Raw genomic sequence first — 144,179 nt, 5'->3', positions numbered from 1 at the left:
ATTATTTAATTGTGTCTTTAATATTTTTATGAATACCTTTGTAAATGGGCATTTTTCTTTTTTAAGATTGATTCTAAATTTTCCAACATGGCCTTCTACTATTGACTTCTAACTCTTAATTTACAACCTTAACTCCGATACGCCTAACTCACTGCCTATTTACAAGGACATGATTTCAGTGTTCCACATTTTCTCTCTGCTTCAAATCCTTATACAGCCTCTTTCTAGTGCTTGAGAAGTTCTTGTCCCTCCTCTGGGCCTACTCGAATGCCCCTTTTTGTCCTCTGTGGAAATTTCACCTCCCTAACTTCTTATGTCAAGATTATCCTATTGTACATTCATATAACAAACTGTGCTTGTTGGATTTGTTCTTGATAGTGTACATCGCCATTATTATTATGCAACATATGTGCATTTTTGGCCTATTATCTTTCTTCTCCATTAGATTGTGGCTTAAGAACTGTCTTGGAGCACATGGGTGGCTCAGTCACTTGAGCGTCTATCTTTAGCTTGGGTCGTGATCTCACAGCTTGTGGGTTCAAGCCCCGTGTCGGGCTCTGTGCTGATGGCTCAGAACCTGAAGCCTGGTTTGGATTCTGTGTCTCCCTCTCTCTCTCTGCCCCTCCCCTGCTCATGCTCTGTCTCTCTCTCAAAAATAAATAAAAATTTAAAAAAAATTACCCGGGCCTATAACATGATCTGGTATCCAACAGGTGTTCAGCAAATACAGGCCTAAGGAACACCTAAATCCATCAACCTAATTTTTGCCTTGCATTTGAGCAATGAAAATGATCTCTGGGTGTCACTCTAGAATTTTAATTTCCATCTTTCCTGTGACTGCCTCCGTCTTATTTCTCAATGGATTTTTCTGAGTTTTCTTGATATAAAATGAGTGAATCATGAAAATAAAATGCATTAATTTTCATTTTCTTAATCTGGATCTGTAGTTGACTTGGATGTACTAGACTTTGCATTGATTATATTAATGTCCATGTTAGTACCATTATAATTTATCTGCTGGCCATACATCTGTGTGATCTTTGTTGTTACAGAGTTCAAGACAGATAATTTGGGTAAGATTATTAAAAAAAAAAAAAAAGATGCATACAATTCTTTCTCCTGAGGATTATTTGATTTTAAAGTAAGCCAACAAATCTTCACTAAAATGAAAATCTGATGGTCACTTTCAAATATTTTATGTGAAAGTGTAAATTACTATTCTGTTTCTGGAAAGAACATCTATAATCTGTATCAAGAGCCTTATACATATCCATTATTTTGTATATTACTTTTGAATTTCTAGCAATTCATTCTATAGACAAAAACTATATACACCTATGGAGAAGTACATACATTTTCATTGCAACACCTTAAGAATTATATAACTTGGAAAATAAAGTACATGGCTATCAATATGGAAATGATGATATGAGATTAGTATATTCACACAGTATAATACAATGTAATGGTAAGCATTCATTTAAAAATAGCATTTATGGGAGCCCCTGGGTGGCTGAGTCGGCTAAGTGTCCAACTCTTGGTTTGGGCCCAGGTCATGATCTCACAGTTTGTGAGTTTGAGCCCCACACTGGGCTCCCTGCTGGCCATGTGGAGCCTGCTTGGGGTTCTCTCTTCCCCTCTCTCTGCCCCTCCCCAACTTGTGCTGTCTCTCTGAAAATAAATAAATAAAACTTAAAAAATATGTTTAAAGATAGCTTTTATGATTCCATACTTTGGAAAAATGTTGGCATATAGCTAAGCGAAAGCTGATACAAAATGGTAGATTCAATAAAATACCAATTAAATGTGGATGTTAAATTATATGCATACACACATGCAACATGGTACAATGCTAAATGAAAAAATAATTTTATGTAATGGTACAACTATTAAAAATAAAAGTATGTTGTAGATGAGTATGCACACCATACTTAGATACAGACACATACCTGGAAAAAACAATAACAGTAACATATCACATTAATTATATTTTTCTCTGCATAGGAATTATGGGTAACTTTTCCATGCTCTTTGGCATTTTCTAAAAATAATTCTATGAATTAAGGACTGCATGTTTGTTGCTTATATGATAAGATGGCATATTATTTTAAAATTTATCTTACTTCTATCTCATAAATTCAGCAATAAACGTGTTAGTGTGATTATTCCTACTTCTGATGTTTTAACAAAATTTTTAGCTACTCTTTGCTTAGCATTTCCAGTACAGACAAATCTGTGTATTTTCTTTACTTCAAAAACACATACCACACCAAAAATTTTAAATAATTTCCTCTTCTTTCTGAGATTTCCACCCTTTTCCCTCTTTCACAATATGTTCAGAAATAGATTAAAAAAATAACAGTCTCCATGTTGTATTTCTCAGGGAAGAGGAAATGATGAGCGATCCATACATTGATTTTTATATGAGAGGTCTTCAAAGACGGCTGTGCCTCACTATCCTTTGAGAGCTAGAATTGGCCTTTGCCTTTTTATCCTGACAGAAAGATGCATGAAAAGTGAATTTTTATGTTAATGTTGCATTTCTGAAAGGAAGTATCTTGATCTATAAAGGTTTTACAGACTCAAATTTTTTAACATGTCCCTTTGTTACAAACTTTTGTGAATGAAAGAAAACAACGTGTTGATGAGCGAATAAAAACAGTCAGTCTATAGAAATCCGTAAGTGTCCTCGTCTGTTCATGCTGGAATAATCAACTTGTTAGTATTCTGCATTTCATGTCAGGGGATTGCCAGCTCTGGAAAAGTACAGAAAGACAGATGCTGATTCTGACTTCACAGAAGAGTGGAAAAGAGGTAAGCTTTCTATTCGAAGTCATGAGAATATAACCATAGTGTAAAATTTGCTCTAGAACCAAATAGCTGCTTAGGACATGGGACTGACCGTTTCTCAAAACATGTTCCTTGCTTGGCTTCTAGAATGCCATTTCCTCTTGTTTCCCACCCTCCCCCCCCCCCACCTTTCTGGCAGTTCCTTTGTGAACTCATCTCAGGAAGGGAGTCCTTGATGGAGCAGGAGAAGGAGGGCAACAGTATCATCCCAATCCATGTCAGGGTAAAATTAAATTCTGTCCTGTAACCTATTCTAGGATAAGCCTCATCACAACTGAACTTGCAATTTAGATCAGACTCCAATATTAGACTAGCCTCCAGCAGTGCTATGGAATTAAGTATCTAATACTGGTATTAGTTCCCCTTGCTCACAATTCCCTGCGTAGCTTTTTACATTGGATTACGATAGTATGTAATATCTGTATTACACTCCCCTGCTCCTGTGATGGTCTCCCTATAGACAGGCATTCTTTGAAACTGGGGCTGTGAAATATTCATCATATTTGCATGGCTTAGCTCTACAAACATACAATGCATGTGGCTTTGAATTGACAGGCTACTGTGTACCCATTTAGGGAATTGTCTTCACACGACTGGTAAGTGAAAAAAAGTATTTTAAAAGTATGGTTTTCTTTGTTAATAATTCTTAAGTGAATGTTTAGGGGGTATCATAAAAAAATAGAGGGACAGCTGGTTAGTCTACATGGCAACTTTCCCATTTCAACGTGACCAAATTTTAATATGCTTCTAGGTCGACTTCTGGCTTTGGCAGGGGTTCTAGAAAGCTGGAAAGAGTATCACTCTCATCCTTTCAACGAGAAAAACTACAGCCACAATCTTCATATTGACAGTTTTTCCCGAGCTCATCACACACCTGGGGTCAGACGGCACCAACTAAGGACAGGTGAGGACAGGAGATTTGCTTGCCTGGCTATGCCAAATGCTGCCAGAAAGTTTATCTAACATTTTCAATGGAGTTGTAAAGGATAAAGTGTTTGCTAGCCAGAGAATAAAGAACGCTTAGTGACAGAAAATACTAGGGAGGTTTATGCTGATTCATAGGCTTCTTTCTACAAATGTCAGCAGGTGCTCACAAAAGTCATTGATAAGAATCCTGAGGAAACATTTTTCATGCAACAGGGCTGGGGTGGCGGAAAAGCAGCCACAGTGAGAAATGGAACCTGTTCTCTAGATCCTTCTCCCTGGAGCCTGCATGTTGAAAAAAGTACATGCTCCTGGAGACATGGCAACAAACTAGAGTTGCATTTAAGGAACTGGCCAAAACCCATTTCAACTGGAAAAAAAATAAAAGAAAAACCATCTTTCATGAAGGAGAACAAGTGGCACAAAAACATACACTTGGAGTTGGGCCAAGACACTGAGAAGGCAACACTCCAACCATCCAGAAGCTCAGTGACCACTTATGAAGGAGGCTTAATCAGAATAACCTAGAACTTGCCCCATCCTGTCCCTCCCCATCAGGATAAAACATGTCATATGGCAAATTACAGTTTGCTCCTAAGGGAAGATGAAGAACATGGAGACAGACCCTCTCTGAGGTGCACCACCAGGAGAAGACCTGAAGAGGACAGACATTGAGAAAAACTCAGGCAAAAGAGATCTCAAGATAAACATAATATTCAAGGTAACGGCAATAGGAAGCACGTAGTGCACCAAGAAGAATTATAACAATGCCCATTCTTAATTTTTTAATGTTTTATTTATTTTTGAGAGAGAAAGAGTGTTAGCAGGGGAGCGGCAGAAAGAGAGGGAGACACAGAATCCCAAGTAGGCTCTAGGCTCTGAGTGGTCAGCACAGAGCCCGACATGGGGTTCGAACTCACTAACTGCAAGATCATGACCTGAGGCAAAGTCAGACACCTAACCAAATGAGCCACCCAAGCTCCCCAATACCTGTTCTTCCACAAAGAACAACTCTTAACTATTTTAACTCAATGATTCAGATGACAGTTTTTTTTTTTTTTAATGTTAATTTATTTTCCAGAGAGAGCAAGCAAGCATGAGAGCAGGGGAGGAGCAGAGAAGGAGACACAGAATCTGAAGCAGGCTCCAGGCTCTGAGCTGTCAGCACAGAGCCCGTCGTGGGGCTCGAACCCACAAACCGTGAGATCTTGACCTGAGGTAGAGTCAGCCAATTAATCGAGTGAGCCACCCAGGCGCAGGCGGAAAGTTCTAATAGAGGGAAAACATGCCAATTTCCAGGCCATCCTAAGAAGGACATGTCCAGCATGTCCTATGAAGATATTCAGCATTCAACAAAAAATACCAGCCATAAAATAAAGTAAGAAACAGCCACATATGGTAAAGACACAATAATTCCAAGAACCAGATTCAGATATGAGACACTTGTTAGAAGAATCAGACAGAAAATTTAACATAATTATAATTAATATGGTAAAGGTTCTGTTTTAAAAAGTGGACAATATGTTGGGGCACCTGGGTGGCTCAGTAGGTTAAGTGTCTGACTCAATTCTCAGGTCATGATCTTGTGGTTAGTTCAAATGTCCTGTGGGTTCAGTGCTGGAAGTGCTTAGGATTCTCTCTCTTCTCTCTGCTCCTACCCCACTTATGTGTGTGTGTGTGTGTGTGTGTGTGTGTGTGTGTGTGTGTGTGTGTGCACTCTCTCTCTCTTATTAACAAACCTAAAGAAAAAACAAATGAAAAGTAGACAATATGCAAAGTTAGATGGATAATTCTAGAATGTAAACTATAAGAAAAAAAATTAAATGAAAATGCTTGAAATGAAATTAAACAATTATTTAAAAATGTGTTTAGCAAGGTAATCAGTGGACTAAGGAAAGAATAAGTGAATGTAATAGGAGGGTAAAAAAAATATTACACAAAGGAGGTAAAAGAATTGAGAAAACGATTCAAGAGATTTGGAACATTATTAAGTGGTGTAACAAATAGTATAACAGTGGTATAGCGGGTATAGTGTAAGTGGTATAACAGGATCCTGAAAAGAGAAGGGAGAGAAGGAATGGGGAAATACCCCCCCAAAACTGGCAGATACCAAAATAATTCCTAAATTAATGACAGATACCAAATGATAGAGCCCCCAAACTCAGAGAGAATGAAGAGGATGAACACAAAAACAGATAAATCCCTGCCCCATCCACCCCCACATAAGCAAAACATATTCAAACAGCTAAACATCAAAGACAAAGAAAAAACTTGAAGGCACAAAAAGACAGAGGAAGAAATATAAGAAATGCAGCTGACATCATCAAAAACTATGCAAAAACAAAATAATAAAAACAGAAAATAGTCCTCTTTAGAGACGTAAAAAGGAAAGAAGAAAACCTGTTAACCCACAATTTTATTCAAAGCATAAATGGAAGTTAAAAAGAAATAAATACTTCCTTTAATAAAGACAGACTTCATTGCAAGTAGATCTGTGCACAAGAAATATTAAAGGAAGTTCTTCAAGTAGTGGGGATGTGATAAATGAAAAACATTAATACATACAAATAAATGAAGATTTCTGAAAAATTGATGAATGAAGATAAATACAAAATTAATGTTTTCCCTTAGGTCTAATATAAAAGATAAGTAACTTAGGTATAAAGAGCAGAAATATATTGTGTGTTCATAGCAAATGTAAAGTTAAAAAATATGACACAATAGCCCAAAAGATGGGAGGAAGATTTGGAGTATCTAATTTTAAAGTCCTTGCACTATGTGAGAAGTGAAATATCATTTGAAGGTAGTCACTGCTTAAGATGTATGCTGCAAAGACAATGTCAAACATAAAAAAATAATCCCAAATTAGGCATAAAAAACGATAAAAAAAGAAAAATGGAATAAAATATTATGTCAAGATGATAGATTTTAATTACATATCAATCATTACCTTAATTGTAAAAGTCTATATACATTGTAAAGGATAAAGATTATTAAATTAGATTAAAACAAGCCAGACCCAACTATATGTTGACTTCAAGAAACCCATTTCAAATATGAAGAAATTTATAGTATAAAGGTTAAAAAAAAATGGAGAAAGGTATATTATGTTAACATTTACCAAGAGAATGCTAACTAGCTATACTGAAACTAGGAAAAAGGATATTTCAGAGAAAAGAATATTGCCAAGTATAAAAAATGTTATCATATAATGATTAAAGGAATAGATTTGTCAAGACATTAGAAGAAACTTAAATGTGTATACAACTAATAGTACCTAAAAAATACATGAAGCAAAGAGGAGCACTTGGGTGGCTCAGTTGGTTAAGCTTCTGACCGTTGATTTCGGCTCAGGTCATGATCTCATGGTTCACCGGATCAAGCCCTGCATCAGGAACTTGTGCTGACAGCATGGAGCCTGCTTGGGATTGTCTCTCTCCCTCTCTCTCTCTCTGCCCCTCCCCTGCATGCTCACGCTCTCTGTCTCTCAAAATAAATAAACATTTTTAAAAAATACATGAAACAAGGAAATATGCAAACCCACAATTATCTTGGAGGACTTCAATACTCCTCTTTCAGTAATAGGCAGAATAATAAACAATTTACAACACTTATTCACCTACTTGATTTAAATTACATTTTTCAATGACCTAACCCAGCAACAGAAGAATAGACATTTTTCCACTATACACAAGGCATTCACAAAGACAGACCATATTTTAGCCCATAAAACATTAAAATTTTTAAAAATGATAATATACAAAGCATAGTCTAGGAATGTAATGAAATTAAATATCACCAATAAAAAGCTATTTAAAATTTCCCAATTATTTAAAAACTAAATACTTCTAAATCACACATCAAAGTAGTAGCCCAAAAGGAAATTTAAAATATATTGAAATAAATACAAATAAAATACATTGTATCAAGACTATGACTTCAACTTATGAAAAAGGGGGGGAAGGGAAATAAAATCCAAACTAAGCAGAAGATATAATAATAGCAACAAAATAAATCAATCAATAAATTAAATTAAAATAGAGAAAAATATTGAAAATTAGTGACAGTAAAAGCTTATTCTTTGAAAACTTTAAAAATATGATTAAATTCTACCCAAACAAAGAAAAAATAAAAAGAGAGAAGAAACTGCTTTCAATTTTGAGAAGGAAAGAGGGAATATCACTGCAGTTAACATGAATATTTAAATGGTGGTAAGAGAACACTATAAGTAAATAGCCCAAAATTGAAAAAGTTAAATGAAATGCAATATTTTTGAAAGACAAAAAAGAAATGCAATATCTAAATAGTTTTATAATCTGTTAAGAAAATTGAAATTTTAGTTAAAAATTTTCTTTCAAGGAAAACTTCAGGCCCTGATGATTTCATAGGTGAATTACATCAAATGTGTAAAGAAAAGATAAGATTGATTTTTAAAATCCATACCAGAAAATTTAAAAGAAACAAGTTCCAACTCATTTCATGAGGCTAGCTTGAACCAAACAACAAAACCAGAAAATACATTACAAGAAAAGTAAACTCAACTAAAATAACCCTCCTGACCATGGGTTCAGAGATCATACAAACATTTGAATTGCTGCAGAAAACACAGTAACTAAAGCTCATGTCCATTACTGATTAAAAACTATCCATAATCAAATAATAGAAGGGAACTTCCTCAATCTGTGCGAAGGCATCTACAAAAATATTGCTATTAGTGTCATAGCTGTGACAACTGTGAAAGACTGAATATTATCTCCTTTAAAATAGGAGCAAGGAGAGAGGGAAGATGGTGGCGTAGGAGGACGCTGGGCTCACCGCGTGTCCTGCAGATCACTTAGATTCCACCTACACCTGCCTAAATAACCCAGAAAACCACCAGAGGATTAGCAGAACGGAGTCGCCGGAGCCAAGCGCAGACGAGAGGCCCACGGAAGACGGTAGGAAGGGCGGCGAGGCGGTGCGCGCTCCACGGACCGGCGGGAGGGAGCCGGGGCGGAGGGGCGGCTCGCCGGCCAAGCAGAGCCCCCGAGTCTGGCTTGCAAAAAGCGGAGGGGCCTGACGGACTGTGTTCCGACAGCAAGCGCGACTTAGCGGCTGGGAGGTCATAAGTTAACAGCTCTGCCCAGAAAGCGGGAAGGCTGGAGGACAAAGGGAAGGAAAGCTGCTGAGCCCCCGGACCACAGAGCTCAGTTTGGTGGGGAACAAAGGCGCTCGCCAGCGCCATCTTCCCCGCCCATCCCCCAGCCAAAATCGCAAAGAGAACCAGTTCCTGCCAGGGAACTTGCTCGCTCCGCGCAAACACCCAACTCTGCGCTTCTGCGGAGCCAAACCTCCGGCAGCGGATCTGACTCCCTCCTGCTGCCACAGGGCCCCTCCTGAAGTGGATCACCTAAGGAGAAGCAAGCTAAGCCTGCCCCTCCTGCCCCTGTGCACCTTGCCTACCCACCCCAGCTAAGACGCCAGATCCCCAGCATCACAAGCCTGGCAGTGTGCAAGTAGCCCAGACAGGCCACCCCACCCCACAGTGAATCCTGCCCCTAGGAGAGGGGAAGAGAAGGCACACACCAGTCTGACTGTGGACACAGCGGTGGGCTGGGGGCAGACATCAGGTCTGACTGCGGCTCCGCCCACCAACTCCAGTTATACACCACAGCACAGGGGAAGTGCCCTGCAGGTCCTCACCATGCCAGGGACTATCCAAAATGACCAAGCGGAAGAATTCCCCTCAGAAGAATCTCCAGGAAATAACAACAGCTAATGAGCTGATCAAAAAGGATTTAAATAATATAACAGAAAGTGATTTTAGAATAATAGTCATAAAATTAATCGCTAGGCTTGAAAACAGTATAGCTGACAGCAGAGAATCTCTTGCTACAGAGATCAAGGGACTAAGGAACAGTCACGAGGAGCTGAGAAACGCTTTAAACGAAATGCATAACAAAATGGAAACCACCACGGCTCGGATTGAAGAGGCAGAGGAGAGAATAGGTGAACTAGAAGGTAAAGTTATGGAAAAAGAGGAAGCTGAGAAAAAGAGAGATAAAAAAATCCAGGAGTATGAGGGGAAAATTAGAGAACTAGGTGATACACTAAAAAGAAATAATATACGCATAATTGGTATCCCAGAGGAGGAAGAGAGAGGGAAAGGTGCTGAAGGTATACTTGAAGAAATTATAGCTGAGAACTTCCCTGAACTGGGGAAGGAAAAAGGCATCGAAATCCAAGAGGCACAGAGAACTCCCTTCAGACGTAACTTGAATCGATCTTCAGCACAACATATAATACTGAAACTGGCAAAATACAAGGATAAAGAGAAAATTCTGAAAGCAGCAAGGGGTAAACGTGCCCTCACATATAAAGGGAGACCTATAAGACTTGTGACTGATCTCTCTTTTGAAACTTGGCAGGCCAGAAAGAATTGGCACGAGATTTTCAGGGTGCTAGACAGAAAAAATATGCAGCCGAGAATCCTTTATCCAGCAAGTCTGTCATTTAGAATAGAAGGAGAGATAAAGGTCTTCCCAAACAAACAAAAACTGAAGGAATTTGTCACCACTAAACCCGCCCTACAAGAGATCCTAAGGGGGACCCTGTGAGACAAAGTACCAGAGACATCACTACAAGCATAAAACATACAGACATCACAATGACTCTAAACCCATATCTTTCTATAATAACACTGAATGTAAATGGATTAAATGCGCCAACCAAAAGACATAGGGTATCAGAATGGATAAAAAAACAAGACCCATCTATTTGCTGTCTACAAGAGACTCATTTTAGACCTGAGGACACCTTTAGATTGAGAGTGAGGGGATGGAGAACTATTTATCATGCTACTGGAAGCCAAAAGAAAGCTGGAGTAGCCATACTTATATCAGACAAACTAGACTTTAAATTAAAGGCTGTGACAAGAGATGAAGAAGGACATTATATAATAGTGACAGGGTCTATCCATCAGGAAGAGCTAACAATTATAAATGTCTATGCGCCGAATACCGGAGCACCCAAATATATAAAACAATTACTCATAAACATAAGCAACCTTATTGATAAGAATGTGGTAATTGCAGGGGACTTTAACACCCCACTTACAGAAATGGATAGATCATCTAGACACACGGTCAATAAAGAAACAAGGGCCCTGAATGAGACATTGGATCAGATGGACTTGACAGATATATTTAGAACTCTGCATCCCAAAGCAATAGAATATACTTTCTTCTCGAGTGCACATGGAACATTCTCCAAGATAGATCATATACTGGGTCACAAAACAGCCCTTCATAAGTTTACAAGAATTGAAATCATACCATGCATACTTTCAGACCACAATGCTATGAAGCTTGAAATTAACCACAGAAAAATGTCTGGAAAACCTCCAAAAGCATGGAGGTTAAAGAACACCCTACTAACGAATGAGTGGGTCAACCAGCAATTCGAGAAGAAATTAAAAAATATATGGAAACAAACGAAATTGAAAATACAACAATCCAAACGCTTTGGGACGCAGCGAAGGCAGTCCTGAGAGGAAAATACATTGCAATCCAGGCCTATCTCAAGAAACAAGAAAAATCCCAAATACAAAATCTAACAGCACACCTAAAGGAAATAGAAGCAGAACAGCAAAGGCAGCCTAAACCCAGCAGAAGAAGAGAAATAATAAAGATCAGAGCAGAAATAAACAATATAGAATCTAAAAAAACTGTAGAGCAGATCAACGAAACCAAGAGTTGGTTTTTTGAAAAAATAAACAAAATTGACAAACCTCTAGCCAGGCTTCTCAAAAAGAAAAGGGAGATGACCCAAATAGATAAAATCATGAATGAAAATGAAATGATTACAACCAATCCCTCAGAGATACAAACAATTATCAGGGAATACTATGAAAAATTATATGCCAACAAATTGGACAACCTGGAAGAAATGGACAAATTCCTGAACACCCACACTCTTCCAAAACTCAATCAGGAGAAAATAGAAAGCTTGAACAGACCCATAACCAGCGAAGAAATTGAATCGGTTATCAAAAATCTCCCAACAAATAAGAGTCCAGGACCAGATGGCTTCCCAGGAGAGTTCTACCAGACGTTTAAAGCAGAGATAATACCTATCCTTCTCAAGCTATTCCAAGAAATAGAAAGGGAAGGAAAACTTCCAGACTCATTCTATGAAGCCAGTATTACTTTGATTCCTAAACCAGACAGAGACCCAGTAAAAAAAGAGAACTACAGGCCAATATCCCTGATGAATATGGATGCCAAAATTCTCAATAAGATACTAGCAAATCGAATTCAACAGCATATAAAAAGAATTATTCACCATGATCAAGTGGGATTCATTCCTGGGATGCAGGGCTGGTTCAACATTCGCAAATCAATCAACGTGATACATCACATTAACAACAAAAAAGAAAAAACCATATGATCCTGTCAATCGATGCAGAAAAGGCCTTTGACAAAATCCAGCACCCTTTCTTAATAAAAACCCTTGAGAAAGTCGGGATAGAAGGAACATACTTAAAGATCATAAAAGCCATTTATGAAAAGCCCACAGCTAACATCATCCTCAACGGGGAAAAACTGAGAGCTTTTTCCCTGAGATCAGGAACACGACAGGGATGCCCACTCTCACCGCTGTTGTTTAACATAGTGCTGGAAGTTCTAGCATCAGCAATCAGACAACAAAAGGAAATCAAAGGCATCAAAATTGGCAAAGATGAAGTCAAGCTTTCGCTTTTTGCAGATGACATGATATTATACATGGAAAATCCGACAGACTCCACCAAAAGTCTCCTAGAACTGATACATGAATTCAGCAAAGTTGCAGGATACAAAATCAATGTACAGAAATCAGTTGCGTTCTTATACACTAACAATGAAGCAACAGAAAGACAAATAAAGAAACTGATCCCATTCACAATTGCACCAAGAAGCATAAAATACCTAGGACTAAATCTAACCAAAGATGTAAAGGATCTGTATGCTGAAAACTATCGAAAGCTTATGAAGGTAATTGAAGAAGATTTAAAGAAATGGAAAGACATTCCCTGCTCATGGATTGGAAGAATAAATATTGTCAAAATGTCAATACTACCCAAAGCCATCTACACATTCAATGCAATCCCAATCAAAATTGCACCAGCATTCTTCTCGAAACTAGAACAAGCAATCCTAAAATTCATATGGAACCACAAAAGGCCCCGAATAGCCAAAGTAATTTTGAAGAAGACCAAAGCAGGAGGCATCACAATCCCAGACTTTAGCCTCTACTACAAAGCTGTCATCATCAAGACAGCATGGGATTGGCACAAAAACAGACACATAGACCAATGGAATAGAATAGAAACCCCAGAACTAGACCCACAAACGTATGGTCAACTCATCTTTGACAAAGCAGGAAAGAACATCCAATGGAAAAAAGACAGTCTCTTTAACAAATGGTGCTGGGAGAACTGGACAGCAACATGCAGAAGGTTGAAACTAGACCACTTTCTCACACCATTCACAAAAATAAACTCAAAATGGATCAAGGTCCTGAATGTGAGACAGGAAACCATCAAAACCTTGGAGGAGAAAGCAGGAAAAGACCTCTCTGACCTCAGCCGTAGCAATCTCTTACTCGACACATCCCCAAAGGCAAGGGAATTAAAAGCAAAAGTGAATTACTGGGACCTTATGAAGATAAAAAGCTTCTGCACAGCAAAGGAAACAACCAACAAAACTAAAAGGCAACCAACGGAATGGGAAAAGATCTTTGCAAATGACATATCGGACAAAGGGCTAGTATCCAAAATCTATAAAGAGCTCACCAAACTCCACACCTGAAAAGCAAATAACCCAGTGAAGAAATGGGCAGAAAACATGAATAGACACTTCTCTAAAGAAGACATCCGGATGGCCAACAGGCACATGAAAAGATGTTCAGCGTCGCTCCTTATCAGGGAAATACAAATCAAAACCACACTCAGGTATCACCTCACGCCAGTCAGAGTGGCCAAAATGAACAAATCAGGAGACTCTAGATGCTGGAGAGGATGTGGAGAAACGGGAACCCTCTTGCACTGTTGGTGGGAATGCAAATTGGTGCAGCCGCTCTGGAAAGCAGTGTGGAGGTTCCTCAGAAAATTAAAAATAGACCTACCCTATGACCCAGCAATAGCACTGCTAGGAATTTATCCAAGGGACACAGGAGTACTGATGCATAGGGGCACTTGTACCCCAATGTTCATAGCAGCACTCTCAACAATAGCCAAATTATGGAAAGAGCCTAAATGTCCATCAACTGATGAATGGATAAAGAAATTGTGGTTTATATACACTATGGAATACTACGTGGCAATGAGAAAAAATGAAATATGGCCTTTTGTAGCAACGTGGATGGAACTGGAGAGTGTGATGCTAAGTGAAATAAGCCATACAGAGAAAGACAGATACCATATGGTTTCACTCTTATGTGGATCCTGAGAAACTTAACAGGAACCCATGGGGGAGGGGAAGGAAAAAAAAAAAAAAAGAGGTTAGAGTGGGAGAGAGCCAAAGCATAAGAGACTGTTGAGAACTGAGAGCAAACTGAGGGTTGATGGGGTGTGGGAGGGAGGAGAGGGTGGGTGATGGGTATTGAGGAGGGCACCTTTTGGGATGAGCACTGGGTGTTGTATGGAAACCAATTTGACAATAAATTTCATATATAAATAAAAAAAATAAAAAAAATAAAATAAAATAGGAGCAAGAAAATGATACATTTCTCACCATTCCTGTTCAACATTTTATGTATCATATCCAGAGTAAATATCAAAGGAAAAAAAAAAAACTATCCAATTTGGAAAAGAAATACAATTTCTCTATTTACAGAAAACATTCTTGCCTACTTAGAAAAGACAAAGAAATGACCAAAAAGCTCCTAGAACTATTTGGCTTTGACATGTTCTCAAACTGGTGGACAATATATAGAAATAGTTGTATTTCCATAGACTCAAAATGAATCATTTGAATTTGAAGTTAAAAAGTAGTATCATCTACAAAGCGCCAAACATTCTATAAGATATGTGCAGGATCTATGGACTTGAAACTACAAAATGCTGATAAAAGAAATTGGAGATTTACGTAATTGGAGCAACAAGCCATGTGCATAGATTGAAAAAGTCCATACTGTTTAATTATAACTCTTCACCCAAATCATTCCTAGTCAATGCAGAAATTTAAATGGAAACTAGAAGGAACTAGAACAGCTAAAATAAATTGGAAAAAGAAGAACACGATTAGAGAACCTGTGATAACCTAATTTTAAGATTTACTATAGACTAGATTTATCAAGTCAGTGTGATGTTGATTTAAGGATAGACACGTAAGTCAATGAAGCAGAATAGTAATTCCTAATACAAATCAAAACATATTTCGACAACTGCTATCCAAAAGACATTATTAATAGAACTAAAAGACAAGCAAACACCTTATAGATTTGTAAACCGCATGCTCAGTAGTTCATTCCTGAACATATATAAAGAGTTATTTAAAATCAACAATTAGAAAACAATCTAACCAATAGAGAAAGGTTTGGGATGAATATTTTACCACAGAAAATATATGATGGCAGATAGCGCGTGAAAATCCGCCCATTGTTAGTCATTAGAGAAATACAAATTGATAGTAAAATGAGGTATCATTATACCTATTAGAATGGCTTAGAAGGAAAACTGGGAATTAAAAAAACCAAGTGTTGACAAGGATTTGTAGCAACTTTAATTCCCCTGCTTTGTTGGTAGGAATGAGAAGGAGCAGAGAGTGTGTAGCATTCTTTAAAATTTCCTTCCCTTCTCATTTCTATATTTATCAGCTTGGGTAGGTTACCTGTGACATAAAAATAACCTATTGTGTTTCTTCAAAGTTATAGCTTTCTGAATAAATTCTGCTGAAACTTGAGTTCCTGTGTGAGCTTCAAGCCTTGGGAAGTTAATTTACAGTTGTACAGAAAGTGAGAGAACTCAGATTTAACTAACTCTGGAATTGTGTGTTTTTATTTCAAGGAAAAATGAAGTCTGCAATCTTGGAGTCATTTCTAGGTCATAAAAGCCCAAACAATGACAAAGGGACTTGTCTGGCCCTTGGAGAGATGTATTTATATTTTGAAAGGTCAAAAAGAAGCATCCAAGATCCTTTCCAACCCCTTTCCAAAGAACAAACGTTTCTACTGACTCTTTTTAGAAAGGGAAGGAGAGGCAACTCTTTTTCCTGAATATAAGCAGAGAAAATCTATCTGCTTGTCTAAGGCACTGTGTTCACATAAGATTGTTCTTTATTGAGATGTAATTGACATAATACATTGTGTAGGTTTAAGATGCACAATGTGTTGCTTTGACACACTCCTATACTGCAAAACGATTACCACTAGAACATTAGCTACCACCTCGAACATGTCACATAAGTGTTTCTTTTGTGTGATGAAAACAATTAAGATCTAGTCTCTTAGCAACTCTGCAGTTTATAACACAGTAAGTATTATTGTCTATAATCGCTATTCTGTGCGTTAGATCGCTAGGACTTATTTATCCAGTGATTGCATGAATAAGAGACTTGGCCTCACTTTTATCACATCATCCCAAGGGTAACAATGAGGGAATGTCTGTGGAACCACACAGTCATTATGTGCCTTTGAAGTGAATAATGACAATCTGTCAGATCCAGAACACCTGTGTTTACATTCATGCTAAAATCGATAAAGATGAATATTAAAAACACAAATATATCTCATCCTAGGCTGGCCTTCTGGGGCCTCAATACTGGGTTCACTTCAAAAAGAAGTCTATTTTAAAGCATAATACAAAACAAGAGAGCAGGGGCGCCTGGGTGGCACAGTCGGTTAAGCGTCCGACTTCAGCCAGGTCACGATCTCGCGGTCCGGGAGTTCGAGCCCCGCGTCAGGCTTTGGGCTGATGGTTCACAGCCTGGAGCCTGTTTCCGATTCTGTGTCTCCCTCTCTCTCTGCCCCTCCCCCGTTCATGCTCTGTCTCTCTCTGTCCCAAAAATAAATAAACGTTGAAAAAAAAATTTAAAAAAACAAAACAAGAGAGCAGATGAAACCTATAGAACAACCTCAACCAAAGCGTTTTGGTAGCTTTTGGTAGAAGTGAAACGGAGAGGAGACCCTATGAGCGGATGGTAGAGGGGTCCACTTGTCTCACCCAAAGCTAACGTGCCCACTGCTTGTCTATGTGGCTCTTTAATTCATCAGTGCATATTACATACACATACATACACATATCTGTAATAGGACTTTACTACAGATATTTTTAGTGGCAGACATATACATTTCTTCCTCTAAGAGAGAAGAAATATATATATTATGCCTCTCTTTTTTTCCCCCTTTTTCAGGTTGAATCTAGGGAGAATTTAATCAGCTGAATTCAGTGTGTTTGTACTCTAATAGGTTAATCTCTGTAATGAAGGGTCATTGAGGTTCAACCAGACAAGATAGAGGAAGTCTTCCAATAAAGAAAAATTGAGGTCTTTGACCTCAATTTTTGCATTTAGACCTTTTTAACATACTATCCAACATAATATTATAACCTCTGGTTTTCAAATTGGAAGATTGAAATTATAATTCTGACCCTACTAAGTTAGGATAAAGGCTCTTAATGTGGTTGAGTACTACCTTCTAAAATAAGCAAGTTGACAGAAAAGGGTAGCTATTAAATGATTAAAATGAGGGTTATTTTAAATAATCTAATGAAAGGTTGCCCTTACAATGGCACATTTCTCAGTCTATTATAATTGCCAAATTATTAAAGCAGAATAATGCAAGAAGGATTACGCTGAATCAGTATTTTAGATTTGGATTTGACATGTTAGTTATCTTTTTTGTGCACTATAGTAAATACAAAATAGCATCTGACCTCATCACTTTGCTATGTTCAAAACCAGCTGAGCACCAAAATTATAGTATATTGTTTATTATAGTATTCGAAGGAGAAGAAACAATTAAACATACTACCCATCACCGGTAAAGTGAGAGCTAATGTAGTTCCCGTTCTGTTCGAAGGCCGTTCTGTTTTGTGACACATATGAGAAAACCTAATTTTCTTCCTTGGCATATTCAAAGTGACAGCAGTAGGATGTCCTACGCAGTCTCATATCTCTGTTATAAACCTTAAGCCTGTTACACACCCAGTCCCCCAGACCACGATGTGATATTTATAAAATAACCATAATTTTATACCTATTTCCTTCCTGGAAATATGGATACCACTTGATTGATTTCTATGTGAATGTCACTCAGAAGCCATATTTAGAGCAGATAGTGATGAATTACACTTCTATTTAAATAGTAATGGCAAGTAAAAGATAAGGAAAATTTATTATTCCAACTATATTACATTTTGGAAAAGGCAAAATTATAGAGGCAACAAAATGATCAGTGGTTGACAGAGGTTTTGGGATGGGGAGGATTAAACAGAGCACAAAGCATTTTTAGAGCAGTGAAATTACTGCGTATCATACAATAATGATGGACACATGTCATTATGCATTTGTCCATACTCACAGAATGTATAACACCAATGAAAACTGTTGACTTTGGGTGATTGTGGTGTGTCAGTAAGGGTTCATCAATCATAAACAGTGAACCTCTCCGAGGGCACCTGAGTAGCTCAGTAGGTTGAGCATTCAGCTCAGGTCATGATCTCACGGTTCATGGGATTGAGCCCCTTGTTGGGCTCTGTGCTGACATCCTGGAGCCTGCTTGGCATTCTCTCTCTCTCCCTCTCTCTCTGCCCCTCCCGTACCCATGCCCTCTCTTTCAAAATAAACAAATAAACGTTAAAAAAAAAAAAGTGTACCTCTCTCTGGTGAATGTTGATTGTGCGGAAGGCTGTATATATGTGGGGACAGGAGATATATGGAAAATCTCTATATCTTTCACTAAATTTTGATGTGAATCTTGAGTGATCTTAAAAAATAAACTCTTGATAAAAATAAAAGGTAAAGAAAATAAACCATAGTAAGGCAGCCACCAATAACGCAGAATGAAGAGAAGGAAATTGGACTAATGAGAATGAGGGGAACAACGTTTTGAGTTGAACCCTATCCTTTCTTTGTACTAGAATTAAATATTGAGATTTTACCCAATAAAACTTTCCCAGTGAGGACTTGTCACTCATGGTACTATTCTTACTCTCCCTTTAAATACCTTAAAGGGATCAGTTTATTACATGTCAACTACATATTTTTGATGGCCTCTAGAAGAAGGCATCCTATGAGTTGGGGTCCAACTATTCTTACAAAAGTTACTCTGTGTGCAAAAAAACTCAAGATGGCCCTAGCTCATTCCCACAATGGTAGCATCTGATTGCATTCCTGAAAAAAATGAATATATATTTTTTTAAAAAGCTATTTCAGAGTCTGTGGATTTGTGAATAGTAAATACATATGTGATATTCTGACCTTCTCCAGTGACAGCAAACTCTCCCATCCATTATAGTATTCTTTCCGATCTGAATTTAGAGCAGCTTCTGAACCTACCATAGTAGAGAAATCTAGGATTCAAGCTGATCAGAGTTCACACCCAATTATAGCCTTACCTAGGAAACCTCATGTCTCTTAAAGATAGTGTGGTATATTGGAATGCCTGGGTGGCTCAGTTGGTTAGGCGTCCAATTCTTGGTTTTGGCTCAGGTCATGATCTCACAGTTCATGAGTTCAAGCCTCACATCGAGCTCTGTGCTGATGGTGTGGTGCCTGCTTGGAATTCTCTTTCTCTCTGCCTCTCCCCTGCTTTCTCTCTCTCTCTCTCTCAAAATAAACAAGTTAAAAAATATATAGTGTGGTATAAATTATTTGGCTTTTATTTATTAACACTAGAAAATGAAGTAATAAAAGTAAACCTTAAATATTTTAATTGTATACTATATCATCCTATAAGCTGGTAATGAAATGGAAAGTCATAATTTGGGACTTGGCTCTGGATTTAAAGTACAAAGAGGAAGTGGAAATTATTGTAAATCCCAAAGCTTTATGTCATAATTATACAGTCTGCATGGTTTTATGATTCATTATCTGAAGTCTATCCTGAATTTTCACCATTGTCACCTAATGTGTTAATTACATATTGTTTCATAAACAATGGATCCCAATAATTTGGCTGAAAAGTAATATACTGTCAACATTCTGAGGGTTTACTAGGTAAAATTAGGCAATTCCTGTCTGGTGACTCTCGTGGTGCTGCAGTCAGATGGCAGATGGAACTGGCGTCATCTTAAGATAAGGCTGGAAGTTCAACATGACATTCTCCCTCACATACATCACACCTCAAGTGGATGGTGGAAATAAGTTGGAGCTGGTTAAATCTCTCTTTCTCTTTACGTGGTTTCTATATGTGGTTAGAGTATTCACACTTCCTACCCGGTAATTGGCTTTCCAGCATGTGTTTCAAAAGTTTCAGATCAGAGCTACAAAGTATCTTGTGATCTAGCCTTGGAAGAAACTTAGTATCACCTCCAACTTATCCTAGTTGAAGAGCCAGCATGAATGAAATGGGAGGAGCTATAAATCAACATAGATACCAGGAGGTATGGTTCATCAGGGGTCCATCTATGGAGACTAGCAAACACATGTGCTTGGACTTGGGTGCTCATATACAGAAAGTTTAATAGGTTAGGTACCACTTTAGAAGGAGAAGAGAAGTACCTTGGTCACAAAGGCAGGTTTTGGAAGGAAATTATTAATAACTGATTTGTTTTTATATACTTAAAAACATTTTTTGATGTTTACCTTTGAGAGAGAGAGAGAGAGAGAGAGAGAGAGAGACAGAGTGTGAGCAGGGGAGGGGCAGAGAGGGAAGGGGACACAGAATCTGAAGCAGGCTCCAGGCTCCGAGCTGTCAGCACAGAACCCAATACGGGGCTCGAACTCACGAACCGTGAAATTATGACCTGACCCGAAGTTGGATGCTTAACCAAATGAGACACCCAGGTGCCCCAATAGCTGATTTTTAGAGTAAAAAATAAATTAATGAAACAAAATAAGAACCTGCATCTTGTGGGTTTTCCTGGATAGATTATCATAAATTACATTTTGTAAATTCACATACAAGCTTAAATGAAAATGTCTTATTAAAACAGTGATGTTTTATATTTAATACTCATGAAACATAAATAATACTTACGGTTGCCTTACTATTTCATCCTACCCCGGGGCCAAAATTTAATAAACATTAAATCTTTGTTCATAAAATACTAATAATGAATGAGCATGAAAGAATATTTATCAATTTTGAATTGTATCTACATTACCCAATGTGATGCTGACATACCAATTAATTTGTGTTTTATGGGTATCAATATTTTTGTTTGTGAATTATGGTTGTATTTTTCAATGAAAGAAAAGGCAAATATCTTCAGGAGGTGTAATATATTTTTTTCCCTGAACTAGCAAACAACACATACTATCAATGAATGGATTTTCTTCCCAGGTAGTAACCTTCATTATCCTGTTGCTTGTATAATTGAAGTGATATTATATCACATTATGATTCAATGTATGTTGAAACCTAATTGTAATCTCAAATCCACAGTGAACACAGAATATATTATATCCCAGTGTGCTTGTAATCTAGTAGAGTCTTCTATTCGGCTTGGATATTCAGTAGTATAGAGGAAGAGTGAAATTCTGCAGGCATTCAAAATAATTATTGCAACACATAAAGAACAACTAGCGTTTACCACATCAAGATGGCCTCTTTGCTAAGTCTACAAACTCAAAAGGATAGGGAAAAAACCTACAGAACCAGTGAAAAATTGATAGATTGAAGTCAATATTTGTTGGGTGTCTGGCTGGCTCAGTTGGGAGAACATGAAATTCTTGAAGTCAATCTTTGTAAAGTATGTTTGTGTTTGTGTGTGAAAGAGTTTGTGTATGTGTTTGTGTGTGTGTTTTCATTTTGGAATGCAAATTGGAAGGGTATGCACAGGCAGGAAATGAATTTTCATGGTTTATCCTTTATACTTAGGCACATCAGTTTGATTGCAGAAGTAAATACTGCTCAGTTGTGTGGAATAACTTTAGTATAGATACATAATTAGTTATGCCTTTGAAAGTACCTGATAAAAATAAGTGATAAGCAGCTCCTAATGTAGCTATACAATCTGTTTACATTTTCTGAAGTTGTGCAAGATTGATAGCATTTTATTTTTTTAAGGTTTCACAGAATTCACAAATTAAGTTATATGGCCCCGCAGATTTCTTTGGATAGATGTTGTCTATTATGAATTTAATATTTTTAAAGACAGGGCCATTCAGATTTTGTATTTCTTCTTGAATTTGTATTTGTAAGATTTCTCAGGTTATTTCTCCACTTTGCTAAGCCATTCAATGTTTTGTCACATAGCTGGTCCGACTTTTTTTTAAATTATTTTTTAATGTGTCTAGAATATGTACCAATACCCTTTCATATGTTGTATTGGTCATTTGTATTTTCCTTTTTTACTTAGTTAATTAGTCCTGCTAGTTTTTATCATAGTTATTAATCTTTTAAAAGGATAGACTTTGGGCTTTGTTAACTTTCTCTGTTGTTTGTTTTCTATTCCAGTAACTTCTACTCTTATATTTAGTATTTCTCTTCTACTCCCTTGGGGTTAATTGGCTCTTTTTAAGGTAAAATTTCATACATATTTATTTTCAAATGTTTTAACTTTCTAATATAATAATTCCAAATTAAGTGGCATAGTGACTATAGTTAATAAAACTGTATTATGTACCTGAAATTTGCTGAGAGAGTGATCTTAAGTGTTCTCTATCACACACATATAAAACTATGCCAGATAATGGATGTTAAGTAAATTGAGCATGGTAATTACTTCACAAAGTGTATGTATATTAAATCATCACCGGGGCGCCTGGGTGGTTCAGTCGGTTGAGAATCCAACTTCGGTTCAGGTCATAATCTCACAGTTTATGAGTTCAAGTCCCGCATCAGTCTCTGTGCTGACCGCTCAGAGCCTGCATCCTGCTTCAGATTCTGTGTCTCCTTCTCTCTCTGTCCCTCCCCTGCTTCTGCTCTCTGTCTCTCAAAAATAAACATGTAAAACAAAAAAAAATAAAAAATAAAAAAATCATCACATTGTACACCTTAAATTCATATAATTTTTTTTTGTCAATTAGATATTGGGGAGGAGAAATTCTCAATAAATACCCCTTGATCCAAAAAACAAAACTACAAAATAATTAACTTAATATTTTTCTATAAACTCCATTTTAGCTCTCTGATATAAATTTTGAAATAGTCTTTTCTCTTTACCATTTATTTTGAAATATTTTCTCATCTCTTTTTTAACCCATTGGTTACTTAGAAATATGTTATTTATTAAATATTTGTGGCAGTTTTAAACCTTGTATTCTATCTGATTTCTAATTTAATATTGTTGTAGTCACAGAACATATCCTGTAAGGTTTCATCTTTTGGCCTTTAGTGAGTATGATTTTTTTTTTAATCTGGCTTATGGATTACCTTGAAAAGTTTAATGTGCACTTTAAATAGTTTGACACATAAATAATTTTTACTTTTATAAATAAAATACTAAAGGATTTGCTGATGTCATTTTGATCCAATTGTATAGTAGTGCTTACATATTTTTAAATTACTTCTGTTTACTTAGAAATAAATCTTCTACCCTTTTAATATCAAACTGTTTATCTTTTTAAGTTTATTTACTTATTTTGAGAGAGAGAGAAAGGGAGAGAGAGAGCAAGCACAAGTTGTGGAGGTGCAGAGAGGGGGAGAGAGAGAATCCCAAACAGGCTCCGCACCACCAGCACAGAGCCTAATGCAGAGCTCAGACTCCCAAACCATGAGATCATGACCTGAGCCAAAGTCCAATGGGTAAGTCCGATGCTTACCTAACTGGGCCACCCAGGTGCCCCTCACCCTGCCTATTTAAAGTGAATCTCTAACAATACACATAATGTAGTTTGATCTTTTCCTTTTAATCTAGTCTAATCATCTCTGACATGTAATTGAAGATTTTTTTGTCAGTTTACATTTAATATAATTACTGATAATTTTGGAATTAAATTTAGTATATGTGAATTTGGTTTGACTTATACCTTTTCTACTTTGTTCTTCTTTGGGAGTAAATGTATGTCTTTGTAGCAGTCTTTGTAGATTACCAAATTAAGGTTAGGTCATTAGGGTGGGCCCTAATCCAATATGACTTCTATCCTTATAAAATGGGAAATTTGGACAGAGACAGAATGTGTACAGAGGAAAGAGGATTTCAAAATGTGGGGAGAAGGTCATCTACAAGCCAAGGAATACCTGAGGCTACCAGCAACCAGGACAGAGGCATGGAACAGATTCTTCTCCGTCCCTCCTTTCTCAAAAGAGGCTGACTCTGTTGACACATTGATTTTGAACTTTTAGCCTCTCGAACTGTGAGACAACATATTTCCCTCATTTTAACCACCTAGTTGAGGTACTTTGCTGTACAGTGATACTAGGAAACTAATACATTTTAAACAGCAAGAAAAAGCAGCCTTAGGAGATAAAAGCAAACATAAGAATCATATTCAGAAGTGGCACAGAGTTTGGAATTATCACATAGGGAATTTAAAGTAACTGTGATCAACATGTTAAGGCCTCTCGTGTAGAAAATAGGCAGCACCCAAGAACAGATGGATAATGTAAATAAATAAATGAGAGCAGTAAGAAAAAATAGGAAATTCTAGGGAAAAAAATGAGATGAACATTGCCTTTGATGGGGTCCTTAAGACAGTGGATACCATTGAGAAAAGAATCGGTGCCTCTCAAGAGATGTCAATAGAAACTTCCTAATCTGAAACACAAAGAAGAAAATAAGATAATGGAATATCAAAGAAGCGTTAGAGAATTCACAAAAGTATAGCCCCTGTGTAACTGGACTATCAAAAGAAGAAGAAAGAGACAATAGGACAGAATAAATGTTTGAAGTGGCAATGCCTAAGGATTTTCCAAAATTAATGACAGATGCTGAACCATAGATGCAGGAAGTTCAGAGAATACGAAGTTGGACAAATACCAAAGAAATCCACATATGGTCATATTACATTCAGAGTGCAAGGAAACAAAAGATCCTGAAAGAAGCAAAACACAAAACACCAGAACTTACTATATGGGAAAATAATAAGTTTAGAATAGGCAACACGATATGAAACAGTAAAACCAGAGGACTTATACCACGTAACTTCAAGACTTATTGTAAAGGTTCTATAATCAAGACAGCACAACGTCATCAAAAGAATAAACAAATAGATCAATGTGACAGAATAGACCAGAAATAGGTCCACACAGACATATTAGACTGAACTTTGAAAAAGAAAGAAAAAAAATAGTAGTAAAGGCCAATTCAATATTGCTAGTCTTTTCAACAACTGGACATTCATATGAAAAAAATTAATATAGATATAGAGACTGAACTTTTTACAAAAAAAAAAAAAACTTTCACAAACCATAGAACTAAATACAAAATACAAACTATTTCTAGAATAAAATACAGGAAGAAATTTATGTAACCTGGTTTTAGCAAGGCGTTTTGAGACACATCACCAAAGCATAATCCATGAGAAAAAAATGTTAATAAATTAGACCTTAGTAAACACTTCTGCTCTGCCAGAGACAAATTTGACACAAATCATAAATGGAAAATATATTCCAAACAAATACCTAACAAATGCTATTTATCCAAATTATAAAAGAATGATTAAAATTCAACCATAAGAAAAACAAAAAACTCAAAAAATGCAAAGAATGGGCCACAGATCTGAACAAATGCCTGTCTATATGTGTGTGTATGTATATATATGTATGAAAAGCAGCTGAACATCACATGTTATCAGAGATTTACAAACTAAAGCAATTAGATATCATTACACATCTGTTAGAATGGCTAGAATTAAAAAAAAAAATGACAATACCAAATATTGACAAGGATGTGGAACAACAGAAACTCTCATTCAAGGGGCACCTGGGTGGCTTAGTTGGTTAGGTGTGCAAGTTCTGCTCAGGTCATGATCTCCCGGTTTGTGAGTTTGAGCCCCGCATCGGGCTCGGTGCTGACAGCTCAGAGCCTGGAGCCTGTTCCAGATTCTGTCTCCCTTTCTCTCTGCCCCTCCCCCGCTCACACTCTGTCTCTGTCTCTCTCAAAAATAAACATTAAAAAAATTTTTTTTAGAAACTCTCATTCATTGCCGCTAGAAATGCAAAATGGTAGCGAACCTTTTGGAAGACAAAACTAAATGGTCTTACAAAGATCCATCAGTTGTGTTTCTCAGTATTTTCTCAACGGGTTTGAAAACGATGTACACAGAAAAACCTGCTTGTGAATGCTCATCTGTAGTAGCTTCATATATAATTGGCAAAGTGGGGAGCAACCAAGATGTGTGGTAATAGGCAAATAGAAAAACAATGAAACATATATATAACTGAATATTGTTCATTGATAGAAAGAAATGGTCTGTGAAGCCACAAAAATACTTGGAAAAAAAATTTAAGGGCATATTGCTAAGTGAAAGGGGTAGTCAGGTAAGGTTACCTATTTTGTGATTCCAATTATTTACATTTTGGAAAAGGAATAAATATTGAGACTGTAAAATGATCACTGTGTGTCAGAGATTTGGGGCAGAGTGGAAGAAGGATAGATAGGTAAATCACAGGGGATAAAAAATACCATGTAGGAATAATGCTATTCAATATGATACTATAATTATCTAAATATGATATTATGCATTTGTCAAAACCCATAGAACTTTGTAGCTAAAGACTGAACATATGCAAATTTCGGGCATCTGGGTGGTTCAGTTGGTTAAGTGTCCGAATCTTGATTTTGAGTCAGGTCATCATCTCACAGTTTGTGAGTTTGAGCCTCGTGTTGGGCTCTATGCTGACAGCTCAGAGCCAGGAGCCTGCTTTGGATTCTGTGTCTCCCTCTCTCTTTGCCCCTCCCCCACTCATGCTCTTTCCTCGCTCTCAAAATAAACATTTAAAAATATATATTTAAAAGACATATGCAAGTTTTAATATATAGAGTGAATAGTGTATATATTATATATTCATATATATTATACATATATATGCATATATTTTCATTAAGATTAAGAAATCCCAGGAAGCTTGTGATAAGGGAGTTTACTTGGTTTGCCCATCTACAAAACCAACTTATTGAAGAGGGGAGGAACAATGGTACCGTCCTTAGTAAATTTCGATGTGAGTCATTCAGAAAGACTGGTATTCGCACATAGAATAGACTAAGAAGAGACAACAGTTTGGAAAAGAAAAAAAAAATAGTTTGTTCCCACACATTCTGCTTAGAGTGAACAAAGATGATAGAAAAATGAACAAAAATATCTATTATTTTAAGTGGGAGTGATAGAATTATAACTGCATCTGATAAAAGTAAGTCACAATAGAGCCGATTTGTAGACTAATGTGAGATATATGAATGTATATATTTAGCTGTACAATCAAAACATTTTTACAGAGTTGGAAGAGGAGTTAACATTATGGTTTCACTGATAGTTGAACTTCCACCTAAAAAGTTAGAACAATTATTTAATATCATGGGTTAATTTTGCCTGTTTTTGAATGTCATACAAATAGAATCATATGTAAGTTTTGTGTCTGGACTCTTTACATCAATATTGTGTTTGTAGAATTCATTCATGGTTTTCAAGCCGTTGCATTTGGAGCATTCTCATTCGCTTTCTCATTATTTTATTGTATGAATAAACCACAACTTCTGTATCCATCTACTGCTTACATACATTTGAAATTTGAGTTTACTCTAGTTTTGAAAAATTATAAATTCTGCTATAAACTCTCTTGTAATTGATTTTGGTGAATACATGTGCACTACAAATACATGTCAGATATATGTCTATAGCATATAGATCTGAATGTGGAATTCTCGGGTCACAAAATATGCGTAATTTTCACTTTAGTAAATACTGCCAAACCTTTTCCTGAAAAGGTCGTACAAATGTCTGCTTCCATCAATGGTATATGAGGTTTTTTCAGTTGCTGTGTCTCTCTGTTAACACTTGGATAAAAATCTGTCCTTTACATTTTAGCCATCAATTATGGCCTATGTGTAGTGGTACTGTATTTTGTTTTCAACTGCATTTCCCCTAATGACTCCTGAAGTTGAACACATTTTCATGATTTTTGGCTCTTTGGGTATAAAGTACTCGTTCAAGCCTTTTGACCATTTTTTCAATTTGTCTTTTTCTTACTAACTTATAGGAGTTATTTTTTTTTTTATTCTGATCTGTGTCATGTGACGATATTCTTCCATTTTAGGCTTTGTATAATATGATATCCCTTTATTCATCTGTCAAGAATTAGCTATAACAGAAACCCTGGTCATAAAATCACCATTAAATTAATCCACAGGAGCAGATAGTATTTATTTTGGTAAATACAGGATAAAATACTCAAATTTTAAAGTTGGGAAGACATCGTGGAATGGAAGAGGTACCAGAATACACCAAAGAGAGTAGCAAAAAGAATCAGAACCACAAAGAAAATTTGCTCAGATGAAATGACCTGAAATTTAAAAAGACTTTTATGATTTGAAGATGGTTACCTGTATCACCTGTTGCAGGAGGTCAATGACTGTAAACATTTAGAGACCACTGAATTGCCCTGTAATTGGTTACTATAACTAACAAGATTCAATCATTGGCTGGAACAATAAATCAAATTGCCATGAGTGAGAAATGAGGAAATTCAAGGAAAGGATGTATGCTTCTTTTTCAAGTTTTGTAGTAAAGGAAGAGAATAGCATGAGAAGAAACTGATTTTGCCATTTTGACTTCCTTTTTAAGGAAGAACTATTCATAATGGAATATTGTTTTCTATTGTCAAATTGCACGTTGATGTTGACGGTTTTAAGACTTATCTTTTGTGTCCTAAGGAATAATCTCGCTATTGTTTTTATTCTTCACCTACATTATAATATGTCTGAGTGAAGTCTTCAAACACACTTTAAAGGCCTGTATAAAAGCTACCTTTCTCTCATGCCAGCTCTTCTAGATGATTTTTTTCTTTTAATCTCCATTTTAAGCAAATCCTGCTGTCTCCATAATCATGCCCCAGTTGCCTGGAATATTCTTTCCCCCAGACCTCTATCTTGAATAACTTCTAGAAACTTAGTTTCCCTTCATAGTTATATACTTAACTTTTAGGGTCACTCCTGAAATCTTCCTTAAATGTGTAGAACATGTTAACAGTAGAACTAAAATCAAATACATGAATGTATAATGAAATACATTTAAAAAACTAGTGAGGAGTTCTAAAAAGAATTCCAATCAAAACGGTAGGACTCTATATGTGTTATAAAAGAATATAAGCATTCAAAGAGAAATATTTATTTATCATACATATGACAAAAATAATGATCTAAGCAAAATTGTATTAATAATGGAAGTGAGGGGGACCTTAGTATGGAGAGGAGTTTCGGAGAAGATAATGGATTAATATAAGCAAATAGATACATTTTGGGACTAATTTAACTACAAGTAACTTTCTAAAGTTTTCTATGATTTTTCCCTGCTTAATTTTTTTTCAATGGCTAATCCTTCCTTTGGCAAGAATTGAAAGAACTGTGTTCTGTTCAGTTCCTTGTATTATATATCCCATCTAAGGTATCTTTATTTTAGCTATTATTTTTTCTTTCCTATTCTATACACTTACTTTTCTTTGTGATTCTTTATTATGGTTTCCTATTGCTAATATGTTTCCTTATCTCTTTTAGTGCATATTGTGCCTGTTTTAAAATCTAGGTTCTTCTGTGCTACTCTATTTGCCACTGATTGCCATCTATATACAGGTGTTATTTTACATTTGAAGTGTTCATCTGCTTTAGTTTATATGCCTTGAATATAGTAGCTACCTGGCACAGTGTATTATGGAAGGGCCAAAGGGGAGAGGCTGGTCTGTGTTCCCCGAGGATAGTACAAGGAGAGATGACTGGATGAGTTCAAGGGTGGGAAGCCACAGGTACCACATTTAAGTCAGGTACCACAGTAAGTCACTCCCATTTCCTTCATATCAGTTCATCAAGGCTCAACACATCAGCCTTAGATCTGCAGGAAGCAGTCTTGATTGTTATGCACCAGCTACGGTGGTTTGGGGGGAGGAGGTGGAAGAAAATCTAAACGCTAATCAATTCTTGCATTCTGTGCAACTTTTTGCCTACATATGAGTTTTGAACCACCCTGATTTGACCCCTATGGACATTTATTCAAGTGACCTTGAATTTGCCAAAATACTTGGAATAAGGCAATAAGTAATGCTTTTTTCCATAGCAAAGAAGGTGGGGAACAAGATAAATTTAAACTATATTTTAAGCAGAATTCTCCTCACAGTCTTGCCTGCTACTTCTTTGGATTTTGTGTTTTGCTTCAGGAGTTTATCTTTGTTTAATATTTGGAGAAGGAGCATGCATTATGGATAAATTTACTATCTTAGCAACATCCATAACTGGCTATCTCCAAGGAATTTCTCAAAAATCTCTTTCACAAACTCGTAGTTTTGTGCATATATATTTCTTGGCAACAATTAAGGTCTAGCTTAATCAATCATTAGCAATTTTCAAAAATAAAATAGAGCAGGTCAGATCTGTACCAGAAAGAGGCATGCACAGAGGTTTCTTCAAAGAGTTTTGTGTTCCTCAGACCTGTCAGAATGGCTAAAATTAACTCAGGAAACAACAGATGTTGGCGAGGGTATGGAGACAGAGGAACCATCTTACACTGTTGAGGGGAATGCAAACTGGTGCAGCCACTCTGGAAAACAATATGGAAGTTTCACAAAAAGTTAAAAATAGAACTACCCTATCATCCAGCAATTGCACTACTAGATATTTATCCAAAGGATACAAAAATGCTGATTTGAAGGGGTACATGCACCCCAATGTTTATAGCAGCACTATCGACAATAGCCAAATTATGGAAAGATCCCAAATGCCCATTGACCGATGAATGGATAAAGATGATGTGGTAGATATAGATATAGATTCATAGATATATAGATACATAAATACACGATGAAATATTACTTGGAGATCAAAAAGAATGAAATCTTGCCATTTGCCACAATATGGGTGGAACTAGAGTATGTTATGCTAAGCAAAATAAGTCTGTCAGAGAAAGACAAATATCATATGATTTCACTCATATGTGGATTTTAAAAACAAAACAGGTGAACATAGGGGAAGGGAAGGAAAAATTAAATAAGATAAAAACAGAGAAGGAGGCAAACCATAAGAGACTCAAAGAGTACAAACTGAGGGTTGCTGGAGGGGAATTTGAGGGGATGGGCTAAATGGGTGATGGGCATCGAGGAGGGCACTTGTTGGGATGACCAGTGGGTGCCATATGTAAGAGACGAATCACTGAATTCTACTCACAAAACCAATACTACACAGTATGTTAATGATCTTGAATTAAAAACAGTAAAATAAAAATTAAAAAAAAAAAGGTTTGTTATTTTTTCTTAAGATAATTAAGCACGAACAAAGAGAAAAAGGCTTTTAAGCCTAACCAGTGATACAAAATTTTACTATCACTGTAGAGGTAGGACTAGGGAAGCCATGATCTAGTATCAAATTAAGGGGTCTTTGTGCACATGTTGCCCCTTGTGCCTCCTAACATGTAGAGTGATTTGTGTAAGGGATGGCTTCTTAAGGGATATTATGAGTTCTCTTTGTAAAATAAAGTTGAAGTCATATTTAACATCTTCAAGTCATGTATTTGAATCTGTTTTAGTTCAGAAAGAAAAACAGAGGTGCCTGGCTGACTCAATTGGTAGAACCTGCAACTCTTGATCTTAGGATTGTGGGTTTGAGACCAACCATTGGTCTCAAGATTACTTAAAGGAAAAAAATTAAAAAAAAGAACTGAGGGGCACCTGGGTGGCTCAGTCGGTTAAGCGTTCGACTTCAGCTCAGGTCACGATCTCGTGGTCTGTGGATTTGAGCCCCGCGTCAGGCTCTGGGCTGATGGCTCGGAGCCTGGAGCCTGTTTCCGATTCTGTGTCCCCCTCTCTCTCTGCCCCTCCCCCGTTCATGCTCTGTCTCTCTCTGTCTCAAAAATAAATAAACGTTAAAAAAAATTAAAAAAAAAAACTGAAACAGAGCTATCTGCATCCCACTGTGCAATCTTAATCACAGAGCAAATTACTATGCTGTGCCTATTTACGTTTTTTAAAATTTCTCAAGTTTTGTTTTTTCAGAAGATAAAGAAGCTTAGTCAATATTTCAGCAACTATTTTCTAGACTCTGTCGCAGAAGAAGATAAGCCAAGGAAAATAGGCTCTCCTTTTTGATGTAATGACCGCATAAATCATTGGAAGCATGATTTACTCTGAAACATTCTCAAAATTTAATGTGCATCAGAATCACCTGGAGGGGTTATTATAATACATATCGCTAGTCTCTATCCCCTTCGTTCTGTAATTCAGTAATAGGTCAAATAGATACTCAAGAATTTGCATTTCTAACAATTGCTCAGGTGATGCTCACCTGCTAGTCTAGGGACCAGCACTTTTGAGAACTCCCTTTGTATAGAAAAGTACAATTGGAATAACCTTTATGAGACATTTGATCCATGGGCAAAGTGTCAGTACTTTAACTTGCTAATTCACAAAGTCAAGTTTGGTAACTGGTTCTTCTATAACCATAATTTGTCTTCTATGCTTTGTCTCCGTGCTGTTTCTCAATAGTATAAAAGTACAATTTTTTATATTATTGTAACTGTTTATCACAGAACCAGGTGATCATATGGTGGTATGTGCCTTCTGTTATAGCTTTCCTTCCCTAAATTCTAGCACTTTTTCTTTATCTTCCAAATTTCCCCTCCAAACAATTCTTCTGGGTGTATTGCCCCCACAACCACAACCTACTGGGAACAACCAGGGATGTTCTGGTAAACCAGGTCTGTGGGACAGCGTAAGCAGGTGGCAGCTTGGATAGTCTTCCAAGTTCAGTGGTGTATATAGCCCCACCATAGTCAATTTTATGTTACCAAACCTCAGCTTGCAATATTTCTGAATATTCCCTAATTACCTCTTGGGAGCTGGAGCTGTGTCCCACACACCAATAGCCCTCTGCCTATGATCCTGCCTTGACAGGTTGTCCTCCGGGCCTCCTGAACAAATGCCACTCTAGAACTTAGCGTACTGTTTATGGATTGGGTTTCTATTTTCCCAATCCCCCTCCCCCCTCGCCCGTTCTTCATTCTTGGTTTTATTCTGTAATGTACAATAACACAACCTGAGGTACTTTCTAAAATATTCACACATAAAAGGTTAAAATTCAGAGTCCTTGAATGTCGGAAAGTGGATCTGTTTTTATGTTAACATACTTAATAGTTTTTACCACATTTCAACTTCATTTTTTCCTTTCTCTTAAGTTGTTGCACCCAAATAACTTTGTAGGTACAGTTTTTTCCTGGATACGTTTAATAATTTTAATACTTAGTGTTCTGAAATTTGACGAGGTGCCTACTTAGAAAATGGAGGTAAAAAGACTCCTGCAATGATTCAGGCAATAAATACTGGAGACTGGCTATACTGTTTGTATTGACTGTGTGTGTATGGTGACCAGCCTGATTTCTGGGTATATTTTAAACATATGGTTGACAGAATTTGTTTACCATTTGGCTGTGGGTTATAGTCAATAGTGAGAGTGTAAGACCGGGACAGAGACAATGATAACTCCATAAGTTTTTATTTGACCAGCAGGGTGTTAGTCACTGATATGGAACAACAAAGCCCCAGGTTTTAGATAGAAATCACAAGTTCAGAGGCACCTGGGTGGCTCAGTCAGTTAAGCGTCCAAGGCTTGATATTGGCTCAGGTCATGATCTCACAGTTTGTGGATTCAAGACCCACGTCAGGCTCTGTGCTGACAGCGTGGAGCCTGCTTGGAATTCTCTCTCCCCTACTCTCTGCAACTCTCCTCCCCCCTTTCTCTCAAAATAAATAAATAAGCTTTTTAAAAAAAGAAATCACAAGTTCAGATTTTGACATGCTATATTTAAGTGTCCTCATCTGACACATATTTTCAAGTCCAAGGAACTCAATAAACTGGCAATATAGGTTGTGAGGGTACATAAAGGAAAAAAGGGATTCAAAATCTAAGCTCTATGATACCTAATATTTAACAGCTGATATTTGGAGTTTAGAAAGTGGAGAAAACTACAGCAGAAGATTATGAGAAAAAGTAGGGAGATAATACAAATGCCCACAGGGAATGATATTTTGCAAGGTAAGAGGAAAAACTGTTTCAAGACACAAATAGCGACCATAAGGGCCAAATGCCCTTGAATTGGACAAAGAATTAACTACACTTAAAGAATTAGAATTAAGGAAAAAGAATAACTTTCTGATAGAGTTTTTAACTAATGATAGAAATATTTGCTCAAGGTAGTTGAAGATGGGAGAGATTACATCTTGTGCTGAAGGAAATAACGAGTAAAAGAAGAAACTGATCATAATAAAGGAGAGAGATGGCTTACTTGTAAGAACAGAATCCAGGGGTATAATGAATTTCTGATGAGTGGATTAGTTGATAAGCACTTCAAACAGTCATTGACAAAAAGTACATGATTATTAAGTATGCGCTATTGTGGTATTATTGATATCTTCAATCTCATTCTAGATCTTAGTTTCCTTCAGAAATCGTCCTAATTTACTACTTTTCCTTTTCCCAACCATGTATTTGCTGATTCTAATTTGATAGTCCCCTTCTTGTTCATTGTTATGGGCTCATATTTAATCTGTTAATATACTCAGTGTTTTACTGGGTTCCATGGAAGATAGGTTAAAACACATACGGTCCATGTACAACATCTGGAATCTTCATTAATAAGATGTATAAGCACTGTTCTTGGTTGTGGTTCTTTTCCTAATATACATGTATAAAATCTAAATCATAGTGCTGAAGTGATTTTGCTAAGGTCGTGAAGTTAGTACGTTGTGTAACTGAAAATTCTAAGGTACCACTGACTATATACGGAACTACTTTGCAAGTAACTGAATAAAATATACACAAATAAAACGGGCAATTCCTCTCATTCCATTTTCTAAATTCTTAGAAACACTTCAAATGTTTTTAAAATATATTTTGCATCAATGCACAAATCAGATTAAGAAAATAAATAGAAACATGAAATTTGTCTCTTCTACTAAGTCATAGTGACTGGCTGCTAGTCAGAGGACCACCAAGAATGCCCTTTACAAGAAAATAACAAAGAAAAAACTTCTTTTTAACATTCTAGAATCATAATTCAGGACCTCTTCAGTTTAGAAACCTCATTCTTTCTGGTATATAATTAAATACCTTAATGATAAATTAATCCAGAATGTATCATTAATCCTAGACATCTATAGAAAAACTGCTGAATGCTAGGGAAATAACTATGGTAAATACACTATCTGCTAGGTTCCTTCATACTGAAACCATGTCCCAGAAGGTTAACAAGGTTGAAACTAGCAGAAAGTCTATTTTCCAAGTTTTTATTTCAATTTCGGTTAGTTAACACAGAGTGTAATATTAGTTTCAGGTAAAGAATTTAGTGATTCATCACTTACATACAATGCCTGATGCTATTCACAAGTGCCTTCCTTAATCCCCCTCACCTATTTAACCCACCCCCACCCCTGCCCCCAGGTCTCCTCTAGTAAACATCAGTTAGTTAAGAGATTTTCTTTGTTTACCTCCTTACCCCCACTCCATGTTCATTTCTTAAATTCCACATGAGTGAAATCATATGGTACTTGTCTTTCTGGCTGACCTCTTTCACTTAGAATAATATACTCTAGCTCCATTCATGTCATTGCAAATGGCGAGATTTCATTCCTTTTTATGGCTGAGTAATATTCCTGCGTATGTGTATTATGTGTATGTACACTCCTCATCCTTATCCATTTATCAGTCACTGGACATTTGGGCTCTTTCCATAATGTGGCTGTCGTTGATAGTGCTGCTATAAACATCGGGGTACACGTATCCCTTTAAATTAGTATTTTTGTGTCCTTTGGGTAAATACCTAGTAGTGCAACTTCGGGACCACAGGAAAGCTCTATTTTTAACTTTTCTTTTCTAGAGTGGCTGCACCAGGTTCATTCTCACCGACAGTGGAAGAGGGCTCTCCTTCCTCTGCATCCTGGCCAACATATGTTGTTTCCTGTATTAGTTTTAGCCATTCTGAGTGGTGCAAGGGGATATCTCATTGTATTCCCTGATGGGCAGAGATGTGGAACATCTTTTCATGTGTCTGTTAGCTTATCTCTAGGTTTTCTTTGGAAAAAAGATCTATTCGCGACTTGTGCTCATTTTTAAAATGGATTGTTTGTTTTTCAGGTGTTGAATTTTATAAGCTCTTTATAGATTTTGGATACTAACACTTTATCTCATAGGTAATTTGCAAATATTTTTCCCATTCTGTAAGTTGCCTTTTAGTTTTTGATGGTATCCATTGCTCTACAGAAGATTTTTATCTTGATGGGGTCTCAATAGTTGATTTTTGTTTTTGTTTCCCTTGCTTCAGAAGACATATCTAGTAAGAAGTTGCTACGGCTGGTGTCAAATAGGTTGCTTTGTTCTTCTCTAGGGTTTTGATGGTTTCCGGTCTCACATTTAGGTCTTTAAATCATTTGGAATTTTTTTGTGTGTGCGGTGTAAGAAAGTGGTCCAGTCTTCCTAACACCATTTGTTGAAGAGACTGTTTTCCCATTTGATATTCTTTCCTGGTTTTTTGCAGATTATTGGCCATATAGCTGTGGGTTCATTTCTGGGTTTTCTATTCTGTTGAGTGCAACAGAATTAATGTGTCCGTTTTTGTGTTAGTACCATAGTGTCTTGATCACTACAGTTTTGTAATATAATTTGAAGTCCAGAATTGGGATGTCTCCAGGTTTCCTTTGGTTTTTCAAGGTTGCTTTGGCTATTTGGGCTCTTTGTGGTTCCATAAAAAGGTTAGGATTGTTTGTTCTAACCCCGTGAAAATTGCTGGTGGTATTTTGATAGGGATTGTATTAAATGTATAGACTGCGCTGTGTAGTATAGACATTTCAACAGTATTTGTTTTTCCAATTCATGAGCATGAAATATTTATCCATTTCTTTGTGTCATCTTCAGTTTCTTTCATCAGTGTTTCATAGTTTTCATAGTATCAATATTTTACTTCTTTGGTTAGGTTTATTCATAGATATCTTACGGTTTCTTGTACAATTGCAAACGGGATCAATTCCTTGATTTCTCTTTCTGATGCTTCATATTGACGTATAGCAATGCAACAGATTTCTGTATGTTGATTTTGTATCCTGTGACTTTAGTGGGTTTATCAGTTCTAGCAAGTTTTTGGTGGAGTCCTTTGGGTTTTTTAATATAGAGTATCACGTCATCTGCTAATAGTGAATGTTTGTCTTCTTCCTTAGTTTGGGGGTCTTTTCTTTCTTTTTCTTGTCTGATTGCTGATTCCAGGACTTCCAGTACCACGTTAAATCACAGTTATGACAGTGGACATCCCTGCCTTGTTCCTAACCTTAGAGGAAAAGCTTTCAGGTTTTCTTTCTTTTAATATACTGTTTGATTCAATTTTCTAGTATTTTACTGAGAATGTTGCATCCATGTTCATCAGGGATATTGGCCTGTAGTTCTCTTGTTTTAGTAGTCTTTGTCTCCAAAGAGTAGGATAATACTAACCTTGTAGAGTGAACTTAGAAGTTTCCCTTCCATTTTTATGTTTTGGAATAGTTTGAGAAAAACAGGTGTTAATTCTTCTTTAACTGTTTGGTAGAATTCACCTGTGAAGCCATCTGTCCCTGAGCTTTTGTTTGTTGGGCAATTTTTGATTCTGATTCAATTTCTTTTCTGGTTATGGGTCTGCTCAAGTGTTCTATTTCTTCCTTAGTTTTTGTAGTTTATATGTTTGTAGCAATTTATTCACTTCTTCCAAGTTGTCCAATTTGTTGGCATACAGTTTTTAATAATACTATCTTACAATTGTTTGTATTTCTTTGGTGTTGGGCTTTTCTCCTCTCTCATTTGGGATTTCATTTACTTGGGTCCTTTACCTTTTCTTTTTCAGAAGTCTGGCTAGCGGTTTATCAATTTTATTATTTTCTTTCAAAGAACCAGCTATTGGTTTCATTGATCTGTTCTATTGTTTTGTTTTGTTTTTTGATTCTGTATCACTTATTTCTGCTCTAATCTTTATTATTTCCCTTCTTCTGCTGGCTTTAGGCTTCATTTGTTGTTCTTTTTTTCTAGCTCCTTCAGGTGTAAGGTTATGTTGTTTGAGCTTTTTCTTCCACTTTATGGCAGGCAGAAAGTTCAAAGCTTGCTTTTCAAAGAACTGTTTCCCTACATAATCAGCTATTGTGTCTTTTTGGACGCCAGTAACAAATCCACTAACTGTCTCTGCAGAACCTGAACTCAAAGTTGACTGATATGTTCCAGCCTAGGGACAAGCAAAACCCTGCATTCCTCACCCTAGATAACTAACTCAAGACCCTACCCAGTTTATACCAGCCCTTAAAACATGCCCAAAGAGAATCTCTCCTCTCCTGGTCCAAAGATAACCTGCCTCATGTCAGGGGCTGAATTTTGCCTGGTTTCTATGGCTAAGCCTCCACCCCAAAGTGAACATGGGATGTCTGTTACATACCTGATTATTCAATGTTTATGTTCCACATTCCTCATGATCAGTCATACATTTCCCTGCCCTTTTCATCATTATGAATGTCATCTTAACTTCTATGATTATAAGAAAAGAAAAAAAAAAACAAAAAAAAAAAAAAAACAAAAAAAACTTTTCCTGTCCCTGTTTGGGCTTGGAGCAGATTTGAGGCTTACTCTCCTGTCTACTTGTTTGGCTGCTTCTCTCAGATAAACTCATTCCTTGCTGCATACCTGCTGTATCAGTGATTGGCTTTGCTGTGCATAGGACAGAGTGACTAGGGTTTGATTACAATACTTGATTGTCAGTCTTCACATATGGCACTATTTTCCAAATCAAAAAAGTGAGCCATTGAAATTGGTCCTGCTATACACATGGCTTTATACACAGTTGTTATTTGAGCAAATGAGCAGAAAAATATAGAAGATGCTCAATTTTGAAAGCACAACCTTTAGTGTTCCTGACCCTCAGAAGAGTATCTAAATTCTTTTATTCAACTTACTGCACATTGATGGAATACTGTTCTACTAAAGGCAGCCTCCAAATTAAATTAGTCCGTATCTAGTCAAAGCAGCTAAATTGATGGGTGAGGTAATGCCTCCAACTTAAACATACATTTTTGTAATAATTATATTCAACCAGTTTTAAACATGAGGATATTTGGTTCAAACTATTTAAAAGCTTGGTTATATGTATATGAGATGGAACACAGTCATGCTTCAAAGACCGTGGAATCAGAAAAAAATTACAGTAAATTTTATAAGTTTCTTGAGGGTCGATAACAACTGGGAAGTTGTAAGAAAACAGGCAAAACTACAGGGAAAATAACCAGAATTTATAATGACCTTTAAGTCAATAAAATGAAAGTCATAAAAGTGCTTACTTTTTCACTTTTCTATATGGGTATTATTTTGAAAAGTTTCATACACTATACAAAGGATGAAAACTCACTGGGGCCAGATCCACAAAACTGGTATTAGAATATCAATCTTTTATGCAGAAAAAGCATTGTCAGGCAAATATGACAGGCAGCCTGGATGATGAAAAGACAAGCACTGAGTCTATGGACAGACATGACAGGCTTTTAATCTCAGCTTGACCGTTATGTGGGTATGAGACACTGGTAAATTCATTTATTTTTTTAAAATTTTTTAATGTTTATTTATTTTTGAGAGAGAGACAGAACATGAGCAGGGGAGGGGAAGAGAGAGAGGGAGACACAGAATCTGAAGCAGGCTCAAGGCTCTGAGCTGTCAGCTCCTGACGTGGGACTTAAACTCACAAACAGTGAGATCATGACCTGAGCTGAAGTCAGACGCCTAACCCACTGAGCCACCCAGGCGCCCCTGGTAAATTCATTTAAATTCTTGGGGCCTTACTATTATCTTCTCCATATAATAGAATGCTTGTACGGATTTAATGAGAGACATAGGTAAAAGCCTTTACCATAGTACCTAGAATAAATGGTATTCTCAACAATCCAATTAAAATTTTTTTGTAATATGTGCACACATGCACACACACACATACACACACACACACAGCCATAGTGACAGTACTTGTCCTGCTTGACCTTTCTAGATCCACAGGTGTTTCTGGAAGTAAATTTTTAATCTTACCATTTTTTTTTTGTAAGAACTCCGAGGTCACAGTCCCCAAGCAACCTTGATCGTTGTTTGCTGCATTTAAAACGTGTACAGCAGAAATAAACACTTTAGATCCAAATACCAAAAAATAAAGTTCAGTCAGGAAGCATCTAATTCAATCAAGAATATACTTCTAAATGCATTTGATATGTTTAACCTTTGACTTTTTAAAGCAGAAATAAATATAGAGCAGTTGAGTAGGTTTTGATATCTTTTCATATGAAATAAAGTCCATAAACCAAAATGATGTGCATTAAAATATTCAGGCCTGGGGAAAACTGTTTCTATTACTCATATGTTGACAGTTTCTTCCTAAATTTGAAGGTCAATTTTTGATACTGTAAGAAATGATATCATTGTCAGTTGGTATCTGGTTTACAGAGCTTAATAAGCTTGCATTTTTGGTAGAATTTGTTTATATCCGCGATAAAACTAAAATAAATCTATGTGTCACCTTAAAATGTGGTTGAATCGGAGTTATCCATTATCATTTTTAAGCAATGGTAGGACAGTAGCAAAACCAGACAGGCCTTGTTGTTTACAGCCAACAAGGATATGATTAGTTCTCAGCTACCTGCCTCCCTGCCCAGTGGCCATGATGTAGAACCTCACTGAGACAGGGCCACTAGGTGTTTTGACACATTAAAACCATACCTAGAGAGAAATAGTGTATACAAAATTAAAGGTTCTGGAATCCTTTTTGTTTGTTTGTTTGTTTTGTTTTAATTTATATTGAATATAATGAAAATTTATATGTGCACATATATGGCCTCATCTATACTATACAAATAGAGTATTATTCTGCCATTAATATAAGCTGTTAGTATGAAAATACTATTTTTAAAACAACTAGATTTTATAACCTACTAATAATCTCACAGAGAATAAGACCAATAGCATAACCCTGTTACTAAAATTTGTGTTTAGAAAATAAAAATTTGAAATTATAGCTGTTTCAGTTGCATTGTGTTTGTAAATAACATAGATTTCACAAGAAGACTCCTGAATTAACACAGAAGTTGTCAATGATGTTTCTATGAATAGTCAACTTGAATTCAATTTTTATCAATATTTTCAAGTAACACCAAAACATCTCACCTAATGGAAATATAAAGCTATTTGTTGTTATGTAGCAAGCACAAATTCATGGAACATACTGCAATTCGTTTTTCTGCTATTTTTTTTCATCAGAGACTTTTATTTTTTAGGTTAGTATGAATGAAACCAGAGCTGTTCATTGAAGCTTTACCTCCCCAGATAGCAGTCTTTTTAGATGAAAAAGGTAGATCCCTAAAGTTTCTAAGTAATTTTTTCCAGTTTTGCTATTTATTTTTTTCCTAGTTACAACTTCCTAGCGAAATGTTTCCAGTTTAGTTAGACATCCTTCTCTGGTTCCCTGTATTTCCATTTAAATTCACTGCAGTAGTTATTCCAGTCTAAAGTGACGAACACTGACCTCTGTCAACATATTAGTTTCTAGAAGATGGAGACATGTCCTCCATACCTAGCACAGTGCCAGGCATATAGGAGATGTGTGTCTATGTGTGTGTGTGTGTGTGTGTGTGTGTGTGTGTGTGTGTGTGTATGTGTGCATGTTAAAAACACTTAACATGAGGTATATCCTCTTAACAATTTCTAAGTGTTCAATACAGTATTGATAATTATAATGATGATAGATAAATTTATTCATCTTGCATAACTGAGACTTTATGCCCATCAATTATAAAATCCCTATACCACCTTCCCCTCAGCTCCTGGCAACTACCATTCTACACTTTGCTTCTATGAATCTGAGTTTTTTATATATCTCATATAAGTGGAATCATGCATTTCTTGTCCTTCTGTGACTTATCTCACTTAACAATGTCCTAGTGGCATAGCCATATGGCAGGATTTTCTTTTTTAAGCCCAAATACTATTCCACACACTATACATATTTGCTTTGTATAAGTAAGTGCCTCAATGTTGGGTATAGAAGTATTTACAATTTATATGCCTTCCTGATGAATTCACCTTTTATTACAAGGTGGTCTTTCTCTAGTTATAGTTTTTACCTTAAAGTCTGCTTTGCTCATATAAATGATGCCTGGGTTCTTTTACTAGGTTTTTGGAATATTTTTACCCATCTACTCTAAGCCTCTGTGTGTCCTTAAAGCTAAACCAAGTTTCTGTATGCAGCATGTTATTGGATCTTTTCTATCTAGTCAGCCACTCAGTTTTTGATGGGAAAATTTAGCACATTTACATTTAAAGTAATCATTGGTGGGTATGAACTTACTATTGCCATTAAAATTTCATTTTCCTGCTGTTTTGTAGTACTTTAGTTCCTTTCTTACTCTTTCCTTTAGGATTTGGTGATTTTCTGTAGTACTATGCTCTGAATCCTTTATCTTTTCTGCATTATAGGTTTTCCTGTTGTGGTTATTATGAGGCTTAGATAATCATCTTATAAGTCTTTCAAGCTAATAAGCTAACTTCTAATGCATAAAAAAAAAAACCCTGGTTATTCAATTTCTTTGACTCTCTCTGTTGCTTTCTTCATATTAGATAAAATAACCATCTTTCCTAGTTTTGATAGACTGGTCTCTCACAGGAGATGAAACTTATCAGCCCAGCTTGAGTTTCTGGTTGTCTCTCAAAATGTTTGTGATTCTTCAAGACTCCATATTTGTTTTTAGTGGTTCCAATAACTGAGGGTGCACTAAGACCTATCAGTGTTCCAGAAGGGAAAACCATTCAGCATCTAGGTCCTGGCTTATTAGAAGCTAGACCCTCAGGCAGCAGCTGGGAAAGTATGTAGTTAAGCACCTTCAAGGTAGATAGGTATTTTGCTGTCTTTTTATTTTTATTTTTTTAGAGAGCACATGCGTAAGCAGTCAGGCAGTTAGCTGACTGAGCCAGCCCCAAGAGATAAGTGTTTTTGTCTACCAGGTGATTTTTTTCCCTGTCTTTTGGGTGGCAATTATAAAACAGCACTAGATGTGAATAGCTCCTTCCAGGGAGATATTGGCAATGTGCTTGATTGTTACATCAAGCAAGACAGTGAAGCCCAGGGAAGTGCCAACCACCTCCCCTAAATTCCAAAAGGGTGGGAGGAATCATAGCCAGTCCCCCAATGGGAGTTAATTAGAAGCCAGGCCCTCAAGTAGTTTGTAAAGTACACAATCCGCTTTCAATTTTGCCTGCTCCCTCTGTACTGAGTCCTAGGGATATAGCCAAGGTTAATACTCACATACTCTTAGGAAGCTGCTTCTTTGTTTGCTATAGTCCTGTAGGTTCTCTGGATACAAGCCCATCTGGCTTTCAGAGCTAGGTTGGGGTTTTCTTTGGAGGGGGAAGGACAGTCTTAAAATGTGAGGTGTTAGAAGCATAGGTGACACCCTTCTCTCCCCAGGGAGAAGCTGGAATGCGGGCATTCTATCCTGATTGGATGGCTCTGTGCCAGGGCTGGGGTTTATAGCATGAGTATTGCTCAGTTTTCCTAGCTTTTTAGATAGGGACTTTCTCACTTACCTGATGTGAAGGAATCACTCAGTTTCTGGACTTCTCTGGGTGAACTGCTGTGTGTGTGTGTAGGTGTACATTTGGTAACCTCAGGAACTTCTTACATAGCCATCTTGGTCTCTCCCCTTAGCCTTCTTCTAAGGTGTGAACCTCATTGTGCTTTTGATTTGCATTGCCACAGATGACCACTGACATTGAGTATAACTCATACACGTGTTGACCATTTGCCTTTTTTTTTAATGTCTATTTCAATTGTTAGCCCATTTTCTAAACAGATTATTAGTTATTTTGCTATTGAGTTGCAGGAGTTCCTTTTGTATTTTGGGAACTATTTCCTTTTGTAATATATGGTTTGCAGATATTGCCTCCATAAGATCCATAAGTTGCATTTTCATCATACGAGAATGGATGGGTAAGGGGCACCTGGGGGGCTCAGTTGGTTAAGCATCCGACTTCGGCTCAGGTCATAATCTTGTGGTTTGTGGGTTCCAGCCTGCATCAGACTCTGTGCTGACAGCTCAGTGCCTGGAGCCTGCTTCAGATTCTGTTTCCCTCTCTCTACCTCTCCCTTGCTCATGCTCTGTCTCTATCTCTCATAAATAAATAAATGTTAAAAAAATAAAGATAATTTAAAAAAAGAATGGATGGGTAGGCAAGTACATGAATGTGTTAGCATATACAATTCTATACTTCTCTTGAACACTGTCTTTGTTAACACTTTCTCTCCAATTGTTTCTCAAATTACCAGAAAAAGAGACCAAAGACTGTTCAGCTAAATAATAGGTTCAGGGGCGCCTGGGTGGCGCAGTCGGTTAAGCGTCCGACTTCAGCCAGGTCACGATCTCGCGGTCCGTTGAGTTCGAGCCCCGCGTCGGGCTCTGGGCTGATGGCTCGGAGCCTGGAGCCTGTTTCCGATTCTGTGTCTCCCTCTCTCTCTACCCCTCCCCCGTTCATGCTCTGTCTCTCTCTGTCCCAAAAATAAATAAAAAACGTTGAAAAAAAAATTAAAAGAAAATAAAATAAAAAAAAAAATAATAGGTTCAATTGGTTGAGCACCTGACTCTTGATTTTGGCTCAGGTCGTGATCTCAAGGTTCGCGGGACTGAGCCCTGCGTTGGGCTCTGCACTGACAACATGGGGCCTGAGTGAGATTCTCTCTTCCCTTCTCTCGGCCCCTCCCCTGCTCCCGCTCTCTGAATGAATGAATGAAGTGCAATAAAGGTGCCTGGGTTGTTAAGTCAGTTAAGCACCTGACTCTTGGTTTTGGCTCAGGTCATGTTCTCGGGTGGCGAGATCAACCCCCAAATGAGACTTCACGCTAAGGGCACAGAGCCTTCCTGGGATTCTCTCCCTCTCTCAAACTTTTTACAAAAGTGAAATATATAAAAACAATAAAATATGTATGTTGTGTAGAATTGTTCTAATTCTACTCAACCTCAATTGACACTTGGGCCAGGATTTTATCAAGCCACATTGCCAGTCTTGTGTGTTTGTGTGCCTGTGTGTGTGGCATTTACAAACTTAGGAAAGGGTTTTCATCGCCGTTAGAGTAATAGAACAACAAAATAATGGACTGTTCCCTAAAGCAGATGGTAACACATTGCCTTAGGCATTGTTTGCACATATGACACTGACTTCATATTTTAAGCATCTGACATGGTAATTAGTTTTATAAAAATGCCCTTCTTGCGATCCTTTTTCTGATCAGTTTGAAAACTACTGCTTGCATTTTAAATGGCCCTTCAAGTATGGATTAGACTTTTTTCTCAGTTTTAGGTTTTTGTTTGGTTGTAAACAATGTCCAGCATTCGAACATACAGATACTTCAAATCAATTAGGCCTATAAAGAAATATTGTGTCTCATCTGTAACGGGATGAGAAGAGCCATCTTTTATCAGGCGATGTTTTGTCCTGAGAGACACGCAGTACAGTCTGTAGGCATTTGTACCAAGATGGCTTTCAGTTCATTAACCTAAGGGGATGTTCTCACACATTCTTAAAGTCTTCACGCACCTCCCAGCAAATATTTGATAGCAGAAAAGTAGCTGTAAAGATTTAGAGTAGGAATTCATTACTGGCATTAAATATAGTAAACCCAGTTAACAATATATCATCAAGTGTTAAAAATAATGGAAACAAATGGCACTTGTCAAAATAGTTTTTTAAATGGATATTTTCTGAACTACTTGCTTCAGGTTTTTTTGTCATTTTTATAACAAAAAGTAATTCAACAGATCTGGTCAAATTAGTTTTCCACATCATTAATGTGAACTCTGAAACTTTTCCTAAGTTGAATCATGGATTCAGAAGTTCTAAAAGTTTTTCAGAGACGAAGATTTTTAAAAATAATTTGGTGAATGTCAGGAAAACTTGAATATCCATTTCTTTCCAACCCCTCTTAACCAACTTGACCTTCATGTTCCCCTCAGTTTGACTAAACTTTAGAGAGGCTTCTTCCTGACTTTAGGACTCTTGACCTCCCTTTTCTTAGAGCATTTACTTTAGAAAACTTGCTATTGTAAATTCTCTCTTTTGTCCTTTGAAATGTAAATCTTTTCCCAGCCTCTTGCCAGTTTTACAACTCAGGAATGTCTTTCTCAAGGACCTGGGAGTGAACCCTTTGAAATCTAACCGTCAAGAAAGATAAGCCCCAGTCTCCCAGTCTCTGTGGGAGGGTGAGAGCCTACCTTCCAAAGAAGATTAGAAAATGGAGATCTCAGTCACACTGACCAACCTCCTCCTCAGATTCTTCCAAACGTTTCTATTAATTCACTCCAGCATTTAAAAGTCCTCCTGCCTTTTGTTTCAGAGAAATTGAGTTCAGTGTCTCTCCCATAATGCAATAGTTGCATTCCTATTGCAATGATCTCAAGTATCTTCCTTGCCTATTTAATCTATCCCATGCAATCGTTCTTCCGACACGTCAAAATGTTATTTGTTACATGTGTTTCTGGTAGCTTTTCCACATTGTATCATCTTTTATCTCCTGCTTATGCCTCCTTTTTCTGGGAAAAAAATATGGAATAAAGTAGAAAAAGTATAAATAGGAAGATTTTTTAGGAAGTAAGCGTGTTTTTCCTCTCAGTAATCATGTACAATCAGTGAAATGCCCTTTCTTCTCAGGTCAACTGAAACTTTGTGGCACACACATTTGTATACCCCACAGAATATTCACAAACAATAAATATGTGCATCTGGGGTTATTAAAGATAGTTTTAGGTGGTATTTGGGTGAGTGTATTTTATTGGCAAAATATTTAGGTTTTTTTAAATTTTACCTTCATTATTACATGACCCAGCATTTCCACTCTTGGGTATTTATTTAAAGAAAGAAAAAAACCTAACTTGAAATGATATAGCCATCTGTATGTTTGGTTGTGACATTTATGATAGCCAAGATATAAAAATGACTCCAGTGCCCCCTGACAAATAAATGAAGAAGCGTGATGTGTGTATACACACACACACACAAACACACATGCCCACACAATAAAATATTACTCAGCCTTAAAAAGGAATGAAATCTTGCCATTTGAAACAACATGAATAGAACCTAAGAGCATTAGGCTAAGTGAAATAAATCATATAATTTCTATTCAAAATACATTCTTGAGGGGCTGGCTCAGTTGGTTGAGCATCCAACTCGGGATTTCAACTCAGGTCATGATCTCATGGTGCATGAGATTGAACCCCACCTTGGCTCTGCACTGACAGCGTGGAGCTTGCATGGGTTTCTCTTTCTCCCTCTCTCCCTCTCTCCCTGTCCCCACCCCCCCACCCCCCGCTTGTGTGTGCCCATGTTCTCTCTCAAAATAAACTTCTAAAAATATGTGTATAACTGAATAACAAACTAGGTGAAGATGTGGCAAGAAAACCAGGATGTCTAGGAAACGCTGTCTTATCTGTGACAAAGGGCTCTGTGATAGGGTTCCTGTGCCACAGATTTATAAATTCCACTAAAGAATAAGTAGCAATCATTAGGAACATTCTTGCAATTTGTTTCTGATACTGAGAAATTGTTTATTCTCAGATAAATTTAACAACTGAGATTTAAATGTTACTCAATTAATATTTTACATCATACATTCATTAAGACTAACTAGGGGTACCTGGGTGGCTCAGTCGGTGAAGTGGGCGACTTCAGCTCAGGTCATGATCTCACAGCTCAAAGGCTTGTGAGTTCGAGCCCTGCATCAGGCTCTGGGCTGACAGCTCAGAGCCTGAAGCCTGCTTCCAATTCTGTGTCTCCCTCTATCTCTGCACCTCGCCTGCTCATGCTCTGTCTCTCTCTCTCTCTCTTTCAAATATTAAAACAAAACAAAACAAAAAAAAACAATAAGTAAAAGGTACTCTTGGTTCTAGAAAGACAAAAATAGTTACCCTTATCTAAAGGTGTCATAATAAAGGGCATTGAAAAAACATATACATAATTAGCAATTAAAGTGACATGTGGTAATTGCTACTAGAAGTACTAACAGAATTTCTTGGGAGGCTAATGTACTATGAAAGAGAAAGTTGGGAGATACTTAATATAGGAAAGTTTAAATACATGTCATGAAGTTTATCAAGAAGAAAGGAAGAACGACACTCCAGGTAGAGGACCCAGTTTTCAGTTTTTGCCAAGGCAAGAGAGATGCCATAAAACAAAAAGCACACAAACGAACAAAAAGACCTACAACAACAACAACAACAATAGAAGATGTTTGAGGACAACGAAAAGCGAGGAGTTACTTTCTGGTTTGCAGAATGAGATTGCTTACACAGAATGATCTTCAGTTTTGAAAAGTAATGTACTTCAAAGTAATTGAGATTCCTCCATATTGGTATTGTATCAACAGTTCATTCCTTTTTTATTGTCAGATACTATTCCACAGTATGCATACCCTACCATGTTTCCATTCATTCACTTCTTGATAGACAGGTGGAAAAAACTGTTGTAATTATTTCTGTACAGTCATATGCTTACATTTCTGTTGGTAAATATGTAGAGGTGGAATGACTGAGTCCTAAAATAAGATCTTTAACCATTTAAGAGATTGACAAACTATTCTCCAAAGTGATCAATTTTACCTTCCAACCTGAGCTGTATGAGAATTGTTCACCCACTTCCTCACCACCAATCTTTTCAGTTTTAGCCATTCTAATAGGTGTGTGAGAATTGTTTGTCTCGTTATTGGGATTTGAGGATTCTTTGCCTATTTTAGATAAATATCAGATTTTCTGTTGGTGTGGGACATGTCATTCTCTAAGCAATGCCTTCCAAGGAGGAGAGACTTGTAATACTCATAAACTTACATTTATATTTTTTCTTTCAAGCTTCATCCCACCGCCTCTGTTTGTTAACCTCTAACTACACATACATGGGGACATTCAAAATTGCCCTTCGTCTTACTGACGCTCTATTTACTTGTAGTCGTTCTTTTTTCTCCATATGTTTCATTTTGGGTAGTTACAATTGCCGGATCTTTGGATTTTCCCATCTGTTCTGCTGCAGAGTTAGCCTTCTGTTAGTTCCATCCAGTGAATTTTTCCATTTACTGTCAATTTCATCTTTGGAATTATCATTTAAATTTTTCTTGTATCTTCCATGTTTCTACTTCTGAGAATATGGAATACAGTTATACTATGTGTTTTCATGTTCTCATCTTCTAACATCTGTGCCAGCTCTAAATTGGTTGAGCTCTGGAGTTTTCTCCTCATTATGGATTGTATTTTTCTGCATCTTTGCATGCTTTGCAATTTTATATTAAATGGCAAACATTATACACTTTACCTCGTAGGGTCCTGGTTACTCTTTTATTCCTATAAATACTAAGAAACTTTGTTCTGGAAGGTCATTAAGTTACTTATAACAAGTTTGAATCCTTGGGATCTTGTTTTAAACATTATTAGGTGGGGCCAGTGTAGTTCTCGCTGCAGAGCTAACTGCCCCCCACTACTGAAGCAAGGCCCTTCTGTGTGACACCTCATGAGTTATGAGGTCTAGTCTAAGCAGTGGGAACAGGCACTGTTTCCTGTCCCATGTAAACATGGGTGATGCTCCCTCTCATTCTTGGGAGTAGTTCTTTCCCCAGCTCTGGGTTGTTTTCTAACATGTACACGCTGATCAGACCTCTGTTGCACATTTGAGGGGGCCCTCTCCCATCTTCTGGAGGCAGTTCTCTCCTCTCCATTACTCTAGGCTATCTCCTCAGACTCTTAGCTTTTTGTCCAAACTACATGAGTTGGCCATTTCCTGACTGGTTTCTTTAACCCTGAATTGCAAATTCATGGATTACAAAAGGCAAAATGCAGGGCGCCTGAGTGGCTCAGTTGGTTGCCTGTCCAACTTCGGCTCAGGTCATGATCTTGCAGTTCACAAGTTCCGGCCCTGAGTCGGGCTCTGGGCTGACAGCTCAGATTCAGATTCTGTGTCTCCCTCTCTCTCTGCCCCTCCCCTGCTTGTGCACTCCCTCTCAAATAAATAAATAAATAAATAAATAAATAAATGGAAATAAATAAATAAAAATAAATAAAATATATATATTTTTAATTCAAAAAATAAAAATAAAAAAACACAAAAGGCAAAATGAGAAGAAACATGAAACAAAGCAATAAATTTAGTAATCGTGAGGGGGGAAAACGAAGAAACAACGCAAAATGAATTGAAGAGGACAGTTTAATTATAAGATCATCTTTTCTGCGTCTTGCAAGCCATGGTCTGGGCAAGGCTAGAGAAGACATGTTCTCCTTTAAGCACATGGAATAGTTTGAAACCTATAAACTGCTCAATTCTGCACGCTTTGCTTTGTACCTGCTATCTTTATACCTGCTCCCTGTAGTTCACTGATCTGTCTCATTTTATTTCGGTTTATTCAGTTTTGCTTGCCCTTAACCCATATTATTCTCGTGCACCTGCCACCCCAGTACTGCCCATCACTCAGCGTAAGTATCTGAATCAGTTCATCTAAATTACAATCGATGACAATTATAATCTAACCATCATTTAGAATAAACATATGTAAATGTTAAATGGCCTATAAAATACATGCTACAGCAATTAACTTTAGTAACAACAGTCTTGTTAATTAATTATGTGAAGCAGGCACTAATTTATAAAAGCCTTAAAATTCAAAAATTTTTAACAATGCATATATCAAAAACAAAAGTCATCTTATAGGTTTTCATTGGTGTTTTCCTATCCAAAAAAAACCGTGAATTCTTACATATCTGTTCTCAGGGCTACTCTCCTTTTTGTCTTCCTTATAACTATATTTTTGTCTTATCTCAAAATTATCAAACCTAGAATCTTCTGATATGCTGCAAATTTTATAAAATTTGACAAAGCCCTATCATACAGGTAACTATTTCTTTTTCAAGAGCTATAAAAATAATAATTTTAGATGATCATGGGTAGAAATGATTTAACAAGATACCACTGGTAAATTTAATAACTGCCTTCAGTGACATTTAATCACTTAATTTTTTATTTATGTCTGGCTATTGCTGAAAAGAAAGAGTAATAGCATCTCCATTCAGAGAAAGATGCCACCCAATCACAATCTATAGGTAGAGAATCACATGACTCAACAGGCATAGGAATGTGGTCTTTCACATCCTGGATGACTGTTTCTTTCCTTCCAATGCTAGAAGACAGAGAGCATATAAAAAACCCTATCCAATGAAATAGAAGTCCTTGCTCTGTGATACTTCTCTGAATTGCTAGGTTGATTATTTGGGAACCAGAAAGACAACCGTTCTTTTACTCCAGCCAAAGCAACATACACCTCCAAGGAGTATCGGACACGACACATTAAATTTTGTTGCCAGCTCAGTCTTGAAATACTAAAATTTCCCCCCCCCCCTCCTTATCTGCTTCATCTTTCTTGAGACTTTATATTCTCAGTGGGTTTTTAATGAATTTATGACTAGCAAATCATCGCGGACCACCTTAAAGGAAAGTAATAATTGGTAATGAGGTGTTTTGTTATGAAATAAGTTAATTATGTAAACTTCAGAATAAGTGTTCTAAATTTTCTTGAATACATAAAAAATGTTCGACATCTGCTGATATTTATGTAGGATTGGTGGAAAAACAATATTTGTGATTGACTATGTGTGAGGCATTATGCTTATACTTTACACATATCTCCATTAAAACATTTAATGCATTTTTAAAGGTACAGTAGCCAAATGGAAAGTACGTGTAATAGAAAATACAATTGAAATTCATGGGTAAAAACTTCAATTTTGGTGAAAGAGTTACATATGTTAGAATTCCCTTAGGCTACTTCTACTAAGTCAGCCAGCTCTTTATGCAACAGATGGGTCATATCGACACTGACTTCAGCAGAACTCCGCCATTGAATTTTTGACAAACTATTCATCAAGGAAGTCTTCATCATTAGATATTTGTGCCTTCAATTTTGGAGAAGAAACATATTACATGCAGCTTATCGTGCAGAATTATTGTGCATTAAAATGATTGAAAAAATCTTATTAATTTCTTCATCTTTTAATTTTGTGCCCACAAAGGGGTAGGTACACGTGTGGAAAATGTCAAGCCACACCAGTTGCTATGTGATCATATCTTCTGAGTGTGAAAGGTTTATTCATTTCAACCTTACGTTTCCTCTTTGTTCTTGAACCAAAGAGTTCCCTTTTTCTAAAATTACATTTTCCCTGAAATTAAATTCTCTATGTAATTCTGTTTAAAATTTTTAATTGTGACATATCTACAAACTGAACAAAGAAATATCCTTATGGTTTTAAAATGTGACTTTTCTTACTGACTGTTATTAATCTGAGGGAAAAGAATAATCAGAAAACAATAATAGTTGACGGGTACCTGGGTGGCTCAGTCGGTGAAGCAACTAACTCTTGATTTTGATTCAGGTCATGATCTCACTGTGCTGAGCATGTAGCCTGCTTAACAGTCTCTCTCCCCCCACCGCCCCCACCCCGTTGTCTCACATGCTCACACTCTAAAATTTAAAAATAAAAAAAAAAAAAATCTTTCCTTTAACCTCGTCTTCCTTCTCACATTCACAAAATTAATCTTTTAGTCCAGAATGTCAGTATCATAGTTGACAATGCCCACTAAGTCCTGTTCCTCCTAGGCAGAACAGATTATCTCCATATTTATACACAATTTTTTTTTATGGTTGTTATACTTTCTGTTAAACCTTATGAACTATGTGAAGACAATAGGGCTTAATATCACCCTAATTCTGGTCACACATGACACATTTTATCCATACTTCAGCACTAACCTCCATATCATTAAATTATTGTAATTCATTTAGGGAATAGGATGCTAACAATGTATAAAACAGGTGCTCCAAAGGCCAGTTTTCTACCGAGGAACTGTTCAAGATCTCAAATTTTAAAATTTATCTTTTTCAGGGCGCCTGGGTGTCTCAGTCAGTCAAGCATCCGACTTCGGCTCAAGTCATGGTCTCTTGGTTTGTGAGTTTGAGCCCCGCGTCGGGCTCTGTGCTGACAGCTCAGAGCCTGGAACCTACTTCGGATCCTGTGTCTCCCTCTGCTTCTGCCCCTCCCCTGCTCACAGTCTGTCTCTGTCTCTCAATAATAAATAAACATTAAACTTTTTTTTAATTTCTCTTTTCCTCATTAAGTTATGACCCATTTTCTTGATATTGTGCCTCTAAACCCGTAACTGTGAACACGGTCTACGGCTGGGATTTAATTTGCTCTTCATTCTTACTGCTCCCTATGATTTGGAACCTGCTTCCTTTTTTTCTTTCTTTTTTTTCTGTATTCACTTGCTTCTCTGAACCTAGCATCTTCAATTGTTCCAGATGACAACTTCTCCTTTGTAGCTCAACGTTTCTTTAAACTTCATCCCTAAAGAGCTTCAGATGATCTATTTCTGGACCAAAAATGGATCTGTCTAGCCAAAGGTTGGAATTAAAAAAACCCTCGGGCTTTGAACTTTCATAATTGTCATGAATTATATAACCCTGATGCAACGTAATTTAGGTATTCCCTTTTAGAGACTCATGCTCTGAACTTGCCCCATATCCCTACATACCTATTAACTCAGTCAAGTTATACAAGTGTGCTCATATAAGGAAAATAAATCAAGTCTTTGTATTTCCTGTTCACTGACCTTCCCAGTAACATAGTTTCTCATTAGTTTAACTTATTCTAAAAAAAAAATGTATCAGAATCAGAGTACCTTCTGATCAAGATCTCAGGAGAATCAGAAAATGTCTGATAAAGACTACGATTTGAAAGTGCAGAAAACTGGAAACAGGGTACATGCAATACCTTTTACGCTTAACTAGAGAATATACATTTTTATTTTGATCAAATCACATATTTTTATTTTTATAAAAAAAAACCAGACCCAATAACAGAGGTAGGTCACACTCATAATAAAAACGAAGTGCATAGGGAAATCTGCTAAGTGAACATATCAAAGAAAAGGTACCTATCATCATTTAATTTGACTCACAAGATAACTTCCTGGTGATCTCATGGATAGAAATTGATAAATATTATCCAAGATTATGTTGACAGGACGTGTTTGAGACACCTTTTATGTGGCCATGTGTAGCAAGATTATCATATATATTTTAATATATTATTTAAAATCCTCACATGGATTTTTCCTCTCATGAGCCCATTAACTTCTCACTCATAACTGCATCACAGAATGGAGGACCAGGCAGAAGAAGATGAGAAGATGAGAGAAAGGAATAACGTATCTTTCTTAGTTCACTGAAGGTTTCTAATTCTAGAATTGATTTCACGTTTTAAAGTTCACCTGAAATCAAGCAGAACCAAAACAATTTACAAATTTAGAAGCCTAAAGATTTGAAAATAAGATCTATTTGCTTTGTGCAGGTAGGCATTCATCCAATTGGTCTAGTATATCAACAGAGCTTCCATACAATACCTGACAAATATTCTTGCTTTTATATAAAACTATTGTATTTTGCCTAAAAACACGTTAGATTATGCTTTTCACTGCACGTAAGTTAAAAGAAATAAAGAGAATCATTGTTATAACAGATAAATGTAATATTTACCCAGTATCTTCTGCATCTTGCATCTTTGCATCTTTTTTCTTAAGTTTGTTTATTTATTTTAAGATAGAGAGTGTGAGCAGAGAGAGAGGGAGACAGAGAATCCTACGCAGGCTTCACATGGTCAACGCAGAGCCCAATGTGGGTCTTGAACTCACGAACTGAGATCATGACCTGAGCCAAAATCAAGAGCCAGACACTTAACTGACTGAGCCACCCAGGCACCCCAGAAGAGCCAGTATCCTTAATGAAAGTTCCATCTGCTTCTACAGTTTTTTTTCTAGTTTTTTTTTTTTTTAATGTTCTCAATCTATCAAAACAGAGTTGGCTAAATTCTTCAATCTCAAATTCAATTTAAAGTCCCCCTTTCCCTTGGTATAGGTTACACCTGGTTCTCCAGTGGGTTGGGGGCAGAGGGTTGCTCTCTTAGTCCCTTTCCATTTTCTGGGCTTACTGTGCTGAGGCTGTCACTGGGAAAAGAGAGAAATGTGATTTCTCAGTTGAGTACCATTGGTGGGCTCTCTGTGCTCTCCCGTAACGGTCATACTTGCTCTTCATCTTGGCATCTCCTCTCTGACATAGTTCTCATGTGGGCCAAGATAGTAGAATTCTCAACCATTTTGAGCAGGACCCATTTGACCAGGAAAACTGTATTATCCTTGCCATGTGAAATGGGGTTATTTTCTCTCAGCTCTTTCCTACTTCCTTTGCTCCATGTCCCAGTCTTTGAATTAGGGGAACCTGGGTGGTCCAGGTCATGATCTTGTGCTTTGTGAGTTTGAGCCCCACATCGAGTTCTGTGCCAACACCTTGGAGCCTGGAGCCGCTTTGGATTCTGTGCCTCCCTCTCTCTGCCCCTCCTCTGATCACACTCTCTGTCTCAAAAATAAACAAACATCAAAACAATTAAAAAAAAAAAACCCTATTAGCAAATGTTGATGAGGATGTGGAGATACTGGAACCCTCATACACTGCTGGTGGGAATTTGAATGATGTAGTCACTTTGAAGAACAATCTAACAGTTTCTCAAAGTTTTAACATAGAGTATTCCTGTGACCTAGTAATTGTGGGGTGCTTCCCTCAGAAATATGAAAACACATGTTCACATTAAAACTTATACACAAATGTTCACAAAAGCATTACCCATTATGGCCCCAAAGAGAAAACAACCTAAGTGCCACCAAAGGATGAGGAAATTGAAAGGTGACAATCCAGACAAAGGAATACATAGGCAATAAAAAGAAATGGAGTACGGATACATGCTACAACATAGATAAGCCTTGCAAACATAATACTAAGTGAAAGAAGCTAATCATATATCACCACATATTGTACGGTTCCATGTATGTAAATGCTCAGAATAGGAAAATACATGGACACACAGAGTAGATTAGCAGTTGCCTGGGCAGGATGGGAGTAGAGTTGTGGAATGGTAAAGGGAAGTAGCGACAAGGAGGTAATAATGTTCTAAAATGAGATTCGAGTGAGGTTTGAACAACTCAATGAGTACACAGGAAATACGTTATACAATTTAAGCAAGATAGGGGCACCTGGGTGACTCAGTCGGTGAAGCATCCGACTCCGGCTCAGGTCATGTTCTCACAGTTGGTGGGTTCAAGCCCCACGTAGGGCTCTGTTCTGAGAACACAGAGCCTGGAGCCTGCTTCCGATTCTGTTTCTCCCTTTCTCTGCCTCTCTCTCTCTCTCTCTCAAAAATAAACATTAAAAAACTAAAGCAAGAAAATGGAAAGTTGTATGTATTAATCTCAGTAAAATGTTAAAATACTTAAAAGGACAGAATAATAATAATTAATAATAGCTATGAAACTTCCAGCATTTCCAGCAAGGCATTGAGAATGCATCAGTCAGTCAATGCTTAGGAGTGAGAACAATTGCTGGCATCCATACTCCCACTATGTAAAACGTCTTGCTAAATTTACTATAATTAGCCCGCCTTGTAAAAATTTAATCAAAACATGCTTATCATGACTCATAACAGAAAATATTTTAAAAGACGGGTGGGTGGACTTTCCAGGTATGCATGTTTGGAGCTTGCAAGCGACTACTCCTACATAACAACACATAAAAAGCTAAACAGACCGAAAAGTCAACCACTCTCCTTTCCCTAAGAGAGATGACAAGGGCTGACTGCTGTCCACAAGACTAGAGGCAGAAGAGAAAATGCAGAGATTCGTGGCTTACTTGATCAGAGGCTCACGAAGCAGAGACTTCCAAGGAACCGGCATCAGGGTAAGAAAACCTTAACTATTACTGACAAGCTTCTGGAGGCTCAGTGCAGACAAGTCAGAGTTAAATCCTCCCGAAGAAGTCCAAGCGGTTCCCCACAATACTGTACGACTTACCTCTCAACCAGGTTCCCATAGTAAATTTCATCTAAAAAATCCTCCACTGCTTCCAGCATGGGGAGGGGCAAAGGAACCATCTTGAAATACCCAGAGTACTCTTATAAAGACCTGTCCTTAGGGGCAGTTAACCAGAGCCTAATCTGCTGGGGAGTTGGCAGAGCCTAATTCACCTGAGAGAAGTTAAACACCAAGACCAGCTGGCTCTAGCCTTCAAAGTAGAAGAAAAATACCAAACTCTAACTCCTTCTGATTGGTCCACGCTATCCATTCTGTCCCACAGAAGGAGGGGGAGGGGTGACTGAGAAACACAAGAAGATCACAGCCCAGAGGTACGGATCACTTCTCCTCTCCCAAACCTAACCGCCATAAAACCGAAGGCCTGTTTACAGCCATACGTGTTACTGAGTACCTCGTGTCTGGTTATCAAGGAAAAATTGTGAGGCATATCAAAAACGAAAAAAAAAAAATTTAGAGAGACAAAGCAAGCCTCAGAAAGAGACATGGGAGTTATGGCATGTCCAGCACCATGGCATGGTGTTAGAATTATCAGACCGAGAATTGAAAGTGACTACGATCAATATACCAAGAGCTCTGACGGAAGAAGTAGATAACATGCTAGAACAGATGGACGATGTAAGCAAAGAGATGGAAATCCTGAGAAGGAACACAAATGCATGCCAGAGATAAAAATAAACAAACAAACAAACAAAACTATGGCAGAAACAAAGATTACTTACGAGCAGCACTTTAGCACACTGGACAAAGCTGAAAAAATGTCTGCGCTACAGGATATACCAATAGAATTTTAGAAAACTGAAGGAGAACAAAGACCGAAAAAAGAAAAAAAAAAGAGAATATCCATGGGCCACGGGGCAACTACAAAAGAGATTACTTATGCCATCGCCTACGTAATAGGAATGCCAGAAGGAAAACAAACAAATATTTGAAACAATAAAGACTTAACATTTTCCCAAACTAATGCCAGACACCAAATCAGGTCCAGGAAGCTCAGAAAAAAATTAACACACTAAAAAAAAAGAAAGAGAGAAAAATTAAAAAATTCAAATCCAGAAAGAAGCCAAAGAGAAACAAAGAATTACATCAGATTTCTCCTCGGAAGTCATGTAAACAGGAAGAGCATGGAGTGAAATATTTAAAATGATGAAAGTACAAAAAATCCTGAAATTCTGTAGCCTGTGAATATACCCTCCAAAAACGAAAGTTACAAAGATTTTCTAAAACAAACGGTAATTGAGGGAATTTGTTGTCAGCAGACCTTCTTTGTAAGAAATGTTAAAAAGTTCTTTAGAGAGCAGGCACACAATACAGAACAAATTCAGATCTATACTTAGAAAGGAGGAACACTGAAGAAGTAACAAGTGAAAGTAAAGTCAACTTATTTTTCCTATTCTTAATTGATCCAACAGATAAGTTTGTTCAAAATAATTATGAAAATGTATTCTCGCTCTTCCTACAGACACACACACGGGATGATACAAGGGATAAAAGGGAGGAATTTGTATCATAAGGTATTCATACTATGTGTCAAGTGAAATAGTCTTATTTGAAAGTGTATATGGATTAATTGTAAATAGATATTGCAAATTCTAAGGCCACCACTAAAAAAAAGTTAAAAAGTGTAATTAGTAAGCTAAGAGAGGAAAGAGAATGGAATAATAAAACGCACAATTAAAAAAATGCAAAAAAAAAAGAATGGAAGAAAAAAAGAACAAATAGAAAACAGTAACAAAAAATAGTAGATATTTTAATTTTTTTTTAAGTTTGTTTATTTTTGAGAGAGACAGAGACAGAGAGTGAGTGGGGGAGGGCTCAGAGAGAGGGAGACACAGAATCTGAAGCAGGCTCCAGGCTCTGAGCTGTGAGCACAGAGCCCAATGTAGGGCTCAAACTCACAAACTGGGAGATCATGACCTGAACTGATGTTGGACGCTTAACCGACTGAGCCACCCAGGTGCCGCTATAGTAGATATTAATACAAATATATTAAATAATCACTTTAAGTGTCAAAGGTCTAAATGTACCAATTAGAAGACAGATTGTTGAAACATACCATAAATCATAACCCAACTATATGTTGTTTACAAGGAACCCACGTTAAGTATAAATATACATATAGGTTAAAAGTAAATGGATGGAAAAAATATTCCATGTTAATACTGAACACAGGAAAGCAGGAGTAGCTATATTCACTTCAGAATCAGCAGACTTTAAATCAAGGCAACGTATTAGGGATTAAAAAGAACACTTATAATGATAAACGTGTAAATTCTCCAGGTAGACATAATAATCCTTAATGTGTGCGCATCTGACAACATAGGGTTAAACTATGTGAGTCAAAATCAAAATTTCAAAGTAAAATAAATGAATCCACTATCATAGTTGGAGAATTCAACAGCCCGTTATCAGAAATGGACAGATCCAGTAGGCAGAAAATTGGTAAGGAAGGACATAGTTGAGCTCAACAACACAATCAGTCAACTGGATATCATGGACATCAATAGACTTTTTCCAACAATAGAATGCACATTCTTCTCAAGCTAACATGGAACTTTCATCAAGATAGAATACATTCTGAGCCATAGATCACACCTTAACAAATTTGAAAAACATTGAAAGCATACACAATGTGTAAAAATTATTAACAAAGATAGCTAGGAAATCTCCAAATATGGGAGATTAAACACATTTTTTTAATTAAACAAACTTTTTAAAAAAAGTTTATGTATTTATTTTGAGAGTGATAAAGACAGCATGAGTGGGGCAGGGGCAGAGAGAGTCCTAGAAGACAACACAGATTAAAACCTAAATGACCTTAGGTACAGTGATAACATTTTAGATACAACACTAAAGGCACAATCCATAAAGTAAATAATTGATAAGCTGGACTTCATTAAAAGGAGAAACTTCTGCTAGGAAAAAGACAACGTGAAGAGATTGAGAAATAAAGTCACAGACTGGGAGAAAATTTGCTGAGACACATCTAAAGACTGTTCTCCAAAATAAGGACATCTAAGAACAAAGAACTCTTAAAATCCAACAAGAAAAAAAAAAAAAAAAAAAAGACTAAAAAATAGTCCAAAATCTGAAAAGATGCCTCACCAAAGAAGATATTCTGATGGTAAATAAACACATTAAAAAGATGTTTCACATGAATTGTCATCTAGGAAATGGAAATGAAAATAAGGAGATAGAACTCCACACCCAGTAGAGTGACCCACATCTAGACCACAACGTGATGAAATGCTGATAAGGATATGTAGCAAAAACACCTCTCCTTCATCGTGGGCCTGCAAAACTATACGGCCACTTTACAAGACAGTGGATGCTTTCTTACAAAACTAGACATACTCTTACAGCATGATCCTGCAATCAGATTCTTTGGTATTGACCCAGAGGAGCCGAAAACATGTCTAACTAGAAACCTGCACGTGGATATTTATAGCAGTTTTGTTCATAATGGCCCAAACTTGGAAGCAACCAAGGTATCCTTCCTTAGGTAAATGGATAAACTGGTTCCTCCATACAATGGAATAGCATTTAGCCCTAAAACTAAATTAACTGTCAAATCATGAGAAGATATGGAAGAATCTCAAAAGTGACAAAAGCCAATCTGAGAAAGTTTTGTAGTGTGATTCCCACCACAGGACATTCTGGAAAAGCCAAAACTAGAGGGACTGGAAGATCATCAGAGATTGCCATGGGCTAGTAGTATGGGGAAATAAACAGGTGGAACAGAGTCTTTTTAGGGTGGTGAAACTACTACCTATAATACTATACTGGTGGATACACATCATTATACTCGTTTTCTAAACCCATAGAATGTCTAACACCAAAAGCGAACCCTAATGTAAACTATGAACTTTGAATGATTATACTAAGTCAATGTAGACTTGTTGATTGTAACAAATGCACCACTCTGATGAGTGATGTTGTCGGTGGAGAAGGCTATGCGTGCTCTGGGACAGAGGATGTATAAAAACTCTCTGTCACTTACCCTCCATTTGCTCTGGACTTTAAGCTGCTCTAACAAATAGTAAAATCCTAACTAAAAAAAAGAAATGAGCAGACGGAACGCTGCATGTATCTTTCCATTTAAAGCCATAAGATCTGAGGGAGATTGACTGAGGGACTGAAATCTCCTTGCTCAACTTCTGATAGGGTGTCTTGGGAGTTAAGTATGATTCAGCGAACCCCACACTTCTCTAGTTTTAACTACCCATCGTGAATGGGAACCTTTTGAATTGCCCAATCCTTCCTAAGCAGTCAAGTTGAAAGAATATGAAAAAAAAAAAACACATAACTGGTATAAGACAAATGTGTAAGATATTTCTTTTGATCCTGACCATGCATGAATTAGAAGTGCTAGTTGTAAAAAATGTTTTCTAGCAGCCTTGTCTGCGTAGTTGATAAGGCATACAGTTCATGTATGTTAATGATTGACTATCAACAATTAAACAAGGTATGTCCTCCAATTACCTCAGCTGTATTTAAGATGGGGAATGCTACGTAAGAAGTTCAACAGGCCAAGGAAGACTTGTACGCCATCATAGCCCTGTTTAACATCTTTTCTTTTTTTAATGCTTATTTTTGAGGAAAAGAAAGACAGCATGAACGTGGGAGGGGCAGAGAGAGAGGGAGACACAGAATCTGAAGCAGACTCCAGGCTCCGAGCTGTCAGCACAGAGCCTGATGTGGGGTTTGAACTCACACACCATGACATCATGACCTGAGCCGAAGTCGGACACTTAGCCAACTGAACCATCCAGGCGCCCCTAATATCTTCTTTTCAATAATAATCCCACAGTGCAGCCAGAACGCTTTGCATTCTGGTGACTTGGGTTCTTGGTATGTGTTTATTGTAATGCCACAAGGATATTTGAACTTGCTGCCCTGTTGCCATGATCTCATACCACAGGACATGGTCTTGACGATCATGAGTAGTTTGTTAGAGCAATGCACTGATGTCACGATAACGGACTCCTCGGAGATGGGAGCCCAGAGGCAGTGAGGGCTGTAGTCACTCACGTGGAGAATAGAGGCTCTCTGAGAAATACAGCTTAAATTCGAGGCTACCTCAGCCTGTGAAATTCCTAGAACCACCATGGACATTCTTCAAATTGTGAGAAATCAGTTCTCTCTCACTGACCCCGTCACTAAGCAACAATCTCAGACACTCGTGGGCTGTTCAGACTTGAAGACAACCACATTCCTTCTCTAGGAATTTTGTTGATTCCCATTTCCAAGGTACAAAAAGACGCCTGAACGTGAATGGGGGCTGAGCTGCAAGAAAGTATTTTTAAATTCTATAAAGGATGGTGGCCCAGGCAGTCCCACTAGGGTCCTGCGAACTGACTGTTCACATGCTGTTAGTAGCAGGTGCAAGATGAACATACACAGCCTGATGTCTTACACAGGACTCGAGTAAGGCTACTGGTAGGAAGCTCGTGAGGTCTGCTCTCATACAGCTCAAGTGAAAAACAACTACCAGCTTCTTCCTGGGGGTTGTTGACACTCCTGAACCATTGAAAGGCATTCGAAAATTTTGAGGTCAGAAATACCGACTCTCTGAGTGACGTCAGAGACACGTGTATGGGGAGAGAGAAATCAACCCAGCCAAATCCACTCCTCAAGTGGAGATAGTATTTTCAAGCGCACATTCCTAAGGGAAGCTAAGCAGGAGTGCCCTGCTTATGTGGGCAGGTGACCTGATGGCCGGTACAATCATGGAGCCCTCCAGAGACCATCCTCCTCACATCGCTTTGGGTCTAAAAGCCGTGCCTGGTTTTTCCCTGTGGGATTCTGCATTGGGAGTACACTGTCCTATGGAAATCAGCAATATGCCAAGAAGAAGGTTAAACTCTTGTGGGAAGGAGCGGGCTCGTTAGCACGGAGAGGCAAGCAGTAGAGAGGAAATCTGCCTCAAGTCCTTGGGGGAGTGTTTGGATATTTATAGAACCTTAGGCCAAGGCCAGTGGTCTCTCTGTAAGGTCCGGCAAATGAGCTTGACCTTACAGTTAATAAAACAACATTTTTGGTGCACTCAGTTATGGACATTTCTATGGGAATTTGGAGTATTAAAGTGAGTCATGGGCATAGGCACCTTAAGAGGAAGTTTCCAAATCAGAAAGGGATTGGGACGTGAAAGCCTTAGCCATGTAAGACCCAGGTATGAAATGTTTGAGTATGAGTGTATCGCCAACGTATAGCCAGTGGTTTGAGGGGAAACACACCCCCTGTCACATCTACTGTAACCACTAATGTAATAAAAAACCTCCCTGAATGTCAATAGGAAAAGGAAGCATTTGTAAATTGCTGTCCCTGAGGACATCAGCCAATGGAGAGCTGACAAATGGATTATATTTTAGCTCTACCAGAAGCCCCAGGTGGCTGGCTGCTATCAGGGATAACTGGAATTAAGATTTATTCTACCCTAGGTTTTGCTCCGTCTAGCTTAGAAGCAAACTTCAATAATACAATTAATCGATTAAAAAAGTGATTTCTCGGGGCGCCTGGGTGGCGCAGTCGGTTAAGCGTCCGACTTCAGCCAGGTCACGATCTCACGGTCCGTGAGTTCGAGCCCCGCGTCGGGCTCTGGGCTGATGGCTCAGAGCCTGGAGCCTGTTTCCGATTCTGTGTCTCCCTCTCTCTCTGCCCCTCCCCCGTTCATGCTCTGTCTCTCTCTGTCCCAAAAATAAATAAACGTTGAAAAAAAAAATTTAAAAAAGTGATTTCTCTATACATGTGAACCACCTGGACATGTTTATTCTGATTAAACTGCCCACTTTAACACTAAGAAGTTATGAAAATGAGCAAAAAAAAAAACCCATATTATTATGTGGAAATACAACATTTCATATACCGCGAGAGCAGTGTCCCCACTGAAATTTAGAAAGGGCAAATGAAATATTTGTCACACAAACAGATGATGGGTCAGTTTGGGAAGTTTGGCTTTTGCAGTGTGTCCCCAGATTGAATATGAGGGCCATTAAAGATGGACCCACTGGAAATTTTCCTGGGATTAGGAGATAGAAATGAGGTGGTAGGACAATGATGCAATTACGCCTATTGGTAAATTTGACCCATCACATTTTTCTTTGTCGTTCCCTGTATGAGAGTCTAAGGCCCGGGTTTACATTTCTGTGTGCTCAGAGAGGAAAATATATATGCAAACAACCCAAATTTGACATCGAATCGAACAGTACGGATTTGTAATGGTACTTTAGGGTGTGTGTTACCTTCAACCCACAGAAGCAAAGTAGGACTAACTCTGACAAGAGTGAGCAGACACTCACTCACTCACGCCAGTTCAGAATGACCATCGGCAATACAGGCTTAGAATTCAAAGAAAAAACGTTAAGCATAAATCGTTGTATCATTTAGGAACACAGACGGCAGTCAGTCCTGGAATAGCATGAATCTTAATCTCACCCCACTTGTGTCTCTCTAAACCTTGGCTTATTTGCAACCTCTGCTCATCTTACAGGAATGCCAATAAAGTGGTTACGGACTGGCCAAAGCCACCAACTCTGTGAGTGACATTGGGGGACAGGCCCTGGGCTCTGACCCTGAGCCTTTAGAGGGTGACAGTTCTTCCTCGCACATATGTTCCTCCGGGGCCACTTCTGTTATTCTGTTAGGGTGGTCTGTGCTGTTAGGGTGGTCCGTATTTCTCACGTGCTTTTCTCATATCTGACGGGACATCTGGCCCCCATTCAGACCACAGTGAAATGATAGGACTGTCTCTCTCCATAGATGCCTCCTGCCAAGTTGTCTCTACCTGCCTTCTCACCCTGACTTTACCCAACTACGGAGGCCCAGCTTCTGTGAGAAGGGACAGGGCCTACAGGCTTTAGAACTTGAGTCTCCTGCTCATGCCTGTTGAAGTGATGAACTTGGCATGGTGCCCAAAGGCCACCTTTGTGGTCAGGCCCCCGTGCCCTCAGAGTGACGAATCTCGGTCTACTGTTTGCAGATGCACATGTGGACATCTGTGTTCCCAAGAGCCAGTTAGGTACCACTGTAGTCAGAATTCAGTGGTATAAAGTTGTTAGCAAGCCACATGGTCTTAATGTCCGTAGGCTCACAGGGACCCCAGAGGTTGGCAGAGGGGTTGTCAAGTTCCTTTGGCCAGGAAATAGCTGTTCTCGGAAAACAGAACTGTGATGCTGCACCTCGGAGCAGCCAGGGCAGTTGGCCATTCTGTGCTTCCTTCAAGTTCCAAATCTTGACGTGAGAGTCTGTGAGAATGGAGTGCACGCAAGTGAGGGAGCAGCCAGTGGTCTCATCTATCACCATGGTGAGAAGGTGCTCTGTCTGGGGGTCATAGCTCAGGGCTGGTGGTTGGAGCACCTGAGGAGACAGTCACCTTTGGCATGGAGACCAAGAGCTGTCACAGTGCTCTTCTGGGCCAAACGACTTATACAAGAGGCATGGAGGGCAGACCAAATTCTGACAGAGGTGACTGGGAAGGCTGGAGTCAACTGGGAAGTCTAAACCATCACAATGGTGACTTTCCTAGTACCGCCTTTGAGGCTGGCCAGGGTGTGCTCAAAACTCTTGTCAAAGGCAGCAATGTTTATATCTACTCCTCCAGAGAGGGTCTTGGTGGAGGGACAAAAATCCAGGGTGGGGACACCTGGAGCACTGACGCTGTGAAATCCCACGTGGGATGCCACCTACCAGTATTTGCTGACTGTTCCTGACTTTACCAGAGTCACGTGTAGTCTTTGCAATCTTCTTTTACTCTGTGACTATCCCAGTAGAGTGGCGGCGGGGGGAAGCTTCTGGATAATCTATGAGTCATTTCTATCAGCTCGCCCAAATTCATTGGCTTGCTACCAGTCCTAAGAATTACTGTGAAAGGGAAATTAACTCTAATGCATCTAGAGCACTTCCTTGAGCGTAGAAAGTACTCTCTATTAGTGACAATAAAGATAATGATTCATGGATTTTCATCAGTGTACACGCACAATATTTTATTCACGCGTGTGCACACACACACCTCAAAACCAACACGTGTCATCATTCTCTCATAGAACCCAAACATGATTGAGATTTGCAGTCATCACTGTTTTGCAGATAAGATAACTGAGGCTTAGTTTACCAAAGAAGGTGACGTGAGTCAGGGCGGATCATATTCAAATAGATGTTTGTCGCAAACAGTTATCTGCTTTCAGTTACATTCTCCAATTATTCCAGCTGAAGAAATCCAAAATACATTTACACACCCCCGTGCCTTCCAGCCTTTTGAAAAGGCTTCCAGTTAAACATGGTGAAAGATGATGCAAGATGGAGCGAATGAAAGAGGATTTGGCAGGGAGCAGCTGAAAGAAAAGAATATTTGCATTACAGATTACCAGAGGCACAAGACGAAAACAACTCCGCATGATTTAGAAAGCAGAGGGCTCAACACAGAAAACAGTAGCATTTGCCACCGTGTTCTTAACCAAATCCTGCTACTTGCACTCATCCAAATGGCAACAGAAAGTAGAGTAAGCAGAAAGTCTCCTCCAAGCCCTGCATCGTCTCAAATCAAAGCAAGAACGCACCAACAGAGAAACAACGAAGCCCTGACGGTAGATTCTCCACTTGCTAACTTTTATTTCTGGAAGCCGTGCCTTTAAGCAACAATCCAAGTAAAGTTCCGGCATCGACTGCATTTGCACACACAACTGTCTATAGAGTCTGTTCCACTAGCTCCCTTCCTCTCCGGGAGTGACACGGGGCTTTGACCTCTTTTTCTCCACCTCTCCTTCATGCTTTCTTTTCTTCCCATGTTCTTGTGTATTTGTTGATCAGTTCTGTTCTACATCAGCAATACCCGTCAGTTGGCCAGATTGGGAGTTTTCAGCATGAGCTTCATTTTCTCTTCACTAGACTATAACCTTCTGTATGTTAACTTGCCATTCATTTTTCACCTTAGCATTTCTTACTCTCTCACGGATATTACTGCACAAACGGACTATTATTTTTCTTGTTTCTTTAGGCCTGTTTATTGGCTCGTCGTATGGTCTGTACATGGCCCTTTGCTCATGATATGTTTGTGTTATCCCCTTGCATCCAACGCCGTCTTCTGAAATGTTTCCTAACCTACAGACCGATGACAGCATTTCACTCTTGCTTTTCCTTAAAGCCATCGATTCAAGTATTTTTTACAACGTTGTTGGTGAACCAACTGAATAGATGTAAAAAAGCGATGATCTCTCATCTCTTCTGAGTATTTCAGGTATAGAAATGGGAGGCTGGAAATAGCATTTCTGGTAGCTTATACCGAAAAGTTTGAAAATAGCCGACAACGGGTTTCATCTTCAATTCCAAATAATTCTCGGTAAGATTTTGGTATAAATATCTGGTCTCTTCTTCAAAGGGAGTGAGAGAGGGAAGGGAAAAGAGATTCCAGAGAGAGTAGACATTTATTGAACACCTAATATGTGTAGATCCCTGGACTTACCACTTTTTAAATCAACATTTCAGAGAAGGAATACCAGGTAATGTTTAATATTATGGACTCTGGAGCTAGAGTATATGACTTTGTATGTGTTACTTGAACTCTTTATGCCTTAGCTTCCCCATTTATAAAATGGTTATGATATCACCTATCTAATAGTGATGCCAGGAGCCTTCAATGAGTTGGTAGCACAGAGTATTTAGAACAGTGCCTGGCCCGTTGTATGTTAGCCTTTATTTTTCTTAAACTCAGTTCGTGTGGATTCTGGGAATTAAAAAAAAAAATCTGATCTCGCAACAATGGAGTTTTTGTATTTCAAAGTTTAGAATATGCAAAATAAATTAGAATTATTTTCTGATTCTATAGAACCATGGGAGTTAGTGCTACATCAGTAGGAATGTTTCAAGGTCTCTCAATATCCATCTTTGCCATAGTAATAGGTATTTTCATAATTTGGGCTTGGCTTGTGAGTCACTCATTGTTCTCACCATGGTTGGGTCATGTATGGTCGTGGAGTGTAGTGGCCGAAGGCAACAAGATCAGCTCAGCCAATAATGATCACAATGCTTGTAAGATTCACATGTGTGTAGGACTCTGTAGTTAAAAAGCCTTTTCACACATATCACCTCACTTGATGCCTAGAAAACCTTAAAATAGAAAGATAGGAAACTTTCCCCCCCATTTTTACCAGTAAAAAAAATGCAAATTTAGGGAGGCTGATTTGTGAGAGGGCATACGAAAGAACTTTGCGCGGCTCAGGAATATCATGAAGTCTTGGGCCTGATATTATTGTGCTTCTCCTGTGGATTCCCTTTCAACATTTCTTTCCGTGAAGGTGATTTGCATAACCAGGTACCAGTCGCACAGAGTTCAAAGCCAGCGAACTATATTTAGCGGTCACTCTCTGACTATATACAGATACATAGTGTAAAACAAAATTAAAGTTAACTGGACTTCTGCAGAGTCAAATCCACAGTAGGCAGCAAGAGTCTGGTATAAGGTTAGGTTGGTTGGTAAAGGAAAGTTCCCCCAAGCAGGCGTGGTCTAAAACTCGAGGCAGTGCCCTCCTTAGCAGGAAGGGTACCCAGGAGATCTATTAAATTTTGCTTTGTTCTAACTCCTTTTCATGATCATCCAGCTTTCTTGAACAGGGCTATTGTTTCTTACAAAGTGAAGTCGAATACGCAAGTTAAAAAAATATCCCCCGGGGAAGGAATTCAAAGCACAAACCCTGCTGATAACAAGGCCAAGGTCTCACCTGGGTATTTGAAGGAGGATGTTTGCATATATATATAGCATGTTTTCTGCTAGAGTTCTACTTCAAATTTTTGAAATTTGAGCCTAAACTGCAAACACTTTTTGTTCACTTATTTGGTGAGGAAAATAGGTTATTTGTCATTTTCTGTGTTTGTTTTTTTCCCTACCGTGCCCTTGTTTATGTTGTTTCACGTGATCTCTGTAGAATTCTGCAGTCCCCATGGGGTGGGATAGCATTTTGAGATAGATTATTAATTTTTGGTGTGGGGAAAGTAGATTGATGAGTAAAATAGGATCAGTGTCTGGCCATAGGTGTGTGTGTGTGTGTGTGTGTGTGTGTGTGTGTGTGTGTGTGTCTAGTTTTCAACATGCAACAAATATATTACGTTTAAAATAACGGGGCTTTTAGGGGAGCCTGGGTGGTTAAGTGGCTTTTAGGGGAGCCAGTTGGTTAAGTGGTGTTTGGCTCAGGTCATGATCTCACAGCTCAAAGGCTTGTGAGTTTGAGCCCCATGTCAGGCTCTGTGCTGACAGCTCAGAGCCTGGAGCCTGCTTCAGATTCTGTGTCTCCCTCTCTCTCTGCTCCCTCCCCTGCTTGCTCTCTCACTCTCTCTCAAAAATAAACACTAAAAAAATTTTTTTTAAATAATGAGGTTTTTGAAAATGAAGAAGAGCCTTTTAAAAAGAAACATTACCAATAGTGGAAGGTCAAAAATTCCTTCATGGTATTATTTTCCATATTGATTCCTAAGCATTGTGAGTTCTAACTTACGGACACTGACCGTCGCGGGTAGAAATCAATGATGTGGAAGCATGTAAGGATCAACAAACATTTCCCTAGTCAATTTGACTTTTCTTTCACCAGTTAGCTATCTTAGATGCTTGCTGGCAATAATATCATTTCACTACCCTCCACTTTCACACCACGCATTAAGCACATAGAAATTCTATTATGTACTTTCCATTTCCCAACTTTATAAAAATATAAATATAACACAGATGCTTTACATTTAACAATTTTAAAAATGGATTGGTATTTTGCTACATCTCCTGAAGCCTGTCTTCCTTAGTTTCTTTCTGCTCCCCTTTCTCTTCCCTAACCGCCCTCTCCTCCCCAAAGCAAAAATGTTAACAAGTTTCAAACAACACACCAGCGTCTAAGGTAAAGTGAACCTCATTTCCCTGACAAAACCCTCAATTTCATACTAAGGGCTTAAGAAATCCTATCTCTAAAGGACTGGTTGAAATTTGTTCAGCCTGTGTGATTCTCCCCGTTGAGCCCTGCATGATCTCCTGAAGAAGGAATATCTCCGGTGTAGTATGTGTGTGGAGCCAACTCTTTCTGATACCATAATTGGTAAATTTACAGAATCGCCACTTATGTTACAAATAGGAGTACAAGAAAGACACAGCATCCTGAAATCCACCTCTCAAGTATTTCTCTCTAACCCTATCCTTTGGGTCAGGACATTCACAAAAACCGTTTGAGATACACTCACATGCTGTTGTCGAAAAACTGACCCTTCAGGTGTCACCCAGGCAAGGAAAACTCAACAATTCTCTTAACGTTATTACCAACAATAGCTTTCTGGAAACATTAGCAATCCCTGAACCCAAAGGAGCCCCTGATTAGCATGTCAATAGCTGTGTCATCCCTTCATTTAAGGATTACATCATCCCCTGCAGTCAGCCTAAGTACCTTTAAGTACAGGTCTAAACCAATTTAAATCTCTGCTGACCCACATTTCCCATAAATGGATTTTTTCTTTCTACCTTAATAGGTCCAAAATGTATATATCTCTTAAAATTTTATAATGCAGGAGTGGGGTCTGTCATAGGGAATCTGACCAAAGACTTCCCTTTTGCAATAACTGTGGAAGATTATAATGCTTAGATGCGATCTGTATGTCCGTGTAGGTCGGCAGACTGAATTAACGTTAAAATATTATTTAAATCACAATATTTGCTGCTGAAAAACAGATTTAAGCTAGAGCCTTGCCCAAATTTATTTTTGTTTTCCACTTGTTTAAGTGGCATTTCTCGAAAATAACAGTCAACACAAAAATAAAATATATTGCGTGGTTGACTGCTGTCTGGCACCTAGACGACAATGCTCAGTGATTATGCTGGGGCCATAATTTTGACAATTTTGCAGTGTCTTCTATAATTACTGAGACTCAAACACTATTTTACTCAGCACGTAATGAAGTGGAAACGCTTAATTTATTAGAGATTAATAAAGTTTCAGGAAACATTAAAGAGTCACTGAGCTCTTAAATATAGTTTATAGGTCAGGACATGCTGCTATTTAGTTTATTCTTTAAGGAAGGAATAAAGAAAATATCCTTTCTAATAAATTACTGCAACACTGAAATGTTAAAAACTTCAAGGTTACGAGTAAACCATTTCTAGAAGGTCCAATGACTTTCAATCTAACTTGGAACCAGTAGTATAGATATATTTTAATAATCAGATTAGCCCGCAATCACCAGATGGGAGTCATCTGAAGCCTTGGTTGTCCATGGCGTTTTATAAAGGTCACTAAAAAGGAAAAGAAGCTCAAATCACCTATTTTGGCATCTTCATAGGAACCTACAGATGCATGTAAGAGTGAGTGTTTTTTTGTTTTTTGTTTTTGTATGTATGTTCATCTTCAGGGAAGTAAACTGTGAAATGGTCTTTGTTAAAGTATTCCACGATTTATATCCCATACAGACTGGGACTGTTCAATCGGCTCTGTTGGATTAGATGCAGTGGGAGGTCCTTTTCAATGCCAAGATTTTGTTACGCTAAATAATGCAGTACAGCGACTGATAATTTTAAGTTCAAGGACCAGAACTGGTGTAAGGTCAAGACCGTATGTGTGGCACACAAAGTGGAAGATGGTGGTTAGGTGCCTATGTCGGGATGAGACACCCTGGTCGTTCGGGTCAAGGTCTTTGCAGAAGTGAAGGAGAGATGATAAGGAGCGCTGAGAAAGAGATGAATAATGGGTATACAATAGGCAAATATGGTAGAACCAGATGGTGTTTATTCTTACCGTTTTCACTTGCTTAAAACTAAGCTAATTACATTTTGCTTCCATAGTCCACAAGACTTTAGTTAAAATATCACTTGCCAGAGAAGATTACCTAAAATAAGTTATTGTCATAAAATTTAAAGGGCAGCCATACAATAAAGCAACTGTCTCTTTGTTTTTGTGGTCTCTTTTGAAAAATAATCTGAGAATATCATAGCGCTTTTCATCTACAAGAGCATATCAACCTAAATCAGATTGCACAAATCTTTTGTTAAATCAAAACCCTTCTCTAAATAGAAACATATAAGCACATAAAAAGTCATCCTTCTCTGTGTTTCCCTTAATTATATTATCTCCTGTCATGAGTGAACATCATGTAATCAGGGTTGTGGCTATGATCCTAGATCTTGCGTTACCTTGGAAATGGCCACACTGCCATGTGTGTGGCCCCTTCTACACAGTGAAGTCACATTCCTCCTCAGAATTATCTCGCAACAACAAAGATTACAAATAGAGGTGGAGAGACCATCTTTAAGTACTCTGTGGTTAAACCTGCCCACAGGGAGCCCATCACACTCCTTTCCATGTCTGGGAATATCCGTATTCATAGGCTTTTTTCCCCTCCTCACATCTCATGATGATTCAAATAATTGTGAAATTATGCTAACTTCCCATGATGTCCCAAACCTCCAACAACAATGAAAATTCTAGTCCTTCATTTTGATGAAACTGGCCTCACAGAGGCTATTCTAGATTTCTCCCTGCCGCGTGCTAACGGCACTGTTTGGTGATGGAAGGAACGCATTAAATAGAAGAGAAACATCAAAGAAAATTTCAGCTGGTCACAAACAGCTCATTTGGACCCACTACAACTTTCCCTCTGCATGAAAAAGATACTTCTCAACCAAGGAACCCAAAAGCCCATTTAATAATTACCTTGATGTATATACATTCCACCATTTACCTCTGCATGGAACCATGACCTTAAAACCATAAAGAGCTATTTTGGATTGAAAGACATATGGGACCATTCCATTAAGAAGAATATGGCAAATTTTCTCCGTGGAAAAAACTACAAGTATTACCCACAGCCTACTTTTAGCCGCCGTGGTTGCTGACATTACTTTTAAGGAGTACTTTGTTTCAGCTCGATATGGCCCAAGGAAAATGATTTTAAATCAGGTAACAACAGGGTATAGAAATGTTGTCATTGGAGAGATCTTGAGGCACTGAAATTTTAAAACGTGGTAACGTTTTCAGGGCTGATGAAAACGGTCTCTTAACAACCAGGTGGCAGAAAGAATTTCACACCCCAGATTGAAAATTTTAAGAGGTCAAATATAATATCACAGGTATGAAAGGGATACAAAATTTGACCAAACTGGGATAGCTAATCAATCTAGATTGTTTCTCAAATATAAATTATTTTCAAATATTCGTGGGGTGTGAGGATCACGAATAAGCCTATTTTCCTTCTATCCTGCATGCCCTCCCACAGACTTGAAAACAGGAGGTTTTAAAAAATGGTGAAAAATTCCACATGCATCTTCAATTGCTGTGTTAGCTATACTGGTCAATATGCGTGTTTCGGTGACTTTTGCTTCAATGAAAGTTTTGTTGCACACTACAATGTGTAAAATTTGGGGGTGCCTGGATGGCTCGGTGGCTTGAATGTCTGACTTTTGTTCAGGTCATGATTTCACGCCTCATGAGTTCAAGCCCTGTGTCAGATTCTGTCTCTCTCTCTCTCTCTCTCTCTCTCTTTTTCTGCCCCTCCCCTGCTCATGCTTGGTCTCTCAAAATAAACAAACATTAAAAACAATGTGTAAAACTTTTGTTAGGTCTATTTAATGTCACATCTCATCTTGGGGCATGGATTAAACCAAATTCCTTCAGGGATTTCTCTGTTCCATGGTCCTTATCCACACAAGATCTAATCTCCAATCCCACTGCTATCCCAACTCATTTGTTGTTCCCTTCACAAATCTATCCAAAATGGCACCTGTTGGTGGTCTATTGTAAGCACTCTACAGATGCTTGTAAATTCTTTCATAAATTACGTAATCTCAGTCCTAAAGAGGGTGACATTGCCTGCTCCATGAGCCTGCAGGACATGTTCTTTGTACCTTCCCTTAGCCAATGGGAGGAGTGTCCACTCAGTTGTACCAGGGATGGAGATCACTTCAGCCTGCTGTGTGACACCGCGTAGTAATGCTTCCCACGACTATGTCGGGTACAGGGACATTGTTACTGACGGAACTCTATCACTCTGCAGCAGCCACGGTGACGGAAGGGATTGGTCAAAAATAAATATGACTAGAGAGCTTTAGTTTTGCAAAGATGGAAAAGTGCCGGAGATCTGTTGCACAACCATGTACCAATAGTTAGCACAGCTGTACGTTTAAAAAGAGCGGAGGTAGTAAATTTGGTCATGTGCTCTTTTACAAAATCGTGAATGCCCAAAGAGCACAGAATTGTACGGATAGAAAAAAGGGGGATGAATATAAGGTATGGGTTCACAGGTGGTGTTATGGACTAAATATGTTCCCCCCCAAACCCACAGGTTGAATCCCTAAACCCCAGAACCTCAGAATGTGTCTGTATTGGAAAGGCTTGCAAGAAGTGATTAAAATGACTGGGGTCATTGGAGAGGAGATTTGGGCACATTGTAGGGATAGATGTGTACCTGAGGACAAAGTGAGAAGAAGGGCATTGGCAAGCCAAGGGGAGAGGACTCAGAAGAAATCAAACCGGCTGACATCCTGATCTTGGATTTCTAGCGGATTCAGAGCTGTGAGCAAATAAATTCCCGTTGAAGCCATAAACACATACAACAAAACGAAACCAACAAAAGAAGAATGTGTCCTCAGGTATTACTGACTCCTACTTGGTAAATAATTTGCTATTTGTCAAGCACTGTGCTCAACCTTTATTCAATCCACATCACAGTCCCAGGAAGTAGGTACAACGTTTTCATGTGTGACGGAAAAACATAGAAGTGGGGAGGGTTGAGGTGTATTCCACTATAAAATTTTGGTTATTGGTTTATAGACTTCTGTATAAAAAGTAGACATTTGTAAAGATTATATATAACACAGGATACATATCTGTTAACATAATATTATTGTTAACAGAACATAGTATGTTTCCATATTTAAATGTAAGAAATTAAAAAAAAAAAAAAGCTTTTCTCCTCTAATTGGTCCCCTCAGCTGAAGTTCCCTGGTTATTTATAGTATATTTGACTGAGACAGTAGTATAAGCAACTGCAATACGTTACTTTTCTGGCCATTTCTATAATCAGTACCTTCCACTGAGTTAGGAAATGGGGTGATTCATGTGACCTTTTAAGCTCTAATTGCAGGCAGTTTTTGCAGACTGTTGAACTTGTATGAACCTCTTGCTGGGGCCTGCCTTCTAACTCTTCTTTGTTTTAATGACTTTGACGGTCACTTAGAACTAGTGAACTATGATAGCAGGTGTAATTGAAAACAAGTTACCTGCAGGACTTTGGTATGTTCTGTGGTTATTTCATGTATTTTTCAGACAAAAACTTATTCTTAAGAACTGGAATTTTCTAAACTGTTTAAGAATCGGTAATGAGTAATGGGACAGATGAAATACAATTTCACAAGGAAAGATCATTGGTATAAATCTTTCATTTGTCTTTTTTTCTTTTTTTACTCATCTTCTAAAGAATTCAGTTGTTCCTCAGTATTTTTGCCTTCTGCATCATCTTTCCTTAAGTGTTCTTTTCATCCTAATATATCTTGTGGTGCATTAGGTTAGTGAGAGGCCATTTGGTTACGAGGGTGAACACTTCCTCGAGATAACTCAACCACAGGAGGGGGGTGGTGAAGATCATGGAGATAGCCCTTGGAAATAAAAAAAAAACAAAACCCTGGATTTTTCTGTCAAGAGTCAGTCAAAGTAGACCAATTGCTTACTGTACCCATATATCTATCTCTGTAGATAATTCTGGAATTTAAATAGAAACCTCTATCCTCTGTACCCGCCCAGTTTGTCCACTTAAATATCCATTCCTGCTTCCCCTCAGGCATTTCTGACTTAAAGTCCAAAACATCTTTCTTTCTGCGTGTATGCACATGTTATATACAATAGGTCAAAGCTATTTAAACATACAAGTATCTTTTTCAGGAAATAATTATACTATATATTTAGCCACTCAGTGCCAAAGGGAAAAAAAGAGAGATTTGCAGTAAATAAACTTTTAGTAAGGACTGAGTGTAAATAAGAAATTATAAGAAAATCACATGGCCCAGAAAGAAAAGTATATTTGTACCTCACTTTTATTTACCTAGACTGTCAAAGGAAAAATAAGATGAAAAGTTAAAGGAACAAAATATAATTTCAGAGCTTTTTTTTTTTATATCGTTTTGTCTCTAAGCATAGAAATTTGGGGTAGAAGCTTATTTTAAGGGGAAATTGTGTGAGTAGCCATCTTGGTTTGAAATCAAAACAATGAAATTTGGGAGGGGGGGGGTTGATAGAAAGGTTGAGTGCAATTGGTGTCCATTGTTCCAAAGAGTAGAAATGCATTTTTTCTCGTTGTAGGATTGCAAGAAAAAATATTCCACTTCTTATGTAAAAACAAACAAACAAATGCTCTCTCTCTCTCTCTCCCCACCCCAGGAGAAGCCATGGAGCTAGGAAAATAATTGTCTCTAAAAAGAATTAAGCACAAGGCCATAGCCACTTGGTGGCAGGCAGACATCACTAGAGAGGTTCTCAAATCCTCAGAAAGATCCCTTAGACACAATTGCCTTGGATGAGTAGAGCTCTGAAGGGAAAGAAAGATGTGTCTACATTTAGGAGGAAGCAGAAGAGGTCAGAAGCTATAAAAGACCTAAGGTTTTAAAATGATATTCTACAATAGTTCAAGTCAAGCCACGTACAACAGTTTAGACCTGGAGAAAAATAAAGACCAGAAGAATATTTGAATTCCTCAACCATGATGATTCCATGGAAAAAGTGGATCACAACTTTCTCCACAGCAACATAGGTCTTTAAATATAAGCATAATATTGAAAAAAACACAAACAATAAACACTTTGAGGTTTGGGGAAGACTAGTATTATGCCAGTGACCTGATCATACTAATCTTATTTCCTGAGTTACATTTCCTCTATTTCATTTCTCTTGTTTTTGTAAAATCACCATACTTCTTTGAGATTTTAATTTTTTAAAGAAGAATTATAGATATAATAGTCCAACGAACCACCTGGTGGAAAGTTAACAACAATGAACGTCCCACCCCCGATTCTGGAAGGTCCATTAGTACCTTCTCAAGTATAGATAATTATTCTGAATAGGAGTGCCTTTTTTTCCTGCAAAGCCCCCACTAGCCCCACTATCTGAGGACTACTGGATGCCTGACCCACGATAACACACCCAATTGAAGATTCCCTTTAGAGCAAAGGAGGGGGTTCTGCCCATGAAATCCACCCATTCTATACCAAAACCTTCCTGATGCGGTTAATGTCAGAGTGTTGCGGGATCCTATTAAAGACATGGCTGAAATGCCAGGGAGGAGGCAATTCTCTGAATTGGTATTATTGATATTGGGAAGTAGGACCTGTGGGAGGTGATCAGATCATGATGGGGATCAGTGTCCTTACAAAAGATGCCTGACAGCGATCCCTTCTGCTATGAAAGGAAACAAGGAAAAGTCTGCCATTTAGAAGAGGGCCCCGATCACACACACACGGACAGTCTGATCTCAGACTTCTGGTCCCCAGAGCCGTGAGAAACAAATTTCCGTTGTTTATAAGCTACCCGGTCTGTGGTATCTTGTTATCCCAGCCCAAACAGACTTAGTCACGTGCCAAACACCAAACAGTAGGTAAAATAATACGTATCAGAGCCAGGCCACCAACTACCTGTGGAAGCTATGGCCCCCTGCCTTAATGCTACATGCAATTACAAGGATGGAGTGACAAAATATGTACTAGAGAGGGACATTCTTTTTAAATATTAAATATAATTTATTGCCAAATTGGTTTCCATACAACACCCAGTGCTCATCCCAACAGGTGCCCTCCCCAATGCCCATCACCCACCTTCCTCTCTCCCCCACCCCCTATCAACCCTCAGTCTGTTCTCAGTATTTAAGAGTCTCTTATCATTTGCCTCCCTCCCTCTTGTACTAGAGAGGGACATTCTGAAGTGACTACATTTTAACTAGGAACTGAAGACCAAATTGAGTTGAGTACACAAATTTTTTATTTGTAAGCCTGATTTTTTGGGGGCCCGTGAGTTTTGTCAGTTTCATTGTTCTAGGAAAACTTAATTGTCCATGTACAGAATAATCAGATTGAACCCCCTATGTAGAATGACCTCAGAAGGGAAATCCACTCTTAAAATGGCAAATATTAAATTGAAACACGACCTTGATTGGATTGTGGATCATTTGGGGAGTCAGCCAGGTTACCTACACTTATAATTCAAATGGAAAGCAGGAACGAAATTCTCATACAGTGAAAAATGCTTTCAGATTGGCTGTGATATTCCAATAGGTAAAAGAAAAAAGATGGGTTTTCCTGAAACTCAGTCAATGGACCATTATAAATATATCAAATCAAAGAATTTGTACTATATTCTACCTTTAAAATCCTTTTAGGGGAAGGAGGGAAAAGAGCTGTTCTACAAAGACAACTTAGGAATTAAAATATTTTGGGGGGGGGTGTCTGGGTGTCTCAGTCTGTTAAACATCTGACTCTTGATTTTACCTCGGATCATGATCTCACAGTTTGTGGGTTTGAGCTCATTGTCGGGCTCTGCACTTCACTGCATGGAGCCTCATTAGGATTCTCTCTCTCCCTCTCTCACTGCCCCTCTCTTTCTCAAATACACTTAACTTTAAAAAAATTTTTTTTTTCTGTCCAATTATCTGCACTGCTTTTTCTTTTTCTGACTTGTAGTTACTTGAAGTAACTTTATTTTTCCTGAAAATGACTTAGCTAACATCATGTATTGAATACTATGTTATTATCATGCTGAATCTTTTTGTCTTCTTTTTGAAAAATAATTCAATTTTATGTTTGATTTTTAGAGGTCTTTATGACTCCAGTATCACTATGGTTTCACCTCCAAAGACTTTTAAGTTTGTCCTAAATTCTAGAGAAAATTAGAGCCTGTGGCATTCAAAATATTTTGATTTTTTTAAAACAATGTATATATTATGGCTTCATTTTAAGGCCGAGCATTAGAATAGCCTCCCGAAAAGAAAACTTTTTTTTTTTTTAACATTTATTTAATTTTGGGAGACAGAGTGTGACAGAGCACGAGCAGGGGAGGGGCAGAGAGAGAAAGAGACACAGAATCCAAAGCAGGATCCAGGCTCTGAGCTGTCAGCACGGAGCCCGACATGGGGCTCAAAGCCACGGACCACGAGATCGTGACCTGAGCCAAAGTTGGACGCTTAACTGACTGAGTCACCCAGGTGCCTCAAGAAAACTCTAAAAGGAGATCGCTAAGTTAATATAATTATAAACATAAATCTGATCATTAATATTACCGAACTATTGCCTGATTAAATAATTTTTTCAACTATGTACAGTTTTTAAAAAAAAAATTTTTTTTAACGTTTATTTATTTTTGAGACAGAGACAGAGCATGAACGGGGGAGGGGCAGAGAGAGGGAGACACAGAATCGGAAGCAGGGTCCAGGCTCTAAGCCATCAGCCCAGAGCCCGACGCGGGGCTCGAACTCACGGACCATGAGATCGTGACCTGAGCTGAAGTCGGACGCACAACCGACTGAGCCACCCAGGCGCCCCTCAACTATGTACAGTTTCATGTGAGGTATGAGCTTATGTGATCATAGCTGTTACATTCTAGAAGCTTATATTAATTTCTCTAATCAAATGTATTCATAAAACAGGAAACACAAGTCACTTAATTGCAATTGTAATGCATTTAATAAATGATTAAAGATTGTTTCCATCTTGATGACTGACAGAAGAAAAATATAAAACCTGTATTAACGGATTCCACAAAATGTCTTTCCTGTATTAATATGCTAGCATACTGTATTTAATAGATTGCTCATATTAATATATCAAAACTAAAATATGCTGTATACATATGTTACTAGTTGGCTTTTAATCTTGTGTTTATTTTCTGTAACTAGAAATATGTAAAGGGCCATTTTTGAACTATCACGTTATATCTTAAATATTCTATGTTCACTTCTAATATAAAATGAAGAGATTTGGGGCACTGAAGTATGCCTTAAACTATACGGTTCTTAAAAATAACTAATTGCAGCTGACTAATAGATGATAGAAATAGATGTGTACATCTGTGTTCTATAAAAGTCATAACTACATATATTTTCAAAACAAACATGCTATACAATGTCTTTTACTGAGATGTAAAGAGATTCTCAGGGCCTTTAAAAAACGTTTCAGAGTGTCCCCTTTTTTGGCATTGGGGACGGTGACATACATCTGAGGAAAGTGAATGAAGATTATTTTGCCAGCTTTTCTACCCACCTTGATGAAAAATTTTGCTATTTTCCCTGTCATGTGTGTGAATGCTGATAAAATATCTAGAATTTTGACTGCAGTTTTCAACGCATGTTTAAAGAATCCACCTTCTTCAGAGTGCAAAATCCAGGAAATAATTTCCACAATGATTATGATAAATTTAAGCTTTAGCAGTAACGCTTAAAAACAGTTTGATCACACAGGTTGTTAGATAAATATACTGTCAGTGTGATCTAAAGTTACCAGGAATGGTATTGATTTCTTTGTTCATGCCACCACCTTTCCTGAACAGTTACTTGGATCGCACAGGAAATAAAAGATACTGGTCTAAGTCACATAGATCAGTGGATAAATAGAACAAACAAATATGTTTATACTGTTTTCTCCCTACCAGGAGGAGACGTGGTAGTCAAGGATTTAGTATGCCATGTAAATTTCTGGGGCTTGTCAATATTTTTCTTCTCAGAGTTGTATTAGCTAAATTTTATCTAAACTAAATTTGTCAGGTCAAGACAGAGTAGAGGGTTCTCAGGAAATCCTCTCGAATGGATTTTGGACATGTAACAGGTTGGCTTCTCTGGAAAGCCTTCCCTGAGATGAGGTGAGCATTGGAGAAGTGCTCTTGGTACCAATACTTGTGAAAGGGAGGAGGAGAAAGCAGGAGAGGAAGGAGGAGAAGCTGGGTGGGGTACCAGCTCAACCCCTGCCTCAGCAGAAACCCCCATTCAGTGTTCTGGAGCGAAAATGGCCCTGCACAGTTATCTGTACTTAGGCCAAGACCACCAAGTCTTTAGGACTCCTCACGGCCCTCTTCCCATGACAGCGCCGTCATGGGATGTGGGTCACTCAGAGAAGGGGTGTGAACTTTGGTGAAGTGCCATTTTGCAGCTGAGACACGTTAAGTGTAGACAGGGTTGAAAGCTAAAACAAGATAGAATAAGGCTGCCTCAGCAGCTGAGGAAACAAACTTGAAGGACCTGGGGTCCATACCCCAGCATCTCCATAGACCATAACTGGTAAAACTTCTCTTTGAGGATCAAATAGCTTTGAGGAGTGAATAGCTTAAATTCATCTTTTTTGTTTTTTTCTTTCTTCTTACACACTGGAAGATCACAGCCAATCCAATACCATTTTTCATTGTCAGAATGATTCTTTCAAGCTTTGCTTTGAATTAGGAGTTTAACCGACCCAGCTGACTCCCGTATGATCCACAACCCAATTGAGATCAGTTTTGTATCCTATAATGTTATCAATTACAATTGCAATGCTCTGTGCTATTCCCCAGAAAACACAAGTGCAAAAGTTTTTGTTTTTGTTGCTTTGAAAGCCAGAGGTAATCAAGGAAATTTATATAAGCCACATTATTTTATCATCAGAAAGGGTTAAAGTGCCTAATTGTGTCTTGTCCAAGTGTATATGAGTATGATGCTGGAATTAACATTCAAATATACGGTTCCCTTTTATGGAGATAGAAATCAAAAATCTGTATGATCTTTTCATTAAGATCTTATTTCAAGTTCTAGATCATCTACTGCTGTTTACCAAACAATTGTCGTTTACCAAACTTTGTAATCATTCGTGAAATTCACTACTTGACCTCTTTTTTAATAGTTTTAATGACTGTATGTATTAGCAAATACACATTTAAATGTGGTCTATACATTTTAAGTATCTTTGTAGACATGTTTCTGTGAATATTAAAAAGAACTTGAAGTTTTGACAATAAATTACATCACAAACAATTTTGAAAATTGCTTATTTTGTCCAACAAATCCTAGACGTGGTATTTTCTGTGCTGATGGCTCGTGCTGCTTCCTGTTTTAATGCACTTACTGCTAGATCATTTCCCGATTTTAGTGTACTCCCTAAATGTCTAGATAGATCTATTTATAAAATCTGAAAATTATTTTGGCCAGTCAGAAGAGTGTTTTCATATTGAGGTGGTAAGGATAGAGAATTTACTTTCCCTAAAAATTTTAAATGTCTTTTCTGTATCATCTCATGCATTTTCAGAGAGCCTCTGTTTGGACTCCTGTACAGACTTGCTGTATATGAAGTTTTTCCCTCTAGAGAAACACGTGATTAATTGATTTCACCTTCTCAACTAACAACATTGACTCACGGTAGCATCTCCTGATATGGCTCACTCTCACTTAACACTCCTACTGATCTGAAATTCTTTTAAACATCTTTTGCATAGCTGTTGAATGAAGACAGCTTAGTTTTCAAAATTCATGGCAGCTGCTTGCTTCAAAGAGTTGTACAATCTAAGAGAAAGTGTAAAAGATAAAACACACTAGTCTTGTTCTTTTACATAGGAGTCATCTGCATAGTTGAACAAGATATTATTCACAATAGATTTTTCATACTTTAAACCTTTACAACGTTTCATGGGATATCCTGAGACTCTAAAAACTTCCTTCAAATAACTTCTCTAGTCTTTTTCTAAGAACTTCTAGAACTTTGTTTATAATCCCTTTTGAAGTTACTTTTTACAGATAATCAGTTTCATTGCTTTATTAATGGAAAATACATCAATCGCTTATTGAAAATCCTTTAGAGAGAGGTAAACAAGTTCATTTGTATCTTTTCCCATTATTTTAAACTCTTTCCTTATATATTTAATTTTCTTATATATTTAAACCTATCTTTATATAGCCATGTATCTATTTAATTTTCGTGTTCCTAAATTGGATGAAACCATGTATTGTTTATAATATACTTTTACAGTTATTGTTTTCTCTGTCAAAACACAGACATACCACATTTTTTAATGGTTTTGTAGTATTTTCAGTAGGAACCTAGCAAAAAATGCTAACAACAATTTTACGAATGAATAATAAATCTCTTTCCCAGTTTTTGCTTTATTAAACAGGACTAATACTTGCACAAAAGCTTTGTGTTCATATACAGGCTTTTCTGTAGAAAATAAAAAGTAAAATTGCTCAAATGATGTTCCATTTTCCCCAAAGAATCCAAAATGGCTAAACCTGTTTGTAAATCTCCTAATAGTAGGAATGCCCCTTTTCCCCTCAAATCTTTAACCACATTAGTTTATTTTTCACCCTCCAATATACTTTTTATTTATTTATTTGTTTATTTATTTATTTATTAACATTTATTTATTTTTGAGACAGAGACAGAGCACGAACAGGGGAGGGGCAGAGAGAGAGGGAGACACAGAATCAAAAGCAGGCTCCAGGCTCTGAGCCATCAGCCCAGAGCCCGACGCAGGGCTTGAACCCATGGACCGCGAGATCATGACCTGAGCTGAAGTCAGACACTTAACCGACTGAGCCACCCAGGCGCCCCCCTCCAGTGTACTTTTTAAAGAATTATTTTTAATTTACACTTATTTTAGTAGAATTTAGCATTTAAAGTATTTTTGTTGGTTGTTTTTATTTCTCGTGTGGCTTTCCTGGTTATATAACACAACCATTTAAAAAATTACATGGTCTCCTACTTTGTATAGTTTTCATATATTCTGTATATTAATATCATATTCATATAAAGATCTTCAATGGTCTATAGTGTATCATGTTACTTTGTGTTTTTGGTTAAATACAGATTTTAAAATATTTTCATATATTTAAATCCACCAGTTTTGTACTATGCATTGTCCACTTTGTCATATTTAGAAAGCTTCCAGAAAACAAGCTTTTCCACCACTTCATTACATACTAAGTTTCTCAATATACATTCCTTTTCTTTTGTTAACTATTCTCTTCTGTCATTTTATTTGGAGATTCTTATCCTAATAAAATATAATCTAAATTACTTTCCTTGTCAACGTTTCATTTAAAAAATAAAAATATCCATTTATAAATACACCAACAGAACAAAGATTAAGGAGGTGCTCTGCATCAAAAGATGCAAGTAAAAACATAGTATTTATCAAAACTAGATTTCTATGTGGTCAAAGTCAAGTTTGGTAGACTGTAGATTAGACCTGGGTTACATCCACCAAATTCAATGGTTTTAAAACCACAATGTGAGGACATTTTATTAATGGTAGTACAAGAGTATGTGTTTTAAATCTATTTTTATAGATGTCATTTCCTCTGGTGAGCAGGTCACATTTTTCAAGTAGTTGATGACCCGACAGATTTGACTGTAAGCAAAATTCTGAACATCCCAATAGGTGTTGGTACTTTGCCTTTGGCTTATTTCATTTTTCAGTAATTTGAAAAAAAAATTCTTATTTACATTGGCTTGTCAGTGAGTTTCACTATGGTTTAATTTAATTGTTTCATCATTTGTAACTATTTGGTTTTAAAACAATAGAAAAAGAAGATATACTGAAAGTAATAACTGGAAACTATTACAAACCTACGTGGAAAATTCTCCCCCTATAAATTTTTAAACTGTGATTAAATAAACTCTAAGTAATTAAAAAAAAGGAAATGTGTAGAGAAAAAAAATGGATCAAAAAACCAGAAATATGAAAATGTGGGCTTTGCACTCTGTATTCCATTTATTCAAAGTCAGGAATGAGTTTTAAGGATTCCAATGGAAATCAATTAAATCAAACTTAAAATTTCTGTCTTTGGTGATATAGTGGACATAGAGATGAACTTGTAATACAGTGGGAAAGGGTGGGATATACTTAAATACGATGAATAGTAAAAAATAAAACCTCACCATGAAGTATTAAAATAATGGAACAGGTAAAGTTGGGAAGTATGAGCTTTCACGAAAAATTAATAAGGTGACTTTGCAATATAATTTGATATTTAATCTTACAGGCAAAAAAAACCAAAACCAAAACCAAACAAAATCATATTTCCAATAGTGCAAAGTGAAAAACAACCATGCCTATACTTTAATGATTCATTGAGATTGAAAGCTGGTGGTGGATTGGACAGATTCCTTTTGAAAATTAAGGGCTGGTTTGTGTGGGTGGCTCAGTCTCTTGAACGCCCAATTCTTGATGTCGGTTCAGGTCATAATCTCATGCTTCATGGGTTTGAGTCCTGCATCGGACTTCACACTGACAGCATAGAGTCTGCTTGGGATTCTCTCTCTCGATAAATAAACTTTAAAAAAAAAAATTAGGGGGTAAATCTTGATTCCACCAGGAGTGCCATGTGCACTTGGGCAACTTACTAAAAAAATGGATAAATTTTAGTTTGTGCATTTTTAAAATTAACTATCAGGGCAATTTTGAAGATGAAAGAACATATGCAGCATGTCTAGAAAGACTTTCTGTCCAACATGGCTGCCCTTCCAGCATGGCTTTCATGGATCATAGACATTTCTTTCTCCTCTTCCTGTCTGGTGTCTTGAGCTCTGGTATGAGATTTCCGACCTAGGAATTAAAGGTCTCATTTTGCTGTTTAGCTACATTGTCTTATTGCTTATTCTTTCTTTAATCATTTTTATGGCTCTCTCACAGTTTAACTCATCTAAATATTCCTGACTTTATATGACAGTTAACTACTCTTCTGATATTCAAAGAGGAATGTCTTGAGAAGATTTTTTCCATTATGCAGTTCACAGGTCAACTGGACACACGTGGTTGAAGCCAACAAAACCCAAACTTATGTGTAGCCTTTCTACTTCCTCTCCCAGAAGGCCTTAGAAAGAGAAGGGAGGTTGGTCACTAGAGGACCTAGGAATAACTGGATATTGCATTCAGTATAGGAGAGCAAGAGAAAAGCAGTTAATAAGAACCACGTGTCCCACAGGAAATTATTTAAGTGTGGCCCTATAAGGTGATAAAGGCTTCATATTTACATTGTATCACACCTTGACTGAACTCAGGGCAGTAAATATTTTAATGCTGACATCCATGGGGATATGCAAACCTAAGAATTAAGACTCCTCTCTGCCATAATAATTTGTCAACTATGTCATTTCATAATGATCTGAATAAAAAACGGGCAAAAATTAATACAGTAAGGTGCTCTAGTAGTAATTTACGGTTTTCTCACGGTCTTGAAAAGCAAAACTCAGATGACTTTGGTTTCTGCCCATTTCGTCTACTTAACACTTCATGACTATTTCACAGTTCAAACTATTCCTAGTCTTGTGAGAACACATATGCTGACGTAGTCCTAGAAATTAAAAACTTGAAAAGAAACTAAGAACTTTAGAAGACAGTATGCATTGGGCAAGTCTTTACCATTCGTTGGCAGATATGCATTCATGCTCAAATAAATCAACTAATATTTTAGATTTATGTGATAAATCTTTGTAATACATACGGTAACATTCATAAAGTTCTGGGTATAGATCGAATGTCTTCAAAAATGAAACCAGCAAAGTATCAAAATAAGATATAAATGGATGTTTTTATATATTTCTAATTATTGAATTGTCCTGCTTAAAGACATGTGATGGCACACTCATGTACCATAATACCAAGTTTATTTATTTTTGAGACAGAGAGAGACAGAGCATGAACGGGGGAGGGTCAGAGAGAGAGGGAGACACAGAATCGGAAGCAGGCTCCAGGCCCTGAGCTGTCAGCGCAGAGCCTGACGCGGGGCTCAAACTCATGGATCGCGAGGGCATGACCTGAGCCGAAGTCAGACACTTAACCGACTGAGCCACGCAGGCGCCCCACAGTTATACCAAGTTTAAACTCCACGTGTGGTAGAAAAGTTTCTTTAGCTTTTTCAGTCACTCCCTTTCTCTTCTCTGCATCTGCCCTCAAGATCTGCCCACGTGTAGATACTGTTCAATTAAATGCCTCTTTGTTTCTCCCTTGTGGAACCGACCGCACTGTATTATAGCTATATTTTTGCTTTCCAAACTCATTAAAGGCCGAGGAGTTGTTTTTCTTCTTCAAAATGTCTAGTACACAGTAGATGCTCAAATAAACATTTGAAAATAGATTTTCAAAGAAAATGTCTTGGACCACATTGGTTTTCTAGAACTCCAGCATTGCTGCTAAACTGATTAAAACAAAATACATACTGGTCAATCTACAGAAAGATATTGGACATGGTTTCTGCTGTAGAGTTGGAGGACAGAATCCAAAATTGAAGGTAAAAAGTTATCCATTTCCTCACATTCTAGTGAGCAGAAAACAAGTCTATACAGGGGTCACAGATTACAGTAAAGCTGGTGAGTGATTCATTGTCGTATTCGGTTACTAGTTGAGTACAGTTAGAAATGCTGTCCTTTTTCTTTCCCCACTATGGATGAGGGCCTGCCTCCATACCTGACCAAGTAGAGGGAAATTTACAGGACACTTGTTACGTTTGTGGCCTTTTACAAAAAGGGAAGAGGGGGCCACACTCTGTAAGTAGACATCATCTCTAGATAATGCTAAACTGCTGAACTTTTACCACGCCCACCCACCCCCAGCCCCACCCCTTGTTCTTCTTAGAGGAACCTGACACATGTCCTCCAACCCACGTGCTTCTTCCCTGGATATCTCTTACGTCATCAGGCTTGCCGGAGCAGATTGCATTAGCAGGACAAAGAAACAACTTGGATGCAATCTGCTTGGGAGGAGAGTGCCATTTCCTTCCACACCATTCGTGTGCCCTTGAAGGGCATGGATGAATACCTGTGGCTCCACATGGAGATTTGAGGACAAAGCAAAAGGGATGGTTGGACATATTCATCTGCATGCTATACAAGGTAACCTCCTTCTTGAAGAAGAAATCAGCAGCTAGGAAAGGCTTAGGGGACAAAAAGGATACCTCAGTGGCCCGCTATGATATGCGGAGGGCCACCACATGAGCAGAGACCAGTAGCAGGGAAAACCACTAGTCCAAGGGTGGGGGCAGAGCGTGTCTCCAAATAATCTCAGTCCTCTCTCTTTCCCAACATATGAAAAGAATAAGAACTTATAATTTTCTTGTCACTCTAAAGATAAAGAACATGGAAAAGGATCTAAAAGTGTATTGTGTTCACCTCTTCTCCCCTAAGTCATCAGAACAAACCCTAGGCAAAGATATTGGGGGGCAGTTGGGGTATAGGAGAGGGATTATAGACTGGATATGAGTGCGAACGGAAGAGGCCACATTTTTAAAAAACTTGGCTAAAGGTGATTAGAGCTTCATGGACTTAACCGGACTACTTATTTAAAGATGGAAAGGATTCAACAGAACACGATGGGAGGAATGATTGGAGAAAATGAAACTCTTGGATTTGTACCATGAATTTCAGAAATTTTCTAAACTGATTACATGTACATAATAATGTCATCAATTTCTTTATGAGTTTTAGTTGCTATTCAACTCGTTTACAATTTTTAAACCATACATTTTTTAACCCATACATTTGGGCATTAAATAATAAAGCTATGAATTCATATGAATATGCCTCCAATTGAAAGACTAAAAATTATTCTGCTTAATCAAACTCATGCTCTGTAGATGTCAACACATTATATTCTCATAAGAGCACGCATCTGCTATTAATACATTTAAGCTGTGTTTATCATTTTTCTAATCAGGCTGGAGATATTGATTCTGTGTGATTAATGACACATTGAGTAGTTACAGAGTATTTACTTTTTCCTATTATAAATTATAATAAAGAATAATTATACAGTAAGCCTTTCTTTATGATACTTTTAAAAAAAAAACAGTATAGGGACGCCTGGGTGGCTCAGTTGGTTGGGCGACTGACTTTGGCTCAGGTCATGATCTCACAGTTTGAGAGTTCGAGCCCCGTGTCGACTCTGTGCTGACAGCTCAGAGCCTGGAGCCTGCTTCAGATTCTGTGTCTCCCCTCTCTCTGCCCCTCCCCTGCTCACGCTCTGTGTCTGTCTCTCGATAATAAATGTTAAAAAAAATTTAAAAAACACAGTATATAATTCAGATAAAAGTGCTCTTTCAGGAGACAGGGGAGTGACACAGAACACCTGAATATTCAGCTTCCTTCATCCCCATACAAGCAATTTCACTAGGGGAAAATACATAGTATTATACACTGGTTTCCTGTGGGTATTCCTAAGAATCCTTAAAAATGATGCCAAAGGGGAAGACAAATGTCAAAAAGAGAGAAGAAGAAAATCATTTTGGACATCCAAGAGCAGATAACTTAGACATCATGGCAGTCATGTGGAGACAGGCAAACAGGAAGAAGCAAAGGAGCATTGAGAAAGAAGGCCCTTTACTCCCTTGTGAAAATTTGGAAAAAAAATGTCAGTTGAGCACTTTTGGTAACAATCTATTTCCTACACATCTATTTCCTGTACATCAAACAACCAAATGCTCTCCATCCCCCCCCCCCCCCAGTAACAACTGGAATATTGGCTGCACAGTGTGTCTCGTTATAACATGTCCCTGAACTTCGCAGGATTCACGTCTTTGCATTCTGCATATTGCTTTATGAGGAGGCATTTAAAATTTTTTTTTAAGGTTTTTATTTATTTTTGAGACAGAGAGGGACAGAGTGTAAGCAGGGGAGGAGCAGAAGGAGAGGGGGACACAGAATCCAAAGCAGGCTTCAGGCTCCGAGCTGGCAGCACAGAGCCAGACGCGGGGCTCGAACTCACAAACCGAGAGACTGTGACCTGAGCCGAAGTCAGACGCCCAACTGGCTGAGCCATCCAGGCACCCCACGATGAGGCATTTTTTACATCGACCCCTACACTTCCATTCCTTCTTTCACCTGGAGGGCTAACTTCTACACTTGATCTTAGCCAAAAGGCCAAGAAGCAATGCAGGTCTAACTTCTTTAAGGTTGGGATGATAAAAGTCAAAACTTACATATATGGCTTCACCACTTCTTCTGACCCATTCTGAGGACTGGCAATATAATTAGTATTTTGTGGACTGTAACAATGTTAAGCATAGAGATCAATGGAATAGAAAGTGCTGCAGTAAAACACTGTGTGGAAAAAAAAATGTGTGTGTGTGTGTGTGTGTGTGTACACACACACACACACACACACACACACACACACACAGCCTGTTTGGTACATCTTGGGGAAAAATTACCTGTACGTGATTTTGCGGATCTTTGACAAGTTAATAAAGTTCTTATTAACTATATATTGAAAATGAAAGATACTCATTTTGTATATACAAACAAGATGATTTTATTATCTTACTCAAAGTAAAATTAAAATATTCTCTCTATATATTGTATTTGCTAGCAGTTCTTTTCCTCATATCTCCTTAAAGTGAGCTAATTACTAATAAAGATTTAATAAATCACCTATCTATACAGAAGACCTTGCTCACAAGCCTATTTTATAACCGATTTGGGGTGACCAAGGAACTGAAAATTAAGAATTCTCTATATATCATCAAATATTGATAATAAAAGGCTAAATTCTGTCGCAGTAAAAATTAGAACTAGGAAAGTAAATATTTATGTGAGAACATAACACAAAGCACATGAACTAAATACAATTAAGGGAAAGAGGGGCTAGGAATCACTGGGGGAGACATATTCACAAAATTTTAATTTGGGTTGGCTATTAAAGACAAAAATATTTTAGTTTAAGAATAATCAGTTATAAGAGAGAAGCAGATATATGATAATAGAAATAAATTTTAGGATGTAGTTACTTTAATTTGTTTAATTTATTAGTTTACAAACTGGAAATGTTTGTAACAATTATTTTGTAATGTTGTTCCTTTATTCTGTTGCCGTTTTAAAATGAAAGGAAATTCAATTCATTAAGACTAAAAATGCATACTACTTTTTGAAAAGTATAGAAAATAGTTCAAGGTATCTGATATATAGTTGCACATTCTCAAGTAAGATTTCTGTTTTTTTTTTTTTAATTTTTTTAACATTTATTTATTTTTGAGACAGAGAGAGACAGAGCATGAACAGGGGAGGAGCAGAGAGAGAGGGAGACACAGAATCTGAAACAGGCTCCAGGCTCTGAGCTGTCAGCACAGAGCCCGACGTGGGGCTCGAACTCACGGACCATGAGATCATGACTTGAGCCAAAGTAGGACGCTTAACTGACCAAGCCACCCAGGCACCCCAAGATTTCTGTTTTTAACTTTTCTTAGCCTCATTATATTTTTTGAAAAATGAGTCAGTAATAAACTCATAAAATATTAATTATTTTAATTAAATATCTCAAAGTGTATGCTATCATGCAAACTAAAACTCTCATCCTTTATAATTTTATTTTTTAACATCAATCATATTGTAATTCAGTAAGGATGAGAGGTCATATTATTATAAAGTGGTGTCTCGTGAGGGATTCTTAAATGCAACAAGAAAAACTCAAAAGAATGACTTCCCAAATTTGACTCAGAAATAGGACATTAAAAAACCTGATGATGGGAGTTGAAGTGGGACAGGCTAAAATTAGGTTGCTGATCAACCTGATACGATCACTTTGGTATTTCCTCATGTTGGAAACACACATGCAAACTCTATAGGCTGAACTATTTCTTTTTAAACGTGAAGACCATACAGAACAGGTTGCCAAAGCACAGCCATTAAAACAAAGAGCACGATATAGTTTCTGAGACAGAATCAATGTTAAAGAGTAATACAGAAAATTAAAGGATACAGAAATAAAATAGGAGGCTTAGATCTCTTTAAATTTAATTTTCTGGCTTTGGTAACTTTTCCTTAGAGCACATTTTTAACAAATCAAGCAAATTTTCAGATACCATGAGTGAGGCAAGCTATTTCTCATTGTGCTTTTTGTATATCACCTGGGAAATGAAGAAACTATTTCAGATCGCTTTGGCATCAAAATCAACAGGCCTGTACCAGACCAAAACACTTTTTCAGGTCCTAGTAATTGCCCTGTGGTACGTCTCAGCAAGCCAGTACATTTCCCTAGAATGGTCAGGCATTAACACAGGGCACATAAGACCTATTGCCAAGAAAGTTAGTGATCAGCCATTCTGAGTGGGTGTGCTATTTATTCAGGTTACTCTACTATATCTATATCTATAGACCGTATACATCAAAGCCTTAATATAATCGAGCAATAACTATCACCTTCCACCAGTGACATGACGAAAACACAGCATAATGGTTCTACATGTAGAAGGAAAAAAAGACGTTTTCTGTGAAATAAGCACATTGGGTGCATCAAGAAAGTTGCTGTATCACTTTTTTATTTGCTATGCTGGATTTGATATAATTGCATAAATTCACATCTGTATGAATGCAGTCCAATGCCTGAAATTTGTGCCATCATAAAGTCCGTGATTATGAACTATACAGAATATAAAATGCTTTTACTCTTATTGGTTTAGTTCCCATGCTTGTTTCGTAAGGTTGGAATCAATAAATACCATAAATAATACAGTAAAGGGAACGCATTACCCAATCAGGGGCCACAAATAGAGAGCTGGACCACCAAGTGGGGCTGGGCTGGGCTTACTACTGCTGTCTTTGGGATCAGTGCTCCCAACTTCCTTCCCAGCCCCTTCACCCCTAAACTCATCTTCCCTGGTGGCCCTCTGGCACTCATGAAATTCCTAGAGAGCTTGGGGAGTTCTTTAAAATCTCAAATCAAGGGGGAAGAGACTGGTAGAGAACACAGCCGTGCTACTATGTTCCCAACACTCTCCCCATAAAATGTAAAAGCTAGGAAATTCAAATATTGCTGGTTTCAGATGCAGAGTCAAGGCAGTTTTATCTGCCAGCTCCTCTGAACCAAAGTGGAAGAAAAAAGAGAAACAAAGTGGAGAAACCAAACTTAAGTTAGAAAAAAAAAATACACACACACACACACACACACACACACACACACACACACACACACACTAACAGTCCAAACACAAAAACACAAGTATGAAGAGTATTGGGAAAATTGGGGCTAAAATGTAGTGATAATGTGAGAAGTGAACATTGGTATTTCTAAAAGTGGATGTCGCAATTCTGAAAGGGGCAGCAACTATTGCTCGGCTGACAGTAATTATGCTTAGCGTTCCGTGCCAGCCAAGAGGGAAGGGGGAACACTCCAGATCAGGAGTCCAAGTGGAGCTTAAGGAGAGGGCTGTCATCCATTCTTTCCAGGTTGTACAGCCTGGCACTAAATCTCTAGCACCCAAGGGCACTGCTGTAAATGACTTTGGTCCCAGGAGGAAAGTAGAGGCTACCATGGCCAGGTCACAACGCTGGGTGAAGGTTATGTAGGACACTGGATGGTGAGTGACAGTGACTTCCTAAAGACCATAGACAAAGGAAATGGACTTCTGGGGCAAAAACATTTGCTCTTAAGGTTTCAAAGTCAATAAATCTGAACCTAGGTTTGTTGAGATCAAGCTGTGAATACCACATTATCCAGCCAATAGGACACCAAACCTCAGACATAAAAAAGAGTTAACAAGCTCATTTGGGAAAAATATGGAAGAGAAAAAAAATGGAAAAAAAAAAACCCACAACACCATCGATATTATACCCCTATTGAAGCAGCCAAGTTAAATATAAATAAAATAATCAATAGGTATATAGGATACAGGCTTGAAAAAAAATCCTTGAAAAACAAACAAAAGCAACCACTTTGACTTACCAACTTTTATCATCATATTGGCTTCCAAAAAGTAAAAATCACATTGCAAAATAAAGAATACACTTCCTTTCATAGAAAACTCATAAGATTTTCCATACTTTTCACATGGGAACCACACTAAACTCTTGAGCACAGAAAAAGAATAAAATCTATATTCCCAGGTCAAAGGAAAACGATAATGAAGTCTTTGAACAAAAAACCTGAATAGAAGCTATTATGTTTATGATCCTCACTGGCTCTCTGCTTCTTGCTTCTCCAAAATTTTCTTGAATTTACCCCATCCTGTAAAATTTACCTGAGGTCCTTTAACAGTTATACCAATAAGGACTATACTGTCAAACATTTAGAGAGAGCTATGGCCACCTACTTCCCCACCAGGCAAATCACCCCCACCGCTAACCGCCAGTTTATTAGAGCTCATCCCAACAATTTATTATCTGAGTTTAATCCCAGTCCCCACATAAGGAGCTGGAGTTCCAAGACTTCCTTTTTTCTCCCTCAGTTACCTTACATTCGGTATGTCCTCAGTTCTGCCACTGGTTTCTCATCCCTCCTTAATTTCTGAAACATTTTCACTGTCCATTCAGGTACTAGGCATCGATCATTGGCCACATTTTTCTTATGTTGAATATTTCCTCAAACAATTCTGTTTATCTTCTCATCATAACAGAAAATTGGCTCTTAAATATCTCTGTTTTGCCAACAGGGCTTGATGTCTACTCTTTTCCCCCCTCACAAAATTGTACCTTTGGAGAAAAAAGGAAGAGGGACTGCTTACTCTCTTGTTGTTTCCAGACTGTGCTCTTACCCTCCTCGCTAAAACCCTCACCTTTGTACTTCGTGTCCTCAGACTATGTCACTCATCACCCATCATTGTGGTTTTCCTTGTCCAAGTCTAAAGTTAGTTCCTCACATTGGTGGCCTTAGCTCATAACTTATTCTCATTTTCTCGAACACCATTCCATCTTCTGTTTTCCAATGGTCCTATTCCTCACATACTAAGTAAGTCATTTTCATTCTACCCTTGACCTCAGCCGGCCCCATGTCCCCATAATCTCAATGCTATGCAAGACTCTTTGGAGTCACTACCACCATTTTTCCAATTGACTTTCTCAGTGCCAAGGCTTCAATAATCCTGTGACCCAAAACAATTCCAACTGACTCAATCTACTAACTTTATCAGTCTGTTTTCTTCCCTCCTCACAAATTTCAACACCCGCTGTAATTTATCATTACCTTCCTGCATAGATCTTCAGCAGTCTTTCTCCTCTCATTTCCTTATTCTCTTTCCCTTTTTGGAAAAACCCAAACAATTGTTAAATTTCAATATAGCTGGAGAAAATTTCAGTACAAAACACACTGGTCTAGTTTGAAAATCATAACTATAAGGCAAAATAAATCCTTAATACTGACCTGCAGTCATATTTTCCCAAAGAGATTTACCTTACCTTCTCCAGAAAATTATTTCATACCTTTTCTCCAAGCAAACCTCGACATCTTTTATGAGCTCTCAGCTAATAATTTTTATCTGTTTCACTGAAAACAAATGAACTAATGAGAAAATAACTTCATCGGATTCCCACTTTCTCACACATCTCCATACCTCGAATACGTTGCTTCCTCACATAGATGACGGTGTTTGATCCTGTCCAGTGTTCAGCCCCTTACTTAGGATACAGTTGCTCTCTCCTTTTACTTTTTCAAGAGTGATGCTATGTCAATTATTTTTCCTCTTATCGCAAAATTTTCTTTCACCATTGGATTGTTGCCATCTGAGCATTTGTACTTTTATTATTGTTTAAAACTTATCAGCAGATTCTGTCTTGACCTTACTTGCCTTTTAGAGACCATCAAATTCTTTCCCCCATTTTACCTAACCTCTTAGAAATAATTAAGCTCATTGTCTCCACTTTCTTTCCTCTCATCCAATCTCAGGTCTACCAAACTCAGTCTTTCACTCACATACACACACTACCATGTCACAGAAGTTATGTTAAGACCGCCAGTCAGCTTCTTCCTGCTAAATTCAACAGTCAATGCTCAGTTCCTTTCTTAGTTGACCTCATGGTAATGTTAGCCACCATTCTTTCTTTCTGGAATTTTCTTTTAATGTGACATAACCCAAAGAACTTCCTCCTCCTTTCTAGCTGTTCATTCTCAGCTTACTTGATCATTTTAATATTCACTGCGAATTGTGGATTCAGTCAAAATCCTTGTACCTATTCTCTATTTGTACGCATGCTTGTGGTGACATAATGCATTCATATATTACCATTCACATCCTGATAACGTACCAATTGGGTCTCCAGAAACATTCTCTTATGAACTTCAAACTGTTTCTGATAACTTCACTTACTGTTCAATAAATGTCTTTTACCTAACATTCTGAAAACTAAAATTCTAAGAAGTTCCTTCCAATGTCTGGCCTACCAGCTTTTTCCCCATTTCACTTAATGGCTACACCATTCTTCTCATCGCACAGGTCTGAATCCTTCCAGTTTTTCTTTTATCCCCAAGTTTATATCTATTTCTTCAGAAATTCTTTTGTGTCTTTTCTTCTAAATATACCTAGGATATATTCCTCACCACTTAAACTACTACTTCTATTTTCCAAATCACCCATATTTTGTCTGGATTACTGATAATGCCTCCTTAATGGTTATCTTGTTTTCACCTAATCTTCCCCTAAATCATTCTTAAAATAGAAGCAAATATTAAAAGTGAATAAAATCGTTTCGTGTCTCTGATTTAGCCGTGTAAAGGCTCCCTATTTGAGTCAGAATAAAACCAACATTCTTATGACATCTTATAAGATGGCCCCCATTACTTCTTAGACATAATTTATATTATTCTTTCCTTGCTCACTCTATGGTTCCCCTAATGTCTCATGAGATGCATCTGGAAAAATCCAAAATGTCAACAAAGGAAGGATAGAATGGAACTTTCTCAAACTGGTACAATGTCTGGGCTAAAATCATATTTAACTGGCAAGTCAACTGGGCTAAAATCACATTTAACTGGCAAGTCAATGCTTGTTCAGAAATAAGACATGATGTCCTCCATCACCTCTTTTACTAATGGATCTAGTGAAATTATTTAAGAAATAAAAATAAGGTATAAAGATTGAAAGGAATACAATTTTCATTATTTTGCAAAGAACACCATTATGTCTTGATAAATCAAGAGTTTATGAACAGAGTTAATTAGTAAAATTAACAAAGTTAATCAAGTCCAAAAAGTATATAGAAATAGGTATTTTTGTATATTGGCAACACGTAATTAGTAAATAAAAATGACAAAAATTATAGTAACATTAGCAACAATAAAATATCTGAGAATAGCAATGGAATGATGCTCAGGTCACTTCACTAAAAACTATAAAACTTTCATAATAGAGATTAAATATCTTAAATGGAGAGAGATATTATGTTAACTGTATGGAATATCGGATACTAGAATTATCTACATATTCCATGCAAATATCACAGGGAATTTTTTTTTGTGGTATAACTTTGACATGGTTTCTAAAATGTAAATGGAGAGGGGACACCTGGGTGCTCAGTTGATTAAGTCCACAACTCAGTTTTGGCTCAGGTCATGATCTCATGGTCTGTGAGTTCCAGCCCCATGTCAGGCTCTGTGCTCCCAGCACGGAGCCTGCTTGGGATTCTCTTTCCCTCTCTCTGCTCTGCTCCCCCCTTCTCAACTCATGCTCTCTCTCTCTCAAAATAAATAAAATTTAGAAAATTAAAATGTATATCGAGAAACCAAGAGCCTTATAGTAGTTATTCAATTTGAAAAAAGAAACGGTCATGTATGGATACTAACACTATGAGCTATTCACATTTATTTGTATTTACTGTAACTGTTGCAGAATATTATTGGCACCAAGTTCAACAAATAAATGGACAGAACAGAACAGAAAGGACAGAAAGTGACCTAGGAATGTATCATCACCTGATGATGAAAAAGCACCAGTACAATTCAGTGGAAACAATAATTATGTTAACGAAAATGTCCTAAATGAACTGGGACTTTATACAAAACAAAAATCCTTAAACTTTAGAGAAAACCACACAAAATTAATTTTCAATGGGATTTAAGCATAAAATTGAATTGTAAGACAATAAAACTTCAAGAAAACAAAAAGCAAACTTTTAATTTTAGACGTCAAAATTAAATAGGAAGTTTCCCATAAAGATGAGATTAATAAAAACTTGTTAAAATCACCATCTTAACATTCTTTGGAAGATAATATTAGATAATATTGCCAGCCACAGAATAGGAAAAGTTATTGGTGTGAGTATATGTATATATAGAGATAGATAGATGGATAGTTTTTTTAACGTTTATTTATTTCTGAGACAGAGCATGAGTGGGGGAGAGGCAGAGAGAGAGGGAGACACAGAATCAGAAGCAGGTTCCAGGCTCTGACCTATCAGCACAGAGCCCAATGTGGGGCTTGAACTCACAAACCGTGAGATCATGACCCGAGCTGAAGTCGGTCGCTCAATCGACTGAGCCACCCAGGCGCAACTAGATAGATAGATAGATAGATAGATATTTATGTCTGTAAATATATGCAGATACAGATATACATAGAGACATAGAGATATATACGTGCACGTGCACACACACACAGACACACATATATCTGCTGAAGTTCTCATATCCAGAATATGTCAATAACTACATATCAATAAATTAAACAGACGTAAACCAATTACAAAATGACCACTGTGCATTCTGCATATAAAATCTTTAGCATACTGTAGATTCCAAAAACATATATAAAGATTTGTTCTTACATATTTTAATAATTCTTCCTTTCACTTGAGAACATTTGCCCCATCACTCACTCAATATATTTTCTGCATTTAGTATCAACTATGTAAGAATAATCTTAATATGGTCTAGTGACCCTGATGTGGAAATAATGTATACAAATTCAAATGAATTTATACTAGACTGAGCAAGATTGTGATTTATGTAACCTCTTCTCAAAACAAGGAAGCATCTTTTTATTTTTGGGGGTAAAGAAAACAAGAAATTGACTTCAATTATTTTATTTCTCAAGCGAGAATTGTTTACTTCTGCTAATTTCTACTATGAGTTATTTTCTTTTTAAGTACCACCCCATCTACATTTTTAATTTCAATTATAGATATAAGGCTTGCCTTCACATCTATGACCTATTAAAAGAAAAAAAAATGGCTTCATTTAATATGCATGGTCTTCCTTTTAAACATTAAAGTTTTGGCACTTTATTTCTTTGGAATTAAAGGTTCATGAGTATGGGCACCAAACGCCCACAATGAAGGTGGTAAATAATACCATATTGAGGAAATTCCTCAACTATAACTTATTGTTTGACAAAGTGAATATTTCTACTAACATTTTTACTGAGAGCACTTACTATGCTCTCTGATATAGATGTTCTTGAGAAGAATACCTACTCAAAACTAAAGCATTTGGCCTCATGTAACAGTGTAGAAGATCAAAATACATAGAATTAGTGGTAATAAAAATCTAAAAATAGTGGATAATGATCATAAATGGTCAATTAACAAGAGAAAGATTTTGGGGTGGCCTGGGTGGCTCAGTCTGGTAAATATCTGACTCTTGATATTGGCTCAGGTCATGATCTCCTGGTCGTGAGATTGAGCCCTGGGTGAGGCTCCACCCTAGTGTGGAGCCTGCATGGGATTCTCCCTCTATCTTAAAATAAGTAAACATTAAAACACAAAAAGAGAGGAAGATGTTAATAACTTTTGAAATTGAGATTTCAAGGCTAGGGGATTGTAAAATCACAAATGCTTTGTCCCTGGAATCACCAATAGTGCGTATATTGATGGATAGATGGAGGGATGGATGAATGAATGTATGTATGATTGAACAGCCAGCTTCATTCAGATGGCGAAAAGTCTGCAAGGTGAAACTTATTGAACAAAGATAAAAAGTTCAAACATGAAAATGTAATTGGTCAATAATATGTCACTGGTGACCTTTCCAAATAGCAGTTTCAAAGGGTGACTAGAGTAGCAGCCTGATGGGAAGCAATTAAATTTGATCAATCTACAGGCAAATCTACTTCTTTCCTTTTTTCTAGAATTTAATAGGAATGAAACTTGGAGGAACAATTAGCAGATAGAGTCATTTATTTTAGCTAATGAGAATTTACCCTCTGTCGTGAAAAAGTTCCTGCCCCTTTTTATCATTTTGCCACTTCTGGAACCTCCTTTTCTTTTGATTTCAAAATTACACAAAGATACTTATAATTTGTCTTTTTCTTTATGTTCTTGTGGTGAAAGAAGTCCGGTCCTCTTCTAAGTTGGGAGGAAGATTTTCCCTACTGTGACCCCGAGCTTGTTTGTACCAGTAACTGGATTAGAAAGGCAAGTGAAAATATCTTCTGACTGGCCAAGTTAAATACTCATTATTGAGCACCTAATGCATGCCAGGCATAATGAGAGAAGTTGCCAAATACAGAATAACGTGAAAGAACTTAATCTGTGTTGGACTTACAACCCTGGTTCATCTAACTCTTACAGGTACTTCCTTACTGCATGGAGATCATTGGTGGACTAAACCCAGTCTTATCCTTCCCTGAATCATCTCACATATATGTAATTATATAAATATACATACATATATATACATACATACATATCAATAACTTAGGAGGTATATAGGTATATATGGAATAGAAATTCAGGAACAATTACTTCACAAGTTATTATCACTCTGTTATCCATTGCATATATAAATGCATAGGTATATACCTGTGTATGTATCACATATGTGTATATATATGTGCATTTTGTGTTCACATGTGTAAATATGTGCATATATATTTGTCAAGATCTATTAGCCACATTTGAGATCACTCAGTTACTCTGAACTACTTTAATAATGCTTTTCCCCTGACTTCTTTCAGCTTATTTTAATTCTTTCAGACCAAGCTGTTGTCTTTTGTTTATGAAGTTTTTCTTCTTCACAATTATAAACCAGATTAGATATTCTTACTTATGAACTCATGGACTTTTTATTATAGAGAACAGTTTAGGACTGGAATTCTTTTTTTTTTTTTTTAATTTGTTTAGTTTATTCGAGAGAGAGAAAATGCAGGGAAGGGGCAGAGAGAGAGGGAGAAAGAATTCCAAGCAGGCTCCACATTGTCAGGGCCTGACATGAGATCATGAACTGAGGCGAAATAAAGAATCGGATGTTTAACTGACTGAACCACCCAAGTGCCCTGGACTGGAATTCTTTTTTTTTTTTTTTTTTGATTGTTGTTTAATGTTTATTTATTTTTGGGAGAGAGAGAGAGAGAGAAAGACACACACACAGAGTGTGAGCAGGGGAGGGGCAGAGAGAGAGGGAGACACAGAATCTGAAGCAGGCTCCAGGCTCCGAGCTGTCAGCACAGAGCCCCATGCGGGGCTCGAACTCACAAACCGTGAGATCATGACCTGAGTGGAAGTCAGATGCTTCATCAACTGAGCCATCCAGTTGCTCCTGGAATTCTGTATATGGTGAGTAATTGGGGGACCTAAATCTTTTTCTCCCACTGAATTGATTAAATGCTTCTTTAGAATAGTGATTCTGTTACTTGAAGTCACCAGGAGACCCAAAATAGAGTGGATACTTTATTAACACTTGTGGTTTTGTTGGCTGATTGGCATTATTCAGCAGTTATATTTTTGAAATTTATTAAAGCTTATTTAAATATATTTTGTTATCAAAAAGTCAATGTATAATATACATCAAGCTCTTAAAATATATATATCATATAATCAATATATCACCTTTATAGTTGTGGTTGAATTTTCTATTTTTTTACATTGAAAAAAAGACTTCAAATAAGAACCGGTTTTAAAATGATTAAATTGAATACAGTTATTTCTAGGACCTAAAATTACCATACGTTTTAAATGAGAAAGTAATTCAAAACTTCTTCTAGCCAATGTTTTATTATGAGTAAAACCATGCATGTGCTTATGCAACAACCACTCCACTCATATAATGTTAAAACACACAGTTTTGGTTGGTGGTCATAGTGAACAGGTTTACTGTTTGTTATCTTACTGTTTTAATTGGCTGGGTTTTTGTATGTAGACCAAAGCTTTTTTTTTTTTTTTTAATTTTGGTTTTATTTTATATTTGAGAGAGAAAGAGAGAGAGAGCGCACGCGAGCATGAGCAGGGGAGGGGCAGAGAGAGGGAGACAGAATCTTAAGCAGGCTCCAGGCTCCACGCTGTCAGCGTAGAGCCTGATGCGGGGCTCAAACTCAAGTACCTCGAGATCATGACCCGAGCTGAAGTCGGGTGCTTAACCGACTGAGCCACCAAGCACCCCGTGTAGACCCAAGCTTTTGCTGAGATTTAAGCAATTTTCATTTTCAATAGATGCCAAATGTGCATGTCTGTATATACGTGTGTGTGTGTGTGTGTGTGTGTGTGTGTGTGTGTGTGTGTTTCCAGAGACTGAAAAATAACAGTATAAGTTCCAGAGCTCTTTCCCTCACTCCAGATTTTCCTTTTTCTTATTTTGGGATTTTTCATTTTCTGCAGATTAGTTATTTGTGGCTTCCACTGTAATTCGCGGCTTTAACACTATGAACCGAGATGCGTTCGAGCTGGGAAAAATGTAAAGGCATGTTGTAGTTCAGAGAAATAACCTGAGTGGGGTTGCATATTGCAAGTGATCTCACCTACTCAAACCTTTTGAATTTGTGAAATTGAGCAGAGAACGCTAGGGGAAAATGCAAGCTTTACAGCGAGCTTTAATCTTTCTGTAAGCAGCTAGTCCAGAAATACCCTAACAACAGCTGTTCTCACGGAGTATTAGCATTTCTGCTTCTGGCCTCAGCTGCTTCTCAAAAGTGTAAAGAAATGCCAACATGGAAAATGTTCATTTTTAACATTAGCTTGAGTTTGAAAATCAGGGGACATTCACTGGTCCCCCAAAGTAATGGATGCACATTTCTGCTAATTATTTTATTCCTAAAGTAGTGTATGGCATGCACATAACTCATAGAGCATCCTTTATTTTATTTTTATTTTTTTTTAATTTTTTTTTCAACGTTTATTTATTTTTGGGACAGAGAGAGACAGAGCATGAACGGGCGAGGGGCAGACAGAGAGGGAGACACAGAATCGGAAACAGGCTCCAGGCTCTGAGCCATCAGCCCAGAGCCCGACGCGGGGCTCGAACTCAGGGACCGTGAGATCGTGACCTGGCTGAAGTCGGACGCTTAACCGAATGCGCCACCCAGGCGCCCCTAGAGCATCCTTTATTAACTACAGAAGAGGAAGAAAGGCATATTCATCATTTGGCAGCGTCATTTTCAAAGATTGTCCATAAAGTGGGTGTGGTCTTTTATTGCACGTTACACCAAAACGCGATGCAATTCTCTTCACTTACGTATTACCGTATTACGATTCCAATTTCATCCCCTTATGCTCTTCTATTCAGGACTAAAAAATAGAAACTTTGAAACTGTAGCAACTGTGGTCATAGTGTAAGTGAATTAACCCCTTCCAATCCCGAAAGACAAGGACAGTTGGTCACAGATCAACTCCAAGGGATGGGGAATGAGGTTTGCCTCATGACAAAAGTTCATTTTGTCTTTTAAGTCCTTTTACTAAATACCGGTAGCCGATCTAGTCATTGCATCCCACAAATAACATGGTTCGCCATTATTACGTCAAAATAAGCTATCCACTTTAAGGCAGCAAGACATAGGCCTTCAGTCTCCCACTGTTATCAGAGCCTATTTTGAAAAGTGTAAAGGTCTACTACAGTTGTTTCTCTTTTTTTAATGTTTCTTTATTTTTGAGAGAGAGAGTCAGACAATCCCAAGCTGTCTGCGCTGTCAGCACAGGGCCTGATGTGGGGTTCAAACTCAACAACTGTGAAATCCTGACCTGAGTTGTAATCAAGGGATGCTTAAACGACTAAACCACCCAGGCACCCCAGAGTTTCTTGGTAAATAATTCACATCCGTTGCAGCCTAATATTTCTTAGCATAGTGCTTAGTCTTCTCAGAGATACAAACGTGTTATTAGGGGAAACATGAAGAATTGTTTCTAGCCTTGTGATTAGTCAAACAATTATTTGCCTTGCTTAGATACCTTTCTACTAATGTTTTTACTGAGTTCATGCACAGTGGACTCAAGGCTCTTAAAGCCTTTGGGTTATTTTTTTAAATCTACTTAAAATACTATTGGAGAATAAAATACAAATTTTATTATGGAACATTATTTAAAAAGAAAAATATGGGCACCTGGGTGGCTTAGTTAAGCGGCCAATTCTTGGTTTTAGCTTAGGTCGAGATCTCCGGTTTCTAAGTTCGACCCGAGTTGGGCTCCATGGTCAGCCTGGGGCCTACTTGAGATTCTCTCTCTCCTTCTCTCTCTCTACCCTTTCCTGCTCTCACACACACTCTCTTTCAAGATAAGTAAACTTGGGGGGAAAAAAAAAGCAAAACGTAAAACAATTCACATATGGAATTAATGACATTCCACAACTAAATTGCGGAATTCTGAGACCATGATTAAATGTCCCTTCAAGGAACACCTGGGTGGCTCAGTCAGTTAAGCGTGTGACTTCGGCTCAGGTCATGATCTTGCGGTCCGTGAGTTCGAGCCCCGCGTTGGGCTCTGTGCTGACAGCTCAGAGCCTGGAACCTGCTTCAGATTCTGTGTCTCCCTCTCTCTCTCTGCCCCTCTCATGAACATCCCTCTCTTTATTTAACTCAAACCTTAAGGTGCTATTGGATCACCGTCTTTGGTGTTGCTCCCTCTTATCGAGATTGATATTTTTGTTTTATTATAAAACGGTTTTAATTTTTGTACCATGTCTATAGCAGTATCTAATGAGCAACAGCGGCTTTGCCAGCAAAATTTCTGCGTCTTGAATTAGGACCAAAGTTGACCTATCTTGCCTACATCCATGTGAAACTACAAGAGGTTGGAGTTTTCCCCCCTTCATTTAAAAATAGTCTTTCGCGGCGCCTGGGTGGCGCAGTCGGTTAAGCGTCCGACTTCAGCCAGGTCACGATCTCGCGGCCCGTGAGTTCGAGCCCCGCGTCAGGCTCTGGGCTGATGGCTCGGAGCCTGGAGCCTGTTTCCGATTCTGTGTCTCCCTCTCTCTCTGCCCCTCCCCCGTTCATGCTCTGTCTCTCTCTGCCCCAAAAATAAATAAACGTTGAAAAAAAAATTTTAAAAATAGTCTTTCTCAATTTCCTTCCAATATCTCCGAATGCCTTTTTTTCTTTTCTATCGGAATGATAGGAAAGGTTTATGAATTGTCTTGATTTTTGTAGAAGAAAATAATCTCTCAAGAGCACTATTGGGTAAAACTGTCCACATTCCTAAAATAAACTACTCTTTGTTCCAGTTTACATTCTCGAATACAAACCTCATTGATATGTGTGGTACACGTGATCTCAAGGCTGATGTTTTTAATAGTCCAATGCAGGGAATGCAACTAACAGACTCTGGTAGTTAGTTTCAGAGAAAGTTCATGAGGTCACACCATTTAGATATGCCAGTTTATAGTTTATTTACAGAGGTGGAAACTAAAAGGAAATTCACTTATAATGGAGTTTGGAGACCAGCAGGGGGACCTCTCAGCCCTACCAGTCAATTCCAATAGCAAGAAACGGACCTTGAACTTGAATACCGCTTTGATACCCCAGCAAGAGCCCAGCCATTGAGAGACAGTCACAAATCAGCCAACAAAAAGCCAACAAAAAGATATACTTTCGGCTCCCAGATTACTCAATGGGCTGTTAGTTAATAACAGTCCCACCCAACTCCCTTCTTTTCTCTATAAAAGGACATTTCTCTCCCTTGTTCACCAAACTTTCCTTTGGTTTTTCCCTAGCTTCCTCCTACTTTGCTGTTCTCTGCTATTTCTGAATAAACCCATTTTTTTTTTTTTTTTTTTTTGCTGGTAAAATAATTGGCAGTTTTAGTTTTAAGGTTAGCACATATAATTAGATACCAATTACATTTGACTCATGCAAATATGTTATCATAGAAAATGAAGGTGAGGGGAGAAGAAAAAAGATGGCTGTTTTTGATAGTTGAAAAGACTATATCCATTATCAAGGATCAGGAAAGTTTGATGGAGAAGGTATTAGAAAGAGACATTCGATATATATCTTTTTTTTTTATAAAGAGTTACTGAGCATTCAAGGAAAATACTATAAAGAGAATAAGGAAAACATGTAGGTAAATTCAGAAATATTGGGGAAAAGGGGGGAATTTAGTCTGACTTGATGATTGTTCTAAAGGAGAGTAAGAGGATAGAACATAAAAATGTTATGAGCCAGAAGGTCAAGAACACCAGTGTGAGGACTTTGCTCTTGATTTGGAAGACACAGAACAGCCGTGGCTTGGGTTTGAAGAGGAATCTAACTCTATACAGTAGAAAAATTGTCCCTCCGGGCACATAATCCCAACGATTTTGTACACAATGTTCCAGTACAGGGAAGCTCATGGGGTAGAAGTGAAGCAACAATTTGGGCTAATATCTTTTTAATTTTAACCCTATTGTGTATGGATATTTTATTGAAATCTTCGATGACAGTGGTCACAGGTGGCACATGCTCCTCGAAGGCACCCATTGTGCTTAGGAGCAAAAAATTGAAATAGGTTATAAACTGCAAACCTCCTTTGCCTCTGTGCTCTCCACATCCCTAGGCATCATCTCTCAGTGCTCTAGCAGGAAGAAAACAAAAACATGATATGCAAGAGTCCTCCTTAAAAAAGTACCGAAAGACATCATTTCAAAGGGTTACGGCAACCACGTAGGGATTTTTTACTACCCAGTTTGTTCTCCTTACAGTATTGATCATGGTTTTATTCTTATGGTGGATCACAATTCTCAGGTTCAAAAATATATCGTGCGTTTTTCTAACATCCCATGAATCCCTCAGAAGGAAGGGTTCGGCTTGATAATTTACAAAGCTTGTTTTAAATCCAAACATGAGATAGCTAGAAAAGGCATTTCTAACCCTCTCCCTTCATGTTGTCCTGGATAAACATGTGGTGATTTGAAGTAGGCAGTCAAAAAGGTATCATCTCTGCACAATAAAGAATCAACTAAAAGAAAAAGCCATAAAACACAGCATGAAATAACTCATTGTAAATTTCTCTTACTGGAAGTATTTGACACTATATGATGAATATAATTATCATTTGTTTTGAAACCTATGTTGTTTCCTAAAATAGAAGATTTTTTTCTTCAGAGCTGTGATAATGGGGACCATATTAATAAGGTAATGTACTGTGGCCTTATTTAGCACATCTCTTTGAATGGAGATGGAAGTATATCTAACCATCTACCCATGTATATTGAAATTAGCAATAATTAATTTATGGAGCATTATTAAATTGTTTTTATGATATGCTAACATAAAAATGTTATATATTTTCCCTAATTCAATGTTCTGTCACCAAACTCAGGAAGGGAATAATATTGGCTGGTTTGCCTTCTTGATAGACTTTAGAAATCCTGTAAGAATCAAACTGAGTATTTATACAGTGGGGTGGCTTTATGTATTTACCTGCCTTACCCACAATAATTCTGCTAAAACCTTCATCTATAGGGTTACAAAACGTCTTATTTACCACAATGGTATTCCACTAAGATTGCCTGTGACAAGAAATACATTTTACAGCAGATCAAGTATGGCAATGGGTTCATACTCTTGGAAATCACTGCTTTTATGTTACCCATAATTCTCAAGCAGCTGGCTTGCTAGAACAGTGACACAGTCTTTTAAGGATTTAGTTCTTATACCAACTATATGTCCGCCCTTTGAAGTGTAGTATGATGTGCTCCAAGATACAAGTCTATTTTCTGAATCTGTGATTAATTTATGTTGTTATTTGTCCCACAGCTAGGATTAACAGGTCTGGGAACCCGTGGAGTGAAAATAATAATAGACATTTTCACTATTGCTTCTAGTGATCCACTAATGAAATATTTGTTTCCTATTGCCAGGACTTTTGCTTCTACTGGTCTGGTAATCTTAATTTCCAAAGGGAAAAGGCTTCTATCAAAGGGCAAAACAATGATTCCATTAAACTGTCCGTTGAGACTGCTGCCTGGTTATTTTGGGTTTCTCATGATAGTGAATCAACAGGTAAGCAAAGGTGTTAGCATGCTGGCTAGGGTGACCGGTTCTGATTTCAAAGGGAAATTGGGTTGATTCTGTACAGCATCAGCAAGGAGAAGAATGTCCGGAAGACAGAAGATGTGTTAATAATAGATTATAAAGACACAGATAGAAGGTCTATCAAAGGACAAGTGTGATTTAGCTAGGAAAAAAAAAAAATGCCCATTACCTAGAAAATGGATTTCCTTTGAGGGAATAGATTATTTGTGCTTTGAGTTCTACTAGGGAGGACTAAATTCCATTAGGGGCAAGCATGATTTTGTTATTATCTCTTTTGTTATTGTCTGTTTGGAAGTTAATAAAGATAGAAGAGGGTGCCATGCCGACAAGAAGTGGACTGTGATGGCCGTATTATAGGTCAATATAGTTACGCTGGAAATACTTTACCATGCATCTGATTTTCTTTATGATACATGAAAGAAATTTACATGGGATTTGAAAGAAGGAGAAACCATTTCTTAAAGAGTTTGGAGCTGGGCACCAAGTAAAATGATACCTACAAATTATCATGGGTTGACATGGTCACCTTGCTGGCATGAGGTCCATGTGGGCATGCCAATGCACTTTTGGCTTCTCTGAGCACTGACCAATGTGTGTGAGCAGTTCTGTGTTGAAGGGTATTATTCTCCTGTATGTCAGATGAGATGACAGGAAATATGGTTTCTACTTTTTCCTCCTGGGTCCTAGCTTATTCTTGCAGGTTCTAGCTTGCCCTGATTATTCCTCCAGTTCACATTCCATTCTTCTTCCCTGCCATCAGCCTGGCTGATCAGATGGAAAGGACTTGTGACATTTCACCAGCTCCCTAAATTAAGTCTAATTTTTGTAAGAAACTTATTTTGTATCACTTATGGATCACTCTAACCAAACTCTGACTGATACACCATTTGTAATATTTTTTTGGGAAAATTTTCTATAAATACATCTATAAGGTCTTTAGAATATATGAATCAAAAAGACAGAAGAGCACAAGTCAACATTTAAGACAAGAGAATGGAACAAAACTTGAAATCAAAATTGTAACATCTGCACACCACATACATTTTCTCAGTCCACTTTTTTACTGACAATATTACTGCCAAAAGCAATCACAGTTATAAACTGGCAGCATCTTGCTTCAGTACCTCCGATGCCACTCAGAACACCTCTGTAGGTTCTCTCTCAGCTATCACAACCTTGCACAAAATGCAAGTGGGAGTGAATTAACCCTTCTGGGGCAACTCTTGCTGAAGGGGGTTATCTAGTTATCTGATTAACAAATGGCCTTCTGTCTTTATGGTGGAGAGCTCTGAGGTGCGTTCTACAAGACTCTTTAGACAGTTGTCAGCAACATACAATCATTTACCCACAGTGGTGATCAGGTCAACATTCCGTCTATTAACTGCCCCATCTTCCCTGTTTTGCTTTTCGCGATTGCTTTCCTTTGCTTGGGATTACTTCCAAAATTAAAATCCTTGTGTTCAAGGTGTTTTCATAGGCTCTGCTCTTGGGGGAAATCAGATTAAAAGAACTGACTATAAATCTGGTTCTGGAGGGGTGCCCGGGTGGTTCACTAAGTCAAGCATCCAACTTTGGCTCAGGTCATGATCTCATGGTTTGTGAGTTCAAGCGCCGCACTGGGCTCTGTGCTGACAGTGCAGAGCCGGCTTGGATTCTCTCTTTCCTCTCTCTCTCTCTCTCAAAATAAATTAAAAATGCTCAAAAAATATATATATTTTTTAAATCTGGCTCTAGAAAGAACATCTGGAGGGGATTTTTAGTACCGGGTTCCCTGATTGATTTGTATCAGAGTCAGTAATGACCATTACTAGGGATAGCTGGGAAGACCTAACCCCTGATGTATAATTGTCTCCTATTTATCATTGAGTTGGTGGTGAGCTTGATAAGGTATAGGTGGAAAGCGAAGCATTGGTTTAGTTGTCAGTGGTGGTACTTGAATGAAATGGTGAAATAGTAATTATAAGTGCCACGGAGTAGCTACTGATAATAGCTCCCAATGTACAAAAGCACTGAAGCTTCAGCCTCAGCAGGTGCCCTTTGCTTTTGATGCCAAGAATTGGATGCAGGTACCATTTGACTTTGATCCAAAGAATGGGATGCTGAATCTTGGGACAGAGATATTGGGGTGAATAAACCTGCATCTTCATATTATCACGAACCCTCCCCTGAGATGGGTACTTTCTAAGATCTCCTAAAATCTGTCCTTATCTTTCTCATTTTTTCATTATCACCTCCAGGTGAATAACTTGGTCTCATCTCAATAAATCCTAAGCTAATAAGTGTTGTCTCTGCTATGAGAAGATACCATTTATTTACCAAAGAGCTTTGGGATCTGGAAACAGGTGATTATATGTTAACACTGAATCTTGAAGTGGCTGGACCAAACGGAGATTTCAGGGCAGATAAGGGAATATTTACTGACATGGGTATATACTCTTATGATTTCATATTGAACATGTGGTTAATAGTACCTAGAACTATTCCTTATAGGCTACTGGGATAGTTTTGTGTTGGACACAGTGGAAGCCACAATGAATGGTAGACAGTGTAAAAGACAAAAGATGCCCCACAGATGTCAATGTGGGGATGTTAGAGTAGATTTAATATGTGAGACCAGGATACCCATCACCTGTGTTCTCCAGAAATGACACCAGCCGCTTCGTGTGCTAAAGCTGTAAGTAAAGTAGGTTATTAGGTAAGTTATATAGCAACATCTTCGAAAAGAAGTAACTGCTTTCTCTATGCTGGAGTTGATAGTAGGCAAGGCTGCTGTGGAACTAGGCTCTCCATCATTGCTGTGTATAATTGGATTTTAGATCACCAGAGGCCCAGGGGTGGTAATTAACTGACAAAGGCAAGGTGAAGGTAATTACCATAAAGGGGCAGCAAGACTGGTGAGACAACCAGGGTGCTTTGACCTACAAGGACTTTTGCCAATAGCTAATAGATTAGCGATCTTAGAGATTAGATGGATGGCAACCCAGTTTGGATATCACTTGACTTATGATCAGGAAAGAGAGACGGCAGCAAAATGTGGAGGTTAGCCCTGGCAGTTATAACGATCCATGAGTCATTTCCTGACCTAAGTCAATTATCGGACCCAAATCCTTTCATTGAAGTAACCAAAGGCTGTTGGGTACCAGGTCTGAAAGGATTCTGATACAAGCAGAACCAAAGCATCCTGATGGTTACAGGGAAAGTACAAGAGGGCCAGGTGATGACAGTATTCTGGCACACGTCCTTCTGATTCCAAAACGTCCAGGCACTCATTATGTCATTCTTCTTTACTGTGTCGCTGAAATGTATAGATTATAGGAAAAGAACTCCATGGACTTTTTACTTGTGAATTAAGAGCTAGTAAGATGGGGAAGGCCAAGTGGAATTTCCCGAAACCCTCCTCTCCCTCCATTACACAAGCAAACTCCTATGAGGATGAATTAAAGATGTGAATGCTATTATCAAAAAATTAAAGGATGTGGTGGTAGTGTGCTCTAAAAATCCACATTTAGTTCCCAGTCTGGGCACCGAAAAACTCAAATTGTGCCAGATAATTGTGGATTATCATAAACTTAAACAGACGGTTCTTCAGTTGCAGCTGGCACGTCACATATGGTATTGATACGCAAATAACACAGACTCTGGCACTGGGTATGTGGCTATTGATCAAAGTTAAGAACTTCCACAAAAAGACATCCGTGGGAGAGTTAAAAAGTCAAGCCCCATGGAGAGGATAGTGACAATAATTACAGCCAACAAATCACATTCAAGTACACAAAGGACTGTGTATTAATAAAAATGCAGCCAACTTAGTTGAAAAACGGGCAACACTAATTGGGCAAGTTCTTCACAAAATAAGGTATCCAATTGGCAATAAATATACAAATGTGTTTCAGTTCCTTAGTTATCAAGGAGATACAAGTGAAAATCACATAACATGACACCTCTAAATACCCACCAACATTACCAAAAGGGAAAAAAGACAGACAATAGTGTTGGAGGGACGTCCATCACAAGGAACGCTTCGTGCATATTAGGTATAAGTTGGGGCTACCGCAACTGAGGATGGCCTCATAATATAAACTAAAGCTCTACATTTGCAAATCTTATTACCTGATTATTGATCTAGGACTGTACAAGAGAAAAAAAATCAAATATTAACAAAATATATGTACAAGCATCTTTTGGAAACACCATAACAGCCCTAAATTGAAGATCCAAATGCGCACAAACAATTGGATAAATAAAATAATTATCTGTTTAATGGAATCCTTTAAAGCAGTGAGAGTAAGTGATTTACAACTACATTCAATAACAGGGAGGATCTCACAAAGAAGGCTAAACAAAAGAAGAAAGATACAAAGAAGCCCCGAAGAAAGCAAAACTAGTCTATGGCGTTCGATACCAGGATCGTGGTCATCCTCGGGGAGAGGGTAAACCCTGGAAAAATACTGATGTCTAATTTGCCATAGTGCTAGTTATAAGCATGGCTCTACGCGGAAAATTTACCAGTGTGAACACTTCTGATTTCCTTTTCTCTGTTTTATATTTTAACAATCTTCCCGAATGTGAAAAGGGCGACAGGGCGCATTTTCCGTGTTCCCTCAGAGGTGGTTACTCCTCCCTCCTCTGCTACAATATCATCTGTGGGGGGTGAAGTTGCCACCTTTTTTTTCCTACAGCACATCACATCGCTCACTATATTAATGCAGTCATGCTCACTGTATTCACGCCAATCAGGAAGTGGTATTCTGGGGACCCTAAGAAGACACGTGCATGCATTCCAGAGGGTGGGGAATACGGTCCACAAAGACTAAGGGATCTGCTACACCAAGAACCATTTTTAAGCTCTGATAGTACGCTTCACGCCGACAGATCTCTTCTAAGATACAAAGCCATTTCTTGCACATTTGTGACAACTTACTTTAAGCTTGCTGGGCCTCTTTGGATTCCGGAGGTGGCATAGGTTATATCTAGAATGTTATTCCGATGAATTTATCAGGTGACCCAAGGTCCCTGAGCAAGAAAGTCATTTCTAGCATTTCTAACTTGCCATCCAAGCTGTCGTGCCACATGATTCCCGAGGTTTGACCCTGCTAGAGGTATCTGAGCAGATGAAGTAGTGTGCAAAAGACAAAGTCTTTTCTAGTAAGCCAAAAGACAGAGTCACAGAGCAGACTTCTCAGGAACTGGTGCCAGTGTGTGCATCTTCCCACGGAGAAATATTTATTTCAAAATAGCTCTTGGTGGGGCTTCTGGGTGGCTTAGTTGCTTAAGCATCTGACTTTGGCTCAGGTCACGATCTCACAGTTTGTGGGTTCGAGCCCCATGTCAGGCTCTGTGCTGACAGCTCAGTGCCTGGAGCCTGCTGAAGATTCTGTGTCTCCCTCTCTCTCTGCCCCCACCCCGATTGCGCTCTGTTTCTCTCTTAAAAATAAACAAACATTAGAAGTAATAATAATAAAAACAGCTGTTGGTATGGCACTGGTCCCCATTAGGGCTGAACACCTGACCATGAAGCAAGAGTCTGGGGAGGTCATCGAGAAGGTGTGACTGCTGGTTGACCTACGAGCTGGACCAGGGCAACTGGAGGTCCCCCATCCCCTCCCTCATTTTTGGAATGCGTGTTCTACTTGCCTTCCCCGCTCCCAGAAGCTGCAATAGAGACGTGGTGTTGAAGCTATCAGGGCAGTATACATATTAAACTCAGTGAAGGTATCTCTATAAACTCAAGATTCTGGCAGATATGGAGGTCTCCTGGGCGTAGAGCCAGCTGCCCAAAACAAGCCTCTTACAGAAGTTCCCTTGCTCATTAAGATTTGAAGTGGTCTGCCTCTTTAGTCTCTCCCTTCCCTCCATATATGGAGGCCAGTTTCAGATTACACTTGGGAAACTCCTGAGGGGTGGTGAACTGACTCTATTGCAATCAGAGCAGCCCATTTCGACCTGAGTGTTCTGAGAACCGTCAGGCAGGCTTGGGCAGCCACGGTAGCAATCCGCATAGAAAATAACGCATTGGAGGTCTGACCCGAGAAGATCCAGAAGGCAAAGATATGATGATTGAGTAGGTGACTTCAATTCCTTTGTCGCCATTTTCAGTTACATCAATGCTTCATTCTTAATTTAGGTCTGTGGCCTTTTAGGGATTTCTCCATAATAACTTCGTAAAGGAGAATGGCCTTGTTCACAAACTCATGGGGTTAACATGCTGCAAGACAGTGATTGTGTATCGTATTTTTTTCTGCTCCCCAACAGGCCTATCGAGGGTGGCTTTGAGGGAAACGGTCAAGGAAAATAGTCACACTGAGCAGAGCAGTTAACAGTGTGCTTGGTTATTTACCTTATGTGGAGGGCTACTCCATGTGCAGATGGGTGTTCTGTTGGGGGCCCAGAAGAAGCAAGGTTAGAAGATTGGAGCCAAAGATGTTTGGGAAAGATGCAAAGTGCATAGATCTATGGGAACGGGCACAAAGCGTGGTGCTGTTTGCATCTCATTTTCATAACAACCAGACTGTATCCACCACCAAGGAGGAAGTGCTGGATCAGATAAGAGTCTTCTAGTAGAGGTCAGCTACCCTCTCCCATCAGCCAGAAGAGTTTTTGCATAACAGACCTGCAGGCACCTCTATCCATATGCTAATAGGGTATCTGATGTACCCGGAAGACATTCCTCATGACATTGCCAAAAACAGGGGGTTCGCCTGATAGAAGGAGAGGTGCAACGTTCAACTCAAGATTACGGTATCCAGTGGTTTCACTAGGACACATTTCTTTGAAGTCAGCTGACAGCTCCAGAAAACACCCCGAATAAAGCAGTACACACACTACTCCTCGATAGAGGTATGGCCCAGTGTCCTCAGTAGCTAGAATATGGGGGCTGATCCAGGGGTTAAAGTAATATTGCTCCCTTCACCTTCTATGCCAAAGATGCTCTTGCAGAATGTTCTTCCCCACGCTCCTAACTCTGCACTCTGCGGGGCCTCGCCACTACAGCTGGCCACCCCCTCTTTGACTGGGTGATGGCTGGGACTTTTTATAGGATATGAATTTCTCTGAATGGTTCTGGGAGTGGAGGTGTTACGCCCTTTTATTATATGCTTTTTGCCTAACTTTGAATTCTTTCGTCCTTAGCCCACCTCTGGGCACAGGGGGAAACAAGCACCTCATTGCAGCTGCACTGCTTCTCTCCTAGACCTCGGCGATGGCACTCTTTGGCATGCTTAGTGGAAACTCAACAGCTCTTTTGACATGAGAACCAACCTGGATGTGAAAGGACATTGACGGTTGGACAAGTGGATATGACCCATAGGGTAAGTGCTTTCTCAGGTGGCTTCAGTGGCCAGTGCACAGAGGTGATCACCTTCATAATGTACACCATGACTGACTTTCCCTTGACTTCCTTTTCTACCGCCACCCTCAAGTCCCGTTCCCTGGTGTCAATTCCCAAAGCACACTCCCTGCGCTGCACAGTTTTCTCAGGCTGTGTTTTGAAGAAACAAGATACCGGCATTCAGACAAACATGCCTTGGTTGTCCTGAGGGGCTTTGGACACAGAGATATGGGGGCTCGGAGTGCCTTTACATCAAGAAGTTTCTTGGGTTGGAACCAGTTTATTCAGGCGCAGTGCTAGCAGCTAACTTTCTCATTTCAGACACTCTTCTACTTTTCACTCCAACAAGTAATTGCTACAATATTTCTTACACATGAGTGAAAACCAGTTGCCATATGATGGTGTTGAGTTACTTAATTACATCTAGAATTGCGGATTATGACGGTGGGAGAGATCTTACATAGAGATGTGATTTTCGCTGCTCAAGCTATGTGAATGCATTTGCTCTCCCTCTTGAGAAGTAGAGCCTACATCTTTGCCCACCACTGTATGCTTATTTGCAGACACATGGGACGCTGGCCTGCTGGAAAATCTTCAGTAAATAATTTCATATAGTTTCTTTCTTGTGCTGTTGTATATGGTACAGCACAAAACATTCAGAGAGCAAGCTGGACCTCAGATTCCGCAACAAAAACAAAGAAACTTGGCTCAGGATGACGGCTGAGCATCAGCAGGGAAAGTTACGAGGGTGTTTGTCCTCAGTGACTTAGGTGGGTACACGACTAGGATTAGGTGAGAAGAGATGACATGCACAGAATTCAGCTCGTACTTCTGAATGCTAGTCTGGGTTCAGGCTTGCCTTTATTCTACCTTAGCACAGCCCCTACATCATAGTAGACAAGCTTACAGTTGCATTGGTCAAATTCTATGCAAGAAGCAGGAAAGGAGAAAGGAGACGATACAAAGTATTTTCAATTTTTCAATTTACATGGCCATATAGAAGTACCTTTTTTTTTCTTTTTTTTACGATATTCATCTGCAAAGCAAGAAGTAATTTAGTAGCTTTACTTAACTAGTTGAATTTTAGATATTGATCTCCATAAATACTCATTTAAGAAGGAAAAAAAAAATCCCACCTACCGCTTCTGTTAGCAGCAAGAATGAAAGGATGAAGTAAGGTAGACGATATGACAGCTGAATGGGAAAGAGAAGCTAATTATTGCCCACTGCTGTACCTCATGGTGTGTGATGAGCCCTGCGTGTCCCCTGAATAGAAGGAATCTCTTTCTGTTACAGGGGAAGAATGACTCATGGCCAGGATAGAGCCTCTCTTTTCTTCTTATACAAAGGAGACAATGAGATTTGGAAGGCAGGGTGAAGGATGCTATGGCCATAGAAACACAAATCAGCACATAGCCCTGATGGTAATGACATTCTTCATCCATCCCTTCCCTTTGTTACTGACTAGAATAGTACCGTCTTTGGCTTCTTTTGTGTTATTGTATTACACTGTGTGTACAATAATAATAGACTCATTTTAATTACTCCATTTCTAATAACAGAACAATATTTTATATAGGTACTTCTTGCTTCCATGAGAGGCCACAAATATCAGAAAATAGGCAAAAGAAGAAATCATTGCTTTACAGATAATGTCCGAGATGTCTATATGGTAATTGTTTAGAACGCAATGCCTGGTATCAGAGAAACGTTGTGGATAACAGTAGTAAGTTTCAACCTGAATCAACCAAAAAGGAAAAAAAAAAAAAAAGCTACTTAACTCCTAAGTTTCCTGAACTATTATATTAACAGCATTTCTCAGTTATAAAGCAAAGGGAAGAAAACAATTGATGGAGAGAAAAATATTATTTACGAACCTCCTCTACGCCAGACACTTTAGACAAAGTATCCCATCGAATCAGAACAATAAGTGCTATTCCTTCCCTATTTGATAAGTGTGAATGCTGAAACTAAGCGTTATCGATAACACGTTCAAGGCCACTTAAGGCTTGCGAATAGCTAAGCGGGTATAATAAACCCCTGTTCTGTCTGACTCAGAAAGTTTTACCTACTGGGCCTTCTCCGGATGACCAAGAATTGGATGTTGTCTTAGTTCCATTACAAAATCATAAAACCAGCCCATGGAAGGAGAGATCCAAAAAGTCCACAAGCATCCCCACTTAAGCTCAGCAACGTATTTCTCTTAAATTTCACAAAACATCTTAAACCAGACATTAGGACTCAGACCTGTCCTTGAGGATTTGAAAAGGTACAGAATAGAAGGCAGATAAGAAACAGAGAGCAATTCTGAGTTTTCCTGAGTGCCTATAACAGAGCCCTGATAGGTTTTAGGCGCAAAATAAAGTCATAGAGCCATATTTTTTATGTCCCTACGACCAAATAGATGATTGAGGTCAGTTTACTTACAATCCACGTAGACAAAGTTTCACTACTTCAGTGAGACCCAAGAAAATCTTTTTCTTGGGTAATAATTCTTTAACAGTCTTCCTGTTAGAGAGGAGACCTGGGCTTTTGTCATTCATATTTGTCCATGTAGTTTAGAACCGCCCTCCCATAAAAAGAGCAATTTCTAAGGTATATTTTAAACCGGAAAAGGCAGAGTAAATGTCAACCCCCCGCCCCGCATTACCACGTCCAGTGTATAGCTGCAATTATCTATTGGGTGATCGAGGACTTTAGCCACCTCATTCTGTTTCTCCATGAATGTTAACCGAAAGGAAAAGGTGGTTATTCAGCCACCATAGAGAACATATGTCCTACCAAGCACAATCTCACAGTCTAGTATGTGTGACTGACATCAATGACACCAGGGATGCTATTCTTATCTTTTGGCTCCTGGGAGAGTGATGGGAATATATAACTCACTTTCATGAACTGGCAGATAGTCAAAAAAAAAAAAAAAATCTAGATGTCAGTGGCTTCTCTGAAGAAAAAGACAGCTCGCTACTCCTGTAATTCACTAAGTAATCTCTGCTGTATTTGCTGAGCCACAGGCTTGGTAAATGAAGGAAACTACCCATTTTTAAAAGCATTAGGAGATTATAGATTTTCACAATTATCTCTTGAAAGATAAAAGTTTCTTTCAGACAAAATCTAATACTAAAAATACTGTAAGAAAATGCATTCTTTTCTCCAAAGTGAATTGTAAGCACATTCCCAACTTCTGTGTATATACTAATTTTTTTAAAATAAATATTCTCTGCTATTTTCCTTTCAACAAAATTCTTTCTTTTTAATAGTGGGATAGCGGGGCGCCTGGGTGGCGCAGTCGGTTAAGCGTCCGACTTCAGCCAGGTCACGATCTCGCGGTCCGTGAGTTCGAGCCCCGCGTCGGGCTCTGGGCTGATGGCTCGGAGCCTGGAGCCTGTTTCTGATTCTGTGTCTCCCTCTCTCTCTGCCCCTCCCCCGTTCATGCTGTGTCTCTCTCTGTCCCAAAAATAAATAAATAAAAAAAAAACGTTGAAAAAAAAAATTAATAGTGGGATAGCTAAGCTTCCCACTGATAACAATGGCAATGTATTTTTGTATTTTATATGCCTCGGTTTTGAACTTGTCTTAATAATTGAGGAGGAAATGAACTGTTTATTGTATATGAGAAAATCCAGGCCGTTATATTAATAGGGTTCATATGCACATACCCCTCGTATCAGTCATATTTTCTTACTTTGGAGAAATATATATGCTTTGCCTCTATTGCATTCATTCATAATTTGTGTGGTTTTAAATGAAAATTTCATAATTGATTTCATTTGAGATGATTATTTACAGAGAAAATTTAAATTCATTTACACTGTCATGAAGAAAGAAAATTATGAAATAGTCCAAAATTAAGGGAGTAAAGAAAGATGATTAATTTCTCCATGAGAACAGCATTTTTAACAAAAGTCCCATAATTTCCTAGATAGATTATCTTGGTCTTTACAATCTATAGTGAGGCAGGTATGAAAAAAAGAGAATACACTTTAAATAACTTCAATTATTTAATTTCCCATTTGCATTTTAATATAAATTTTGACTGCACCACCTGAGACTTTCCGTAAGGCCAGAATTTAAATATTAATTAGATACTGAGCAAATTATGAACTTTCTCTTTCATCTATTTAATAATGGTGCTTACAGCCACCCATCGAACCCAAGTTATGTCGTGATGGAAAGAAGGAAGGTATTATCCTAAATTTTGTCCTGTGGTCTCAGATCTGAATATAGGATAGTACTTTGTGTGATAGATCTCATGCTATGGGAAAAAAAAAAAAAGCAAGTTCTATTCAATGCCAAATCTTTTCCTTCCTCATAGTAGAGAGAAATTCAGAAGTTAAAGATTTTGTTCAGTAAATTCATTCTCAGAATGGTCCTTAATGCATGTAAATTCCAACCTTTGATTTATTGGCCACAGGACGGATTCTCTTGCCAATGTTTATTTGTGTAGCATATATGTATTCACTGGAATTAGACTGCAGTCTTGCATCATTCTGTGTAGTTGGCCCTTTGAAATGTTTTTGAAAGAAATAGATCTATCATCAAAGATAAAGCAGTTGCATAGGGGACACATTTGGGGGCTTTTCTTTCATTGTGAAGGTCACGTGATGAAAGCCATGGCTATTTTGTACCCCAAACGGCAGGACAGCCATGCCACGAGCAGAGGTACCTATTGTCGTGCCACCTGAGCTCCACACTTGCAAAACTAGGCACCAGATATAGTTGTTTCCTGATTCTACTCATTGGAAAGCCAATAAGGATTACAACTATGTATGTGTTTCTAACAGCCTAATGAAAATATTACTATAAGGGAGAATTAGCTTGAGTCACTTGACTATACAACAAATTGTGATTAGAAATTAGGTCCTAAATTTGTCCCAATTAAAAACTTTGAAAGCAAACATCGGGGCGGTGGGGAGTCATTGTGTAGGTTTGTAGAGTTTAGCACATGTTTCGCTACAAGTGTGATAGTCCCACATGTTAGTTTTAATGTAATAAATTGCACTGAACTCTTCTAAGATGGCAATAAGGGCCCAGGAAGTGTATTAGGTCCTAGATGCTCAAAGATGATCAGGTCATAGCTCTTTCCCAGGGGAGCCTTGAGAATAATTGAGACATCCATAGGTGCATAACGTCATTCATTCCAGGGCACAGTTTTCAGCCTCACCACCGTTGTCATTTGGGGCCGGACAGTGCTTTGTGGGAAGGTCTCTTCTGTGCACTGTTGGATGTTTAGCAGCATCACCAGCATCTATCCTTTATGTTCTGGTATCGACACTCCCCTCCCAATGGGGACAACCAAATATTTCTCCAGAAATTGGCAAATGTCCTCTAGAGACAAAATCATTCCTACTTGAAAAGCATTATTCAAGTTATTAAGTGCAAAAGTAGAAGCTTAAATAAAAATGTAGCTATACTTTTAAGTAATTAACCCTCGTGCATGTAGGAGTGGGGGGGCAAGTAGAGGGAAAGAATGATCAGAGTAGTCTCCATAGCGCATGTCCATTGAACAACTTCCTGAACTATATCTAGGATAGTGCACAAGTCGGGAAGAAGTGAAGCCATTAGAAGGAAGGAGATAACAGGTGTAAAATAGGAAGACCTGAATCAGAATGAAGATTGATTCATTACTGCACAGTCTCCAGGATTTTGAGAAGGAGTCCGGCATGGTATGCCAGTGCTCAATCGTATTAGACACTGAAGTCTTTCTGGGAAACTGGGCAAACAAAACCCTTTTGGTGGTGAGAGGAATAACAATTTTCATGGATAAGTCACTGGTTCACATTTGTGGTTGGGAAATGCAAAGCTGGCTGTTGTATGAAGAACTGGGGAGAGATAGCCAATGGGTAACGTTAGGGCTTTACTGTTTGTAGGCAAGAGAACAGGAGAATCTGAATGAAGACAGTGTGAAAGGGAAAGAGAGAAGAGCCTGCATTGGAGTGTAATTGGAAAAATAAGTTGAAATGAGTTTTCATGACCGAATGTAAGGAACTGAAGAAAAGTGAAGTTGAGAAGGACTTCCACATTTTTGGACTGAGCCATGTAGTAGGTGTTTCCAGTGCTCTGCCCATAACCCCTTGGATCTTTTCACATTCTTAAGTATACTGACTCCCAAAAATGAGCTCTGAGCCCCTCTGGCCCTGGGGGTCTGCTTGCTGGCACCTATGAATAGTCTGCTTGCCTTGGAATTTACATCTGTCTTCAGGTGATCTTCAACCAAATGACTGACAGATACAGGAGGATACAGGCTCCAGCCCCCTTGTACCTGAGCAGAGCAGCTCTGAGATCTGGCCTTTGCGGTCTCTAGAGTTCCCTCAGGATTAAGTCAAAGTTACCCCCTATAGTACTTTTCTTGATATACCATCCTTCTTTAGTCTATCTTTTTCTGGTAATTTTTTCCCCCTGAACAAAGTTGTTGGTAAATTACGTTACCATAAATCCTTAGGTTAAAATCTAAGTATGATAGACCAAACCTTTTTACTTATTTCTGGTACCTATGGGATACTGGAGATGAATAGTCATCATTTGGATACCTAGAAATGGAGAGCAGAACTGGTCTGGTTGAAATTTTAGGTTATGTAGATATTGGAGAAATAACTATTTTTATCACTGTTATCTGCTGTCATGTATAATAGTATGCTTTCATGTTTGCCCAAGTTTTTCAATATATAGATTCAGCTCCTATAAAAGAAGAGAAGAGGGGCGCCTGGGTGGTTCAGTCGACTGAGAGTCCGACTTCAGCTCAGGTCATGATCTCGCAGTTCGTGAGTTCAAGCCCCGCGTCAGGCTCTGTGCTGACAGCTCAGAGCCTGGAGGCTGTTTCAGATTCTGTGTCTCCCTCTGTCTCTCTGACCCTCCCCCGTTCATGCTCTGTCTCCCTCTGTCTCAAAAATAAATAAACATTAAAAAAAATTTAAAAAAAAAGAAGAGAAGAAAATAGGTTCTGCTAATATATTAGCTTCTCCTTACATAATAAGTGGGTTGTGAAATATTCTGTCATATTCCCAGGTAATAGGTTTTTTTCCCCCATTATGACCTCTATGTCCCTTGTCATTTGAGCTGGAGCTTTTTGATTAAACCTGCCACTCATTCATTCATTTATTTGTTCCCTTCTCGTATATTTATTCATGTACTCATTATTAATAAATAGCTGTGATGGTCTGTAAAGTGCCAGGCCCCATGTCAGTCAATAGGAAACAATCACACATTAAAGAGTTACTTTACTACATGCAAACTGATTACGATGTGTGATATCTGAGCATATACTCCTACCAACTAATAGACTAATAATTTGCCGTATTCTGTGATAGCATATTAATGACGCATAGCCGTTTTTAAAGCACAGCAGGACCGTAGACATCTTAGACAATATACATGCAAAAAAAAACACAGAAAACCTAAAAGGATGCAATTCATCAGTTAAAATTCCAGTGGTTTTGTGTAAACAGGCTGTGGGGCAGACACCTGAGTCCCTAGTCAGGACTTCATGGGAAACGTGCAGTTAGGAGCTATCAAAGTTTTGCCTGATGAACTTGAAGAGTTTGAGGAAGCACTATGACTCCCACCATGTGATGTGCTTCCCCTGATGAATCTTTGACATTGCCCGGAACTACTATTTTCATGATAAGCCTCCATTAAGTGTTCACGTAATTTAATAATTGCATTTGATTAGTGCAAATACTGTTTTGAGGCAAAGAAATGCTTTATTTTCAAGTTAAATGTAAATATTCACATAATCTTAGGAGACCAGCACACTACCTATTCTTGGTGACATGTGCCATATTACAACACTGCTTTCCTTAAAGTTCTTTGAAAAAAGTACTAAGGCAATAAATTGGCAGATTTCCCTTTCACCTATTTCAGACTTTGGAAAAGTGGAGGGCCCAGTCCAGACTTTACATACTCAATTCTCTGTGTATGAATACAGCTTAGAGACAAGGTATCCAAAATATTGGTTTTGAGTAGCTTAGACGCTCCTTGCCATACTTTTTCTTTGAGCATTTTTTAAAATTTAACTTCTAATAGATTTTATTACAGCATCCAAAATGGGGGGACACAACCCTGAAGCTTTGCAAAAAACGTCACGGTTCTCAATTCCATTACTACATATGAGGATTCGATGGAGTATCCTGTCTATTTCCCAAGGATGCCGTGAGGAGAACAAGTTCTTTGAGCAGTAAAAAGGCCTTTTCAAGAGTATGTATGTGGTCTATTTTAAGAAATCCTACCACTAATAATATGTATGTCTTGACAGATTGCCAGGTAATTCCTCCAAGGAAATAAAATTGGTTTTCAATGAATGGAAAATTGGAAGAAACTAAGAGTTATGAATAGAAAATGCAAAGGACAATGGTGAAATGGAGCATGCTTTTAAACAGTTCCATTCAAATGTCTGGTGTCTAGCCATGTTCCCTTTTCAACAAGTTGCAGCAATAGTGTGGAATGTAGATAACCACCCAACACTGATTTCCAGAACTTCCATTTCAGCTGACAAAAATCATTGAGTTGCTAAACGCAAAGGAAATATCTTTGTTCCTGGTGCTGTATCAGCCTACATGTCTTGCTGTCCTAATCTATTTGATCAAAAAAGAACAAAGAAACTAGCAGGAGAACAGACTGAGGCTGTCAAGATAAACGTGTGAATCCTACCAACAGGACATACACAACTCGGCCTTTGGCCATGCTACCTCTTACATCACCTGAGCTGAATATACTCTGAAGTAATAGGCTTGCAAATCTGTTCTTTTTAATTCTTGTCTTTGAAATTATTTGTCCGCCCCTTTTTTTGAGATGTGACCATGTTTTTAATTTTATAGCAAAATGATAGGACACAAATAGAACACGGATGACATACATAAAAGTTACTTCTATCCTTGCACGCTACCAAATTTTTCGAACACAAGTAATTCATTATTCAAAAGTGACACTCGGAAACACGAGGCGACTCAATGGAATTCGAGCATGCATTCAACTAATGCCAGTTTACATAAGTGGGTTTTTATCTCCTTGGTAGGAAGAAAACAGGTCTTTTTCAACCAACAAAACATAATTCTTTGACAACTTGTAGGTCTCTCATGATATAAGGGGACAGTGTTCCCTTATCATTAACAACCTTGATTTGTTGTGAGGGTGGCTGGAATTCCTGTTGGAATACCATATACACAAAGATCATCGAAAGGACATAAATTACACTATGTTGTAGACTGTTTTTATGTTTAGTATTACTATTTTTCTTCCATCTTTGTATTTATGTTTTTTTTAATTTTTTTTTCAACGTTTTTATTTATTTTTGGGACAGAGAGAGACAGAGCATGAACAGGGGAGGGGCAGAGAGAGAGGGAGACACAGAATCGGAAACAGGCTCCAGGCTCTGAGCCATCCGCCCAGAGCCCGACGCGGGGCTCGAACTCACGGACCGCGAGATCGTGACCTGGCTGAAGTCGGACGTTTAACCGACTGCGCCACCCAGGTGCCCCTTTCCATCTTTGTATTTAAATAAACCTTCTAGAAAAATAAAGATACCATAACTCTGAAAAAAATTATGCCTATACACAACATTGATTATATTTGGTATTATTAATTGATAAGATTATCTTCTGTTTACACAGGGAAAGAACATATAATATACTGGATATAACATATAGGCATATAGCAACAGGAATGACTTGGGAGATTCACAGTAAATTTACCATAAGCTTCAGAATTAGTTTACAAATATCGACCTTGTGGGAGTAAAATATACCACCGTTCAATTCAATAGGTACTCAATATCTACCACATCTCTAAATATTAGTGTATTGCTAAGATTACTTTAGGATGAGTGTGAATTTTCATTACAAAACATTGATGTTTTGATAATTTAAAGGAACCAAAAGTGATAAGTTCTGTGCTTCAGAAATTTGGCCAGGCAGCTACATTATAGTCTACTTACCCAAATAAGAAATGTTTAAAACATCTATTTCTATTATAGGAATACACATAGTGCTTAAGAATTCATCTGATCTCATATGTGCAAAGTTTTAAATACTTCTTGCACTGCCTTCCTGTAGATTTTCCTACATGACCTGAAATTTCTATTATTATAAGCATTCCTTTGGTTAGAGTTTTGAGACAATATCAATGTCTTCAAAAGACTAAAATTAACATGGATAATATTTACCATATAAGTAGAAAGGGCTTTTGAAAAACCTTTCTAGTCATCCCCACATTTCCTTTCTTATAGCAACATTTCTCAAAAATATTTTCTGTGTTTATTTTAAATTATTTCCCTCTTGAACCATCTCCAATCGATTTTGCCCAAACCACCCAGCCAGCTACCCCTGTCAAGGTAATAAGTTGAGTCTTACCTGATCTATTAGAAGCATTTGGTCACTACTTCCTCTTCAAAATACTTGCTTTACTTATATTTTTTTACACCAGACTCACCTGGTTTTCTTCATACCATTTTGTCTATTACTCATTCTTCTTTTCTATTCCTTTTCACTGCCCCAAACTCTGAATGTGACTGTACATTATGGAGAAGTCTTTGGAACCGCTTCTCTATTTGTCGTCACTTTTTAGATGTCCCCTCTAGATTTTTGGCATGAAATACTTTCTATATTCTCAGAGACTCTCAAATTTATAGGTCAGACTTAAAGCACTCCTCTGAATCCCAGATCTTTATAGCCACTGCTTCAGACACCTCCAATTATATGTAAAATAAGCCTGAAATAAACATAAATAACTCTACAAAGCAGAAAGTGCATTTATCTCGAATGCACATGGAACATTCTCCAAGATATGACCACATATTAGGGCACAAGTCTTAATAAATTAAAGAAGACTGAAATCCAAGTATTTTCTTATCTAATCAGAGTGCAATGAGACTGGAAATATGATAAGGCAAATTGAAAAATCTGCAAATATATGGAAATTAAATGCACTTTTGGGGAGCCTGGGTGGCTTAATGGTTGAGTGTCCAACTCTTGATTTCAGCTCAGGTTATGATCTCATGATTCATGAGATCAAGCCCTGTATCCTATTCTGTGCTGATATCACAGAAACTGCTTGGGAATTTCTCTACCCCAATCTCTCTCTGCTTCCTCCCTTTCAAACATTTAAAAAAATAATAAAATTAAAAAAAAATAAATGCATTTTAAAAAACCAATGGGTTGAATAAATCACAAAACAGGTTAGAAAATACCTTGAGAGGCACCTGGGTGGCTCAGTCAGTTAAGCATCTGACTTGATATTGGCTCAGGTCATGATCTCATGGTTTGTGAGTTCAAGCCCTATGTTGGGCTCTGCACTGACAGCACAGAGCCTGCTTGGGATTCTCTCTCTCCCTTTTTCTCTCTGCTCCTCTTCCACTCATGCTCTCTCTCTCTCTCAAAATAAGTAAACTTAAAAAAAGTAAAATTAAAAAAAAAGAAAATTCATTGAGGGAAAAAATAAATGAAGACACAACATATCAAATCTTATGAGATGCAGTGCAAACATCTAAGATGAAAGTATAAAGCTATAGCTGTGATTAAAATATGTAGCTATAAATGCATACCTTTAACATGAAAAAAGATCCCAAAATAAGTTTCACCTCTAGAAACTAGAAAAGGAAAAAAATTAAACACAAAGTTAGCAGATGAAGGAAATAATAAAGACTGGAACCAAGATACACAACATAGGGAATAGAACAATAGAAAAATCAACATGGAGTTCTTTGAAAAAATAAAGTGATGAACACATAGCTAAGTTAATTAAGAAAAAGTGATAGAGACTCAAATAATTAATGCCAAAGAGGAAAGATAATACAACCAACTATTGTGCCTCAACAAATTGAGTAACGTAGAATAAATGAATTCCTATAAATACATAGCCTATTAAGACTGAATCATGAAGAAACAGAGAATCTGAAGAGACAATCATAGTGAGGGTGTCAAAACCCCCTAACAAGTAAAAACCAAAATCAGACAGCTTCACTGGGATATCCTACACTTAAATAATTAATACCAATCCACCTGAAAGTCTAAAATATTGAAAGGAAAGAACATTTCCAAGTCCATTCTATGAGACCAGCATTACTCTGATATCAGAGCCAAACAAAGACACTTCTATAAAGTACAAAACAATATCCCTAATATTGATGCAAAAATAAAAAGAATTCAACAACTCCTTAAAAGGATTATACATCATGACCAAGTAGGATTTATTCCTGGAATGTCAGCATGGCTCAACATATTAAAATCAGTGTAATGCACCATATTAATAAAATTGGGACCAAAACCACATCATTCTGTCAACTGACACAGAAAAACTTTCATGATAAAAACATTCAAACTAGAAGCACAGTAACTCAATGTAAAATGGCCATTTATGGAATGTTTATAGCTAACAGCATACTGGTGAAATACTGAAAGCTTTTCTTCTAATATCAAGAATGCAAAGATACTCACTCTTGTCACTTCTATTCAACACCATATTAGAAATCCTAACTAAAGCAATTAGGCAAGAAATAAAAGACATCCTAACCAGAAAGGAAGAAGTAGCCTTGTCTTATTTTGAAGACGACAAGATTTTACAGGTAGAAAACACTGAAAACATTAAACACACATACACATACAGAACTAAAATGAATTCAACAAATTCACAATATATAAAAGTCACAAAAATCAGTTTTTATATACACTAACTTTGAATAAACTGAAAAAATAATTAAGAAAACAATCCCATATATAATGACATCAAAAAGAATAAAATGTGCAGGGATAAAATGAACCAAGGAGTTAAGAGACACATATTAAAAACTATAAAACATTGCCAAACAAAAGGCAAGACATGAATAAATGGAAAGACATCTAATGTTTATGGATTAAAAGAATTAATATTGTGAAGATGTCAATAATAGTCAAAGCAATCTAGAGATTCAGTGCAAATCCCATGCAAATCCAATGGCATATTTTAATAACGTAAGAGAAAAGTTTATCCTAAATTTCAGATGGAATCTCCATGGACTTTGAGTAGCCAACACAGTTTTGAAAAAATAACAAAGTTGGAAGATTCACACTTTCTGATGTGAAGAGAATTTGATTTCAAAAGAATTGAAAGCAGGATCTTGTAGAGATATTTGCATACCTGCATTCATAGCAGCACTATTCACAATAACCAAGAGACAGGAGTAACCCCAAAGCACGCGGACAGATGGATGAAAAAAAAAATGTTGTTCACATATTGCGCATTAAAAAGGAAGGAAATCCTGATACTATAACATTGTTCAAGCTTGAGGACGTTATGCTAAGTGAAATAAGTCAGGCACAAAAAGATAAATACTTAAGATTCCAATCATTTGAGGTACAGAAAGGGGTCAAATTCATAGAAACGACGTAGAATAGTGGTCACCAGGAGCTAGAGTGAGGGGTAAATAAATTAATAAATAAATAAAAGGAGGTATTGTTTAATGGGCACAGAGCTTCAAATTTTCAAGATGAAAGGGCTCTGGAGATATGTATCTCAACAATATGAATGTACTGAACACTATTAAAAGGTACACTGAAGTATGGTTAAGGCACTAAATCTTAATGTGTTTACAACAATTTGTAAAAAGTTTAAAAAATGGAAGCAGAGTCTATCTAAAAAGTAGAACATTTTGTGTCATCTTTATCACCATTATCATCTCAAAGTAAAATCATTCCTGCTTTTACCCTAATCATTCTCCATTTTATTCTCAATGCAACCGCCAAAGCACCCTATTCAACTTTAAATCAGATAATGTTTTCTTCAAAACCCTCCAAAGGCTTCTTATATCCCTCAGAGGAAAACCCAAAGTTCTCTCCAGGAACTGCAGTTTCTCCCTCTGTTCCCCACCTTCTGCACTGCCTCCTCTCTGACCTCACTGCCCTCATATGTCAAGATCTTTTACACTCCTATGGGGGAGTCATTGTTCTTGTTAAACAGAATGCTCCTATCCAGGATAACTATGTGGCGTAATTCCTTTAGGTCTTTACTCAGAATCAGTTTTCTTAGTGAGACTTACCTAACCGTTTTATCGGAAATGGTAATCAACCACCTCAATTCTGTAAAATTGTAAGCTTTGTAAAATAGTTTCTTGCCTTATGTTTTGTTTAATTTTTCACGGTCTAATATACTATGTAGCTTGGTGTTTCATTTTGCATAACACAAGTGATTAAGATTTACATCGATCTGAAATCGAATTCAAGAGGCAAAAACAAAATGAACTAAACAGAAAATGGAATGAGTGACATGGAGAAAAGTTCTAGAATGTCATACAGACAGAACCAACAGGGAAAGAAGGGAAGAAAGGAGAGACAGAACAGGGAAAGGTGGAGGGGAGGGAGGGAATGATGAGGAATTAGAAAATAAAGATATAAATGATAATTTATAAATGATAATATATACTGTGTATATATACTGTGTATATATACATATATAATGCATGTATATACATAATGTGTATATATATATAATGTGTGTGTATATATATGTATATGTATATATATATACACACACACACAATACTTACAAATGGGAAAGAGTGAAGAATACATACGCACAAATAGTTTTTTACAGCCATATAAGAAGGAATGTATTGAAATATTAGATTTAAAAATTACAGATTTAAAAATCACTATATACCATTGAGTCTCAATGTACATTGCAGAACAGCAAGATATGATATGGTAGAATGATTCAAAGTGAGTAAGATGTCATACCGAGACACTGCAGGTAACATTCAAAGGAAAATAATTAGATTTTTTGACATACAGTCATATTCTGAGGTACTGGGCACTAGGGCTTAAATATATGAATTTTTGGAGGGGGAACACAATTCTGTACATAACAGACTGAGTGACATTTTAAAAAATATGCAACAGCATAACACTCTTAATAGTAATCTATATTGCAGATGCCTAAGAAAAATTATAGAATTGAACAGTATCACAAACATCTATTACTTTGAATATATAATTCAAATATGTTTTGATAATATTTTAATTGAGATACATGGTCTGTTACTAAATTTTGTGTAGCATTTATTTTCTTTATGAAACATCTGTGTATCTTCTCCCCAGGTACATATTTTTGTTTCAATATCATGTTTATCCGGGAATCATGTTTCTGCTTTGTTACTACCACAGTTATCCAAGAGTGAGACTTACCACATTTTTGTACATAATTTGTTCATTTTATGAAACATTCAATTCGTTTATATTTAGCCAATATGTATTTTGCTGGTTTTATTTTAGGGATATCTTTATTTAAAAATAAACAAATTGTAAAACAAAAAGCGACACATTTCAATGAATCAAACCATAAAAGGTTAGATTTTTTAACTGTAAATGTCCTAAATTGGGGCACCTGGGTGGCTCACTTAGTTGAGTGTACAACTTTGGCTCAGGTCATGATCTTGTAGTTGGTGGGTTCGATCCCCACAATGGGCTCTGTGCTGACAGCTCAGAGCCTGGAGCCTGCTTCAGATTCTGTGTCTCCCTCTCCCTCTCTTTCCCTCTCGTGCTCACACTTGGTCTTTTCTCAAAAATACATTTAAAAAAATATTGTGTCCTGTATTCAAGTATTCATCCCAAACTCTAGGTTATCCTAAAAAATTAAATAAATAAATAAATAAATAAATAAATAAATAAATAAATACCACCACCACCAACAAAATCTACTTCTCCTTAGATTGTCCTTTTAGTTTTAGAAAGCATGTATCTTGGGGCGCCTGGGTAGGTCAGTTTGTCTAGTGTCTGACTTTTGATTTCGGCTCAGGTCATGATGTTGTGGTTGGGGAGTTCAAGACCCATGTTGGGCCCTGAGCTGACTGCACGGAGCCTACGTGAGATTCTCTCTCCTCTCTGCCCCTACCTCCCTTATCCTCACTCACTCTCTCAGAATAAACTTAAAAAATTTAAAAAACAAATACAGAGCACGCATCTCGACACTAATTCAAACAATGATTGCTAATATTACATAAATGTTTGTATTGAAATCAAGAGATACACAGAGGTAATTTTATGTATTTAATATCTTTATATCTTTTAAAAATTTGTTTATAGGGGCGCCTGGGTGGCGCAGTCGGTTAAGCGTCCGACTTCAGCCAGGTCACGATCTCGCGGTCCGGGAGTTCGAGCCCCGCGTCGGGCTCTGGGCTGATGGCTCGGAGCCTGGAGCCTGTTTCCGATTCTGTGTCTCCCTCTCTCTCTGCCCCTCCCCCGTTCATGCTCTGTCTCTCTGTCCCAAAAATAAAAATAAAACGTTGAAAAAAAAATTTTTTTAAATTTGTTTATAACATTTATTCATTTTTGAGAAAGAGAGCATGAGCGGGGAGGGGCAGAGAGAGAGGGAGACACGGAATCCGAAGCAGGCTCCAGGCTCTGAGCTGTCGGCACAGAGCCCGACGCGGGGCTTGAGCTCATGAACTGTGACATCGTGACTGGAGCTGAAGTCAGATGCTTTAAGCGACTGAGCCACCCACGCGCCCCAATACTTTTGTATTTTTAAATCTTATTTTAGAGAGAGAGAGCGCGGGAGTGTAGAAGAGGAGAAGGGGAGAGAGAGACTCGCAAGCAGGCTCCGCGCCCAGGCTGGAGCCAACGTGGGGCTCAGTCCCATGACCCTAGGATCATAACTTGAGCTGAAATCAAGAGTTGGATGCTCAACCGACTGAGCCCCCTCCCAGATACCCCTGGAAGTATTTTAAATAGGTATTATTTATTGTACTTTTAAAAATTAAGACACTAATTGCATTTTTTTCTTCAAAATGAAGACACTAATGTAACTACAATGTAAATAAAAAATATATAGGATTATAGCACCCTGGAAGCCTCTTCTGAGGCATTATTCAGTGACAAAGGTCTGGCATCTACCATCAGGTATTACTTAGGTCCAGTCTTGAACTTAATTTATAAACAATCACATAATTGGCACTTTTGCTACTGGATTTTTAAAAATTGTCTTTGTTAGAATTTTAATTATATGTTTAATTATATATAATTATAGAACTATTATGTGTCTGTGTATATATGGGTATTTATACACGTGTGTATCTTAAACAAGCTCATTACTTTTTCATTCACTATCGTATCCCATATAATCAATAAATACCAACAAATGTGGTTTATTTCCAGGAGTAACTTGTTATTAGCATTCTTTTGAGCATTCTTGGCCTTTTTGTTTTTTAATGTTTATTTTTGAGAGAGAAAGAGCATGAGCAGGGAAAGTGCAGAGAGAGAGTTAGGGACAGAGGATCTGAAGTGGGCTCTGTGCTGAAAGCAGAGTCCTGTGTGGGGCTTGAACTCATGAACTGTCAGATCATGACCTGAGCCAAAGTCAGATGTTTAACCCACTGATCTACCAAGGTGCCCCCATTCTTGTAAGTCTTTTTGGTGAACATGGCAGTCGGGGGGGGGGGGCATATAGCTAGGCTTTAGTATGCCATAGGGCCTACATAAGGTCAAATTTAATAAATGCTGTCAGTTTGCCCAAGAACTCATTCCAGTTTATGTTCTTATAGGGAATCTGTAAGAATTTCATGGCTCCCCATCTTTGCCAATCATTGGGATATTTTTTATTCTATTATTTTTTTCTTTGCAATCAAAGCATTTGGTGAGTGTTTAGTGTTATCTGATTGTGGTTTTAGTTTGCATTTCCCTGGTGAATGAGGAGATTGGATACCTTTTTAATATCTGTATTGTCAAATTGGATATTGTGTTTTGAGAAGTACCTGTTCAAGACTTTGCCAATAAGATACTTTAGTATTAGGTCTTATTTCACAGCGTATTAAAAAAAATTATGGATGTAATGTTGAAAGGGAAATCATTCTGATAGCATAGGAGGCAGGAGAAAAAAATGAGTCAAAAATAAACTTTCAGCTTGAATGGAAGGGTGAAGAGTAGTGCTGTAACAGTTAAGAAGAATTAAAGTGTCTATTTCTAAGTGGAACTCTCTGTAAAGGTGACTTTTTGGAATTGGATAATGGCTTTATAAAAGTGAAAATAACATAAATATCAGAATATGGAAATGAATTAGCAGGAAAACATAAGTATAAATACTTAACAAAGCTTAATGACCCTATTAGGAAATTTCATGGCCCAGATGGGAACATAATGAGATGTATTCTAGGTTGTTCAATTCTCCATGAGCCGTATTTTTAGAACATACATCAGAATAGTAGAAAAGGCAAACATAGACTGCATTTTTTTTCAACTGCTGTCAAGAATAATTGTTTAAATAAAATTAAAACCATCAGGGGATGCCTGGCTGGCTCAGTTGTTTGAGGATCTGACTTTGACTCAGGTCATGATCTTGTGGCTCATGGGTCCGAGCCCCACAATGGGCTCACTGCAGTCAGTGCAGAGCCTGCTTCGGATCCTCTGTACACCTCTCTCAGCCCCTCCCCCATTTGCGCTAGATCAAAAAGAAATAAACATTAAATTTTTTTTCAACTTTAGTTTACATGATATATAAATCATAAAATTCCACTGAGAGATTGTAAGTTTTTAGTAAGAATAAAATTTCAGGCTAAAGAAAACTATTTTCCATCAAAAGTTGCAATGATATTTCACCAGTGCTATTTTTTTCTCTTTGAAAGAGCATTAAAAACAGAATGGGATCTGTTGTACAGAAGGTGGAAAAATACATTTGAGAAAGGAAAAATTTTTTAACAATTCCTCTACATTATATCATTGTCTAGAAATTCTGAGTGTGAATGAGTTCAAATACATGTATCATTTATTTGCTTTTAGTTGTGACAAAATAACATACTTTTCTATTATTTTAATCTTAAATTTACTGAAGTTTGGTTCATGGTCTGACATATGTTCTATTCTGGGGAATGTTCTCTATGCAGTTTGAGCAAACTGTATAATGTTATTGTCGCAGATTACTCATAGAAGTTTATTTCATTTATGGTATTATTTAAGTCTTCTATTACCATGTTGATCTTCTGCCTAGTTGGTCTATCCATTATTTAAAGAGAGACATTGGGGCACCTGGGTGATTCAGTTGGTTAAGTGTCCAACTTCAGCTCAGGTCATGATCTCGCGGTTCCTGGGTTTGAGTTCCACAATGCACTCTGTGCTGACAGCTCTGAGCCTGAATCCTGCCTCAGATTCTGTCTCTCTCCTCTACTCATGCTCTGTCTCTATCTCTCAAAAAAAAATAAGTATTAAAAAATATATTAAAGCCTCCAAATCTTATTACTGAATTGTATTTTTCAACCATTATTTTTGTCGATTTTTGCTGCATGTGTTTGGGGACTTTATTAAGTACATATATTTCAATTTTTTTTCAACATTTATTTATTTTTAAGACAGAGAGAGAGAGAGCATGAACAGGGGAGGGTCAGAGAAAGAGGGAGACACAGAATCCAAAACAGGCTCCAGGCTCTGAGCTGTCAGCACAGAGCCCAACGCGGGGCTCAAACTCGCGGACCGCGAGATCATGACCTGAGCCGAAGTCGGCCGCTTAACCGACTGAGCCACCCAGGCGCCCCAAGTACATATATTTTAAAAATCGTTATATATTCCAAATGGATTGGCATTGTATCATTATAAAGTACACCTTTAAAGAAAATGTGACTATATAGGCACAATGGATTATTCCATACAAAATGAACAAATCTTGCCACTTGCAATAACATGCAAGCCTGAGGATATTAATACACAAAACACCTAAAACTCATAGGTGCAGAGAACATACTGATAATGGTCAGAGGAGGCGGCAGTGGAAGATAAGATAAAATGGGCAAAGATGGTCAAAGATACAAACTTCTTGTTATAAAATAAATAAGTCATGGGAATGTAGCGACATTCTCGCACAGAGAAAGAAAGAATACCGAGGCCTTTCTTTGCAGGAAGCAGCTTTATTCGTGCTAGCACGGGATCAGCGGACTAAGACTCAAAAAGCTGAACGCTGAGCACAGTGGGGTGTAAACTTCTATGAAATTTCTCCTTCTTTGTCTCCCATACATGATGACACATATAGTCTGATCAGACACAGTCCAAGTTACAGAGTCGTGTCAGAGCTACACATACGTGTATAGGAGTTGATTGGGCCATGTTGCCTTCCTTTGTTCTGAGAAGGCCCCCACCACATTCCTTACAGTCTCTACCTCTATCATAGGAATATGATGTATCGTTTAGAAACTGTAGTTAATACTACCGTATTCTGTTTTTAAAAGTTGCTAAGAGTACATCTTAAAAGTCTAATAAGAGGGGCGCCTGGGTGGCGCAGTCGGTTAAGCGTCCGACTTCAGCCAGGTCACGATCTTGCGGTCCGTGAGTTCGAGCCCCGCGTCAGGCTCTGGGCTGATGGCTCAGAGCCTGGAGCCTGTTTCCGATTCTGTGTCTTCCTCTCTCTCTGCCCCTCCCCCGTTCATGCTCTGTCTCTCTCTGTCCCAAAAATAAATAAACGTTGAAAAAAAAATTAAAAAAAAAAAGTCTAATAAGAAAAAAAAAGTGTAACTGTGTGTTCATGCATGTGATTTGGCCTTGTGATCATTTTCCAATATATACAAATATTGAATCTTAATGTCATACACTTGAAAGTACTGTTATTTACAAATGTGTGTGGGTGTATAATATTAAGTACACCTCTTTATCTATAGTAATTTTTATGTTATGGTCTGTTTTGTCTGACACTATTAGAGCAATTACAATTTTCTTATGGTTGCTGTTTGCATGATAGATCTTTTTACTTTGTTTTACATTCAGCCTATTTGTACACTGCTCCAATCTCTGCCTTTTAATCAGTGTTTATGCCATTTACATGTAAAGTCACTATTGATAAGGTAGGACTTAATCTACCATTTTGTTACTCGTTTTCAATAGGTCTTATGTAGGTTTTTTTGTTCTTCTGTTGGTCCTTGATGACCTCTCAATTATGTTAAGTATTTCCTTTGTGTGTTATAATTCTTTGTACTTTCATTTCCTACATTCTTATGAGTTATTTTCTTAGAAAATTATCAGTATTTAAGATATTTTCACTAAGTGAACCTCAACCATCTACTTCAAATACTAATTTAATATCAACGGTAAGCAAAAATTTTGCTAGCCATATTTCCCCTCTCTGTGTCCCAGAGGTCAATTATAAGCCCATCAAAACTGTTTTGTAATTATTGCTTTACACTTTTGTTCAAATCAAAGAGGAAAAGTGTTACTAAAAATACATTTAAAGTTTCTGTTTACTTAAGTCTTTTCCTTCACTCATTTTTCTTTGTGTGGTATTGAGTTACTTCTTAGTATATTTTCATTCTAGATGGAAGGATTCAGATATTTTTTGTAGGTCAGGTCTACTGACAAACTCTCACAGTTTGTGTTTATCTGGAATTGTCTAAATTTCTCCTTCACGTTTGAAGCAAAATGATGCTGGATATAAAATAAAGGGGTAGATAATATTTTTCTTTTAGTGTTTTAAATAGATCATTCCTAGGCCTTCTGGCCTCCATGTTTTCTGAAGTGAAATGAATCTTTTGGAGGTTTTGTTTTGTTTTGTATGCAGAAAGTCATTTCTCATTTCTTCAAAGTAACTCCCTTTGGGACTTTTCAAAATTTGATGTGGTTAGGTGCGGAGTTCTCGGAGCTTCATAGATATGCAAAGTTTTGTTTTTGTTTTTAATCACACTTGAGGAATATTTGGCTATCTCTGGTTTCTGTCTAGGGGTCTCATAATGTGTATGTTTAATTCTTGATGGTATCTCCACAGGTCTGGGGTTCTGTCTACTTCATTTTTTGTTTCTCACATTGCATGGTCTTTGTTCATGTAATATCAGATGTGCCGATCAGTTTTTCTGCTAACCCCAATCTGTTATTGAGATCCTCTAGTGAATTTTTAAATTTCAGTTTACATCTGCAGTCTAGAATTTCTGCAGTTATTTCTTTTTTTACCACATTCTATCCCTTTGTTGATGACATTTCCCCAGTAAGACATGGTTCTCATGCTTTGCATTGATTATTTAGACATGGTTTTCTTTAGATCTTTGAAGATATTTATAATTGCTGGTTTGACGTCTTTGTACAACATCTAGGGTTCCTCAGGGACAATTTTTTCTGTTTTCAATTTTTTCGTTGGCTTTTTTCTTCTGCATACAGGTCAAACTTCTTTTCTGTGTCTAATACTTGTTACACGAAAACTAGACCTTTTTTATATCACAATGCGCCAATCCAGAAAACAGTATTTTCTATCATCTTACTTGTTTTATAACTATCTCATTTGTTGTTGCTACTACTTATTCAATCAGCGACTTATTTGGATTTTGTTTGTAAAAATTCTATTTCCTTCAGTGTTGGATAATCACGTTGATGTCTCTTCTCAGGTTAGTGGTCTGCTAATTATTGGTCAATGATATCGTTAAATGCCTTGAACTCATATTCTTCCACCTTTTGCAAAAAGGCTCTGAATGTGTTGAACTGTGCTTTCCAGAGTCAGCAGCTTAAAACACTGCCTTAGTCTTCATTCCCTAATTGAACAGGGCCCAAATGTCAGCCGTAGAGGACATGTAGGGCCTACTTAGGATTTTTTTGGATATACAAATAGCCCTTACAAGTGCTTTGCTTCCTAGGTCAAGGAATGTATGAATACGTCAGTGTCTTTCAAAGATTCCTATGCACTTATTGTTCCCAATATGCTCCTTTAAAAATTTTGGACGTGTTTTGTTTTATTTTGTTTTTCTTCTTCCTCCAACTGGCTGCCTCAGGTATCCATGAGGTTTTATCACCAGCTAGACCCCAAGACCTGATCTTTATTGACCATCTGCTTGTACTTACTGAACTTTGTCCCACATTTTTCCTTAAGCATTTCTTTCCAGCTTATCTCTTAACTCAGGCAAAAGGAAAGTGAAACTATGCCTCCAGAGAGAGCAACTGCCCTGACAAGACTTCCAGCTGGCCCAGACCAATTTAAGCCTAACCCCTGACACACACATCTGTGCAGATGGACCAGGCGGTGACCTCTAGAATGAAGGCAACTACCTTCATCTCATTATAATACTCAGATCTCCACCCAAGGAGGAGCACAGGCCTCACTTACATAACATGCCATGTATATATAGGCATATTTCCTTACGGTGCATGCTTGACCTGATGCCCGCCTCCACACGTGATGACAAGGCTTCTACATATTCAGTCAAACCCTGAACAAAAGGAACTCATCCGCCCTTGCTGGGGAGTCCTGATTCTGGAAGCCCATTCTCTGCGATCTCTTTATTTGCTGCAAATGAAGTTTTCTTTTTGTGACAACTCAACCTGGTACCGTGTCTAACTTACCAAGGAGCAAACTTGCTTTGGTTTGATGACAGTTACATAATTAATGATTTTTTTTTTTTCAAGAAATACCCTGAAGGTGGACTTTTCCCACAAGGTGAGCTCTAAGCCAGGTCAAATAACCACAATCAAGCTTTCATAGGGAGTTACAAGACAGGTCAGAAAGCGACAATCTTTGGGGATGGACTTTTTGAGGGACCCAAGCCAGGTCTGCCCCTTTCCATAGTTGTCAGGATGCTGTGTTTGCAGCACTTGTGGCTATAAGGCTGACAGTTTTCACGACTCTTACGGAGCTGGGACAGTTAGTTGTAGTGGGGCATGTAACTTGTCGAATGTTGCTAAACATGTTTAACATGAACCTGCTGTTTTAACTGAGGTTCCAGTTTTTCCTGAGTAAACAATCTTCAAATTGGTTAATTTTCAAATCCCGAAAAATGTTAACTTTTGCAATTTTATCAGTTTTTTTCTTTAAATGGAGAACAGCTTTACAGAGGTTCTTACTCTATAGTCCCAGAGGTACCACCAGAGCCATCTATTTCAAGACATTTGCATTTTCTCAACGTGCTTATTTCAATACTAAGTAACTTAAAACTACTTCTCACCATCATTCTTCCTAACTGTGGTCTGACTTTTGAACCACAGGGATATTTTATATATGCCTTGGTTGTCCAAACTAAGACCTCATTTTCAGGCACATTATTTCATATATGGCCTATTTTTGTATTACGAGGAAAGGCCAGGTTTCTTATCCGAAGTCCTTTAAATTCCTCTACAGGTAATTTTGAAATATAAATAATGAGGAGAGTAATCCAATTATCCTTTCACCTCCCTGAAATTTATAAAACACAACTAACATCATAATAGAAAATATGTAAGAAAGATATGCACACATGCCTAGCAGTAAATAGAATGCCCATTTATATTCAATCATTTAATATAAAAATCTAGTAGTGTGACAACTAAAGAGATCAAAGGATATTATCATTTCCTCTATGAGAAGGTTGTTTTTCAATTGATGAATGGAATACCTTATAGAGAATATATCATAAATATCAAATGGTTGATTTAAAGTAATTATGCAGCATAATATTTCAGGAAACAAGCTGCATGTCTGAAGTTACTTTGAAAAATAGTAATGTCTGCATGATTAATGACAACAAATTTGTTGTTTCTGAAAACAGTCAGTACAGGGATCAGAAAAGAAAGTAAACATTCTAAGACCAGTTGAGTCTTAAAGACCATAGAGAATATATCAGAGCCTTATTTTGGCTTGCCCACTTGAAGTTTGTAGATTATATAAATATAGGATATTATATTTACTTCAAAAGTTTAGTCATCAGAGTGCAAACAAAACAAAACAAAATATACCAATGTTGTCAGTTTAGGAGCTGTATAGTACTATGTATGAATAAGTACCATTTTGTTACCTCAGGCTTTTTACCCCTGTTCACATGCTTTTAGGAGATATAGAAGAAGGAAGAGGAGAGGACTCAAGAAAACCACAAATAATGGAAATAAAAACAAGATAAACAAGGAATTTTGTTTTTCAGAGGGAATTGGAAAACATCCCAATCTCGATTACCAAGGTGCAAGGGTTCGTTACCACTGTAAGCACCACGTGGTAACTTTTAAACTGTATTGTAGGATCCTGTTTTGGCTTTAATTTCCCTTATTTTTCTTGAGTTGATTTTGTATCTGACCTTAGGAACATTCTTTATCTTTAGCTGTCTGGCTACCTGAATGTAGATTACAGTTATGACAGTCCCCGAATGCATATTCTCACATTGTGTTCCTATGATCCCACTAACCTATCTTACGGACTCCGCCACCAGGGTGAATGGTAACACAGTAGGTAATGATCTATATCTGCACCTCCACATCGGCATCAATCAGAGCATCTAACTTTTATCTCTTTGAAGATTTGGTTTCCAACTCAAATGTCCATTGAAAAATGAAGAGGAAAAAAAAAAAAAACAAAGAGAAGAAAGGAAGAGAAACAACTAGTTGGCCGATTTCATAGAAACAACTTTGAGTAAAGTAAACACATATACACACAACACTAATTTATTTGCCTCAGTAATGCCTTATTTTCCTTTCTGAAGGCTCTGAAGCTTTTTTCTATTTCCTTAGATAAATACACGGTGCCCAAGGAAAAACCATTAGGAAATACATCCTACAGAAAACAACAAACCCCTTTGTTTATAGTCTTTCGTGTTTCCGCATTTCAGATTTTCTTCTCAGCCCAAAAGCAAAAGCATGGAAAAAGATCTGTGCTTTTAAGTGCTTCCAGCACAGATTCATACCAGAAGTCTTTAATGAGTTCTTGGCACCATACAAGTTTTTTGGAATCAATTCACGATGGCCTGGTATAATTTAATTTTGTGCAACAAATTTGTCCAGCAAGGATAACAAGGAAAAAATTTAATGCTATTGATTGCAATGTCAACTCGTTTCTGTACACCCTGTCCCTAGTTCTTTCCTCAGAGCTAGCTTGGAAATGCATCATACAAATAGCACAGATAGATCTTATCACAGTCAGTGTACTATCTTATATATTCATCAAAAATTGCATTTCCATTTGTCTACCGGAACTGCCATTCTCTGTTTCAATTTACTTGGGAGTTTTCCAAAGCTGATTTTCTTCTCTGGAGATTTGAATTTCTGCCCCTCCTGCTCTTTTAGGGACTTATTCAGATTTTATTATCTGCATTACAAAAATCTGTGACCCTATTCAATTCATGGTCTTCCCACATATTTTGATCTTCCAACAAAGTAGATCCTGGTTCAATACAACAACCACTGTTCATGTTTGCTTTATGAGATGCTCCACAGCAGAATTAGTTTACATGTCTCAACTCAGGAAATGAATGATGGAAGGCACATGCTATACAAATAATTGTAAATCCAAAGTACAGCATACCACGTACAGCTTCCAGTGCCTGGACTTCTGTACTGTCAAACAATTAATGACTTAACTTCAAGACCTTCATTGGTCACGGTTACTATTTCTAGTGGAAGTGAAACTTACAAGGCTTCCACCAATCTGCACTTTTTACCTACTTTAAAATGCATATACACTCTCTGTTTGAATCATCAAAATCACTGAAGAGAAAGTAAACACTGCCACAGAGGAAATATAATGATGAGTTTTTCGATTCTAACAACCAGAAAAATCACAAAATTCTTTTCTGGGTTCCTAGACTTCCTATAAAGTTGAGAGATCGGTCATTTAATTTTGGATCAAAATTGGAAAACACTGGTTGTGAGGAAGCAGTGGCAAAGTATATATTTTTATTTCCAGTGAAAAAACTAACATAATGAGATTTTAAAATAATCTTGATTTAGAAGGAAAAGAAGAAAAAAATGCTGAATGATAAACTCCCTTGGATTTCCAGTGCCCTTGAAGTTCTCTCAATTCATTTTTCTGTGAGAAATATACCTGCTTGTATTCCCTGCTTCTGTGAAACAAAAACCCTAACCCATCCAGAAGCCTGGGACCCTACCGTCCAAAACAGAGGTGTGCGGAAAAATACATGGACAAGAATTTATGTCCAGCTGATTACAATTATGTACTGACTCTTTGAATATACAATTAAATCCCAAATTTGTATGATTAACCATCTGTATACCCTGGAGGAGCCCATTTTAGAAAAAGGACAAAGAAGGGTCTGTACAGTAATCATATCTGGTTTGGTAACCTCAATATTCCACTCAGACACCATTTAATCTGATTCCCAAAATCACTATTTTTTTCATGAGGCTGGAATTTTGGTTTCTAATTAGGATGTAGAATATGAAAGACCTTTGATCTTTTGGTAATAGCATAAAATAAACAGAATAAATATCTGAAGTTTCTATGAAAGTACTTGCAGAATTGCAAGTAAGGCTTGATGGACTGAATTTTGGGAAAACAAACACTTTCAAGTTGATGAAAGAACGATTAGAATTATCAATACCTGAAAGAAAGTACAAGTGGAATGAGAATTTACAGGATCAAGAAGAGGGTAACCAAGACTTTAAAGAATACTATGGATTAGCTGGAAGAATCAGCCTCTAGAAAAGACCACAATAGAAAAATACATGGTACAGCCTAAAAATTCCCCAGAGTATGGACACTTCAACTTCAGAATTTTCTTTTCTTTTTTTTTAATTTTTTTTTAACGTTTATTTATTTTTTTTGGGACAGAGAGAGACAGAGCATGAACGGGGGAGGGGCAGAGAGAGAGGGAGACACAGAATCGGAAACAGGCTCCAGGCTCTGAGCCATCAGCCCAGAGCCTGACGCGGGGCTCGAACTCACGGACCGCGAGATCGTGACCTGGTTGAAGTCGGACGCTTAACCGACTGAGCCACCCAGGCGCCGCCAGAATTTTCAAAAGAAATCAGAGTGGATCAGGTTGGCAAAAAGAAGTCTTTACCAAATTACCATAGTTCTTGGTTTCCATATAGTTAAAAAGATTGATTCAGTGGAATATTCTTTAGCTATTAAAAAAAGAATGAAGTACAAGTTACAACACGGACAAACCTTAAATATGTTATACTGCATTAAAGAGGTCAAAAGACCACATCCTAAATCACTTCATTCATATGATGTTTTAAAATGTTTTTTTAATTTATTTATTTATTCATTTAATTTTGAGACAGAGACAGAGCATGAGCAGGAGAGGGGCAGAGAGAGTGGGAGACACAGAATCTGAAGCAGGCTCCAGGCTCCGAGCTGTCAGCACAGAGCCCGACGCGGGGCTCGAACTCAGGGAGTGTGAGATCGTGACCTGAGCCGAAGTCGGACATGTAACTGACTGAGCCACCCAGGTGCCCCCATATGATTTTTTTTAAAGAAACGTAAATATATAAAGAACCTATAAAGATTGAAAATATGTAAGTGTTTGCTAAAGGTTGTGTGTATGTGATCGAAGAGAATGACTCCAAAGAGACGGAGTTTCTTCTTAAGATGATAGGCAAATCTAAAAGTGACTGTAATCGGGGTGCCTGGGTTGCTCAGTTAAGCGTCCAACTTCTACTCAGGCCATGATCTCACAGTTCGTGGGTTCGAGCCCCACATTGGGCTCTCTGCTGACAGCTCAGAGCCTGAAGCCTGCTTCGGATTCTGGCTCTCCCTCTCTCTCTTCCCCTGCCCTGCTCACACTTGGTCTCTCTCAAAAATAAACATTAATTTTTTAATTAACTAAATAAAATCGACTATGATGGTGCACATATTTGGGATTATACTAAAAACCACCAAATTTTACACCTAACATGGATCAATTGTAGGATATGTGAATTACAACTCAAAGATATTAAAACTGACATCTCCTCTGCTATTTTAAAAACATTGTCCAGAATATAGGACCAAATTTCAACCCGATTGTTTTTTCAATTTTTTTTAGTGTTTATTTAGTTTTGAGGGGGAGAGAGAGAAACAAAGAGAGTGAGTGGTGGAGGGGCAGAGAGAGGGAGTTACAGAATCAGAAGCAGGATCCAGGATCTGAGCCTTCAGCACAGAGCCCAACGTGGGGCTCAAACTCATGAAGGGTGAGATCGTGACTTGAGCCAAAGTTGGATGCCCAATAGACTGAGCCACACGAGCAGATTTCAAACCAAGAAGTAAAAGAGGTTAATAAGGAGTATTGATTATAGGGGCACCTGGGTGGCGTAGTCAGTTAAGTGTCCAGCCCTTCATTTCACCTGTGGTTGTGATCTCATGGTTTGTGGGATCAAG

Source organism: Herpailurus yagouaroundi, unplaced genomic scaffold (genome assembly GCF_014898765.1).
Source record: "Herpailurus yagouaroundi ecotype Mexico unplaced genomic scaffold, PumYag 142, whole genome shotgun sequence".
Lineage (NCBI taxonomy): Eukaryota > Metazoa > Chordata > Mammalia > Carnivora > Felidae > Herpailurus > Herpailurus yagouaroundi.
The sequence above is the reverse complement of the archived record's forward strand: the minus strand, read 5'-3'. Positions refer to the sequence as shown.